Source organism: Brachyistius frenatus, unplaced genomic scaffold (assembly GCF_029030835.1).
Source record: "Brachyistius frenatus isolate BFR_SWC_R1_liver_20210118 unplaced genomic scaffold, ASM2903083v1 Contig_25, whole genome shotgun sequence".
NCBI lineage: Eukaryota > Metazoa > Chordata > Actinopteri > Embiotocidae > Brachyistius > Brachyistius frenatus.
In genome coordinates, this window is record NW_027210624.1 from 1090386 (window position 1) to 1218503 (window position 128118).

At 39.9% G+C, this 128118-nt stretch overlaps 1 protein-coding gene across 1 annotated transcript; it reads left to right on the plus strand.

The window, feature by feature from the left end:
- The first annotated feature begins 13181 nt into the window (after positions 1 to 13181).
- col11a1a (collagen, type XI, alpha 1a) lies at positions 13182 to 96054 on the plus strand. Its single transcript, XM_069697967.1, has 67 exons — positions 13182 to 13453; positions 18388 to 18552; positions 19051 to 19264; positions 22089 to 22251; positions 31847 to 31972; positions 34212 to 34304; positions 35855 to 35953; positions 38378 to 38644; positions 39979 to 40044; positions 40362 to 40403; positions 40514 to 40576; positions 42748 to 42822; positions 42947 to 43030; positions 43994 to 44050; positions 45492 to 45545; positions 45637 to 45690; positions 47165 to 47218; positions 47328 to 47381; positions 48473 to 48526; positions 48949 to 48993; positions 49201 to 49254; positions 49350 to 49394; positions 50304 to 50357; positions 51244 to 51288; positions 51937 to 51990; positions 53307 to 53351; positions 53424 to 53477; positions 53605 to 53649; positions 55117 to 55170; positions 55266 to 55373; positions 55471 to 55524; positions 56890 to 56943; positions 57902 to 57946; positions 58531 to 58584; positions 58826 to 58870; positions 60669 to 60722; positions 61278 to 61331; positions 64523 to 64576; positions 65233 to 65340; positions 68042 to 68131; positions 69220 to 69273; positions 71464 to 71571; positions 71665 to 71772; positions 72216 to 72269; positions 72451 to 72504; positions 73143 to 73250; positions 76122 to 76175; positions 76257 to 76310; positions 76778 to 76831; positions 77330 to 77383; positions 80359 to 80466; positions 80886 to 80939; positions 81091 to 81144; positions 82080 to 82133; positions 85498 to 85551; positions 87425 to 87532; positions 87851 to 87904; positions 88422 to 88475; positions 89248 to 89355; positions 91347 to 91400; positions 91495 to 91530; positions 91627 to 91680; positions 91778 to 92024; positions 92654 to 92766; positions 93161 to 93229; positions 95376 to 95609; positions 95865 to 96054. Exons 1-67 carry the CDS (start codon positions 13339 to 13341, stop codon positions 96009 to 96011), a joined length of 5418 nt encoding a protein of 1805 aa, XP_069554068.1. The 5' UTR covers positions 13182 to 13338; the 3' UTR covers positions 96012 to 96054.
- Positions 96055 to 128118: the final 32064 nt, after the last annotated feature.

A 128118-nucleotide genomic window follows, 5' to 3' on the forward strand; every position in this document is an offset into this window, starting at 1 on the left:
TTTATGTCTGACCAGTGCATGCACTTCTGCCCTCTCTGGTTTATAATAATGAGAGTCCTTTGCTAATGTAGGCTGCACTCTCATTGGAAAGGCTTAAGCCAGGTTTACTTTTTTCTTCCTGGCCATGTAGAAGCAGAGGGCTTGGTGGAGAAAGGTAAGAAGTGTGCTGGGATCAAACACAGTGTCGCCCACTCTGGAAGAAGACTGCCAAGGGTGAAGGGAGGTCAGGAATCCCGGGTTGAGGCAGAATGTGAGGAATGTTGCCTCCAGTTCTGAACACTGAAAACCAGTGACCACAGAGAGATATCATCTGAGGATTTGCAGAGTAATGGCTCGGGGTCAAAGTTACAGGATGAGTTATATTAGCGAGAATCCGGGTCCAAAAGTAAATTCACAACAAATGCAAGAAGCTGTTTGAAGGATGGCTGCTTCGCACTGAAGAGGTTCTGCAGTTTATCTGTGCAAATGAAATGAAAACAAATGGTTCAACATGACACATGATTTTCATTATACAAGACAACACAGATGATGACTCAGCCCATTATTATTCCTCATTATGAATGTGTACATGTAACTCAAATCACATGTGAAGTTGAATTACTTCAAACATTTCTAACTGCCTGCTTTGACACCATTACATGTCTTTTGTCTGTGCTGAGATTTGAGGAAACCACAGTGGGCCCTGGCATGATGCTTATGGTCTGTAGTTTGTTACTAACACGAACCAGTTGTTCATTGCTCACACTTGCTCATAGCCCGAATTGTGACCTAACTCATGGAACTAAGTACACATTAACAGATATAAAGTGATACAGCCACAACAAAGAAACGTTTACCACTTGTCATATTCCAGATTTCTCCTAAATTCACCAAAGGTTAGCATGTATGAGCACAGATGTTATAGAAATCAGGCTATGAATGATATGTAAACACACCCCTCTGTAAAAACCTTTAAAATATAGATGGGGGAAAGCATGCAAGTACAAAGTGGAGATTTCTTGACCCAAAGTATGTCAAAAATTTTAAATTAATTTTACAGTACTTGTTTAAAGACCATTTCCTCAAAAAAAGAAATTCCTCAAACACAGTCACAAGTCTCCCCTTCACTAGCAGTTATATACATCATACCTTTCCTTTTTATTCCCATCTATATTGTGAAGGATTTTGCCGAGGGATTTGTTGATGCTTTATTTGCTTTATTTATTTATTTTTTTCTTCTTTGCTGTATTAGTACTTTTACTTAAGTAAGTGATCTGAATACTTCCTCCACTGCCACACTGTATACCGGGACCCAGCTGTTCTGTTTCATGTCAAAGGTCCCTTGTTCACAATCTGACTAAAGAGTCTTCTATCCTGTATTCAGCTATATTTACCATCCTGTTTGATATTCCGTCTCCCCACATAATCCCAATCCATCAGTTAGCCAGACTGGCCTCCCCAAACTGCTAATTATTTCTCGAATGCAAGGGCACCTCCCTGAGACTGGGCCACATGGTGAATGAAGGCACACAGCTGGATTACAGCACGCATCTTCCTCTTTTTTTCTTTTGCAAAAAGAACACTTTCTGTGGACGTTTTAGATCCTTTGAAGGTTGTTTTACGAAGAGTGGGCTTAACAGCAGCAGCTGTATGCATCTAATTTCTTTTGGTAATTAAGCCACATCTGCTGTTTAAGCGCCGTGTGAGAACTTTCTATGTAAGACAGCAATTGGGTATGTTTTTTTTTTTTTTGGTGCATTCTGACATTACCACAAAAGCTTTTCCTACACATGCTTCAGAGATGTCAACACCTTAAACCTGTCAAAACTTTACGCAGCAGTTCCCATCACTTGAAGATTTTTCTCCAGCTGGATCTATGAGGGACAGTGGCTGCTTTCATCTTATGTATATAAAAAAAGTTAAACTCCACATTGTTCTAACAATTCAAGCAGGACATATAATATACCAACTGAGATTGCAGTGGCATTGGTAACAAAAGACTGCACATACGGAGACCATTCACAACTCTAATAGATTCCAGACTAAGTCTCGCAGCTCTGCTCAGAATCATTGGCTGCATAAATCATGCATAGATTCAAGGTGGTACACTAATCATCTCTTTCCCTAATTGGTTAGATTCATTGTTAAGCTTCAAATAGTCTTTAAACATGAGTTCCTTTCATATCCTGCAGTCACACGTGAGCTAGTAACATCCACAAAGTTTTAAAGTAATATGTATAGGTTTGCAGTGCAACTAAAGTCAAGGGGCCATTTAAGCACAGTGCTTTCATTCTAATGTGGGGAGAATGTAAGAATCTGGCATTAAGATTCCCACGACTTCCCGTGTCTCGACTGCTTGTCTCCACCACCTCTCTTGGCTTGGCTGCAGTTCGTTAATTATAGAAGGTCTGGCTCAGAGGGCGGGCAAGGTGTCTTCAGATCAGAGCGGAGAAACCATCCAACCACTCATATTTGTTATTAATTCACTAACACGTGTTTTTTTTTTAACTGGGAATTAGCTCAACAAAAGTCCTCAAAGTATCTCAGCTGGAGCCAGTAATGACTCGTATATCAGAACTGATTGTTTAACCAAAACTTTCTTATTTGTGTTATTTTCTTTTAAAAACTAGGCAGCAAAGAAACACTGAAGGTTACAGTATCAGTTGCTTTCACTTCATGGATCACCCAGCAGCAGAAGAAGAGCGATCCAATCACCTTAGAATGGAGGCCTAGTTAAGCATCTATTGAATGCAGCTGTGTGGGAAGTGGAGGTTAGAGGGGAAAGTACTTGTGCTGCGTTCAAATGGGGTCGTATTTACTGTGTACATGAGAAGAGTCCATATGAACCCCTCCCCTTGGTATTCACAACATCAGAACTCAACATTTTCTCTAAGCCCTGAGTTTACGAGTACTGCCGTGTGTGGTAAGGTTTACAGAAATGGCAGAGGCCATGGAAATTCATTTTTTGTTGGATGTTAAGCTAATATATTGTACTTTCGGTCATATAGCATTTGTCTTCATAACTTAGATAATGGCCTACATCTAAGGAAAATGACGTTACCCTCATGTTAGCATGCAAAATTGTTAGCCTGTGTGGCTTCTAGACGCCATCCATGTTGCCTTTGCCAACTGAGTTTTTACGACTTAACCACTTGAGCGCAAAGCATACGGTGCACACGTCTTCCCATGTTGTAACCACGAATGCCATTTGAACGCAGCATAAGTAGAGCTAATCCAATATGGTTCTTTAATGTAATGGCAAGCTAGTTTATACACTGGTTACACACTTGTTGGACATCAGTGTCAGCACGTGCAAAAGTTAGCCACAGTAGCTAAAAAAAGAACTGTTTGTTTGGCTTGGTGTTTCGCAGTTAATTTGCAAGTAGTTGGATCATATTTTAGTGGAAAGAGTTTCAGTTTAGCATAATAGAGCCAGTGTGGCATTCTAATATCCGATATTCTGACTTGTCACAGCCAGAAAAACGACAGTTAATAAAAGTAACATGGCTCCATTACATCTAGGTATGCAGGTATAAACTAGCATGCACGGTCAACCTGTTCCATGGAAGACAATTCTACCTTGTTAAATACAGAAATCAGTGTAACCACTAACATTAAAACCTTGTGTCCCATGTATGTGTTCCCGGGTTTGTGCATGCAAGCTTAAATTTGTTACTCCAACATTTAAATGGAACACTAATGAAGATGATTTGTTACACCTGTGACTTTTCTGCTTTCACTAAATTGAAAAGTCAAATCCGGGGAAGGTTTGCACTGAACTTCTCCCCCTCTTTATTCTTCCGACATGCTTTTCTGCAGCATACCTGAACACCAAGGGTCTGTACTGGAGGCTCGCCTTGGGGGCCCCGTGTTGGATAACTTGCTAGAGCCTGACAGGGTAAAAAGAAGGCATGAGCAGCGCAAAACAGGCAGCTCGGGCTGGAGGTGAGTGCTACATGACTTGTCTTGAGCTATGTTGTGACCTCGTCACCAAACTCCCTTCGGGGTCAAAGGTTAAACAGGGCAGCTGCACACAAAAGCAGCATGATACCTTATCCCTTTTCATTCAGTCCCCTGACAGTGAGTTAATGAGTTTGCTGGCCAAAACCAGAACTGATTACACAACCAGGAATTTATAATCAAATTTTCTTGTAGTTAGTGAACCAAGGCGATAACAACGATAATAGCAACTCATGACCACCAAATTAGCTTGTGAGTTTTGATGTTATTAATCACACTCAGCTGGGCAAAGACCCCATTAAGTTCCTGGAGAATGCTTTTAAGTCTGATTCTATAAGGATGCACTTGATATTTGGAGCTTTGTCAATTCTTCTTACTTTACAATAAAAAAAAACCCGTTAACTGTTAGTCATAGTGTATCATTGTTCTTCATGTCTTTGGTCATATGTGATTTTTTTGTAGAAGAAAAACAACAAAGCAGACAATGTATTCTGCAGCTAGTGTTTATGCATGTTTTACTGTACTAAACTGAGCATACTTTACATCACTCCTAAGTGTGCGTTGGGTTTAGAGTGATGGATCGAAAAAAAATCATTCAACTGATGACTTTTGCTTCTGTTCCAGCTGGCCACAAGTCAGGACTGCTTGGTATGAGCACCAACATGCAGATACGTGTATTCGCTCGACACATGAAGTAATCCATCACGGTGAAATACGGTGAATGCTCACTTTAATGTTGACTTTTTTTTCTTTTTTTTTTCACTACATGGAAATGTTAGATATCTTCGAAGGATTCTGGGGTGCCAAATCAACATAATATATATGTTCAGGTTGCTTTACCACTTTATACCTCAAAAACATGAGGACAAAGGTGGAAGTCAGAGTCAGTATTGTGCAATTAAAGGGCATAAACATGTATGTGTTGCATTTAAAGTGATTTGCAGAAGATTCATGGAGTTTACTGGGCATGCCTCTGCTTTGCATGTATACACATTTGGATTTGAAAACAGACCAACCCATTATTATATATGACTGGTTAGGCTATAAATAAAGTTGTATAAACTAGTGCCTTTGGGCTCTTTTTAGCTTGGACTGGTATTTAAAAAACCCCTCTTTGGAACAGGTGCTGTGTGGTGAATATGACTCGGTACCAATGGATAACCATCTGGGATACTGTATATGGGCTGGAACAGTAAACGTGACTAGAAGGGGCATGTAAGGGCAGAGGAACAAGGGCCTTAATGAGATGGTGAAAAAAACCGTTTGGTAATGCTCATATGCTACAGTCAGTCACAGACAGATTTGAATCAAACGTGCATCCAAACTCCACCACATCAAACTCGTACAGTCACACACACACACACCCTGTCATTTAGTAATATGACTAGTGAAGTACAGTTTACCTCCTACAATGCATCACTCAGCGAGGCTCCCTGCCTTATGGGCTTCCATTTGGAGGCCACAGTAAGTCAGTGCCGCCCCTGTGGCTGCACACTCCAAGCCGTTACAGGACAGTTCTCAACAGCTCAGTCACAGGGTGGGAGGAGAGAGACATATGAAAAGGAGCTTTATGAATGAGGCTTGACTTTGACTGCCCACAGAGCAAACCAGGAAATGTGAGAAAGAATATTTTAGTCGGCGCCTGCTAAGAAGAGCAAACCTCTGCTCTATATTGGTAACATGTGTGCCCTTGATGAGTATCTTATAACTGCATTATAACAGCATTCATTGTATAAAAACATCCCACATCGTGTGCTGGATGTGGATTTAATGTGGATGGTCTCACAATTGAAAAGTTTCGGAGAAGTTAAAGAAACAATTACATTAATATGAAATGAATCTAATACTATTCAATTCACTCTCACATTGACACACAATCTTACGTATTATTTTAATCTACACACATTGAAGTCATTTCTATTTATGATTTATTGTCAGAGCTGTTTAAAGTTCAGGGATTTCAGGGTCCGTCTGGGAATCACTTTTAATTCACGTCTCAGAATGTGTTTTGTCGACTTTATAGCTGTTTGTCGTCAAATCTGAGTGTATTGAGTTCCACAGCTTCTCTGTGTTGCTGATGTGAAAACGTAAACCCAGTCGTGATTGATGGCTCCCTCACTGACCTATGAAGAGGTTTAATTGACTTAAACATATGCAGAGACCAATAGCTGTTTGAGGGCCCGCCACGGAGGGAGTCTTCGTTTTACAGTTTTAAATGGATCTGCTTATTCCTCAATCAATATTTACTTAGTTAGTTAATAGTTAGTAGTAGTTAGTTTAGCTGGTGTAATAAAAGCTACGATCTCGTTAGCCCGGAGCTGGCCAGTTAGTCTGTTAGCATCATTGCATGAACAAAGTGAACTAGAGAGCTGTTTTTGTAAACAGCGGCAAAAAGTCACTCGTTTCCTGCTCACATAAAGAAAGTCTCACGTTGACCAGTAACAGTTTAACTTTCTGTTAACTACTAACACCTAACTTTTTTCCAACCTTCAGCCAGTCCCTCCATGAAATTGCGAATAATTAATGCAATTTCAGGCAATCTTCACAATTATTTGCAGGGGAAAAAAGGTTCTCAACAAAAGCTCTGCTAAGAGTATTACAACGCAAAGTCAGCTTTTCCAAATACTCACTTTATCTACTAAAAAAACCTTCATTAAATAGCTTAAAAGTAAAAAAAAAGATTCTTTGACTTTCAATTTGTTTTTTTACTGGCAACAAATCCCTTAAAACTTTCTAAATTACATCTACATTTAATGATTTACATTACAACAATGCATTTAAAGGAGCTGCTACAAAATCAAGCATTTTTAATTGCAACAATCCAAAAAAGACTGCAGCTTACTAAACTTTTCTCTTGTGTCCGACAACAAATCAGTCACAACAGACTACACTCCCAGTGTCGCCCTCTAGCTTTCATTTTGCACCCGTAAAAAGAATGGAGTGTAATATACAGAAGGACTGCAGTATATTATCTATAGAATATGTCTGCTGTTATGTTTTAAACAGTCTCACATACCAAGTTCATGCAACTCTCTTGACTCTACATTTTTGCCCTGAGGGCTCACTGGAGAACCGCCCTGACCAGGTGGTGTGAACATACAGCGCTGCTCTCACCTCCGTTATGATTGGCTGAAAGCTGAGCTGCACTGTAGGTGATAAATTGTTTTATTAAAGGAGGGAAATTGGTGTTGCACTCAAACTGCTCATGAAGCTATCACGTAGAGTTATCATGCTGTGCTGCACCGCAATTTTCGGAACTTTCAAAAGCCCACCAACTAAATTTTTATGTTCTGGCTGAAAATTGCAGTGTAAATTTTTTTTACTGTGACTATCTGAGGTTTATGAGCAGAAAGAGTCGGCTTAAGGGCCAAAAAGGTATCAAAGCCAATGGCATAACAACAGATGTAGACTGATTTTTTTGTTCCTGTCTTCTAAGACAGACTTACCCGTGATCTGGATCCCAACTATTATTATTCACCAATGTGGCACTCAGTGTCTCATACAGCATGAATAAAACAGTAATTATCAATTCATCTCACATAGAGGCATCACAGCCGCCTTAAAATTATACTTTTTATCAATTGCAGCCATCACTTTATGCCTCTCAGCTACAATGTGCTCAGACAGAAGGACATTCCTGACTTTCTGAGACATATAAATGGCTTGTTGCATGTCTGGCTGCAAGATTGCACGCTTTCTGTCTCTCGTGTGCTGCAGAATCAGGCTGCTTCCCATTATGAACACCTGTAGTCCAGGCCGAGCTAACTTCAATCCTGTTTTTTTGGACTCAGCATGGTTGAAACGGAACTGTGATTTTTAATCAGTGTGAGCAACAAAAACATGTTTGGAGTACTTTGTGTGACCAAACTTTATTATTGTTATATCTAAATCAGAATTTCAGAGCACTTCCATTACAGATCGTAAATTACAGATAGATTTAAATTTGAGAGACCACTCATTTGTCAAACGTGCCCGTTTTCTTGCGATTGAGGAAACATGCACCCATAGAAATGTGATCACAGATCAAAATGAAGCACATGAGTATTTATGTGATATTTCTGTGCTTTGATATAAATAAGAAACAAACAGACACAAATCCTATATAATTGGATATTTTGGGCCTGTATGAGTCCTCTGAAGATGTAGACATATAACTACATGTTATTTCTAGTGTCCTACATGGTGGACCACATTCAAAATACATGGTTGTACTGGCAGTGTAAGATAATGAAGAGTCATTTGGATGGCAGAAGGAGCATATTAACCCTCCTTCCCTCAAAAAACCAAAAACTTTGGCCTAGAAATCTTTAAACAAATGAAACTCTGGCTTTCCACAGATTATCCCAAATTACCCTAAATCGGGTTAGGCTTCTAATGAAAGCGTTTCAGTCCCCTGCTAACTAAACATACCAACTGATACAAGATTTTAGAGTGTATTTATTCTTATGAAATACTGCGGCAGCCAAAAATAATGTTAGCGAAGTGAGGGACCTTTTTTTTCCCCGCTTGTGTTAGACAGAGGACTGAAGTGAGAGTGGAGAAAGAGCTCTTTATACTCTCCTCTGTGCAGTGTGTAAACAGTGACAGACAGTGGCCGGTGGTTGGCTCAAGTTTGCCTGTGAAAAGTGCTTGTGTTTCAAACCAGGTCAGGTAAAACTCCTCGCAAGTAAAACAACTATACTCATTTTAACATTTAGACTTATACGGTACCCAAAAACGAGCATGTTTTTTTTTTTATGTATCGATTTTTTCTGCAGCACAAAGGTCCTGTTTTTTTTGTTGTTGTTGTTGAAATGCCATTGACCTCCCTTCTTCATTTGTTCTACTGAAAAATAAACGAGTAGTTACAATTGCTTTAAAATCTGAACTATAGATTTGCATTTTTTTCCCATATTTGAGCAAATTACCAAACAGCAGCAGTGGCTTGCTAAATAAAATTTTCTTGAGTGGCTGATTTACTGATTTTGAGCTGTTATTGCAAAGTATTAGTGCTTTTAAACCCAGCCCCAGTACACCAATACCACAGCAAACCTTTTTGATATCTCTCTTGTACTTGTATAGTTGTTAAAAAAAAAAAAAAGGTGTTATCTAACCTGACCCACTCCTCTCTTCATCCTCTTACAAGGTCTACTTGGTTGTTTAGCTCTCTAAATACAGTGTTCAGTCTAAATTTATGTGCATTTGAATTGTTACGCATGTTATTGACCTGGTCTCATTCCTGACCAGGCCATACAGACAACAGAGCACTTGTAATTGTCAAAACATTGAGACATTAAACCCCTTTTAATCTGTTTGAGGTTTTACATTCCTCAGTAAAAGCTGCTTTCCTTAAGGTTTTATTCATAAAAGAAAAAAAAAAGTTTGAAGTAGAACCTGACCGATAAATGGCCCAGACCGATATATGGGTCAGTATTGCAGATATAATAGAATCAGTGCAGTTTAGTTAAGACGAGAAAGGGCGAAGAACGTTGATCTGTAGTTTTTCAGTAACAGGTTCATTTTTCAACTGTACAAAGTCTTGCTCTGCATATTTCATGGTTGCGGTAGGCAAAAATAAGAATTATGGGAATCTTATCAAAGATAAGCCAGTGAGGAGCAGTGGTTCTTACACAATTGACCTTCACAGGTGTATTAATGATGGCTGCATTCCTCTTAGGGGAGGTGCTGTGTTTGTAAATGATAAGTCAATGTCATGATTGACTGGAAACACTTAATGGAACTCAGCCATCTATGATTCTCCCTGTGCTCACCCTACTACATGCTTGGTGTTCAAGTGGTTAAGTGGTAAAAACACCTTTGCAAGGCAACGGCAACATGAAGCCACGCAGGGTAACAGTTTAGCAAGCTAACAGGCGGGTAATGTGATGCAGGAAGCACAAAGGCACAGAGGGAAAAGATGAAGCATTTGGGAATATCGACATTTTCCTCAGACGTAGGCTAAGTTATGTAGAAAAACTGTACATTACTAAAAATTAATATATTAGCTTAACATCCAACGAAAAATAACTTCCGTGGCCTCTGCCATTTCTGTAAACGTCAGCAAGCACATCACAACTCGTGAACTTGAGGCTCTTCGAGAATTTGGAGTTCCAGCATCGTGAATACCACAAGAGGGGGCCGTTCACATGTACACAGTGAATAAGACCTCTTTTGAATGCAGCAAATGTCAGAAAAATGTCTGTACTTGAATGTCCCCGACAAATGCAACAGCCAACAGTTTGTATGTACATGTAAAACTAAATTAGAATAAGAATTACATAATGTTATTATTGTAACTTAAAAACGTGCAATTTTTACCCTTTGAGGCCCCCAAAAAGTGGGTTAGGGTTAGTGAAGGATAAACATCCCCGTTGTCCTCCCTAAAAATTGTAGCAGTGCACCAAAACTAAAACGAGGCCCCGTTCTTCCAACATTGTGCCATACTAAAACTCCAGAGCAGTCCAAGTCTTCATATACATCTTATGTCTTACTGTAAAATTTAAACAAAGTTAAACAGTTATTGAACAAAATCACGAAGTGAAAGTGTTGCAGTAGTAAATGAGTCGACCGCAGTGCCAGAAAGAAAACTCATCACTTCTCTGGCAGCAGTTTGTTGGCTTGGTTATGTGCTGTTTTTAGGGCCATCTCATTAGCGGAGACACTCACAGTTTTGAACAAAGGCTGATTATAATCACAGCTGATTGTAACCATGAGAGAACATCGAAGTCACGCTATATGTTTTATACACTGATTATACATATATTTAACGACTATTATGTCTTAAAATATTGGTTCTGAAATAGTTAAAGTTTACTTAACATGAACATAATTTTGTTTAATGAGTGTCAAATATGAGCTTCACTATTGTGTCACTTTGAATTGTAGTAACAAGACCTTTTTATATCCCATCATTTTGCATGCTACTAAACAGAAGTTGTTACTACTGCTACAAGTACTACAGAAATAACTGTTGCTTCTACTGCTACTAAAAGTACTGCAGTTACTTCAACTAACTTAGCAGAATTGGTCTGCCATAAAGCACCCAACAGATGAAATACCTGTCAACTTCCTAACACTAGTTGGCTTTAATTATCTGTTTACCAAACTGCACCTCTGACAGAGGAGTTGTGGTTTATTTGTTTGTGAATGTTGTGGCAGTATTTCTTGAATGAAGTGGGGGAATGTGTTTCACTCATCACCCAAATGTTTCCAATCCAACAGGAAATCAAACGAGCAAACTTCCAGTCGTGAGCACGCTGCACTTTCCCCGAGGCTACCATCTGCTGCTGTCACCCTGGCATCTCTCAGTTGCATCACTGATTTCTGACTGACTTCTCCTTTGACGTGCCTTAACTGTCGAAAGAAAACATTAAATCTGGGACTCATTTAATGAATTGGCACATAGAAGAAAACATCAACAAGAAAAGTCAAATGTACGCCAGGTAGTTCTTAATTCCTTAATTTGAATCACGTCCTGTGAACAAAACAAAAAAATTCAAAATTCCTCTAAGAATTTTACAGGGGATGATGTGGACCTCCACAAGAACCCTTGAAATCCCCCAGAGCCAACTTTTACAATGACTGCCCCTGCGTTATGAACCATGCTAGGACAAGATGTAGCACGAAACCCTCTCTGCCCAGACATCCATTCTTCCCGGAGAAATAGCTCTGCTTTCTGCCACTGGGCATCTAGGAACAGCATCTGATACTGTTTGGCTGGAAACGGGCTGAGTCTGGCAGGCTGGAGAGGATGAGCTGGCTGACAGACAGACGCTGGTCAGGATCCATGCCTTCACCGCAGGGAGCCAAGAGATGTAAGGATGTGACCCCCCTGCTTCTAAAAGGCCTTCAGACGAGGAACCCTGAAACCCTTCATCTCTCTACAATCACCCCTCAGGGGTGTCCAAAAGTACGTAACTTGCCTTATTGTGTCATGTTTCAGGATATTCATGCAGTCACCGAGAACATTCACACATCTATTAGCGTGTGCGGCTATACTTTAAAAGCACAATGACCCATTCACTGTTAAGGAAACTGTAATATGGCGTATGTGTTGGCATTTTAATGAGAAATTATCTCAAAACATTGTGTCAGAAAAGGAATGATAAAATTAGCAAATACTGTTTAAGATCTTGCATCATGTTCATAATTTACAAACATTCATTTATCCCTATGCCCTGAAAGGAGGCATCCAGATTCACTATTTTTCATCACTTGTTTGTTCAGGTACTTTCTATAATCTGAATGGTGACATATACAATTCTTAGTGATTCTACTCAAAAACTATACAGATTTTTAGTATCAGCTTCACCACTGAGCTGTAGTCTACCGGTTATCCAACAGTAATTTCAAGCAAATGATCATATGAAATCTTCACTCCATCTCAGAGACAAATCGTGTACTTTTTACTTTACTATTTGTCTGACAGCTTTAGTTACAAGTTACTTTTCAGATTACCCTACTTACTTCATACACTTTCTGTCCAGTGCGCATCTGAGCTGGTTGACTTATGGTTCTTACAGATAAAAAACAATACAAACATATGATAATCTTATGAAATATGATGCAATACTGCAGATGAAATGTAACAACAGTACATAAAGAAGCTGAAATAAGTACCTACGACCTTAAACGACTGCAGCCATAAACGGCACGCTAATCCAACAGTTAAATTAATCAAAAGCCATCATATATAATAGTAAAACACTGACAGGGAGAGTTTACTGCATAATGTATATATCTACTTGTGATACTTGAAGTACATTTTGCTGATAGTACTTAGGTAAAGTTGTATTGGAGTATTTTCACAATGTGGTATTAGTACCTTTACAAAAGTATAAAGGACCTGAATACTTCCTCCAGCCCTGGCTATAACAGGTCTATAATAATTGAGGTTTATAAATACTGCACTGTACTGAAATAATATTGATGTTATAAGATCAGAATGTGTCCACATTTGTGCTATTTGATCTTTCAATCCAGGTAAACTTTGTGAGACTTGTATTTTTCTCTCTTTCCTCAGATGCACTCTGCATAAATTTATAGAGGCGCATTACAAATGGGTGGACCCGAAGGAGAATTTCCAGTCCTGTGATTTGCTAATCGGGGGCTGGTTCCCCTGTCAGTCCCCTGTAATCGTGGCTGTGGTTTGCGGAGCTTGCCCAGCCCTCCTGTCCGTGGACGCACCAAGTGTACCGACTGCACTCTGTGCGTTTTGGTTAAAGCCCGACTACCTTCACTGTGAAGGCTGGGCGCTGGGAAGGAGGATCGGGGCCGCGTTGTGGCTGAGAGAAGAGGCTGAAACTCCTCACATATGGCTTTTTTGTAGGACAGTTCATCATTTGGGATTGTGGACGGGACGTCATTTAAAAATTACCTGAAGTCGCCCAGAAGTTTTATTCACTTGTGGGCGCCCCGATCATGGAGATGCAAAGGTGGTCCACAAGGTGGAAAACGAAAAGGTGGCTAATGGATTCCACTGTAACCGCAATCATCACTTTAACCCTGGTTCTACAGGCTGCTAATGTCAGAGCAGGTAAGATTTTTAGGGAACCAAACGTCTCTCATGAAGTTTGTGTGGCCGAGAGGGGGACGGAGCACCGACCGGATGGGAAAACTCGGTAGCTGATGATGGAGATTGGGGGAGTTACACACTTACCTGGACACGGCAGCGTAATGTTTGAATCACAGTGAGATGTGTTATTCCCTGTTCCACAACCAACGTAGTTACATTAAGGCGAGATTACACCTTATATCTGTGTGATTGAATTTGTGGAAGCCTCAAAGCAAAACGCTTACAGGTAGAAGCAGAACGGTACCAAGCTCAGCACTGTAGTAAAGTGCAATGTTAAACAATCCTCTAAAGACAATTTAGAAAGTGCATGCACTCATTGGTAATCGTTTGAAGTGCATATATTTGCTTGATCACAACTCCATAATCATTAACAATCATTTTACCGCGGGCGACTTTTACGCATGAATGGAAGGCGTCTCCCCCGAAGATGAAACACGTCGCCTAATTAAATTCATCCTAAGCCGCTGGTATGGGCTCTTCTAAAGATCAGGAAACACAGCAGAGCTCCTTCTCCTTTAAGATTCACCTTTAGGCTGAAAGCGACCTCTTTGTTTGAACCGTGGTCCACTAGGTGGATGATGAACACGGTTAGCGGGGTGGATTTCCTCAACCAGATGCCACTGGACGTTTGTCAGACTCCGGACTTTACTTAAAATAACAATCATTTTTACATGTAATCTTATATTTCTGGTCAGGTAGAAACCATATTGGATTGTAGAGTGGGATAGTGGTAGTTTTCTCTTGACCTTCATGAGGATAGAAGCAGGATTGATGATTAATCGCAGTTTGTGAGGCACCCAGCAATTTTGGGCAGACATTATATTACTGTATTGGTGCACAGCATTAGTGTAACTATAAATATGTGGTAGGAAAGCACACTTTGATTAAGGTCTCATCAGACCTGTCAATGCAGAGCCAACAGCACCCTGTGTGTCTGGGCAGAAGAGGGTGGGAGGGGAGGGGGCTAAAAGTGGTCAGGCAGGTTCACCCTATCTCCACACTGCCCTGGTCCACACCAAAGCCCAAAAAGCTGGCTTGTGCCTCTCTCCCCCCTCCTCACCCTTCTCACCCTCCTCACCCTGCCCAAACTTTGCACTTCCAACTTTGCACTTAGATGTTTGGTCGGCTGCGGGACAAGGCCGTGTTGTGTGAGCGGTGGGAATGCATCCCCCACTTAAGTACTGAGCAATTATTTGATGATGGTGCTTGTTGCACTTCCCTATGATTTTGGAGCCCTTCAAAGAGGCAGGACTTGCAGGTGGGCCGAGCCCGCAGCCAAAATGGCAACATATCACAAGGTTCAGGAGGCTTCACACCTCGGCCTGTTGACGAGTTCGTAAGGATATATTGTTGTGTACAGATACAGGTGGACATGTTAGATACACATGATCTCCATAATGGTATTTTTAAATAGGATGTAGCTTATGTAGAGGGTTTGGAAAAGGTTCCTAAGCCAAGGGGTTTTCGGATGTCTAATCTTTTACCCAAATAATTTGTTAAGTAAAACAAAGAGTTTGAGTTAAAGCAGTTTTGATTTATGTTGCACAAATCAATTCATTTTTGGTTGATAGTTTATTAATTTATCAACTCCATGCTGCTCCTTTTGCTTTCATTGATTGCCTCAAATAATTGCCAGTTTAGACAATAATGGACTGGAATTGTACTTCAGACTTAAAACCTCACCTTCCCTATCTCACCAACTCCAGCCTCTTTAAGTATTCTGCTCCAGGGTTCAGTGTTTCCGAGACCCTGTCAGTTTCCTTCTGAGCGCTTTATGGCAGCCGAAGCTGTTTCTGCAGGATGCCCTCTCCATCTAGCACTGTACAGACACGTTTTCTCAGCCCCCAGGGTACGGGCTCAGATGTGCATTCCAGCAGACAAAGCTAGCATTTTCAGAGTCCTCTCCCCTAATATGCTCAAGCGGGAACATCAGCTCCTTGCCGGACCTTTGTTTGCTGAAGCGGTCACACGTTTGCAGAATAATTTAGAGGCATTCATTATTGTCAGAAGTTTGCTTTACCTGCAAATCCAAACTCAAATTTTAGAATGAGGATGATCAACAGACTTCTACAGTGATTAAATGACCTGTTTGGAATCAGAAAAAGGCTTAAAATACTGTGATACCATGCTCTGATTGTCACATGGAAGCCAAAGAGTTAATGAGAGGAAAAGCCAAGTCGTGGGGGGAAAAAATGCTTTGAAAAACTGGGTGTCTCAGTGCAGTTTCCTTGGTATGACACCAGCATAAAGCCGTCTTGTTTTAGCCGGCAGCGTGGTGGAAGTTGAAAGAAGGAGAGGGAGAGTGGGAGAGAGAGGAGGAGGAAGGGAGGGGGGTACATGGAGGGAGAGAGAGACACTCTGACTGAAGATGTTATTAGAGTCTCAGGGAGCTGCAGGTGAAAAGGTCCTCCTCCGTTTACCAGCCAATTTGACCTTCCTGTTAAAGACTTAAGGGCTGAAAATAACAAAGGGGAGCGGGATTTAAGGTATCAGTCGGTCTGACACAGGAGGTGATTAAGGATGAGCCTAGGCAGACCTTTCTGGCCTCACTTCTAAGACTGGTGTTATTTTATCTCTTGGAACATGATATACACCTGTGAACATGACAGAGATGATATCAAATCAGTCCATCTGTGTCTAATGCCAATGTGTCATAGCTCCTCCCCTTCTTGCATGCCTCTGCAGTGTGCATAATCATCTGCATAAAGAATGATCCAGCAGAGGCTCAGTTATTAGATCAACTGTCCAGACTGAGGAAAGGTCCATTCTTCCATGCCACCTGAGTTCTGCTGCTAGCCATGTGGCCTGTTTGCTCAGCCCCAAGGGACAAACACACACCAGCTCCATCAGATGCTCCCCTTTAAAAATCTGTGCACACTCATTTGGCCGTAATGGGTTGGCCGGTATTGACATTTTCTCTGCACCTCTGTGCGAGGGTCGTAGCCTGGCCAAATTTGCCACATCTGGAACGTATGAGTCCCTGAGTTTGGACTGAAAGCAGCTCTGCAGGAACTCACAATGAGTTCCTCAGTTCACTCTCCAAAATAAGTAGCCGGTTCATCCTCACAAGCTACAAAAATGGCCACGTTGTCCGTAGTGATGGCATTCCTACGGCGTAGCAGCTGATTTTGCTCTTGGTTTTTGTGGATGTTTTTAAATCATTTGCTTATCTTGCTTTGTGTCCTCTAGTGAGCTGGATTGTGGCGGGATAACACTGAAGATGCTCGTTTCTTCATTCTGAGTTTGACCATCTGATACAGATTTTCTTTACAGGGACAGGGTTGCTTTTCAGAGAAAAGATGTGGAAGATTGTTGTGAAGAATTGTGTAGATTTGTCTGCTTTTTTGGACTGGAGTTTTCTACTATGGATTGAAGCAGCTCTCTTTGCATACACTGTTGAGGACATCTGGTCCATTATAGGTGTTGCATAAGAGGAATAAAGTGACATGGAAATCGTAGGATACACATTCAAGGCTTTTGTGTTTGCCTTTCATAAAAATTAAATCTTTGAGGTTCACAAAGTCACAACTATAGATATTTTTTTAGTCTACCTCAAATCTAATCTGCACTGATAATGAGTTGATCCTCTACAAACCATCTGTATGAGCGATGCTCCTTTTATATTCAGTAGGAATAGATTCATGTTAGTACACAAATTCGTCCCCAAACCAACTGCTTTTCCCAGCAGAACAAAACAGGCTCCTAATTTTCTTTTCCTTGCCATATCTGGAGTGTTGAGAGTTTTAAGATTAGACATGACACATTTATTTAAAATCCCTTTGTATCAAGAAGTCAGAGAGTTATTTGACCTTAAAAAATTTCCCCTCGGGGATTAATAAAGTATATACCTACCTACCAAGTATATACCTTGACATGCCAACCTAAACAGTGGCTTTGGAGCCATCAGAAAATCTTTCTGATGCTTTCAGGCCCCTTGGCATGCTTCTTTTTTTTTTCGTGTTATTTCATCTAATAGACTGTCATTGTATTGCCAGCAGGTATTGCTATGCTCTGTGAAGTAAGCCCCTGTTTTTATTTTAATGTATGGATTTGAACCCTTTGTACTTTACTCATAGTGCCCACCTACTATTATGTCTATTGGACTCCAAAATGTGGCCTGTAAACAATAGAATAGCACTGGTCACATAGGCTATGTCATGGATATATTGCATGTGTGCTGTGCATGGACTTAGATACTAAAACATAATGGCCCATATTACAGGGAGTCAATATACTGCTGCAGAAGCCACTGTTTTGTACTGAGAGGGTGTTGTGATTAGGAGGCATAATCATAATTCTTTCCCATGGGCCTCATTTGGCTCTCACACAAGCTACATTATGTAAATTGCTTCAGATTGAAGAGCCTTATAAGGGTAAACCTACCCTGGTGTTGTAGAAGTCTAACTCTGATGGCACATTGTTCAGTAAGGTCTTCGGTTTTTGGTGGTGACATCCACATTTCTCGTCAGATGAGCCTGTAGAGGCTGGGCAAGGCAGCATTTCCTAACTTAACCATTTAGACACATCCTGTAGCCAATGAATCTCCACTCTTGCCCAAAATAACACACTTCAACACTGCTTATTAATCCTTATGATATTTAATTATTTAATTATTATTATATTATGAATCATAACTGCCTTGTGTTTGTTTAATAGGAAAAGGGCCAAGACATGTTTGAAATTTTGAAAAGCTACCATATTATTATCATTGTTATTATTATATTACACATGTGATTGTTTTTTCAACATCTTGGGACCATGTTGGAAAGTAATCCATGTAATCAGTCATCAGTGTGGTGATAATGGTGATGAACCAATTTCACCTTGAACCACATATTTCCTGCAGAAAACATTGCAACGACCTAACGACTTTTTTTTATTTCCTCTTTGAACAGCAGAACCAGTGGATGTCCTAAAAGTATTAGCATTTCAAAATTACCCCGAAGGAGTGACAAAAACATCAGGATTTTGCGCAAACCGAAGAGCCTCGAAGCCTGACTCGGCGTACAGAGTTGCCGAGCAGATCCAGATCAGCGCCCCCACCACGCAGCTATTCCCTGGTAAGAGAACCTCCAACCATCAGCTGTCATGTGTAAAACAGGTTCTCTGGAGGGTGGATTCTCCTCTTGACTGTCAGAGATCTGAACTACCAATGACTGCTTTGATTGGTGTCGTTAAATAATGGAAAATATGGCAAAGCTGAGCAAAAGATTTGTTTTTCAGTCTCCCCAAAAACTTTTGGATAAATATCTAGCTCTACATGGAAAAGCTAAATGTTGGCACCCTTTCTATACAGCTTGAAATTATATATATTACACCTACCAAGGTTAGTATTAGTGATTCAGTGTGATAAAACAAGTATTTACAAGCTGAAAAAAGTCATTGGTTGTTACTTTAGTAGAGTAAATTGATGCTGAGGCCTTGTTACGTTCAAATGTGCCTAAATATGATGTAATAGATGGTATAATATTTAAATATTGATGTTGGAAATGTCCGCAGTCACATCAACTCCAATCCATTCACCTATCTTTCCCACCCATCCTCCTCCGACCGTGCAGGTGGTGTTTTCCCTGAGGACTTCTCCATCCTGGCCACAGTGCGCCCCAAATCTGGCCTCCAGTCCTTCTTGCTGTCCGTCTACAACGAGCAGGGAGTCCAGCAGCTGGGCGTGGAGGTGGGACGCTCGCCCGTCTTCCTGTACGAGGACCAGACCGGCAAGCCCGCCCCCGAGGACTACCCGCTGTTTCGGACTCTCAACCTCGCTGATGGAAAGTATGTCAAATCTGAACTCCACGTAATCACACACTCAAAACACACCCGCGTGCCCTCCGACTCCAAGTTCAAGCTGATTCAGGAGGGGGATGGATGTAAAACAGTGGGAGGGGAGTAAGATGGTGTCAAAGAAGTATATCAAGGCTTTGATCATTTGATGCTCATCAGCATTTCGTATATTTTGTCTTGTGACCGATCCATACATGGATTATCTATGGAAATGGATTGTCCTTTACTTTGATTAAATTTCCCATAATGAAAACATGTATTAGAGTTACAAGGATTTCTATGGCATTGTGATTATCCTAAAAGTAGCTAAACATTTCCTGATTTCCACTGACTCGTTCTTTTCGATAAAAGCAAGAAAACAACCCAGATTTTTGCCTTGTTGCACCACAGGTGCTCATCACCGGATTATCCGTCTCCTCAGGGGTCCGTGGGCACAGAGACAGGTCAGAGACGGGGAGACACTGGATTATTGGGGCACAGCAGGGCTGCCATGGGCAACCTGACCTCATCCATGAACTCACTGCCTCTGTTATTTTAGAGAGGGAGGGTGGGAGGGAGGAAAAGGAGGGGATAGAGGCAGTCCTAAACTTACTTCTTTTTTTTTACCCCCTTTTGGATTATCTCACCCAACCAGAAACAGTGTTCCTAACCTTTTAGCATAAACCTGATTATCTGCTCCCAGGTTCAGAAATCCCAGCATTTTCACTCAGAGCTTTGGTGGAGCTGCTGTGAGCTCGTGTGCAGGGGTGAGAGGGGGATAAATAAACAGACAGGCTGCTGGGAAAACGCATTATTTGATATTATGTTTGGTGCTTTCCTCCAGTCTTATTAAAGTTTTACTTTTATTTGCCGAACATGTTTGTTTTTTGAACTTTGAAAGGAAGTCAGAGCCCGGACACAATGTGTTATGACCCAGATGAACTTAAGATGCGATCCAGTGTGTGCTCTGTTATCATGATGGAAGGATGCTTGGGAAATCCTTTAAAAAAATCTTTTCAGCATGGAGGCAGACGCTCCCAGCCGACTTTGTGTTGGTCTTGTCGGCTGTTCTGTCCAGTGTGTAGTTTTTGTAGACTGCTGTCTGAGGAACAATGTTCTCTGTGGAGGATTTGTAACACTTCTCGGTCTGGATGCCTTCCAGGTCTAAATCTCCGCTGACTAAAGCTCTGCCTGCTTACAGTCTGAAATCCCCCGCGGCTGTATTAAGAAGCGCACGCTCAGCTTGAAAAGAGAGGCATAATGATGATATTGATGAGGTGAAAAAGAGCATTACCTTTTCTTTTTCTTTTTTGGGGAACATAAGGTGATTTAGAAGATTTCGAGTGAACTGTCACACCATCAGTTAAGCTCTGAAAACATGCGTCTGAAAAGACCGTTTTGTTGCTCTGCTGATCATTGTGCCTGCTTCAAACCTTTGAGAAATTGTTGAAACCCACTGAAGTCAACATTTGCGTGTTTGCCATATAAGGTGACAAGTAATCCTTTGTGCTGTAGCGCTAAGCCCGGAGAGAGTTGCACGTTTATTTTTCTCTAAGCTCCATTGCTTGCCCTGGAATGTGTCCGTGTGATCAGAGACGTTTCCACGCATTTGTCCTCTTGCTTCTACCACAATTTATCATTCAGATCAGTTCATATGATATCAGAAATATCTGTGATAAACTTTTCTTTTATTGCCATCTTTAGCTTCAGCGTTGCCAGGTCTCATCTTCCACCTCGGAACAATGTTTTGACTGTGTGTCTCCTGCTCTGGCAAGGCCGGCCTTCCCGGATCTTGACACACACTTTCCACAATGTTCACCATGTCTGTCATGCCGAGTAACCCAGAAGGAGGATTAAGTTTGGAGTTTAATGAGTGTAATCCTGTGTTAAACAGGGCCAAAGTGTGGGGGCAAGAATGTGGTCCACTGCTGCCTGGTATGCAATAGCCCTTAAGTGCAGTGGCAAATGGTGCAAAGGCAAGGGAAGTGTCAGGCTCACGTGTGACCCCGGTTAACCCTTTGCATGTATGGCAGTTGTCGATCAAAATATGTCATACATAACTCGGTTGCTCATGTTTTCTCGGGGCATTTGCTTTTGTAATGACTTGCATCAGAGCTTTCTCAGTTTCTCTCTCCTTGAGGCGCGTTGTGAGGTATTTCAAGTCGATTATAATCCGATTAAAGTCCTGATAATGTTTTCTTAGAACGTAATCAAACCACACAAAGATGTCTACAGTCAAATTTTCAAGTTATTGACCCAACACTTGCTGCACATCGTATTAATTGACCTCATTTTTGCTTGTTGTCTATATCATATGATGCTCTGATTTCAGTGATTATTCAATGTGCACTAGCAATGCCTCAAGGTCAGTAAGAGACTTTTATTCTGCTTCACTTAGGAAGCAAGATAAGTGTTTCTAGCACAACTTCACATCCTCCCAAGGTGCACAGAGGAGGAAAAAGAAACTACAAGTGGTCAAAACTTCAGCAACACTTGCAGTATGTGGAGCAGCTTTATTGTAAGACCCGCACGTTCCGTCTTATGGCCATCATCGGGGTCGAGGTAAAACACATTACTACAGTTCAATAGAGGGGGTATGAAACAAATGAAAGAAATCCAAAAGGTAAAAAATTATGAATAACCAATCATATACACCAACCCTATTTAAGTGTGTGTTGTAATTTGTTTGATGAAGGTCAAGTCGGAACGTGTTGGTCTTACAAATCTGCCCCTGCGTTGTCTACATACTGCAGGTGTTGCTGGAGTTTCGACCATTTATTCTGCTTGACTTTGCCTTCCTTCATTGCTAATCTCTTCTCTTTGTGTCCTCGACCAGGTGGCACCGCGTGGCCATCAGCGTGGAGAAGAAGACGGTCACCATCATCGTCGACTGTAAGAAGAAGATCACCAAGCCTCTGCTCAGGAGCGACCACGCCTCCATCAACACCAACGGCATCACCGTGTTCGGCACCAGGATTCTGGACGAGGAAGTTTTCCAGGTAAATGTTTCACTGCGGTGGATTGTGTGAACGTGTCCGTTGTTACTGAGGTGCTTGTTGGTGTCACTGCTAATTTGTATCTTGGTATATCGATCAGAAATGATGTAGCATCGACCATCTAGGACTAAAAACTTGCTTGTAGTCCAATTTTTCTTCTGCTGGTGTCCCTTTGGCATCAGTTCACTCGAAATAATTTATTTATTATGTATTAATTTTAAACAGTATTTACTGTGTCCAAACCTCCTTCTCTCTCTCTCTCTCTCTCTCTCTCTCTCTCTCTCTCTCTCTCTCTCTCTCTCTCTCTCTCTCTCTCTCGAATCCAGGGGTTTCAGTTTAAGTCCCACTGACACAGCCTTTGATTCTGCCAAAGGGGAATGTGGAGTTGATAGAAACCAGGGCACATGTCGAAGTCTCCAATTCTTATGATTTTGAGGAACTTCACAGAGATATCATACATCTAAAACATCTGAGGCCTTTTATCTCGCCTGCTGGGGCTCTACTGTAGTTTGATTACAGAGTCCTCCAGCAGAGGTTTTCAGCCTCTCTTTGTTTGTGACCACACAAGTAACTTTGTCAGTTTGTTTTTGGAGCATGAGAAGCTCAGATTATAGGCAGTGGTCAGCCTTTTAAAAATGTTAACAATACTTAGCTTTAACACACACAGAACAAATCAAATCTGGAAAGCAGCTTTGGAGCGTATTATTGATTCAAACAATGAATGTAAGAATTCTGTGGCTGCATGTTGAATGGCACAGCTCTATATTGAATGGGAAGCTTACTTTGGCTGTGTTTGACCAACTGTGAAATATTCATGTGTGACAAATATTTATCACCTGAGTCCCAGCAGACCAAAAAGATGGCGAAACAATAGATTGAGTTTCAGTTATTTGTCAAAATAAACGTTTTGATCCGTTCATGTAAGTCTGTCACTAGAAAATACAGATTGGTGATTTTATAATAGATCATTTGCAAGGTTTGAGGGTCCGACAACAATTCGAAAACATTTAATTTCCTTTGTGTCTATTTACTGTAACTCATAAGAGGGTTAGCAACCTTGGTCTGAGAGATTTTGTTTGACAAGGATAAACCTGGATAATGTATATAGAAAAATGCCACGCACAACTCACAAATCTTGAACCACAACACGTTGTAATGAGAGTCCAACAAGAGCAGAATACTCACAGATCAGTATTTAACTATTTATTGTGAGCAGAAAAACTGATGAGTTTCAGCCATGAGCCATCATCAGCATACTCTCATTTAAAGATAGAACTGGAGCCATGAACTCTTCCGCAGAACTGTGGTAAACAAACAAGTGAATCTTTACTGCTTTTCACAGAGCCTATGTTGTTGTTGTTGTTGTTGTGATTTGCCAATTATCAGAAATGGCATGACACTTGTAAATAGCGCTTTTTAGAACATTGCTAAACTTGTGCTTGTTACTGAAACCTACAATATACTGTACTGTTCGGAGCTGTTAATACCTCCGAACACACACAAAAAGAAAAAAAAAATGTAATGTCTTCCAGCCCGTCTCTTCCTGTTTGATCAGAAAACAATCGAAGAAGTCTAAGAAGATTTTATCATTAAACAAACAGCAGCTCCAGGGCTGCCAGGGAAGTCCAGTAGTTGGGAGTTTGAATGTGTGAACTCAGTGTTGGTAAAGCATTTCTTGAGTTTCTCATTTTGCTGTTGGTGTCTCCAGCTATTATAATGCAGTGTTGATTTAGGCACATATGCTGTTCTACATTCCCAATGCCTGGCAGATCAGACAAAAAGATGCATATTAGACATAAGGTTTGCCCCAAACTGTTTCTTAATACCGGATAACGGAGACAAAATGAATAAAAACAATACAAATCTGCATATTTCAACTTCGAAATATTCATTTTTGAGGGCAACCTTCTGGGATTTTGAGCATCTCTCCCATTCTCTCATTAAGTGTGATGTTCATTCTGCTTTGAGACCCAGTTCATCCAGAGGTTGATGCTGGCAGGCAGATGTAAATAGAGTCAGATAATGACTGAGCTGTCATGACGCTCATGGTGTTGTCTGGTATGAGGTAAAGTTCACTGAGAACATATATGGGAGCTGTGTTTGCTTGTGAGAGACTGCTGGTTTGTTCAAGTGCTGCGGGAATGGTGAGTCATTACTCTGATACCATGTTTTAATGATTGATGCTTCTACTTTTGTCTTAAAGCCATATTTCTTTGGGCATGCCTTGTCATCACCACGGGGACGCAGGGTGCCGTGTGTATTGCAGAGCATTGTGTGAGTGTGCAGAAGGGTTTCCCTTCTTTGCTGTGCATCATTGCTCCAATCTGACCTTGTGCTCCACTCAGGCTGTTTGGATGAGGACATTGCTGTGTTGCTATGGACATATGATGTAGAGTTAGGTAAAGAGACCGGTATCATCATCATCATCATCAGTCAGACTATTAAATGAAAGACATAAAAATTATATTCAATAAAAAAGTGTTGGTATTCTTAGACACCTGCATTTTGAAAAGATATGGTCACCATATAAAGAAAATAAATTTGTATTAAAAATGAGTGGGCACTAATAAAATAGTTTAATCATAACATTTTAGCCTCTATCAGTATTAAACTAACACAAAAAAATGCATTTGAACTTTATCGAAAAAATATGAATATGTTTCTGATTACGGATCCAGGCACAATTTTTTTTCTTAGGTCTAAAGTTTATAAGGCGATTTTCTTCCTCGCATCCCCTGTCAGTTTTGATTAGATTTATGAGCGGAGCACTGAAGCCAGCATTTCTATCAAACAGGGTGTCTAGTCAGAGGTTGGCCCGTGGAAGGGCTGAAAATAGGAGCCATAAGTCAGCTAACAGGGTCTTCTCTGTGTAGTTTTTGGAACAGGTCTCCTGTCTGTTCTCTGTCACTGCTCTCCTCCGAGATCCACGGGTTCCAATGCATGCTGGGATATCCAGTACAGTGGAGGAGAAGGAAACACCCTGGCCTTATGTTGGACCTCCTCTTTTTTAAAAATTAGTCAGAAGATTTCAGGTGATATGATTTGATTACAATATAATTATGTATGAGAATGTATAAAAAAAAAAAAAAATCTAGAAATGTAAGAAATACATGGCAAAAACGTCACTTTCTTTAGGTTTTGACTTCCCTTTTAACGAGTGTGGTAGGTGAGTTTTTTTTATTTCCAGTTCTAGATTTAATTATATATTTGCTTTATTCCAACTCTGGGGTTTGTTTTCACAACCTGACCTGCATTTTTCATAAACGTCTATTCATGCCCTACCTGCCTCAGGTTGGAGGCGACCACCGCCGCACGGGGATCTGGCACAGATGAATGGGAGCCTTTCATTGCCCCGTCAGGCTTTCCTTATTTCCTCATCTCCTCCCCTCCCTGCATACTCTCCCCCTGCTCGCCACCTCCTCCTCCCTCCGCACCCTCCCCACCTTGAGGCCTCCCTACAGTGCCAAAGCCATGAGACTGTCTATTCATGCCTGGTGGACATTACCTGTCTCAATGCAGCACGCACATATGCATACCCCTGCCTATTCAGTGTCTCACTGGGCAGAAAAATGTATCAGCGCTGGAGGACGAGTTCTCTGCACCATGGTGCCTGCACTGCATCTCATTTAGAAAAAGCATGTTGGTTTATGACAGATCGTGTTTATCGAGTCTGCTAGCCTGAATTACTAATGGAAAAAGTAACTTTCGGTGTCTTTCAAGTGTTAATTGGTCATAAAAGATGGCATATGGCATGTTTAATTTTTTCTTTATATTTTCTAATTACATGCAAATTTTAGGTAACAGTCTGGCTCCTTTTTACTTCCTTTCAGGCTGCATGTTAAAAAAATATATGGCTATTAGTCTGTAACTGAGCTGACTCTTTCTAAAAACATTTTATAGTTATTACTACTCTAGAAAATTGTATCTATGAAGTTCTGCTGTCGTTGGATCGGTCTCCATTTCTTGTGTTTACCAGCATTATTTAGCAGGCTATAAAGCCACTGCCTAATCTACTCCAAAAATTCTAAGCAATTTGATCCTCCAGGTGTCTGCTGTCAAAGCTCTTGATGTGGCTTCTTAGTTATCGTAAGGTGATTCTACTCTTTAGACTTTGGGGCAGTAGCTATGAAGCTGTCTAATTGCAGTTGACTGGAGTATGTTAAAGTATGTTGCTGTGGGCAAAGGTATGTCAAAGGACCCATGCTGATGACTACTTGGTTTTGAGTTTGGTCAGTGATGCTCAGCGTTCAGCCTGTAATGACATCATGTAAAAGAATTTGTCTGTCAAAACAAAACCAAACATTGCTCTAAACTGATGATTCAAAACGTGGACATCATGTCGGGCAGCTACTCGCGAGTGGAAATCCAACACTATTGCTATGCCCTGCTGTAACCTATGACCTCCTCCATGTGTATTTATATCCCATGGTGCCTTGCGGTCAGGATGAGGTCAAGGTGGATTGTGCATCTCGAAAAAGAGGGCATTACGAATTCTGTACTGTCAACAAATGCTATTATTTCCCTGGTTTTATTTCTCTTCTATTACTCTGTCCCTGTTTGCACTACTTTGTTATCTGATACAAAATTTTCCACACTGAAAGTAACTAATTTAAAATGACTCAGTGGCGTAACTGATAGGTGCATTTTAGTTGTGATCAACACAATGTAAGAAAGAAATTCAATGTTAATTCAATGCTGAATAAAACAATTAATTTTACTTGTATCACATCTAGTTTTGATGAGTCAACAATCATAGTTTGGTGCAGAGTTAAAATCAGCTTTCCAGTCAAACTTTAGAGTTTAATCTCATTTAAAAGACCTTAATTAAATATCTTTACACACTTTACAGTGTCTTCTTTTATTTTTGTAGTGTGACTTGTTTGACTGTATATCATCATTTCTAATAGTACTCTATTGCACTTTCATGTTTTTCAAAAGTTAATGATGCATTTAAAACCATGTGAGGTGCAAATAATGCCTAACACAACAGTGCATATAGCAGGTATGGAGCTGTAAAATGATTTCTATGAGGATTCAAAAGTCTCAGCTGTTGATCTTGACCCCGCTTCTCTCTTTCAGCCTCTCTCTTTTTTCCTCATTGACCTCTGACCCCACAGTCATGAACGCACAACCTCATGGGCCTGCTTCAGTGCTGCGTTGTGCTATGCTGTAGCCAGGAGGGGTGTATTGTGGAGCTCTGGCTTCACTCCAAGTTGCCAGGGGCTTTTTTTTATTCTCTTAGCGGTCCACAATAGAAGACAGGCCCAGAGCCTCGCTGTAACTCTCCCCAGGTGCTTCCCCAGCACAAAACATCTGTTACCATCCCAGCTGCTCTCTCTAAATCCCTGTCTGTCTCTGGATCCCTCTCAGTGCTCCCTTCCTCAGTACACATCAGTTTCTCTCCTGTCTCATCTTGGTTTTGTGAGTTTCTGTTTGGGAAGACAGGTTAATGGTGAGTTAAAGGAAGACACCTGTCTGTGGGAGTGCCATTTATACCAGAAAATAAGATACCTCAGCAAGTATAGTGATGATTATCTAGTTTATAAAGGTTTTTTGTTTTTTTTACCTGTCAGCCCTTCCAACTAAAAAGTGTTTGTATCTTTTAAAGCTTACACTTAGTTTTGTTTTTTTATGCATCATGAACATCTTGAATAGTGCCTGGATCATGACAGACCTTGAATGCGTCATATTGCACATGTTCTCCACCTCGATGTTTTATAATTGTGCTGATCTAGTTTTAGGGCTTGAACACCATGTCTCCAGTGCCTATTTGTGTGCACACGGGTGGCTCTCAGACGTGGATTAATTAGAGCTGACTCGAGGCAGGGTTCAAGCATTCACTGTTGGTCTTTGGGTGACACATGAGGTAATACATGTCAACTTGACTCAGGGCAAGGCTTGATCTCTCTTTTTCTGTTGAGCCTCCCCAAACGCACATGGACACAGACTCACACATCAATTCTCACACTTGGTTTATAGCACTTTGTCTTGTTTGTTACTTTGGAGGTAAATTTGGTCTCTTCATGAACAATATTATTCAATTGATAACCCAGAAGTAAGAGTTTGACTCTGCATCCATTACTGCAGTTATTCACTGGTCAATTTTGTGCATTTTTATGGCTATTTGGTTTTCATAACATCTTTAAGACAAGTGGAAAGAAAAGGTGTTTATTTTACCACACTTTGTGTATTTGCATCTGTACATATGTCCTAAATTCATGAAAAGTTTGCCAATATAATATGATATATATATATGGCTATGAATGGTGAATGAATAAACCCCTCCGTAAAGAATTTTGGGATATAGATGGGAAAAGACTGTAAAGTTTGGTGCATGTAGGTGTTACTGAGGTGGAGATATTTAACTCAGAGTATGAGAAAAAAAAAAATGTCATTTTGAGAAAACAGCCTTTAAATTGACAACACACTTTCACCAAACTTTTCATTTCTATTCCTCTATATATTTTAAAGGGTTTGACTGAGTTGTTTGTTCATGTATCATTCATAGCTCCTTTTTAAAAAAAAAAAAAAAAATTACAATTGTATTCCTAAAAACATGGCCAAAGTGGATGTATCTATAGTATATCTATAGTGATATAGAGAGATAAACAAAATATCCTGTGTAAAAACCTTTGACTCTAATATGTCAAGAGAAACAAGACATTTTGAACCCTGCCTTTTTCCAATGTTGAAATTTCTTTTCTTTGAATGTATGCAAATTAGCACATATTTCTTTAGGAAAAATGCATTATTTACATAACAACATTTCAGAAGCCTGGTAATGCAAAAATAGTTGTTTTACTATAAGTAATTAACTGGGTGATGTACAGTATATTAGTGAACATTTGTACCCTTTTCACCTTTAGTGGCTTGCGGTAATTTGTATAATGTCTGTATCCTTACAGGAATTATATAATATTTGACTCACAACTATGACACTTCTCCAAGTTTTAGAATCACCTGTCTGCTCATATGTTCATAGTGGGAAGTGTAAGTGTTGCATTTCAAGGTGTGGGTATTTTAACTCTAATTTCTGAAATGCATTTTATTCATCATATTTCAAGCCTTACCATATATGAGTTGTTACTCATAGCTCAGTTGTTTGGGGTGTTTCAGACAGTAGAAGTGGGATGATGTCCTTGTCACATTGCACCAACCAAGAGTGTAGCTACTGACAACGTACTACCTGCAGTAACATCAAGTGCAATGAGCAGAAATGTTGTGACTGGCCCACTAAAACACTTCAAATTAGGCAGAACAGATGAGATCAGATACGATTTAGGAATTTAAGGATGGGGCTAAATGTAGTGGTTTATAGGGAGGAGGTGGGGTTTGTTGTGCTATTTGAAGTTTAGTGTGCAGAGTCACTGTGTTTAACTTGTAGACAGATAATATACGATTGTATTGTTAGATATGTGAGAAAAATCCCCTTTTTTTTTCCATCACAGGGGGGAATCTGTGGACTGTCAGACTGAAGCTGTGAAACAATATGTTGATGGATGATTGTACGGAGAGAATTTTCAAGGAGCGCTGCTTGTTTTCTCATGGGACAAGCCGTGGCACATGGATGTTTGTACTAAGGAACATGTTGAGGATCCATAGATGGGCTTTTTACACGAGGGGGATAGACGCACACATTCTCATGGCAAGTTTCAGCCTGCTTGATTTCTCTTGTGTTTCACTGCCAATCCTTTATTCTGCTCTCCCACTGTATAGTTTCCCTGCTGACACAAGTGCATCAGGATTTTTTTTATTTTTTGTTTTTTATCTCTGGGCTCAGGCATCACTCCGTCTCCTTGAAACCTTTGTCAGCTGTCTTTGCAATGCGTATAAAGGCTCAACAAGCAGCCTGCCGGAACTCAGTTCAAGCAATTGCAGACTTCAGATCCTTTCGCCAGTGTGTTTGCTGTGTGGCAGTGAGCTGTGTGTTTTGTGGCTGTAGGATTAATAACAAAGTGAGACTGACCTGGAGTGGTGTTAGGCTTTGTGGTCCCAACAATCAAGAGAACATTGTTGGTACACTACTGTTCTATTGTTTTTCAGGCAAAGTCATTGAGTAATAGGGATTGTTGTTCAAAATATTGTTTTTTGTCCTGGGTGACATTTTTAGTGGCTCCTTGATTTTAGGACAATCGTTTTTGACACCCTTTGTACTGGAAACCATGTGTACACGTGTTTTTCTGGGCTAAGTCTTCAAAATAAAAGCTTTTGGCAGCTGAGTTTGTTTCAGAACTCCACTGATTTTGTAACTGACAAGAAGAAAAACAAATGGTGAATTTCTTTCTTAAAGAGTTGGGGCAATGTTGTGTGCTGTGGCAGGATATTTTGCAGTTGAACTTAAAGGTCCAATATTTGACACTTTTCTGGAGTTTTATTTGCAGTCTTGATATCCATAAGAAGATATTGTTGTACTTTGAAGTACCAAAAACCTCTATTCTGATTGGCAGCGTCTTTTCAGTGTGGCGCATTTCCAGGCTAACCAAAGGTTTTCTTTGGTTTTTAGCTTGCTACCTTGGTGTTTTCTTCTACGTAAAAGGTTGGACAATGGGCTGTGCTGTTAGTGGACATATGATCTGAGAATTTGTGACATCATAAACCTACAGAAGTCCACACAACACAGTTTTTATATACAGGCTGTGTCCATTTCACTGGGCTGAGAGTTTTGACTCAGTATTTATACAGCTCTTACCCCTGGTTTATTATGTAAAAAATGGAAATCTAAATTTGTACAATATGGGACCTTAAAACATGAAAAATAAACACTGCCACAAAAATGCTAAAGAGTAAACCTCATTCAAAATAAGGTGATAATTCAATTAATTTAAAAAAAACAAATTGTAACGCTTAAATAAAGAAGACTAAAGATCAACAGCGTGTAAATTATTTTATATTCCAAATCCCCAGGTCTGTTCTTGGTTTATTCCCTGATCATTTCATTCCCATGCTGCAAATGTCATAGTGTAAAGCTGCAAAAAAATCATACTGGCAATATACATATAGTATATGGAATGAGAAACCTAAAACAATAATATCGGCTTGCCACCATGTTTTTATATTATATCCCCATATCCCTTATTAGCTGTCGCTGTTGTTGTTTATTGTACTGTAAACACACACGGTCATGCCAGGTGTTACATCTGGCTTCATGCTCCATGTTTATTTGATTTCCTGAGGTAAACCCCAGCGCTGATAATAATAATTTTCTCGGTGTCTGAACTTAATTTCCTCCCTGAGCCGTGTGTGTGTGGACTCTGTCGTGTGTGTGTGGACTCTGTCGTGTGTGTGTGTGTGTGTGTGTGTGTGTGTGTGTGTGTGTGTGTGTGTGTGTGTGTGTGTGTGTGTGTGTGTGTGTGTCAAGCTGTTTAATCATACAAGAGTGTTAGAGTCTGCCAGACTCTGTAAGTGAGTGGGACCTCAGAGATCACATCTGTAAATTAAGATTTTCATTTAATCCACTTTAACCAGTGTGTGTGTGTGTGTGAGAAAGAGGAGACATGACCCTCAATAATATATGTATTTTTAAACTGACAGACAATTACATGAAGGCAAAATCTGCTTCAATGATTGACCTGACTTTTTTTTTTTCTGTTTTCTGCAGGGTGACATCCAGCAGCTTCTGATTGTGGCTGATTCCAAAGCAGCATATGACTACTGTGAACACTACAGCCCCGACTGTGACACTCCCCACAGCGACTCCCTGCAGGCCCAGGAGCCAGAGGAAGAGGTCAGCCAACCGGGGAGGGTTGGGGGAGATCTGGCAAGGCACCAATCGGGGGTGCTGATTAATTTAAACTTTAATCTGAATTACATTTTAGAAGAGGAAGAACTGAAGAGCTTCACTTTAACTTGCTTTTTGAAGCTCACACCTATTTGGCATTCAGAAAGGCACCGTTGCCAGGTTTTACTTACACAGTTTCCTCAGTTTGGAGGCGCATGTATTTAAGCCTTATTTTTGTACTTGTTTAACCAATTAAGAGACACAGCCGTAGCATTTTGACTGGTAAATTATGAGCTCAGGAAAATTCAATTAAGGAATAAGTGAAGTGCTTCAAAAAAGGTGCCTTCGAATCCATTTACACCTTGACGAGGCCTTTGATTTGGTCTGCGATTGTGCTTCACAGAGCCACAGATCACAGGTCTCACTCTTTGAGAAAGATATATGATCCTGGTGAAACTGTACATGTATCAACAAAGAATAATTCACACTGTAGATATTCACAGTTACTACACAGACATGCAAATACAGATGTTTGCTAAAATAATTAATTGATCCAATTATGCACTTCTCATCCGTATTCTGATGTATTACGACAGCACAGCCAAGAAAGATGAATTATTTCGAGCAGCACAAATCACAGTATCTCAGTTTGTTATCAAATACTGAGGAAGATTTCAATACATTGCACCATTGGAGTGGGCCCCTCCCGAGTAAATACACTCTAAATCAGTCGCTCAAATGTCAAAACCTGATGCACATCTGGCCACACCCCAATCGGTGATGTCATAGCAGGTGTTTTCCATCAGCTGTCAAAGGTAAATACCTGCAGTTAGTTTGCTTGGATAAAGAAATGTAGGCAGATTGATCACAAAACCCACAGACATCAGCACAGCAGATTGGACCAGCTCTGTGAAATTTAGTGTGTATTTGCAATTTAAATATATCAACATAAAAACAAGAATATGACCGTGTGACTGTTCAGGAATTTTGATCAACACAAGGTGTAAGATTTTGTTAAAAGTTATGTTGAAAGGGCTTCCTATTCTGTCATTCTGATCTTTTTCTCTGTCCCTCAGTTGTCTTTTTAAAACTTAAGGATGCAATATAAAAGTCTATTAACCCTAAGTGTTTACTTACAAGTCTAAGTCAAGTAAAGGACAGACAATTTATCCATTTAAAATACTCACATATTTAAACATGTCTGCATTAAAGGTAACTGCTTTTATATTTGTCCACAAATCATCACTAAGATGATTATGAGGGTCACATTTTAAGTGCGATCCAGCTATTTTTGCTTAATTTAATAATGCACAAACATTATTAATGATTTAATCTTCATGTATGGAGTATCATGTTCTGACTTCACTCTGTGTGCAAGTTGCAGCATGAAGCGATTAACTTAAAAAAAAAAATCCGGGTTTTCCGGTGCACCTTTCCTCTAAGTTTAATTATATTCTATTATCTTTTTTTTTTTATTTTTATTTTTTTTTACTCTTTGATCAGGAACTGCTTTACAGAACCACATGACTCTAACAAGGTGTGCTTTTCTTTTAAATGAACACTCCTTGATTCCAGCTGAGCTTCCACATCCTGAAGCATATAATTTACATGCTTTCAGTGAGAAAGTTCCATGACGATAGCCCTGAAATGCAGCTGGTGGTTTTGTCTTTGAGGTTTCTCTGTTGTTGTTCTTGGTTTTATGACCCCATCTGCTTACAGATGTAGGTTAAGACCAACATACCGAGTTCCAGCATTTGTTTACTATTGTAAGACTATTATACAAGTTCAGTTAGCTTTAGTGGTTTGTTTATTTGAAGATAATGATAACGTTTGTGTCACCATTGTCAGAACATATAGATTGTATACATTATAATACATTATAGAAAAACTCTGTGTCTTGTAGCATTTCAAATTATGCCGTGTGTGTATTTAACAGTTTAGTCTCACTGATTATTATATCAGTGTTGCATCACATGAAATGCGGATGGACATCTTTCGTTTCAATCATGTCGTCACGTCAGTTATATTTTCTATTGTTTGCCTTAAGTAATAATTTAAAATAATTTGTCTTTAACTGTTTGAACATATAGCATGCTGAAGATGATACAGTACGCTTTATATGCACTGTATCATCTTCTTTGCTGAAGCAAGACTCTGCATCCTTGATGCTAATGCTAACACTAAACCCTCCCACTCTCTCTCCTCCCTTTCTCTCTATTTATCTCTCCTCTCTCGACCTCTCCAGTACACTACTGATGATTTAGATTACTCTCAGTTCTATGATAACTCTGAGGGAGCCACAGACATCATTCCCACCGATGAGTATTCTGAGCCGCAGGTAAATGAAAAAAGGAAAAGAAAAGATGTGTTTTTTTTTTCCTGTAATGTCTCTGTTAGTCAGTCGTCCATCCCTCAGTTCATTTTGTGTGTTGTCCTCGTGTTTCACTGTTATGTTTACGTGCACACAAACACCCCAGTAACTGGGACTCAGCTATATTGTGGTATTTCTAAAAAAAAAACTGTTCAACTGTTTCTCCAAAAGTATGAAAGTAAAAAAAGTTTGACTTTATTTGAAAGATTGAGCAGTAACTTAAAGGTTCCAGTCTGGTTCGTTAGGGCCACCGTGATGATCACTTTACAGTACAGCAGTGGAGGTATTAATTTAACTGTACATGTAAACATACACCATGTGTCAGTCCTCCTTGTGTCTGTTTTTATGAGTCTGCTGCCTTCTCTGGGCATGCCATCTGCTTTAAGTGTGTTTTTGCATTCCAGCATGTCTTTAAAACTATTGTATACGTTATGGAATATCAGCAACATTATATATTTTTTATAAGATGCACTAAAATCAGTCTGCCATGCCTGTTTAAGTACTGCAATAGCTGTAAAGAGCTGCTGAAAGGCAATTTTTGTTTGTTTGTGTGTGCGCCTGTGCCAGATTGATTCATAATTATGTCCCAAAACTCTCCTATGTGTCACATGACCGGTTCAGTCCTCGACTGTTGGACAGCACCTTTCCAGCCCAATTGTCACGTCACCTGAAGGAAGTGTTAACATGATCAACATTCCAGGAGCAGCACTTGTAATTGGTCTGCATGAGTATGAGGGTGGATCAATAAGTTCTGAGACCAGGTTTAATCCTGATGAGTAACTGATACAAATTCCATCACTTGCTCAAAATCAGCACCAGCGTTACACACACACACACTTATACATATCTCCTTCTCCATGCACGCCACAGTGCTGTGCTACGTGCATGCGCGAGAGCAGCAGTCTCTGAACTTATTGATCCATCCTTGAAGGTGAAATGCGACCATCCAGACCGACTACGGTGCCTGGGCTGCTACTGGAGCACACAGGGATCTGACAGTTGTGTTGGAGAAGTCTCTGTACACCAGTTGCGGAGTGTGCCTGTAAATCATTTCCACTTTTTGGATGTTCCATGTTTGTCTTGGTGTTCTGTGTCGCCGTCACCTCTTCCAGAGAAAGAAACGTAGTGTCTCCATGAAAAAGAAGAGGACCAGAAAGTCCCTCAGTAAATCTAAGGCCAAGCCCTTAAAGTCCTTGGCTGCCAAAAAATCGCCAGCTAAAAAGTTTGCCGCTAAGAAGAAGCGACAGATGCCTGGCTACCAGGCCACAGCGCCCGCCCGACCCAGGGGCAATTTTAGGGTAAACGTTCATCTAAAGAAAAGACCAAACCCCATCAAGATCTTCCCGCCTTTAATTCTAAAGGGAAAATCTATGATGGCAGACGTGGAGCTCCCTAACCTCTTCTGTGTAGAAGTAGCAGAGTCTGTAGCTAGCTTGAGAGGACCCCGAGCAAATAACCTCTGGACTGAGCCTTTGTGTTAACCCTCATTCTTCTTTCTTTTTTTCAACATGACTCAGCTAAACAATGTAGAAGGAGATTACAATACAGACATTGACTACGGAACTGTAGATGGTTCTCAGACTCAGTCACCTTTTGCCACGAGTGGACCCAATGAGGTAATTTTCTATTTTCATTCTCATCTACTTTCAAAAGCCAGTGTTAGGTGTTGTGGGAAATGTGAGCCAGGAAGAGTTTACCCAAGGAAGTATGTGGTATGACAAGACACGGCCATTCAAACGAATCAATGTGTCTATTGACCTAGTAGGTCAACTGTGGTGTGTGGAAGAGCTGATGGACAGGGGACATACACCATGTGTATTCTTTGGTGCTTAGAAAATAATGCAGTGGACATTATGGAGGTCGTTTTTAACTGTACATTGTGACTTTTATTTTTGGTCCTGGCTGCAGGTTTTGTTGTTTCTCAGCATGTGAAGACTTTAGACGTACGAAGACACTGTAAGGAAACCTTGTCCGAAATGTGTCTGTGGCACATTTGTGTTTCATTGTGTCGCCAAAGCAATGGCAGAGCCTCACACCAACATCTGTCACGCATTACCGTGCTGTAAGTCATTCTGGAAGCATGTGGCTACGACAGTCAATGTGATCCTCCTTCTAATATAGACACAGGCTTTTTGTGAAGTCACATATGTTCCCTCTCAAAGAGCCCATGATATATTTTCTAATGGAGACAGTACAGTTTGCTCAGAATTGCTGCGTTGCTCACACAAGCTTGTTTGACACAAAGAGTTGAGAGTTGACAAGACCTGCAGCCTTATTTAGGATTAAAAGCAGTTACTGGTGGCAGAAATAGTCTCATCCAGACGTGTAGTGCTGCCGGAGCGCACCAGAACAACGCTCTTGTTACAATGCTACTTTTTCTTTGCTTACCATTCTCTTCATCCCATTAAAATTCATTTACGTTTCATAAGTACGATCTTCTCGTATGTCCTACGAGATTGATTAATCGATTCATTAACTCGAAGCCTCATTTTGATCCGCTGCCGCTTGCCCTGTTAGGTTACTGCATTATGCATTAATACAAACTCACCACTTCCTGTATCTGTTTCAAATTGAAAGCCCACTAATGTTTCAGTAGACAGAGACCCTTCATTTCTTAACAAGGCTTTTATTGTGAAACATTTGCAGGAACGTGTTGTTAGTGGAATTGGACGATAACACAATAAATGAGTAATCCATTATCCTGTTTACTTTGTTAAATTAAAGTAAAGTATATATACGTTATTGACTTTTGTAAGTAAACTTGCCACCACAGTCGTTACATAACCTTAGAAACTACTTAACCGTGCACACACATAAGGGCACACACGCGCGCACACACACACACACACACACACACACACACACACACACACACACACACACACACACACACACACACACACACACACACACACACACACACACACACACACACACACACACACACACACACACACACACACACACACAAGCACACACAGCAGGTGCGCTCCGGTACTTCAACAATCAGCACTACGCCACTGCTCCCACTCGCTACAATGGACAGTAAATGATACTTGAGGTTACCTGTTAAAGAATATATGCCCTGTTGTCCATCACATCATGCGCCTGGTTTTGATCATTAGTTCTGCTAATTACCTTGAAAAGAACTATGATCAATGAGGCTAAAGCCTCCTGACAGCCAGCTATCATCACGCATTTGTGCTCGACAAAGGAGATGTGATTCCACTGGCTTTTCTAAATACATAATTTGGCGAGATGGAGCGCTGCCAGTAATAACTGTAATTGCATCCACTTTGTCGTGCGCCAAAACTAAATCCACAGTGATCACCATTTGGAATGAAAGAAAAGAAAACTGTGCCAAGTGGTTGCGGTTGTAGTATTTGTGCCAAATCCAGAGTGCACCAGGGAAGTGGCTCGAAATATTTTCTACAAAATGGATTTGTGGACATACAAATTTTGATTTTATTTGTCTTCGTGCACAGCTACTACAATCTCATGATTAGTTAAATTTCAAAGCAATTTGCTGCTATATCTGTCATTTCAGACATCTGTTTCAGCCTGTCTTTACTCTCTGTATCAGTCTATTATGTCCAGCTGATGAGACAGAAAAGCAGGCTGGGATAACATCAAGTTTGTTTAGACATTAATTATTACCAAACGTTTGATGGCCAAAGTTGATAATGATGTCATTCAAGTCACGACGATAACACTTTATTTATTCCCTTGTCTATGCCTATTTATTGAACTAAGGTATGCTGTAGGTGTCGCTGCACCAAACTTTAATAGAGCATATAATATAATATAATATATCAATCTTGGAGTTCAAAACCATTTTTTCTTCTTTCCTCCAAGGTAACTTTAAATTGTTACATGAAATAAATAAGGTGTTACCGTTGCTATTTTACGTTTTGTTTCTGCTGATTACATTTGCTTAAATAACATCTAAAAGTTTACCATTTTCCTCATTTGCTTAACTAACATTGCTATTTATGCTCACCATCGCTTCCCCCTTCTTTGCTTGGGTAACACCCTTAAAGGCTGTGGAGGAGGACGCCTTCGGTGCATATTTCACCGAGGCCGCTCCCGTCGCCGTGCAGCCCACCGTTGTCCCAGAAACGGTGGACGGCTTGGACACTGGCGCTGAGGCGTATGACTTGGAATATGACCTGGGTGCGGTTGACAAAAGGTTGTATGATTATGGGGCGTATGATGAGTATGGCACGGCCCCGCCCAAACCCAGGACGAGCTACGATGATGAGGTGGGGCCCGGGGTCGCTGCTGAGACCGACGTTTCTGAGAGTACCGTAAGTATCGCACCCCGACCGGCTGACCGAGGGGTGTGTGCATGAACGTTAGGGACTCTGTGTGTGTTACGGACTCACTCTGTCTTCCAGTGCACGTCTCTCTAGTTGGTTGCTTGGCATGGGGAATGTGTCATTGACATGTTGAGTGTGGAATCGGTAAACGTGTTGGTGTCTCACCGGTGTGTGTGATTGGTGATTCAATGATTGACAGCTATGATAAAATACAATGCATGCATCTGTGTTTTGTTTTCAAGGGTGTAACTTTCTAATTAAGTAGATGTCAGTGTGACATACAGAAAATATTCACAATCATCTTTCCACACACAGCCTTCAATCAGTGTATGTTGGCCCAACCTACACCCCTGCCCATAAATACCCAGCAAGCTCTGCAGCCCGTTCCCACCCACTCATCTCTCAGCAGTCGGGTCTGAGCCCTCCCATCTCCTGCTCTGCTATTTTAACAAGAAGCCTGTCTGTGACATATACCTCCCTGTGTGCACTGCAATTAACCGATAAATCACGGGGAGTTGTCTGCACAGTGCACACAATCGTAAAGAAGATGTTAGGGATTCATTCATTTCTCTTTCTGCCCAGAATTTGAACTCTGACTTCACCAATCAACAGTCACAGTTAATAGTCTGTCATTTAGTTAATATAAAAAAACACGTTATGTTGGCCCCGGTTCTGTTTACATTTGCCCACAGTCAGAGCTTCATCAAACACCATTTTGGGCCGGTGTGGCTTTGGGTATTGTAAGCATGTGAGGACAAGGTCTTTATTGGCCTTGTATGCCGTTTTAGTGCTCCTCTACACATACACACACACACATTTCACAGACAAACACCTTTCCAGCTCACCCCTCCATCTCAAACCTCCACAAGGCAGAGCTATTTCACTAATGAAACCACAGTTGTGTTCAGCTATTTATCTTGATTTGCAATGTTGCACAAAGAAAAGAAAAGAAGACACTAAGCTTGATGTTTTGTTTTGGTCCCCATTAAATTAGCCACACTGCTCAATGGCAATGCAATGACAGTATTGCTCCATTTCAAGCACGTAGATTAGAGGTCCATTCTTGCTCATTACGACTAACATTTTGCCTGTTTTGTTCCATAATGTCATCTCACTTTGTGTTACCCATGATTCCCTCTCCGCCGCTAACGTAGATACTGTAGTTGCAGTATATGATGATACTTGAGTAAAATTTGTTCAAACATTCACACTTTTTTCAGTGTCCTCCTCCTCATCGTCGCTCATCAGTGCTTGTTTGTTTACCTGTGGAGATGAACTGTGGTGTGAAGGATGCCACCTGTTTTCTTACTTTGTAACTGCAGGTTGCTGGTGCTGAAGGAGCCCTCGGCCAGAAGGGAGAGAAGGGCGAGCCGGCTGTGATCGAACCTGTAAGGTCCAAAATCTCCAAGATGTGCTCAAATTATGATGACTAATACAGTACATGTAGTTTTAGTTAGATTATAGGTTTCAGAGTGAGCTGTCAAATGTTTGCTGCACTTTTAATAATAATTGCAAATGACTTAAACCAATGTTAATTTGCATCAAGTCATGAGTGAGTTTTACCATTGCTTCTTTTAGTAAGGGGTCACACAAACAGGATTTCCCCCAACATTTGATGACTCATGCTGCATTTGTCTACAGTACTGCTCTTTTACAGGAAAGCATTTGTGGTATGAAAGAGAGTGTTTGTGTTTGTTTTTTTAAGGGCATGCTGATTGAAGGACCACCAGGACCCCACGGCCCAGCTGTAAGTATATTCTTAGAAAGAAGTTAGTGTTTTTCACCTGAGCGTACTCATACACCAGTGTAGTTTGATTTTAATGGGTTGATCTGCTAACCTGGCTTTGTCTTTTTTAGGGTCTTCCAGGACCCTCAGGCCTACAAGGACCCCCAGGCCCCTCTGGAGATTCTGGTGACAGGGTGAGTTGTCATTTAAGTCTCCAAACCAGCCACAGTTTTTGTTTGTACTTGTTAGAAAATAGAATGCAGTGTTTTAGACGATGGTGAAGGGACGTCTTAAACCCCTAAACAGACACTCAAAAACTAGGTGAAGGAAGTTTGTTTTAGGTTCATTCATGACAGGAAGTGCAGCGCATGTTGAAGAATACATTTCAGTCAAGGTATTTATACATGAAAGGAATGCACCGACCCAGTGGTCAGCTTATGTGTTAAGCCAGTGTAAATGCAGTCACATAAGAATCAACCTGTAGTGTTAGTGGAAGATGATTGACACGGCTCAACATGCTAATGCACTTATGTTGAAAAATACTTATATATGTTTTACCAATAACTTCTTAAAACTCCCTCACTAAGCTCCATGTAAATTTAAATTTGTTATCATGATGTTCTTGTGCTGCTAATGTAAACAATTTTGTCTATTAAGATGATATTAATAGCACACTACCTATTTTTATCATGCAGCACTGCAGCCACTAATCTCATAAGTGGCATTAGATAATTTGAATGTATAAGTATTTATCATTTAATTGGTAAAGTAAGCTGTCCGTCAGACTGAAAAAAGCTGCTGTATAAGGTACTGAATGTTCCACTTCCCATTTGGTTGTTGTAAAGAACTATTGTAGAAAGCTTTATTTTTCTAACCCTGGCTACATAAAATTAGAGTCTGCGTCTAAATGCCCATAAAAGTTGTATCTCGAGATTCCTCAAATATCATCATCATCAACATCATCATCATCATCATCATCATCATCATCATCATCATCATCATCATCATCATCATCATTATCATTACCAGTCTTTATGAATCAGTTTGGAAGGTATAGCAAATACTGGTAATTTGGTGACAATACTTTTGCTTCACATGATGCCTTGAAATTGAACTAGCAGTGGTTTTACAAACAATCTCTGGGAAATAGGTTTAATACAGACAAACAGTTTTAAAACTGACAAACTATGACAAACTTTCTTATCCACGATAATAATTAACACCAAATTGTCTCAGTAGAATGAAGTCACTAATAGGAAACTTCATTTGTTTTGCATTGTGGCATCCTTAATCTACACCTTGCACATTATTACCACTTCCTTACTGCTCATTCATCACGGTACGACTTTCCCACATTGAGAGAGTGAGATTTAACAGGTCAATTAATATGCTACAACTCTCAAAGGTTAAAAGAGGAGTAACAATATTTGCCCTGGCTTTCTCCAGTGCTTTGCTCTTTGATCTCTCTCTCTTTGTTCCACAGTTGTGTAAGACACACACTCAAACACACACACACACACACACACACACACACACACACACACACACACACACACACACACACACACACACACACACACACACACACACACACACACACACACACACACACACACACACACACACATACAAGCATCAGAATAGATGAAAAAGGATGTTGGTTTTGGACTGCAGATCGTAGCGTGGCTTGCAGATGGACAGGCCTGAGTCAATGTGTACTATACTGGGAGTTAATCAAACGAACAAACAGCACACTTCCAGTATTTAATGCTCCATCTGTATGTCTGCCTGTGTGCGGTCTGTATGTGCATATGTGTTCGACATTTTACTGCATAAGAAAAAGCACAATTTAAAATTCAAAAACAAAATAAATCCCCAGAGCAGGTCAATTTTTCCAAGCAGTATCATTTCATATGGATACATATGTTTGCACATTTTGTCAGTTCAATTCAGTTTAATTAAAATTGTATTTATTGGCATTAAAAACAGTGTTGTCAAAGCATCAAAATACAGTTGGTCCAAATATTCTGAAAAAAATGTATCTATAGATTTCTGTACATTCTTACAAGAGTGATTTCCAGTGAAATACCTCATTACCTTTAGATGTTAACAAGTGCATGTGTGGTAGATGTGACGAGGCCCAGAGAAAAGGGCCAGTTGTTAGGCAGTTTCTGCTGAAAGCACATTGTAAGTTATCATGTTCACTGCTCTGGCCCACTGAGGTTTAGATATGAAAACATTTACTTTATACATATACAATCAGCTAAGCTATCAGATTAGTCATTTTTATGATCACTGATGAGCCGTAAAGTTGTTAAATTGCTCATTTTATTAATGTGTTGGTGGTGTCTCTTCTGTATTGCAGGGTCCTCCTGGTCGGGCTGGTCTGCCTGGTGCTGATGGTTTACCAGGACCCCCTGGTACCATGCTGATGCTGCCAGTAAGTCCCTTCAGAACAGACGTACATACCACATCCACCTTTAATCCAATTATTCCATAACCAGGCTGATTTTCAGGTATTAAACAGTGATGACAAACATAATGAGTCTTTGTGTGTTGAACAGTTCCGTTTCGGTGGTGACGGTGAGAAGGGTCCTGTGGTGTCGGCCCAGGAAGCCCAAGCGCAGGCCATCCTTTCCCAGGCCAGAGTGAGTAGAAAAAAACGTTAACAAAAAACAAAAACAAAAAAAAGCCAGTGGGCAGCTAAAAGGCTGCGGACAACCCCTCCACCCTCGTCCCGCTCTCTACACACAGCTGTAGGGGGAGACGAGGGGAAGGAAGACGGACGCAGTATTCTGGTGGGGAGGGAAGGGAGGTCGCGCTGCGTTCTGTTGGCCTTGCAAAGGCTAAAAGGAGACATGCCGAGCAGGCTGAACAGCAACAACATAAAAAAGGCGCTTTGAACAGATGGACAGACAGGAGAGACTGTTAAAAATACTTTGGGGGGCTCTCAGTCTGCGGGTGGTTTGAACCAACAGGTGGAAAAAAAATGGGTTTGTGTATTTGAGGGAGAGGAGGGGGGCAGTTAGCGGAAAAAAGAGAAAATTAAGACTTGGTATGTGGGAGGCCTATTGGCTTCTGGACAGTACCCCAATTAATTAATCCCCACAGTGAACCAGGCAGTGAAATGGGGGAATTTGTATTTGGGTTTCCTCCAGCAGCAAACTAATGAAACCATTAGATAATGATCCAGAATTTGAACAGTATGGACAAAAACATGGATGTATATATATGCAGAATGGGACGTGATAAAATAATGAAACTGATGTTATGCATGCATTCATCTAAAGAATATATGATGATTTGAGCATAATGAGCAAAACATGCAAAACATTTTGAGTCAAGAATACCTTAAAATGAAAATGAATCAGAATCAGCATGGACATGTTAAGAAAAACTATTAAAAAACAAAAAAACAAGTATGTATGAAACGGAAGCATGACACAGGCTGAAAAAAAAGCAATGTGTAGAAAATATACAAACATGTACACATGTCTCATTGCATGTTCAGCATATACAGTATGCAGTAATGGATATACATACTTTTTTTGAATGGATTTTTTTTTACGGAGTGGAATGTGACCTTGGTCTCGTCTGTTTCGTCCCTGCAGCTGGCGATGAGGGGACCCCCGGGGCCAATGGGTCTGACAGGAAGATCGGGGCCATTGGTGAGTCTTTGTTTTCAGGAATTTAACGCTTTAGTTTTTTTGGGGGGCGACACAGCCTTTCAAACTGGTATTTATTATTCAGTCTATTGTATTTGCAAATATCAATTAAAGTTGTCATATGCAAACGCGATGTCCATTTGGCTCGATATTGACTCTTCAAGTTTCTTTAAATCAAAGATTGTTAATCATCACTTACTTTTCACCACTGCTGCACAAAGTGCACAGGTTTTTAAAATTTCACTCCTTAAAATAAACATCAGTAAACTTTTAATTCAATTTAAATTACAGTGCAAAATCACCATGCGGCATGGCACCAACACACTTTACAAACACAAAGAACAGCCACATTGAAATATGAAGGAAATATTCAAACAAAATAAATGCAAACCAAAACAAATGCATCAAACTTTCACTGTCAAGGAACTATTCAAAGAAAATTGGGCTTGTTGATACTCGATCCACTACTTCTCCAGGAAAAGACTAAAAGAATTACCCTGTGTTAAATTTGCTCTTCCTGGGATAAAGGCCAGACATAATGATCTAAGATGATACAGCAACAAGCAGATACACAGAACAGTAGACGAGATAAGGAATGTGTCGCTTTAATTTGCTGCAAATATGCCTGAATTTCTCCCATCCTAATAATTAATATGTTGACAACTCGGCTTTTTCAGACAGTCGTGGTATTTTAAGGATTCCAAAATGCCTTTCTGTAGCTCATAATCAAATCAATCCATATTTGACTGCAGAAAGATTACAGTATATGCTTCCGATCTCTTCCTAGAACAACGTAGCATTGTATTTTTAGACTTGCGTATACACCGACAGGCACCCAGCTATGCTCCATGTGCCAGCATGTGTAATCTCACGCTTCAGATGTTCAGTGTGAGCCATCAGGACAAGTTCACACAGCAGTTTAAGATGATGCAACTCATTCAGATGCTGAAAAACTAACTTTTTCCTCAAATGACAATCAGTGTTTGTATCAGCTTAATGTAATCAGAATTAGAATCAGAATCCGCTTTATTGGCCAGGTTTGTTTACACGTACAAGGAATATGATTCCAGTTTTAACTTGCTCTCAATGTACATACACAGGAACAGACATACATATACATATATACAGCTAAGAGACAAATATACAGTTAAAGAACATGTACACCGCTAAAGACATTATTATTCAAGAAGTGATAGCAGAAGGATAGGAATAATAATATTTCAAATTATAACATTGTCCTGCATTGTTCCCATGTAGTTTATGCATATTTGGTTACAGGAATGTGTGGATTAGGTGAACACACAATGTGAACTGTATATATCAAGCTAAATGTCGCCATCTGCTGTTTACTTTACGTGACTTTTTAGCAGTTTTGTCCTGTAGCAAACTGTGTGTGATAAAGTGGGGCTGTGTACTATATTTGGTTTGTGATCTCCTTCTTTAGGGTCCTCCCGGTACTGGTGGATTGAAGGGTGAAAGTGGAGACCCTGGTCCGCAGGTGAGTGCTAATTAATGGTCCTAAACATGCATTAAAAAGAAAAAAAAAGTCCATCACCAGCGACTGAAGGCCACATCATGTGTCCACACAGGGTCCCCGAGGTGTCCAAGGGTCTTCTGGACAAACTGGCAAAGCTGGCAAGAGGGTGAGTGAACTCTCTCACCTCCAACACTGACACTGTACTGTGTGTGTGTGTGTGTGTGTGTGTGTGTGTGTGTGTGTGTGTGTGTGTGTGTGTGTGTGTGTGTGTGTGTGTGTGTGTGTGTGTGTGTGTGTGTGTGTGTGTGTGTGTGCTCTCACATGCCTCTGGCGTTTGCTGCTGTGTGGTTGTTTGTACTTGTGGTCACTCCTCAAACGCTGAGAGGCTTATTTCTACTCCAACAAACAATTACTTGATATGTGCTTAAAGGCCCGTGCTGCCTCCAATCCTCAGATCAATGGCTGGCCATTTAATCTGTCTGAAAATGTCAAAATGGTCAAACCTGAGTGTGGATGTGGGGCGCAATTAGTGTCAAGGTGCGGTCACTCTACAGGGCCAAACATCTTGACCTAATTGGATAATAATAAACATAAACAATCACTGGTAAATCATGAATAAAAGCTTGATTAAATTACAAGCACTTAGCTGAATTTAAAGGCACAAAATGTGATAAACGCAGGCTTACGTGAATGTTAATATGTAAACAAATCATCTGCAGCTTTATTGAACTAAAAAAAAATTCTGACACTCCATTTGTTTTTCACTTCAAATGTTTTCTAAAAAAAAAGAAAATACAGCATATTTATTCTCACTTGTGTTTCCATATTAGACCCAATTGTTTTTTTTTTTTACATTTCTTTCATTATTAATCTCTGTTAGTGTATATCATTGTGGATTGTTTTGGCTTAATATTGTTTCTAAATGTTCTGTAGAAATAGACTGACTTTACTTAATAATTTAACATGTGTTTACAACATTAACATCATTTTTAATCGAAGTAGTATCAGAATAATATATTTTTGACTTGGTTTTCTTTTCTGTGATTTCCTCCTCAGTGCTGTAAACTGTAGACAGGCTTTATTGATGATACCCGGTCATTTCTAGTTCCACTTCTTGATTGCTGAAATCATTTTCTTTGTATATATTGTTGTTTAATATTTTATTGATTTGTGAGACTCAGCATTATTTTTGCAAAGCTCTGCTGCTGGCTGGAACTGTTTGCATCACTGTTTGCCACTTCAGGCAACAGAAAATATGTATTTTCCATGTTATTACTAATATTATTTTTTATTCCTATTAACCTTTATGAAAATCCCCAAAAAATTAACAAATAACCCTTCGGGGCACAGCGACTGCAGTAAAATGTCACCGTTTGACAACTGAGTCCCATCCAACATAAAGGGTGCTTAATAATTTGACTCAGCAGTTTTCTAGACTAAGTTACAAAGAGGTTTACAGCAATACAGAAAACAAAGAGAGAATAATAGGATAATCAGAAAGCAAATAAAACAAATAAACAAAAACATTCTAATTGGCTTAAACATGCATGGATTATCCAGAAATTTGGTTCTGACCTCCTCTGACTGACTGACTGCTACAATATGGAAGAATTAATGCTCAATCTTTCTGCTGTTTTAAGGGACGCGCCGGAGCCGACGGTGCTCGTGGGATGCCTGGAGAGCCGGGCTCCAAGGTACGAACTGCAAATGAGTTAATAGTGAAATCATAGTTGTATATAATAACCCATATAACCCATAATGAATATTTGTATGATCTGATTTGGCATCTCTGTTTCATCACAGGGGGACCGAGGCTTCGATGGACTTCCCGGGCTGCCTGGTGAAAAGGGACACCGGGTGAGCTCATTTTGTCCAGATCATGTCATCAAAATTTGCAATTTGTGATGTTCTCTATCAGGAGCTTTTTATTTTGTTGGTGTTTCCAATCAATTTGAAAAGCTACACGATTTTTCCATATAAATGAACCAGATTTCCAAGAAGTGCTCCCGAACAACAGAGTATTGTTTTCCCGGGAAACAACCTCTCCAGATGTTTTCGAGCTTAAGAGAAAATCACTTTCCTCGCGTGATAAGTCACAAAACTGCCATTAAAACAAAATGCCCTAGTTGTTGGGGATTTGTCCTTTTAGATTACGATGATTTACAGATGGATTGGTTATTTTTTGGATGACAACAATTCTGGATTCAATCAAACATACTTTGTAGAAGTCATTTGTAAAGTCTGATGCCTGATGAGTGAAGATCTGCAGCACCACGAGGGGAATAATAGAATAAGAAGTCGTAATTTGTTTCATGTCCTCCACTAATGTAGCTGCAGTAATCACAGCACAATGGAAAGGTTTAATGACCGTGATGAACTGAAGTCAGGTAATTGGTTTGTAGGGTAAAGAATTGGGAAATTACTTCACTGTGGAGGACATCAGTCTGATGCACATTTACCTGGTCGTTCCACATCTCTGCTATGATTTCAGTTTAATACACCAGTCGGTAGTAGGCCAGTTCATTTTAGTGGGTAAGTTCAAGTTTAGGTTCAAGGGGATGTAATAGCAGGTGACAGTATAATTAGCAAAATATATAGGGAGGAATATGTAAGAATAGGGACACAAAAGAGTTCTAAAAAAGTGCAAATATGTGGAATATCCAAGATACATTATAGAACTTTCAAAATAAAAGCTTAGCAGAGAAACTGAGTGAAAGGACAAAATGATGCAGGATACTAGGCTTAATTTGACAGGTATGCACTTACTGGGTTTCTGCAAATTTGTCATATGTTTTGTGGAAATGTTTTATTTTTTGATTAAATGATTGGCTCAAAACACAAAGCTCATAAAACAATAAATTAACCCGAATCCATCCATCGTTCTCTTCCCTTTCTCTCTCTCTCTCTCTCTCTCTCTCTCTCTCTCTCTCTCTCTCTCTCTCTCTCAGGGCGAGCTAGGGCCAATGGGACCCCCAGGTACTTCTGGAGAGGATGGACAGAGAGTAAGTACTTCCTCTTGTGTCTTAACAGTCTTTAAACCCTTTAAGAAGGTAAATCACTGACTCACTCATTTAGCTCATCTGTGCTCCACCGGCTCGGCCCTGAGGCTGCAGCAACTGGGCGGAGCCTGTGAACAGTGGAGGAGGAGAGTTTGTGTTTAACCTTTCCTCCCTCCTGAAACTAACGTCCCCCGGCTACCTCCTAGTTAGTACATTCAAAAATGTTTGGTTTAGTTCAGATGAACTAATCTGACTAATGCAGGCTTTTGAGCGATTATGATTACGTGTTTGGTTGTGATAACTGATATCTGAAACAAGATTCCAATGTTTACTGCCGCGTTTTAATTGTTCAAATTGAAACCTTAAACACTGATCCTCCATTGCAGCTGAATTTATTCAATTTATCTTGTCTTTCCTTCTTTCAGGGCGAGGATGGAGAGATCGGGCCGAGAGGATTAGCTGGCGAGAGTGTAAGTCGTGTCCGATGTTGTTGGTTTTGTCATTTCATCTCAAACCTGTCGGATTCCAACAAGCTGAAAGGAGATCTTCTTTGAGCTACGTGGCTAAGCTAACGGAGATATATACCAGGGGACAGGATTAGCCTTCTAAAAATGAATATGAATCTTATTCTACAGATTTATTTCTAAGTCTATGCTCTTTTTCTTGTATTTTTTCAGGGTCCTCGAGGTTTGCTGGGACCTCGTGGTTCTCCGGGACCCCCTGGATCGCCTGTACGTACCATTACTTTAACCATCCCTTTCCTCTGATATCACTTCCTGTCATTGATTCGACGTATCATGAGTCTTACCTGATCTGTCCTCCGCAGGGTGTCGCAGGTGTTGACGGACCTCCAGGTTCCAAAGGAAACATGGTACAAACACAACTTCCTCTCCGTGAACTGACTAAAATGTTGCTGAATCAGCTCTCAACTGTACACAGCGGTTTCAGTCAGTTTTCACTGTCCAGGTTATGCCGTTTAAAGCCCTTTAGGAAGCACAGCTGTGAGGTCAAAGGTCAATGCTGTGCCTCCGAGGAGCTGAGAAGGAGGGTTGCCGTTAGAAAGGCAGCACAGTATCAAGAGCTGAAGTGTCGTTCTACTGCTTTCTTCCCAATGTATCCTAAAGGTTACGATGAATGACTGTTACAAGGTCAATTCTGATTAATGCAAATGTTTAAAATTTACAACAGCTACTGAATAAAAGGCTAATTTAGGGGTAAAGGTGTAGCCTTATCTACTTGAACACATTTAACAACAGCTTCTACTAACAAACTGAACATTTTGTCCCTCAAAGTGTCAAAGAACGAGGGAATCTGATCCGAACTTCTGTTTAGAGCTGATGTTCATTGATCAGAAAACAAACATAAAGAGAAAGAAAGCAGACCACAATCTGATGTGGTTTTAGTGTGTGTTTGTTTTACCCACATAGAGTACGTCAGGGTCAGTAAAGAGGAATTCATATTGTCTTAGATGTACAAGGGGCAGTAGCGACTTAGAGGAGTCACTATAACTGTTCAGTCAAATAAGTCATGGAGTGAGTTGATCCTCAAACCGCTTCATATTGTTCGTTTGTTTATGGCTTGTATAGTAACGTCTACAGCTACCCTCCATCCCATCTATTTTACATTAGTACTAAAGAACCACGTACAATATTAAACCTAGATGTTGCCATTTGATGTCTAGTTTTATATCAATATGTTATTCAAATCAGCCTGATGTGGCTGTATCTATGACTGTGGGTAACGTTCAGTGTCTAGTTTTGACAGTCTCCATCTCTTCCAGGGACCACAAGGAGAGCCGGGCCCACCGGGTCAGCAGGGGATCCCCGGGACTCAGGTGAATGAATCGGTCACACACCTCTTCACTGCACACGACAAAAAAAAATAAGGACAAAGTGGTCCCAGAAAAACTCCATTTTGTCGTCCTTTCTGTGTTACTTCACCACAAACTCCACGTGCACAGAAAAGCCGATTACTTTGTTGACAGCTTGTGAGGTCAGAAGTTAATTTGATTAATTAAATACAAAATTGATCACCTTAATTCACACAGCATGATCTGATATTGGTTATTTTACCAGGCGTAAAAGGCAATGTACTTTTTAAAGTTACAGTTACTGCTCCAAATTAGCAGACCATCTTCGTTTTTATTTTATTTTTTTTATTTGCTCTTCCTCTTTTCTGCCCACCTTTCCTCTCTTCCCCTGTGGGCTTAAAACATGCGCACACCAGACAGACACACACATTTTTCTTAGGAAGAGGGAATGTTTTGGACTTGATCCATTTCAAAGCATCATATTCATGTTGGTATAACTCCTGCAAAGCTGCCACACCTGTTAGAGGAAGCGTCAGTGCCTCAAATTATCCCTAAAAACACACACACACACACACACACACACACACACACACACACACACACACACACACACACACACACACACACACACACACACACACACACTGGCACACATCAGGTAGCCACTCTGAAATGCATCTATGGGAACACCTGAACAAATATTTAAGTGTATGCAGCTCCACAAACATGCCAGGTGCTTCTGCATTCACTGACAACAAACGCACAAGCTTAACATTCTTTTACCAGCTCAACTATTTACAGCTCCAACAAACTCCTCAGTTTATCCAGTTTGTGTCTTGAGTGTTTGAGCATGCTTGCCGTTGCTATAGCAACACACTCATTTATCACTGTGTGTCCTTTTACCTAATAGGGTCTTCCTGGTCCTCAAGGCCCCATTGGACCACCTGGAGAAAAAGTATGTTTCTTTTTTCATTATTTTTACATGGATATTTATATTCACATTAAAGCACCATAAATTACATAATGTCTTACTTATAGTTTCATTACAGTATTCATAGTCAGGTGCAAGGAATTATTAAGTAGACGAATGCAATAAATAAGCTTTTTTTTTTTTATCAGTGTTGATGAAATAAATCAGATGTAGGATGGCAAACAGCTTAATATGATGTAACTTTTTCATGAAGGTCATTTTTTCTGTTTCTGGTTTGGTCCCTGCAGGTTTACAAAAAGTCTAAACAGTCAAATTATAGTCAACTATGAAAGTTAGAACAAAATAGAAATCTTTTTCTTTAATGTAATTGCCTGTACAACACAGATCAGCATGTATCTTTTTGACTGATTAGTAAGTTGATTCAATTTATTTCTGTCAGCAAAAACTGCAAACTATCAACTGGATATTGTGTCTTTTAACGTTAACTTTCCTGCCCTTTAGCTTAAAATTAACATATAGTGCTAATTTCAGTGCCATCCAGAAAATATAATTTCTGATCCAGGTCAAAATGTTTTGAGCTTGTGTTTTTTTGGGAACCTGCAGAGGATTTGTATAAACAGTGATAGAGATCTCCTTTGACCTCATTTATCTTTGTCTTTTCCCCTCATACAGGGACCTCAGGGCAGGTCGGGGCTGTCTGGATTACCCGGAGCTGACGGGCCTCCTGTGAGTGTTCTGTATACGCACATACAACATATCAGTGTCACAAACGTATACACAAACGGAAATATGACAACGCTTCACTTCAGTAACATCCACTCAAACCTCAGGCATTATTGTCTATGAAACTCTTTCAGAAACTCATGTTTTTGTGTTCAGCGACACTTTGAGTGCATTGGTAAGGTTATATTCTGATGACTAGTTTATTCCCAGCAGAGAGTTGACCTGTGATTTACCCATTAAGCTATTTACACAATACTTTAGTACAGGTTGCAATTCAGATAGCACATTACTGTTTACAGCCAGTCTTGTGGAAGTTACTGTTTCTCTATGCCGGAGACAAAACTTTGCAGCTCATAGAAACAGAACACGATGTCAAATTTTAGCAGTGGTAATAATAAAGGAAACAGACACGTTTTTGTTTTTTTTTCCACTTGAAATACCTTCACGTAACCAAATATTCCCACATAACGTTTGTCATACTAAAACAGTCTAGACTATAAATATTTATATCTACCTACAATTTTTGTGCAAACTTCTCCTTAAACTAAAATGCGTAGATTTACCCCCTCCACTGTACGACACACACGGTGAATACTTCACCGCAGAGCTGTTCCTCTGAAATCTCTGCAGGCGTTTTTCAGCAGCAGAAATATCAGTGAGGGCCTGAGGGATTTTTTTATTCCAGACCTGTAGTCGCTCCTGTCATGCCTCCGTCTCTGCCCTCGCTCGGTGAGGTGTGTAAGTTCAAGAGGCAGGCGGGCCTCGGACGCCCTCGGGCCCCACGGCCTGATGATTTACGGCCCTCTGCCTCAATCTCACTCTGCAAATTGGACGTGCCAGGTGTTCCGCAGTGAAAGCTTTCCATATGAGTGAGAGTGTGTAGCACGCAGCCCACACGGGGCCTGTCTACCGGTCCCATCACCATCACATCACCAGTAGCCATCACACAAGGAGCTATTATTATTGATGTTATTATTAGTATCAGTATTGAGATGAGTATTATAAATATTTCCCTGTAATTAACTCGGAAATGAATTCATGCCTTTCAAAAACCACAATGGGGCGCACAAATATATGGCTTATACACAGAACTGAGACCTACTGTATGTTGTTGGTGTGAAGCAGATATTGTTTTTATGTTTTATGTTTATGAATTCAATGCTATCCATTCATGATATGAAAAGGTAGATCCATGTTTGAGCAGTTAGGTCAACCTCAGATTTTTTTCAGCAGATTCTGCTTTGCCATGCAGCTCTGTTCTTGTATGTGAAGCTGCTTAAACATCACTTCTAATGACTTTGTGACATCTTATTTTACAGGGTCATCCTGGAAAGGAGGGTCCAGCTGGAGAGAAAGGAGCTCAGGTAGGTGTCATTAAATCTTTTTATTTGTATATATTTATGCCGGGGTTAACATACACTGTTTGTTTGCTCCAGGGTCCATCAGGTCCACAGGGTCCTATTGGTTATCCTGGCCCTCGTGGTGTCAAGGTAGGTTTTCTTTAATCATTTGATGAAGGATGGATTTATTTGACCACTTTTATTATTATTATTATTATTATTATTATTATTTATTATGGTATAGTAGTCTAATGAATCTCTGGCTTCTGTCCTATAGGGTGCAGATGGTGTCCGTGGCCTTAAGGGATCAAAGGGAGAGAAGGTACACACTTCTTAAAATAATACATTCTTTTCACAAATTGTATGTTGTAATTACAAAAAAACTAAACAAAAACAAAGATACCTGCCACTGGAAACCATTCACTTCACATATAGTGCTAATGCAGGAATGATTTTTATGCCTAAACTGCTATTTAATATATACTTTTCCAAGATGAATCAGAATAAATTCAGTAGGTTTATTTCTGTTTGTTAATTGAGAATACTGTCTAAGTCGGCATGTTGATCGAAACTTCAATTTGTGATGAAGATGAATTCAGTAAAATAAAGTTTTGAGGAGAAGCCTGTGAGTATATTCAGGTCACAGACATTCTGTCCGTAGCCACGGCTGTCTATCTGCATTGCCAACTTTGTTTTGACTCTTTTGAGCTGCAGTGGACGTCGGTTGCTGCCCGAATGTCCCACACAGAGGTCTGTCGATAACTGTCTTCAATGGAGACAGAGACTTTGTTGAAGTGACCCTCAGCTTGTTGTTGAATGTAAAGCTGTCTCGCTCTCGGCTTCTTTCTTTTTTTTGTGTGTCAAAGAACACTGCAATCAATCTGGAGTACTTTTGAAGTGTTCAAGTGTGTGTCACCATGAAGAATTTAAACTCAGCTTCTTCTTTTTAATATGCATGTTTTTTATTTAAGATCAATGCACATAGGCCGCTGTATAAAATCTATTATGTGACTGAAGGCTGTTGTTCTCACTTCAGTGACAGGTATTCATATCACTTTTTATTGAATTATTTATAGCAAAAAATTCAAAAGCCAAAACCTTGAGGAGAATGGGTTTGTTATGAATAAAGGATGCGCAGGTGTGTGTGTGTGTGTGTGTGTGTGTGTGTGTGTGTGTGTGTGTGTGTGTGTGTGTGTGTGTGTGTGTGTGTGTGGTCTCGGTGATGCGAGTTGCTGAGCCATGCTCAGTGCTGCATTATGCATCAGATGGGGTTGAAAACATGGACGAGAGACAGATGAGAAAGACGAAGTGTTAAAGAACACAGGCAGAGAATTGGCTGAACTGAACAGTGTCCTTCAGGATTCTTTTAGTTATGTCGCTGTAAAATTTCACAAAACTGATATTTGGTGTCTTTTTACCAAATCTAGATTCGGTGTATTAGATATACGAAATACAATGTCTTTTCTTTTGAAAAAGCCAAATGAATCTGAATCAGTAAATCCACAGTTCCAAATAAAACCAGCTGGTACAGGTGTGTGTGACAGCAGCACAGCCCGTCTTACAACAGTTCAACAGTTCCTTGTGTGTGCTATTCCTCTATCTGACCAGCAGATAGCAGCATCAGTCCTGTGGTCCACACAGTGAACCAAGACGGCTGGGTTTTTAACATGCTCAGTAAAATAACTTTATAAGTTCCCCAGAGAAATTAACACAATAGTTCATTTCAAATGTTTTGGTGAGGAATAAACTCATGAAATAACCAAGCTCCTATCTTTTTGTCTTCTTGTAGGGCGAGGATGGTTTCCCAGGTTTTAAGGGGGACATGGGAATCAAAGGAGACCGGGTGAGGAGTGAAATAACAACATCATCATCTATCCAGCCTCTACCTTTATTCTTTACATGGAGACCATTACAACCATTGTGATACTGTATGTGTAGGGTGAGCTCGGCATGCTCGGGTCTCGAGGAGAGGACGGTCCCGAGGGTCCTAAAGGAAGAGCTGGCCCCAACGGAGAATCAGGTCCTCTTGGTCCCGCTGGAGAAAAGGTAATGTGACTTTTTTTTTTTTTTTTTTTTTTTAACCTTACCCTGATTGTGATTAAAATGTGTTGTTGTGCTTACTTGTGCTGTTAATGTCTCTCAGGGTAAACTGGGTGTCCCCGGATTGCCGGGTTATCCAGGAAGACAAGGACCTAAGGTGAGTTTAACACAACAAGAGATGTTATATATTTTGTTATATCTGACTGAATATGCAGCAGTTTGTTGTGTTATCAGAAGTGTGAAGTTATCACAGCTGTGAGAGTACACTGGAAAAGTATAAATGTCCATACATGAGATGAAATGGACTTAAACAACAATATTTTGTAATTGTATATAGTTAGATTCCAGTACAGAGCGACAGTCATAACGAGATAACTGACACCTGCATTCATTGGGAAGATTATTTCTGCAATACATTTTGTACAGACATATTTTTAAAGTGACAGCTCTGTAAATTCAGTATGCCCACGATCACTTTCAAAGGAGACACCTGTAGAAATGTGGGCTCCTTTTCCTAAAAAGGTGTTTGAAAAAGGCCTCTTCTAGTTGCAACTTTCTTTCCAAGATGTTTTCCCTGAATCTCTCTCCCCCGCCTGCACACTTTGGACCAATCAGAAAAAGCCCTGGACAGAAGACATGTGATTGTAGTGGTAGCAAATATATACAATAAGACATCTGTGTGATTGAGATCGACCACCTGGTGCAGGTTACTGTGTGAAGCTCCATCTCCCCCAGAAGGTGTCAGTTACAAAGGATTCAGTCACCTAAATGAAATATCTCAAAATTTTAAAGTGTGAGATTTTCCTTTTTTGCCTAGACAATTCCTCATTAGATTTTGAACACAACAGAGTGGTAGTGATATGTGGACATCTTACATTTGGCAGAAGGTTTGTCATTGATTTAATTTGTATTAAATGTCCCCAATGCAACACGCGGGGAGGTTCTGCAGAAATAGGTAAGCTGCTTTTTAATCTCCTGTCCTCAGAGTCTGAGGCAAGAAAATAAATCATTTCACCTCGTCTCGTGTTTACAGGCGTCTTGTGCAGAGTTTTGTTGTAAAATCATTCTCACTTTGTGTTTGTGTGTGTGTGTTCCTCACATAGTTATTTAAGTTATTATAGCCGACAAACTTCCTCTCTTCTACAGGCTTGATTAGTCTGTTATTTTCATGTCAAATTTCACTTTAGTAAAGCAACGTTTGTCACAAAGACATGTTTATCCCGTTGAATATTGTTATTCAGTCCAGCTAGAGTAGAAACCTTTTTTTTTTTTTTTTAGGAAAAACAACATTAACAAATCAGGAAGGAACAATCGCATTGAGGTCACGGAAGTGATCTGTTTTATATTTTAAACTCATGCTACATTCAATGAATTTTACATCAGGGCCATGATGTGTGAAGCTAACTAAAGATGACATTCCACAGCAGAGCAGATAAATACGGGATGAGCCTTTATTATCATGCATGCACTGATCCACGCACCCGACATCCCCCTCCGTGACTTCTCCCTCTCCTATTGACAGGGCTCGAGCGGCTTCCCCGGCTTCGCTGGAGCCAACGGTGAGAAAGGAGCCAGGGTAAGAAAACACACACAAACACACACTCGCTGACGTGGTTTGTGTATAAAAATCACTGTGCCATCATATCCCAGCACAAAAGGGAATTGATTGCTATTATAAAGGCATCGATGGGGGGGAGGGGGGGGGGGGGGGGGAGATCAATGTCGGGTAGAGAACAAAAGATGTGGAAACAACTGATTTCACTGAGCCGCTCACATCACTTCGAGGCTTGAGAGAAAGGCTGAGATGCAGTTTAAGCTCCAGGTTTTACGATAAACATTTAAGTAACCGACTTCACCTCAATTAAACTAACATAAATATCAAAATATCACTTTCAGATGGTCTTAAATGGCTGAAAGAAATTAACTTTCCTTTCTTAAATCCATCAGAATCATTTAATGGACACTCTAAAGTATATTACTCTACTTATGCCAAGTCTACCTTCCAAAGTAAAACACTTTTTTTTTTCCATAACACATTTCGGCTAGAGAACTATTTTACAGCTATTGTAGAGTTTTGACTGTATATGTTGGCAGCCTGTTTCTCCTGCTGTGGTCAGCCAGCCAGTGGGAAGTGACTGTTTAACAAATTCTTTGTCTTTTAACAAACGCATAATGTACCTTTAATTGCACAACTCCAGTACTTTTGGGGGTTCATTGTGATAACACCTGTTGTTTTCTAGCAAACTAGTGGACATAGTTCAAAGGTCACATGTTACAGGTCACAGGTCAATGTTTTCCAAGATGTCATAAATAGACTCATGGAAATAGAATGTTTCTTGACGATCATTGAAGATTGTATTTAATTATTACTAATTCATTTATTTATTTTAATTGAAGGGATCAGAGCTATTTTTGTTTCGAACAGGGACCAAACTGTTCTGCAGGACACGTGTCAAACATGTCCGAGGTGCATTAATGTTGGAAATGACTGCGGTTTGGGTGCCTGAAATGTTTTGCTTTTGGTTATCTAACAGGGCATCGCTGGTAAACCCGGTCCAAGAGGACAAAGAGGTCCAACGGTACGTACGGTGCACTCACGATTTCTATCATTCATGGATTAATTAATTAGGCTCAAATCATTTTAATCATACCTCCAAACAAATTATGTCCATTACAACTAATGCCCGACTTATATATTGGCCGGCCAATCATATGACCTGATATTGGCCCATCACAGATGTATCCGTATTGGCGTTGCCAGTTTTCGCCGATATGAAGTTTTATTTTTTTTTATAGAACGTAATACAAAAAAGATGCTTGGGGCACATTAGAAATTCATAGTTATTTGTGGTTATTAAATTCCCATTGAAGTTTACTATTTCAGTGCACTGATGTCAATCTGGACAATAAACTGTAAAATATCCTGCCTCCGTTACATGTATTTGTTACAACTGTCAAAAGTGTTTGATAATTACATCATTGCAAAAAATGTGTTACATTTTTTTAACTCCCTAATATCGGCATTTGTGTCGCCCCCAAAACTCCGGCATCAGTCGTGTTCTGATTCTCAATGTTGATCGGCTTTGACATCTTTAAATTAGATCGGTTCAACTTTAACATACAGTTGTGCTACATGGTTCTGAGTTTTCTTTTCCATCTTCAGGGTCCTCGTGGGGGTCGAGGCGCCAGAGGTCCAACAGGAAAACCTGGTCCCAAGGTAAAAACACTTTCCCCATCACAACTCAGGAGTTTAGACTTTTTACAGGGTAGTTTTACTTTATCAATCAGTGAAACGTTGTACTGATGGTAAAATGAAACTCGACCAATGAAATCATGACAGATTTCTGTATATTTCCACTTTCTACTGCTCCCATCTAGGTTCCTACCAAACACAATATGTAAAGTGTCAAAACACAGCTCAACAATAACTGATGATGATTTGTTGCTGTGTGTTGCAGGGCACAGCAGGCAATGATGGTCCTGCAGGCCCGCCTGGTGAGAGAGTAAGTCCATAACACACGGAGTCTGTTATACATGTTGATACGAACGAGGGCTAGATATTTATATCTTTATATTCTTGCATTAAAAAATTCAGTGTCATCCACCTCCACTGTGATGATGATGTTGCATTCAGATATATTATTGGAAACTTTAAGACCTAAGGGTAAATTGATTTTAGGTGTGTAATATAAAGATTAGTCAACACTGACCTTCAAGTCTCGTCAAACTGGATAAACTGTTCAGGACTGTGAGCATTACGATGAGATAAGCACAAAAAAAAAGAAATACAGAAATACATACTATGCTTCTTTTGTTCTAATTAAGATATCTAACAGCGCATTAAACAATATTTCAATGTTTTACTTACTGAACTTTCCCAAAAAGAGAGGAAGATGAGTCAAGGTTACCCAGAAATAATTAAGAAATGTTAGATTCATTCAATCAATGAGTCACTAAAAATGTTTAGTTACTAGAAAAGCTTTTCATCGAATGTATGATTACGTATTCCATTTTATCAGTGTATAATGAGTCATTGTGTTATGAAGATTTTCTTGCTCCAACTTAAGTTAATATTTACCGGGCAGGCAACACGCGTTCATCTTGTAATAACTGTCACGTACAATACTTTGTTCCTTTTCCCACAAACAAACAGCAGCATCTCTTTTGGTCCCTAGTGTTGTGATTAAGTCCATTTCTCCCTTCAAGCATTTTAAAGGACAGATACAGGAGATCATTCCTGCCTACTGCAATAAGACTGGACAATAACTCACCTCTGGTCAAATCCATCACACAACAATAACACCGTTGTCTGTTTTTCTTGTTTGTTTAAATATAAAAAAAAAAAAAAAGAATTTGCACTATTGTTTAGTTAGTTTTAATTTAATTTAATTATTCTATCTTATTTTATTCTATTTTATTGTCTGTTATTTTACTGCTTTCCTGTATCTATAAATGCTGCTGTAGTGAAAGAATTTCCCCTTGAGGATTAATAAAGTAACTACCTACCTACCTACCTACCTACCTACCTACCTACCTACCTAAACCCCAAAGAAAAGAAAAGAAAATGGTCTAAAATCTAGATTTTTAGCCTTTGGTGGCTAACTCTGCAGGAAAGTTAACAATCTGTGCAGATGCTGTTCAATACAAGTCTTCCAGCAGTGACACCTTATTTAATAACATTTCATTACGTCTAGTTAGATTTCCAGTGGTGTTTTACTGCAGTTTGATTCTGCTGTGTAACAAAGAATTTGGAAACATTCGCATGAACCGAGTGAAGTCCAAATAAGTCATGAAAGCAGAAAGACTTCAACTATTAAGCAGCTGCAGTAAGTTTTCATTAGCATTTAGCCAACAGAAGGAGGGGAGAAATGATCTTCACTACAACTCTGACGAAGCATGATTAATTCATGTTCATCAGAATATGAAGCTGTAGGAGTGTGACAGAACTCTGTAAAGCCGCCTGTTACTTTCCACATCAGATACAGTCACTTAGTAATCAAGCCTCATTAAAATAGTCACATCTAGGGTTTATAATTTCAAAATCTAACAAATTTAAGAACACAACTTTTACTAATACTCACTTGTATCGTGGCTATAATTTTAGATCAGTTTTTTGATTGAATACCTTTAATTGGCGTAAGCCTCTTTAAAATTTGCCATAACACACACATGGCATTCTTCCAGCTTTTAAACTTCTAACTTTTTTTTTTTTGTTGTTGTTTTTTTCATTTTTCCATAATGCACTAAGCTATATCATAATGTCATTCTTTGTCGATCTCTAATCATGTTTGTTAATTGCAGGGACCTCAAGGACCACAGGGACCAGTAGGCTTCCCCGGGCCAAAGGGACCCCCTGTAAGTATTCCTCCTTCCTGGAGACACTATACGCACTCGACAGCTCAGTGTACAACCATCCGCACTCAGTCTTCAGGGTTTCCCACAGTTCTGTGTCTAAACTCGTATCTTCTTTCCTCTTCATACCGTCTCAATAGCAAATTACCCTGGTTTGCAAACATTATAAGTCACAATTGATTCAATTTGAGGAATTCAGGTGGGGGGCAGTAATACATTGCAATATTCCTAATTCTGTACAGAGATCATTAGTCTAACTATTATCGAAACAGAACCCATTTTCTCACTCCCCAGTCTAGGCTGGAGACGAGTGGTAATTTCCACCTATTGATTCCAGTTAGAGTCATAGCCGGCTCTCAAACCTCAGCCAGTCATGTTGTTCCTTTCCCCACAAAAACCCCACAAAAAAACGCAACCTATTATTTTTTCATTAGTGTTACAAACAAATCCACAGCACTAGAATAGAAAAACATGTGGTGCCATTATTCACTATAGGTGCGAACGTGAAAATATGAAATGTTATTAAATGAGTGTTGTATCTTCATTTCTACCCAACAGGGACCACCTGGAAAGGACGGGCTGCCCGGACACCCCGGCCAGCGTGGAGAGACGGTGAGTCCTGAATATGCAGTGTGCTGTTTGAGCTTCCCGTCACCTGTGTAGCTCTGCTCGGGCTCAGCCTCTGACTTACTGCAGGACCATACGACCTCACGTCGAGCTGGATACTCAATATAACTTGTGGCACATCTTAACTTCTTCAGTTTTTCTGAATCCAAACAGTCCATTCTTGTTTTAATTCCACTAGAACTGCATGTTGATGCTTCAGTCTGTATATTCACTGCCATTTAGGTTAAAGTTGCCTGTGAGGCCTGTTTGGCTCTCAATCTTCAAATTGCCTCTTGGTTGCAGGGTAGATCTGATCCTCTCCAATCAGACAGCTGCACTTCAATTGAATGCCCTCCACACACACACACCTCCCCCTCCACATCTTATCTCTATTGCCCTTGTATGCCGGGGATAACAATCGGTGATGCAACATCTCAGTGGGACGCCAAAGGGGTGGGCATGTCTGCCTCGGAAAGCAAAACTCTTCAAAGACAAAGCTGTTTGGAACATTTTCTGAGTCGACAGCTTGTCACCCCCCCCCCCCCACACACACACACACACACACCTTGCATTGTGTCTGTGTGAATCCAAATGATAAAGGTGCACACTGGTGAGCTGCATTTCTGATGGTTACTGATATTTGCAAATGTCTCTGGAAAAGATGCTAAATTTAAACCGTCCAGTTCCAATAAGGAGCGAGTGTGTAGCACTGCCTCATCTATAATAATATAGCTGAACTAGCCAACATATAATTAGTTGCAGCAGTAATCCATGTATTATTTTTTTCAAAATGCATTTAAGCTTAATGAGAAATTGCTTTGCTAAATCTGAACCGAAGAGGCACCGATACACAGATGGAGCACCTGATGGGATATCAGATTTACCTCACAACAAGCCAAAAAAAAAAAACAAGTTTGATTCAATCACACCGAGTTGCATTCGCCGGCTCTCGACTTCGATTCCTCTGTAGTTGGTATGCATCGCTGCGCCTTGCTTTGACAAGGCTCAGAGGGCAATAAATTCTACTAAAAGCGTGACAGATCTTCGCCTCTGTCATTAAAGCTTCCCTTTTCCGCTTGCCTCGTTCCTATAGATAACGTAATACACGCGGCGACTCGAGCGACACGATAGAGTCTTCATTAAGGTGTTTATGGCCACAGATTTATGCGCTGATGAACAGGCTCCACAAGCATCCAATATGAGAATGGATCACAGCAATAAAGATGCTCGCAGGCGCCCTGCCCTGGCAACACAAGTTGCATTTGAGGAAGTGCAAATAAAGATTTGAGCCGGTGTCTCCGATACTGCAACAGCATGGCCCGAGGACTCCGGTTAAATAATACATCACCATCAATCACAACCTATAGTGATCAATAACCCTGGAGTCACAAGTCAGCCAGGTTCGGCTTTCCAAGAGCTTGGATTTGAAACTTTGTAAGATTGTTGGATAATAAGTTACAAATCAAATGAGTAATGATTGTAATACCCGAGTGAAAATTGGTTATGGATAGAGTTTGATGAGTGAAGGAGTCAAAGATCAAATCGAAAGGGAAAAGTCATCGTGCCCCCTCAGCAGTCTGTTCCTGCGGTCGGACATGTTTTCTTTAATGCAATCACTCTCAGTAACTCAACTTAAAAGAGTTTTACAGCGTTCACTCACGTCATCTTGTTTTAAGGCAGGATGTCTGGAAATACACCTGTATGTCTCCAGTAGATTATGAAATCTGTGTTAATGTCACGAGTCTTTCCTTGTCCTCACACATCTGCGCTTTATGTCACTTAATATCCAACCTTTAAGCATCAGTGCTGGGTTAATATGTTTGAGGAATATACTGTAGTGCACTCAAGCCAATGCAGATTGGATTGTTCCACTCACAGAAGACAGACGTTCATCTGATTTTTGCAGCTCTGTTCGAGTCAATGATGGGGATTTTTGGATGGCTTGTCCTGTTTATCTGTTTAAATCTGCTCAAGCGTGTCCATAAGGAGTACTGCGATGCAAATCAGCCTCACACAGCTAATGTAAACTTAATGCAACAGCTTTACTCCAACTAAGTGGTCTGTGTTTCCCCAGAGAACATTGTGTGCTCACTATAACTTAGCAAAGACTAGTTTTGGAGCAGTTACGCTAACCACCACTAGTGGATGCTTAGTTACACCTTCAGCAACATTATCACTTCAACGGAATCGTCTTTGTTGTTGTCAAACTGCAGTAAGTCTGATATTCAGTGGTGTTTTGGCGAATCAACATCATGGTTTTTCGCTGTTAGATGCTTCGCCTTTCTTAACTCATCTCGTGTGTGCTTTGGGTCTTTATTATTCGCTGCTTGGCAGGTAGAGACAGTCAGACTTTGTTCGATGGAAACAACTGCATCCAATTTAATAAGGATTCTTTGTAAACTTTCTAAACCAGACATTTCTTCTTTGTAAGGCAGAAATTAACCAATAATTTAAAAGTTTAATCTAAAATCAGTTTGGAGAGTCAAAATTATTAGCAGTTTGTCATCTTAAGCAGCCGTTTCACACAACAATATTAGTTTTTAAAAATTCCAGCTTAATGAATATTTAAATCCTCTGAAAACTGTAAATAAAGAGTTATTCATGTCGCTGTCAGTGACATGTCAAATGTCCTTCGTCTTCTTTGCATCCCTTAGTGCTGCGTAAACCTTAATAACAGCAGTCAACTTCACAGGTCATGTGATATTTCTTTGCACAGTACCTACTGCAGAAATGTACATTTCTAGTGATGTATTAGTATGAGTAAAAAAAAAAAAAAAATCTAAAGTTCATTAAAATATTTTTTCCAAATTCTTCGTATAGAGTGAGGTGCTGCACTAACATAATATATTCCATGCTGGAGATAAGAGCAATGCACTTTTCAAAGAGCGGTGCAGCAACTACAATGCACATCAAAAACAACAAGTAATGTTATAATTTACACTCTTATGTAAACAAGTTAGTAATTTTGTTAATTTTGCCACACACATCCTTGTAGTTATGAATGTAGAGTGCAAATGATCCATTCGAGGATATATTTCAGTATCAGGATGTCCTGATCCTGGTTTGGTTTCATCCAGACATCTTTGCGGTGTCAAAACCTAAAACACTTCTCAAAAGCCTGAGTGATATAACTGTGATGACTTGTGTGTTTGCATTGTTGCGAACTGTTCAAACAATTCTTTTTAATCTGATTTCAGGGTTTCCAAGGAAAAACTGGTCCACCAGGCCCGGGAGGTGTTGTTGGGCCCCAGGTAAGAGAATTGCAACCAGCAGTAGGAACCTTTGCCATCTGACAGATAATCATCATTAATACATGTAGATCTGAAGTTAGCAATGCATTACCCGTATTGTGGACCAAAATTCTAGATAATTAAGTATCTTATTGGAAAAATAAATAACTTTAAACAACTAAAATACAACTGTAGTCAGTCAGTTTTATTTATATAACTCGATATCGCACGTTTTCTTAAAGAAACTTAACAATATGTTCAGCATACAACATCCGCAATCTTAGACTGTTAGACACTCAGTGACTCGAGATCCCTGAAGTATAGGTGTAAAGTATGTAAATAAACTAATACTAATGATCTCTATTTATGAAGCATCTTTTTGACAAGGTTAGACAGTGCTGCACAATTAAAAAGTAACAAAAAGACAACAAACAAAGTAGCACTGCAAAGAAAAAGCATAAGTAAAAATATATGGTGACATGAATAGAACCATATATAAAAGATCACCCAATAAAAGCTCTTTTAATTTAATAGCAGCTTCCGAGCTAGCTAAGCTTAGATCATTTAAAACACTCTTTAATGACGATAAAAAATGTTATTGACTTGATGAATCGGCCACATTCTACTTTCTCTATGTTGAACAGCAAATAATATTCAAATGTGTGATGACATCATAGGGACCCACTGGAGAGACTGGACCCGTTGGTGAGAGAGGCCACCCCGGACCTCCAGGCCCACCCGGAGAGCAGGGTCTTCCAGGTGCTGCTGGCAAAGAAGGAGCTAAGGTATGTGTCCAGTATACTGCACTGCAGGGAAGGAAAGTAGCTACTCACAATAATTATTCCTCTCAAATCCATGCAGATTAGCTTTCCTTCTCTTATTCGATGGATATAGTAGGCGGGATCGATATTTCTCATGTTCGGTATTAAAATTGTGTTAGTTACACTAAAGAGAGGATGACAGGCACGTTGACAGGAAGGAAAACTGAGGGCTGCAAATTGAATTTATGCAGTTACAATTTTTGCAGATTGAGCAGGCTGCATTGTTATTGTGCTTGATGGCATGCAAAGCTCAGTAGATCCCTGGATTGCAGATCTAAATCTATAACAAGAAAGTCACTCAGAAATACACCCCAGAAAATCCAGCATTACTCTTTGTGCTCTATAAGATTCTGAAAAGTGACTGCTGAAGATACAGTAGCTGAGATTTGGGGAGTGTCTGGTTCCTTCCCTGGCTCTCCCTGCCTGCAATTGAGTGCCCATTAGCAGCAGACAGCAGCCATTCTGTAGAAGTATGGCCCGCTCTGAAGCAACCCTGACTGATTCCCGGGACCACTCAGCATCCCCTGCTCCCCATCCACTCCCTCAAACCCCCCTTTGTCTTCCCCTCTCATTTTCTCCCTGTCTTCCCCCAAGCCGACAGTTTAATCAAGTCCGTCGGCTAACTCTGAACCCCGTCTGCCACTCGCAGCCCCTCGCTTCCCTCCCCGCTCCGCTACGACTTGCGCATCAGTATGCCAGCGACACTTTGTGCCGGTCTTGGCAACGCAAGCCAAATCCTCTTATACCGCTCAAGCCCACACTTCTGTGCCTCCCTGTTTGCAGATAAAGTCAGTCTGCCAATGCAAAAAGAACAGAGAACGAGGCCTTTTTTTTTTCCCCCCGCTTTTTTTTGTCCTTGTTTTAGAAACACGGTATTCAAAAATCTACCCAGAAGGAAATGAGGTAGCCCTGCAGTTATTGGTACAATTCTTTTCTCCTAGATAGAATACAAAAGAGCTTCTTAAAGTTTGTGAAGTGTCTGAGGTGAGGGAAGGGTTGAGAGGAAGAATGCTTTGCTTGCCTGTATTTTATTCTACCTATTTATATCAAGTGTTCTCGGTGCTGATTGCAGTCGAAAAGAAGTCTGTGTCCAAATGTTTTTGCTGTTATGTGCAGTGATGCTGGATTTTTGACAGTTCGAGCTTTTAGCCTTTAAGCAGTCTGTTGTTTATTTGTGTTATTTAACCAACAACAAACAAACAAACAAAAAAATCTGTCAGAAATCTTCATGTTTCATATTGTGGCCGATTATATGATATGATACTGATTTTGATTAGAGTTGAGGTTTCCATATACCGTGTGTTGAAAGTGCTAATGAAGCCAGAGAAAAGTAATTGCAACTAATGGCCCATTAAGATGGTTGTCAGCTTTGAAGCAGGTACACCTCTGTTCCTGTTGGATGTGCAAAGCCATTAGTGCATCATGATACTTGCTTGTCAGATGCTCTTCAATCTGTATGCACCAGGAATTCAGGGCTCTCTCTCTCTCTCTCTCTCTCTTCTCGCTCTCTCTCTCCTCTCTCTCTCTTAGCTGCAAGCAGAGTAGTGTTGTTCTTTATTTTAACATGTAAACGCCACAACACAGAATCTGCATGTACACATTTCACCAGAGGGCTCAGTGGAGGCGGCTGTCAAGCATCTAAGTTCTGATTTACAAGCCTTTGACTGAATACAAATACGAGATTGTGCTTTGCATCTCTAAACCAAAAGCAGCACTAATTCATCACCTCACAAGCAGTGAAGTTACATTAGAAGTTATGCATATGTATGACTCAATTTTAGATAAAAAAAATAAATATAAGAAAGACATCTAAAGTAGTACATTTCAAGCTCTGAATTTGACTGACACCAAGTCTGTTTCACTATAAAGCCACACTGCTGCCACAGTAAATGACTAAGGGCACAGAGACACAGTATGAGGATAGAATCTAAATACTTTTCTGTGTAAAGCAACTCTTTTTTTAATTCTAACAGTGACAGTATATGTAACAATATTTTCAGGATTTGAATTTCTATAAACAGTGACATATCCTTGTCACAGTTGTATTTGAGGGATCATTGCAAAAATAAAATTCTTTATATAGACTGTACGTACAATATAAATGTATATATAAAGAATATTGGCAGATATATCGGTATCTGAATTTATTTTCTCCCTAGTTTTGGTGTCTGGCTCCAGTAAAAATCCAGTATCTAGTATACCAATATCTTATAAAAGGGTCAAAGACTGAACACTTGTTTAACTAATAATTTCCTGTTGTACTTTGGCATTGCTTCCCATTCTCTCTCACTGTCTGGCAAGGCTCAGTTAGTCTTTTGTTTAGATGTGTATCAATTCTCTCCTTCATCCAAACTCCCTCTTATACCTGACTGGATGAATGCACCTCTTCTAATTTTCAGTCTTTGATGAATACTGTCAGATTTGTTTGTTTTCTGTTTTTGTCTCTCATCATTTGTAATTTGGTATCCTCAGACTTAATTTGTCCCTGACAGATGTTTCCCAGACTTAAATATTGTGGTGAAAACTGTCTCTGAGATGTTGTCTGGTTTTTTATTAATATCTTTAGTTTTTTGTAATTATTACAATTTTGTAATTGCAATTTTGCATTAATGCAACATAATGAACAATGATAACGCTAAGTAAACATATTTGATTGTTTGTATAGGGAGATCCTGGACCTCAGGGATCCTCTGGTAAAGACGGTCCCCCCGGCCTTCGCGGCTTCCCCGGAGAGCGAGGTCTACCTGGTGCCACGGTAAGAGCTCCATTCCACCTGCACCGATTCATTATAGTTTTCCTTTACACCTATTTGCTAGTAGAAAGTGACAGAACGTCGCCACATAACAAATGAACCGGCGTCTATCTCGAGCTAGTCACTTCATTAGAGACACCAGCCCTGGAATTCACTCCTGGTGATCAATCGGGTGCAGAGGAAATCCAAAGCGACGTCTTACAAATGAACAGGCGTGCCTCTGAATCGCTCCGCCACCACTGACACCACTGTTTTAACCTCGCCATGGATCATGGCGCCGCAATTACCGAATTAGGAATTGTTGGTTCGGGATTTATTTGTAGTTTAACTCAAGGACTTGAATTGTTTGTCAAATGTTAGCGCCAGCATTTTTTCAGGGGTCAGCAAACTTGTTTGTTTGTCTTAGTATGCATTATTTACTTAATAAATTATTAAGTGAGAAGTTCTGCCAATTAAACTGGCGTGGCGGGGAATGGATACACTGCAGGGAGAGGAAGTGTTGTGCTTCCTCAGTCGTCAAGGTCAGCGAGACTCCGCGGGACGGCAGCACCGCTGATTGTTTTCTGCCATTGTAATTTACTTCAGCACACAGCCGGAGCCAGCAGAAAGCCATTACCCATACTGCCGTGTGCTCTTTTGTGGCACACTAGGGAGCTGCACACATTGGACATTGACAAACGTACAACAAAGCACACGTGTAGACGACATATCATGCAGACCCATGCAGATGCAAAATAAAATTCACGATCTTCCAAAGGCAGAACAAGATGGCGAAAACGGTGTACATCCACATCCACAGTGTGTATTTACAGCGTGATCGTGGGCCACCTTAATGAAATGTCAATAGCGGTTGTATTTCTTGGAGTAAGTGCTGTGAGGTTAAACGCACTCAAAGCACAGTTTTCGCTGCGGCTGGCTGAAGTGACAAACCAGTAAACGAAGGCGGACAGACTTGGCTGGATATGCATATCATGATGCTGGTGTTGAAATGCGGGGTGGTAAATCGTGCTCACCGGCTGATGTAAAGTTGCAAAGGCTTTAACAGCTTTGTCAATGAAGTCCTCATGTGTTTTTTTCCTTGTTTACCTCAGGGCCCTGCAGGTCTGAAGGGAGGAGAGGGACCCCAAGGTCCACCTGGTCCTGTTGTGAGTATTCCTGTTTCTTTACTCTCCGTATTGGATCATTTTATATTGTATTCATGTTATTGATTAGTGTGGAGGCTTGTACAGTATATTTCATGTTATATTGAGGCCTGCATATGCTGAACACCAGACGGCAGTTAATGTCATTTGGACAGGAAAAGCTGTAAAGGTCTGTAATTGTAAAAATGTTGATGTTTGTCTTTTTTTTTGTTGTATTTGTATAAATCAGGTCTAGTTGTCACATAAATCCTGTGACAATGTCAAAGGCAGAAGTGCTCACAGCCAGTATTTAGCAACATGTGACGTTTGAACAAGTCGTTTGGACCTCCATAAGTTTGTGATGTCACAAACTCACGCTCCTGTTGCGTGTTGTCCCTCAGCATGGCCAACTGTCCAACCTTTTATGTGGAAGAAAACACAGATCAGTCCTCCCATCGCAGAGCTAGCAGGCTACAAGACCAAAGAAAACCTGTGGCTGGTCTGGGGGCGTGTCATTCAGAAACGAGTCAGCCAATCAGAAGAGAGGGTTGTTGATGTCAATGCATCTTAGAGACACAGACACAAAACAGCTGAACTGTTGAACTGCAGTCACAGTCACATTAATGACAGACATGAAAGAAAATCAAAGAGTAAATTAAGTCAATTTCACAGAGTAAACAAAGCACATGTGTTAAATTGTACATATCATGGTTATGTCATTTGTGACTTAGTTATTATTTTTCCAATGAAAGCGCCAGCAAATTAAATCTCATCTCGCTGTGCACAGAGGTTTCTCATCTGATCATGCGCGAGAGTAGCTGGGTATCAAGGCTTTTGGCTCCATTGCCTCTTGGCACACAGACACAAACAAATAAACAAACATGCACGCAACCAAACCAAGCAGCCAGGAGAGCAGCCATATGGTGAGTCACATTGTCTCGCCAACCAGGGCGCTGCTCCGACACATCTCCCATCAGTGCCTGCTGTGTTCTTCCTACTTTCTTCTCAGAGACTGTAGAGTATGTGTATCATGACATCATCAAAAAAAGGGATTTTTTTTTTCTTTTCTTTTCTTTTAGGAAAAGATTTATCTTTATGTCCAACAGAGCTAATTCAATAGGCCCCAATTATTCTCTCCATTCACTTCATAGTTCATCAAGTATACATCGTTGAAGTTGTAAATATTATTGGATTTTCATTGAAGTAAAAAGTTAGGTTTCCATTTATTTTGTACGTGTTTAGATTGAACATGTTGAGAATAATGTAGCTGCAAGGTGCCCTCACCACGGTAATTATAGTCCTTGTAAATGAAGAAATACAAAACAATATAATAATACAGATAGTAAAAATTATCCTCATGTAAATTCATTGTATTCTGAGTCCCACTTGCTGAACACGGCAGAGTATCAAATAGGTTATGAATATGTTTCCATTAAGGTTTAAGGCCTTTTTTATGTTGATCATTATATTATATTATATTTTGAGTTGATTCTTACCAGAGTGGAACAGCTCCCAGCCGATTTATCAGGGACATTAAAAATTAAAAAACCTTTTAAAGACTAGTGATGTTGTGTATATATTAAAAAAAAAAATACCAGAAGATACTTTATAGCCTTTACACAAGGACTTAATTGAATAAAACCCATGCAACACGAAGTATAGATTTTTGTTCTATATCGACAGTTTTTGGTCACACCGTGTATTCCCGGGAACATAAAGTGAACGTGCATGCAAGTAAAAGGAGAGTTGATTCAGTGCAGCAGAGATAAAAAAAAAAAAGAAGAAAAAAAAAGAACAACAACAAAAAGAAACGCAGTGTGTCATTCAGCATAATTTGTTATGAATTTTGTGTATCTGATACACGACACCAGTCTGTTTCATTCAGAGCTGCATTTCCAGCAGCAGCATAGAGCCACTAAGAGCTGAGAGAAGCACCAGGACGTCGGCTCCTCGACAGCAGATAATGTGACTGCTTTCAAGGAGCGGTGGTGCTTTATTAGAACTTAAAAGCCACCTGTTACTCTGTTTTCTTATTAAAAAGGAGGTTTGTGTGTGTGGCTGTGGATGTGTGTACTTATTCATTAGCAGTAGTCGGGTCTTACTTTATCAATGTCTTAATGCCAATGTTTGTTGTTCAGCATATGCAGGTTATATTTATGGGCAGGCTCACAAAACTCTGAAATGCTTTTATGTTGCTTTTGATGCTGCTTCCAGGGTTCTCCTGGTGAGAGAGGTCCTGCTGGTTCTGCTGGTCCAATCGGCCTGTCCGGTAGACCCGGCCCTCAGGGTCCCCCGGGTCCTGCTGGAGAGAAAGGAGCCCCTGTAAGTGTTTTTTTTCTCTTTTCTTTTCTTGTCCTTCCTTTGCCCCTCTGGGTTTTCAAAATAAAATTAAAACTATTGTCTTTGTTCTTCTAGGGTGAGAAAGGGCCTCAAGGTCCAGCTGGTCGTGACGGTGTCCAGGGTCCTGTCGGTCTGCCCGGGCCTGCCGGACCCCAGGGCCCACCCGGTGAGGACGGTGACAAGGTCAGTCAACCACACTCACCACAACTCATCTCATCCTGTTGCATAAATCCATCTTTAGTCTTATACTGGGATACATTTGGAACAATCTTGTTTACACTCTCACCATCTGCATCAAAATTGTATATCTTTCTTTTAATTAGAGTTGTCTATCCATCTTCATAATCAAATATGTCAGGAGACATAATTAGAGGAGTAGGAAAGGTGAAATATTGTTGCTCATTTACTATCCAGCCTTCTATTGAGCTGCCAAACATACGCCATATGTGCAGTGCCACAAATTACACGGTAAAAAATGTCCCTATTAGGACATCCATACAAGGTTATAGCTGCGGATGATGGTTGTTTGTGTGAAGTTGATAGTTTTCAATGATTATTTTGACATTTATTGAAGAAGTAAAGCTGATCTGAGACGCTGACTATGTGTGTGTGTTTCTGTTTCCCAGGGAGAGGTCGGAGAGCCCGGTCAGAAAGGAAGCAAAGCTGACAAGGGAGAGCAGGTGGGTAAAAAAAAAAAAAGCATGTGCATTTACATCTATTCACATGTTATATATTTTTGTATAAAGGGTCGCAATAAGAATGGTAAACCTAAATTCATCAAGTAATATACAAGTGTCTTGATATTGATTTGAACATTGTGGAACATGCACTTTTGTAACAACGTCTTTTGTTTGTTTTCAGGGTCCTCCTGGCCCAGCTGGTCTCCAAGGTCCCATTGGTGCCCCAGGTCCTGCTGTAAGTATTGTAATAGACCATGAATGTGTTATTTATATTTGAATGCGACCAATGCTGGATTTTTGAGGTAACTATGAAAATTCCAGAATTCAAATAGTGACCAAAATGTGGTCATCAAACACAAAGATATATAATACAAGCAGGACATTTTACAGTGAACTTTATTGTCCAAAATGACATTGTTGCATTTAAACAGTGTAATTCTCTGGGAATGTAATAATTATAAACAACTAAAAATTCTAAATCACACAAATAGAACCGTTTCTAATTTACCCCAAGCATCTTTGTCTGCATTATATTCTGTAAAAAAAACAGTTTTCATATTGGTCAGTTTATACGCTGATACCGATAATCTGTAATGGGCCAATATCGGCTGATAAAATTGGCCAAGCGATAAAGTGTTTTGTCTCTTATTTCTATAAGCTCAGAGTTGTGGAATGCTGCATCTCCTTTGCTTTGAATCAGCAAGTTTTACACATATTTATGTAAAAATTGCAATGCTCATCATGTACGCACTGCAGTTCATGTTGGACTTGTCAAATTGTATGAATGCTCTGACAGTGTTGACCATGCAGGCAAGGAAGATGTTCAGCCTGAGCAGGAGGTCACAAAGAAAATGTGTGTGTATTGGTTCCCAGGGAGCTGATGGAGAGCCTGGTCCCAGAGGTCAGCAGGGTATGTTTGGACAGAAGGGAGATGAAGGCTCCAGAGGTTTCCCGGGACCCCCTGGACCTATCGGCCTGCAGGTTTGTACCATAACCAGCGATGATTACAAATATTAACAGCCATTATAGAGACATTGTTCCATGTATTTTTGTTGTTGTTATGGCTACATGAAGACATTATGAATTTAATGTTGTAAACTATTTTGACATCTTCAGATGAACATTTAAGATACATTGTGTAAAGACATATTTACAGTGAAGAAGCCTCCTCAAGGCTTCTACTCCCAATAAACACCAGCTGGGCTTTACGTTCACCAGACTCAGCTTCGTGCTGCTCTCCACTCTGCAACTGACTCATTTAGTCTCAAACACATTTTTGAAGACTTTTTCTACAACTTTTAGTCCTCAAAGTTTGTTAATGCATCTTGTTTATGATGCAGTTTCATTTGTGTAACGCGTCCTTTAGAATTACACCTTGACAGTCTCAATTGTCAGGTGATAGTGTTTCTTCTTCCTCCTGGGTTTTGTAGCTGTGGTACAGGATGAGGAGCGTTGTTGGAGTATAAACATATTCAGTTGTATATCTGCAGAGATTAACTCTTGAGATGAGGAATAACTTGAAACAGCACACAGTAGAATTCTGACTCCAGGTCATCACTTCAAATTCATTTTGTATTCCTCTGTTCTGTCTTGTCGCCGTGCTGTGGACCATATCTGGTGTCTCTAGGGTCAATTAGCTCAGTGTTTGCAAGACCATATTCAATAATCACCTGTTGCTAGGGAGGATAGAGCTGATTTAGCATCCCCAGAGGAGGGAATGAACTGAACAGAAGCATAATTGGAGTTTATCCTGTATTAATTATTTTTAAACCTGTAGAGTAGGTGTAACTTATTGTAATTTATTGTCTAATATCTCTTCATACATACACATCAACTATCATAATTTATTTTATACCACATCTGTTTGTCTATATGGACCAGATGCCTGCAACGATGTGAACTTAAATATAGTTTCTGTACTCTCTCTTCCTGTCTGTAGCAGCGGTCTCTAGTGATGACACGTTAGTCAGATTCACTCAATTAACTCTCTAAACTGTACACAGCTCCACCGTGACCTTCGCCTCACACACAAACCCGCACTCACACAGGTGCCTATGCACTTTAATTGGATATGTGATGCAGCGTATCGTGACCCGGCTTTGACCTGCAATGATTGCACCTCTCACCTCCTTTCATCAGCACCCAGGGTTGGCTGTACACCACCTCAGCCCTCACACCGAACTCGCATAAGGCCCGTCAGGGTGTTCAATGCAGAAGGCATTATCACCACTGCTCCATTTTTCTTCTTGATATGCAACATTTTATGTTTTATTCATAGATGACTGCTACTCTTCCAAGGACATAGTTAGAGTCAGACTGGAAATATTAGGGTCATTTAAAAAGCAGATCAGCCCGATAAACAAAATGCACGCATAAGCTAAACGGCACTACAACTAGCCTTAATGATGTTTTTCCGCACCGTGATAATAATATAACGAGATGGGACCTCTACCTCAGTAGTAACCCATTTGTATGTAATTATCTGTTTAGTAGTAATCAACTCCTTAAGCTGAACACGTTAGGAGTTTGCAGCAGAGACTGGGGTCATTGTCTCGATGAAATTACACAGACTGCTGCTCATCATTCCAAAGGTGCTGTCCCGTCTCCACAGGATCAGATTCAATGGGCTTTTAATTGGGAGTAATTCACTTCCCATCGCGGTTCCATTAATTGCTTGGACTGACCTGATCCAATAGTCTGTTCCATCGTTGAGCACATTTACTGTGCCGCATGATTAGAAGGACCGCTAACGATATCAGACCGGAGGAGGCCTTTCGCACGGATGATATTTCTCGGCACAGGGAGGAAGCAATATGCAGTCGCACACACTTCACAGCACACGGTGGAAATACTTGCAAACAGGGGAATGAACACACACATGCTTAGATGTAGCGCAATGCACACATACACAAACTTAGAACAGTCAGCAGAGACTTTTTTTTTTTTCCTCTCCTTGGTGTCGGGATTATGTGTATTTAAGGTCACTGTGAACATGTGTAGAAGAATGAATTCTCCGATCTTTTCGATCCTGTGCAACCTTACACCCTCCACTGATGACAAACTTCCTCAGAATGAAGAACAGAAACACACACACACACACACACACACACACACACACACACACACACACACACACACACACACACACACACACACACACACACACACACACACACACACACACACACACACACACACACACACAGAAAGCAAAGCAAGCTACAGCGATTTAATCATGGCAATTACCGGTAGAAATGTCAGGGATCAAACACACATATGAGGTCTTGACCACGCGGCTCGTTTATCATGCATGAGGGAGCTGGAGCTCTGCTGGGACCTTCGAGTGAGAATGTACAAGTCACTGACTGCAAAAAAAGGACAGCAAATAGAAGATGAGTATTGACCTTCATGTTTGCAGACCTGGGGACAGAACTGGGAACCCCGCCCCCTTTGTTGTGCTCACACCACAAGTGTAAAGTTCTTCATTAGCAGCAGATATTACAGAAAGTATTTCCTCTTAATGCTGTAGGCTTTTCTTGACCTTGCTCTGCACATACTCTTTGAATATTTCAGGGAATAGATAATAGGATTAGACAGCAGTTAAAACGTGGATTGGAGTGACTCATTCATGCACGTTATGGCTCACAGGTACATTTCATATTTTAGTGACGGACTTCCAGCAATCGAGTCAAATCTCAGATTAAATCTCAAGCAGCATCATTGGATGTGAATGCAATTAACAGCACAAACAAATTGAAATCATTAATAGCACTTAGTCATGCGGCAGTACTTTGTGCTTGTAACATAATTTATTTCTTTTCTGATAATATGATTAATGTGATTTGTCCACAGGGGCTTCCTGGACCTCCAGGTGAAAAGGGGGAGAACGGTGATGTCGGACCAATGGTAAGAGGAGACACCTGCTTTTTGTAAGTACTTTTATAGTAGTTTAATACGCTTCTTCAACACTGTAACTCTTTTATGCAGGGCCCTCCTGGTCCCCCTGGTCCTAGAGGTCCTCAGGGTCCAAGTGGAGCTGATGTAAGTATGGCTACTTGTTAACAATTCAATTCAATTCACACAACGCCATAGGTTATTTCAGGGCACTTAACACAGTAAAGTCCTTACAACAGAACTTAACAACATTATACAGAGGAACCCAGCAATTATACAATTCCTACATAAGCAACTGGGAGGAATAAACTCCCTTTTAAGGGATAAAAACCTCTGACAGAGGGAAAGAAGCACCAGGCTCACACTGGTTGTGGTGAAGGGAGAGCAGAGTGAGAAAAGAACAGCATAGACATGGGGCCAGTAATCGCAGACCAGAGACGTGCAGCTCCAGGGCCAGGCATAATTATAAATCAAATTTGCATCCTGTTTATCTCAAAAGAATCTGCTCCATTTAAGCCTGTGTCATAATGTTAGCTACATCTTTAGTGGTTTTAGGCCTGAATATCATCACTTGATGCATCATGACTCATCTCTTGTTTTATGTCCTGCTGCAGGGTCCACAAGGTCCTCCAGGTGGTGTGGGCCCGATGGGATCCGTGGGCGAGAAGGTGAGAGTCAGAACATGGCACCCCTTTAGTGCTCTGCATGCCTGGTATGATGTTGGGCATTGGCTCTGACACATTGGTCCCTCACATCTTTCAGCCCACCCAGCTGCTCCCCTTTTGTCATCACGTACAGTCCACTCATTTCATATGCTCAGCCTTTTTGTCTGAGTTAGTGCTTTGACACTAGTAATGTCCGTTTTACAACACTTCCAACAAGATTCGTCCATTTTACTGCCATTTGGCAGACGACTGCCTTATAAATACTTAATGCTGCACCACGGCTGTGAAAATGACCCTGGAATATGAAACACGAAGGGCTACAAACACGTGGAATGCAGTAGTTTTTAAGACCCTAACAAGAGATGTTGTTAATATTGACATTATTATTCTGTGAAAGATATTTTGTACTAGATGAACCGTTTTTTTTTTTCTGTATTTGGAAACTTAATGTGTCATGTTGAAGGTTTATCTGTCCAGACACTGACATTTGTCTAACCGCAGGGTGAGCAAGGAGAGGCCGGAAACCCAGGACCATCTGGAGAGCCCGGGACTGGGGTAAGTAAAATCTGATTATCGAGAGGAAAACGGCAGCATTAATGGATAGTTTTAGGTAAATGTACTGTAGAACAAAGTCCAGTCTCACGAGACAGGTTTTTTTTTTAGTAACATTGTGTATTCATCACAGTGAAAGTAATCTTTCCTCACGTTTAGGCTACTCGTTTCTCTCAGCGTGGCTCTTCTGCATTGCAACCCATGTCCCTCTGCCCTGCCAAATTGAGTCTCTTCCCAGCCTCTTAAGACATAATTACCAGGAGGATATGCCCAGTGCCTCTGTCCTAAAGGACAATGATTGCAGCCACTATGAAGCAAGTTGGCACCAAAACACTAGATCTCCGCTTTGCTGAGTGCAGCTTAAGTTGTACTTTTCTCTTTTTTGTTGGCTAAAATGAGACTGCAGTGAAGGACCCTACAACTTTTATTCTTGCTCTTCAATCTCGTGTTTTTTTTGTTTTGTTTTACTCAGAGTTAATTTTAAGAGATTTAAAAAGCTTGCAATTTTTATTTGGACTGCCACTCAGTGTTGATGGTAAATGTTGTCAACTGAAGCAATAAATTCCCTAGTGCTGCCAATTTGACTAAGAAAGCAGAATCTGTCGGCGTTTTTCTGCCAGAAGAGCTGTGTTAGCAGTGCTTGCATTTACCAGGATGGATTGCATGCGAGCTTCTGATACCTGACCTTTAATCTTTTATTTTCCTTTGCTGAGTCTCCCCTCGCGGCACCCATTCAAAAATATCAGTAAAGAAGTTGATTATTCATCAGGAAGCTACAAGAACCGATCATAGACATTAGCCTCAGCAGTTATTGTAAACACACATCACAACGTGTTGAGAAATTCTTTCCCAGTCTATCCTCAGTATCCTGAGGAAGGTTTCCAGCAAACTTCTGTCCAAGTCGGCAGCTCAGTTACTCTTGCACGGCTAATGCACCCACGGCTTATGCTTGTCTTTGCTGCATTTCTTCCGCTTTATACTCTGGCTTAAATTAATGTGGCTAAATAACAGCCAAAACCATGTGAAATGTATCCTCGTCCATTACATTTTTTGCACTTTTGGTGTGACAATGTTGCTGTTGGAAACGTGGCTAGTTGAAGTGCAAGCGATGAGAACAAAGGGCTGCGTCTTATATCGCATACTTCAGTTAGTGCATTTACATTTCGTACACTTATATGTTGGTGCACTAACTTGTGTAGAACGTGGGTTTCGACAGGGTAGTGTTGTCTCAAATCCCTTGCTGCTGTTCTGCACTCACTGGCGGGAAAAAGTAGCCCATGAACGCATCACATGCTAACGCATTTGTAGACTTAATTTAGTTATTTTACCCACAGTAAACATACTAATGGCTTCTATACAACATCAGTGTAGTGATAAAAAAATTAAAAAAAAACACTTATGTGTACAACTTACATTGGTACAGTGCAGTGCTCTGCGGCTGCTGCAGCTTCCTCAGACACCGCCTGCAGGTCAAAAATAGGTCGGTTGTCCCTCCCTCCAGCGTTTCATACTCAATTTGTGGACTGTTTTGATAACACCATTCATAGTGCACCGCATGTTTCCATACCTGACAGTGTGAACTTCCTTATGCACTTAAAATTGCAAGTATAAGACTGCAGGTACAACATTAGAGACACAGCTATGGTTTCGTTTAGGTCATTTCAATTGGCCTGTAATTCTAACAGTCTGACAACTATGTCTCTGTACATTAGAAATAATAGAGCCAGAAGAACAAAATCTTTTGCAGCTGCTTCCCAGAGACTTTATTGAGGAATCTATTGCTTCAATTGACTACATTTACCATCCACACTGACTGGACGTCCACATACAAAGTGGTGTATTTTCTTTTTAATATATCCATATGCTTGTCCATGTTGTTGCCAGACAGAAATTTAAGACAATTTGATTAAGCTTTTTGTATTTTTACCAAACAGCCATCATTGATGGCTCCATTTGCTCTGCAGCCTTATTTATCATTATTGAGGCACAACAGCAGATTGAAAAGATGGCCTATTTCCAGTGGGACTGGCAGAGTGTGATTACATGGATTCATAATGTGCCCCGTGTGACTGCTTTTGTCAATGACATCTCCAAAGTCAGTGTGCACCATCATGAGCATCATCAATGTGTATATTTTGATGTGTTACTACATTTTAGAGGCTATAATATAGAGCTAAAATCTAAAAAATATTAATTCATTAATAATAAAAGTCTAGAAAGTGTGTGTTGTACAAACATCAAGTAAAACACGTAAACATTCATTAAAATGTTACTGTTAGACAAATATTTAATGTGGCTTTAAAGCTGTACAGCAGATGAAACGAGATGAGCTCTTTGTTTTGCCGTGTACTAAAAAGCTCTACTGAATTATGGCTTCAACAGAAACAGCTGACAACCACAAAAATTGAGGACATCCAGAACAATCTGTCATTCAAATCTTTAACAGATTTCCCACCAAATTACATTTTTAGAGAGAATCGGCTGGATTCCTCGATGCCACAAAGAAAACAGGGGCTCCAGCACACAAAATGAGAGGAGTGCACCATTGTATGAGCAGAAATAGTGGATACAAATTAGAATAAAGTAACAGAAGCCGGGGGTTTCAGAGATTCTGGCAGATATAAAAATCATGTCCAGCATATTTATTTTCATTACGGAGTTCACATAACACCTTTGAGATTCAGTTGCCTCTGTCTCTGGACTGTGGAGGCACACTAACATCACATCTAAGAGCTTGTGGTGCTAAAAAAAACATGTTGACTTTTTTATTTCATATCAACAGTGTCGACCATCAAGGTTCACCGTCCACTGTTACTCACACTGGGATCATCTCCAGATCCCATTTCTCTTAGCAGCGTCTGACTGCAGATCTGTTTTTTATCTCCACATTCTTCAGTGTTGGGAGAGAAAGAAAACGCTGCCTCTTGTGATACTGATGTAATTAATGTCCTCCTCTGCCCCAAACCCAATCTCTACAGGGACCTAAAGGTGAGAGAGGAGAGAAAGGAGAAGCTGGGCCCCCTGGATCAGCTGGACCCGCTGGTGCCAAGGGACCCCCTGGAGATGACGGTCCAAAGGGCAACCCTGTAAGTCCAACAAATACTCTCAAAATCTTTAAAGGGGGAGAATTTCCAGTTCTCAGTCACTCAGGCTCAAATGTCCTGCTCTGAAGGAAATATCTCCTCCAGACTTGAGGCAGGCAATTTTATCCCACAACATGTTCAAGAGCTAAAAAGCCTTTTTATTGAGGAAGATTATATTTTATGTCAGCATGGTAATGGGATGCAGTGAGGCCTTTTCTCATGGATTTGCAACATCATCATTAAGTCCATCAAATTACCTTCTGGGGCTTTAACCAGGTACACCAGAACTAAATAACTGTCTAAATTACCAACCATATCCTTAATACATGTATCCAGGGAAATTATGTCTCGGCAGTAGTGCCTCAGGTTTCTTTTTTTACTTTTTTGTTTATGCTGATGCATCCTTTTTCACTTTCTGAAAGGGTCCCGTTGGATTCCCTGGAGACCCAGGCCCACCTGGAGAACCAGGTGTTGCTGTAAGTATGATATCTAAATGTTGATAATATATAGGCCCTTGTGTAGTGGATAATTTGTTTTAGTGGAACATGTTTAATCTATAAATTAAACAGGATTGCAGTTATTAGATAGATATTTTTATTTTCTAACTTGCACATCTCTGTTTTGCAGGGCACTGATGGAGAATCAGGAGAAAAGGGAGAAGATGGTGAATCCGGTCAACCGGTAAGTTGTTGACTCTTTTCATTATTTGGGTTGAACAAACGACTTCATGAGAATATATCTGTATACAGTTTACTTTATAAGTGCCAAATAAAATCAAATGATCTGAACAGTCAGCTGCTACGTTGCTGTCTATGAATGAACCTTGTTTGTTTGCTGATGTAGTAGTCCACCACAAGTTTGCCTCCAGTTAAAGCTGTAATTATATTAGTGAGTAAATAATTTACACTGCACCGTTTTAATTCATGATATTTACTTCATGCTCTTGGGTGTAGCATAAATGGACTTGTCTGCTTTGTAGATTCATTAAGTATGATTAGAATTAAAAGCCAAACAGTAATGCGCTTGCTCTGTTTAAAGTGCATCACAACTCTTAATATTTATGGCTGTAAATGAGCTTTAAACAATGCCAAGGAGAAACATCGCAAATATTTTATTTACTCTGTTTATGAAGCCTGATTGGATGCGGAAAACTGCAGAGGACAACAGTGTTATACATTTTGTATGGTGGCTCATTTTTGTTTGAGGGGAAAACATATATATATCCTTCTATTTTGTGTATTTATATGTAGCTGTGCAGTCAATAACTTTTCAGTACTGCGACTATTTCCCAAAGCAAATGATAAAAAATTGCTGTAATTGCTTGCAATTAGCTTGGAGATAATTGGATGAAAGTGTCCCAGGGTACCATTTCAAGCAGTGCGCTGCCTCATCCAACTTTTTGTTTTTGGCCCTTATTTTTATGGACTATCCTGGGCTTGAATATTCCCTAAATGTCTCTATGCTCTCTGTGCTATTGTCCTTTTGGCAGAGGTTTAGTGAAGCAAGCTGTGCCGTCATCAGAATACATATTTGAATGGAAAGATGTTTTTGGTCACAAACTGTTTTATTGTGTTTTAATAGCAGCCTGCATGTCTTGTTTTTGCGTTTGTTTTCAGGGACCTCCAGGTCCATCAGGGGAAGCGGGCCCACCTGGACCACCTGGCAAGAGGGTAAGTCATTAAAACTAGTTTTACTGCAGTGTTTGTGCATCCACGTGTGCTTCCAGCAGTAAACAAAGTCTCATGGTTCCATTGTTGGCATTTTGTTTTGATGTGAATATTCTTTCTGATCAAAGCGTTTTTTCAGTGTTAAAATCCTGACTCAACAAGAAAATGTTGAATGTCTTAGCGCTGTTTTAAAATAAATTCAGGGAGTGCGTATCTGTTAACATTTGGCTCTTTAGCTGGTGGACCAGTGTCCCGACTTGACTCGCCTCGCAACAACTCCACCTCAACAACTCAATTTTAGCAGGAAAGCTGGAGAGATTCATTTTCATTAAAAGCCAAGTGGAGAAAACAAAGTGGAAGATTTAAGGGGTCAAGGCATTTATATGCCTGCGATGAAAAGCCGTCCCAAAGCCTACTGAGAATTGAACATCAGGATGTGAAAACCGTGAATCAATTTTTTTTTTCTTAGCAAGAAATTGAAAGGCTTACCAAAAAAAAAAAAAAAAAAAAAAATTGTCAGCAAAAAGCAGCCATGAGTTCCAAACTCATTTACGTCTTTGTGGCAGGGAGAAGAAAGTGAGACATATATAGCAAGTCTGACACATTATTGATCTGTTGGTGCTTGACTGGCAGCCGGAGCAAAACAAAAGCATAACATGAACGTGGTAAAGTTGTTAAGAGGTTACGGGATGAGAAGGGCTGGCTTTAGGAGGGGCCGCCAAAGAAAATGAAATAGAATAAAACCTTTTTATCTTTGAATGTGTTTTTTGTGATGTGATAATGTATTTCTTTATTTGACAGGGACAGAGATCATTGATCAGCATTAAAACAACTGTGAATGGGCGAAACCATTAACATGTTTTCCCTGGCCAGTATTTAAAACAGGAGCCTAAAATCAGAATAGAACACTATCACCATAAACACATACAGATATCATCAAAAGACCATAGATGATATATGAAAATGGACATAGTCTCTGGTTCTGAGAAGCCAATTAAAAAAATGCCTTAAAGTGTAATATGAATGAGGGCCACTAGGGGCTGGCTTAAAAATTAAAAAAAACACGAGCTCTAATAGACTCCCAGTAAAAAAGTGTCAACTTCTCTCATTAAATACAAAGTCAATACATATTTTCCTCAAGAAATTATGACGTCTTTAGCTAAATTCACTCTTTTTGATCAGTGTGCTGGTCGTCCTGAGAATAATTTTCAACAATGAATTAGATATTAGGCCTCAAAGAGAGGTATGTTTGGGGGGCATGCCTAATTTGATTGACAGACCTGGGGTGCAATCAGATTGCCGGTTTAGGTGGGCGGGTAATAGTGTCCTTGGGTTTCCAATCAGATCAAGTCAGACCCATCCCTCACTCCTCCCCAGCTCGACCAAATATGGTCACTCCTGGCTCCGGTGGTAATGACCAAAATGCCAGACTCCAGGCTTCATAACAGCAGTTCACAAACCAATGGGTGGTTGGCCACGTGCTGCAGTCTAATGCCCAGGCCAATGCAATGCAAATCCACCAATGTAACACAACAGAGATTTAGGGAAACTTCTCAAGGTTAGAGTGAAGATAAAACACATTGCACCGCATTAAAAGTTAATGTGCGTGTCATTCTCGCTCTGTCCAGTAAGCAGATTTCCTGTATTATGCCTAATGAGGCTGAGATATCAGTGTGAAATATCAAAGGCGGTAAACTGCTTATTGAATGCACACATCAAGAGATGGAACATTAACATATTTCCAATATGATGTGGCGCTCAAACGTCCACATGAAAAGGAGCAGTCATCCTCCTGAATTTGAAATAAAAGTCACAATCTCGAGTGACTCAGTGCATTTCAAAGAAAGGCTCGGTCCAACGGGGAAAAAACATGCCATGCATTTTTAAACCAGGGTTGATTGCTTTTCTAATGTGTCCAATGAAATTTATATTCTGAGTATTTAGCCTGGTATCAGCATATGCTGCACCTAAATGGTCTAGGGATTATGGTGAGGAAAAGGGCTATTTTATCACACACAGGTCTTTAATCGCCTTGAGAGAGAAAAAAAAAAAAGAGGGCCTAAAATGATCCTGGGTTCTCTCTGACAGGTCGCTCCTCAGAATGTCTAATTCTATGACTCTTTTTGTGTTTTTTCTGCATTTTGTAGGTAGAAATTTGCAGCAATCCTTAAATCTCTCGGTCTCAGCCTGACATTCTTAATAAGCCGATCGAGCACAAATTTGGTCTCATCTAATTTGCTAATGCACTGATAGCGGAAATGTATTCAACTTTGCTTCCCGAAAAAAGGAATATGAAATGAGTTGTTAACCTCATCTGGCTTTAATTTTTTTGATTTGGGTTTATATCACTGCATAATTTTTTACCCTTTTTACTCATTAACCGGTAGCCATTCTATCCAATCACGAATAGTGATAATCTCCGTCTCAAATGCTCGAGGCAGCAGATCCACCAAAAAAAAAAAAAGGTGCTTCGTTAATCTCGACAAGAAGAACAAACCTATACATCGTCTCTGGCACGCTGTTTAACGTGCCACAGTCGTAAATGGTTCTTGTGCTGATCAAGAGCCACTAGTAAGAGGCACATATCAGGAGGAGATGAAAGCTCTGAGACAGAAGGCGAGCTCACATTTTAGGCTCTCAGTCAATAGCACTCAGGCTGTAGGCGGCCAGATCAGAGTGGAATTCAGATGGGGAGAGGTTTTGAAGAGGCTGACCGGAGGTGGAGTTGAAAGAAAGTGGCGCTGGTCTCTGAGAGCCTGACCAGAAAGAAAAAGACGATATAAGACGAAGCCTGTGTGTGTGTGTGTGTGTGTGTGTGTGTGTGTGTGTGTGTGTGTGTGTGTGTGTGTGTGTGTGTGTGTGTGTGTGTGTGTGTGTGTGTGTGTGTGTGTGTGTGTGTGTGTGTGTGTGTGTGTGTGTGTGTGTGTGTGATTTCAATATGTTTTCTTACACGACTGCCTGATTGTATGTTTTTGAGTGCAGACATAGGAGAGACACCCAGATAGATCTTGACACAAGTGAAGTCGTGCACATCGGATTATCTTCCCACCAGCAAGACAATCAATTCAAGATGAATCTAATAAAGATACAATAATACCAAGAGCATTACAACATCTCTAGTGATGATGAGCATTCCTAGTTTGAGACACCAAAATTTAGGCAGCAAACATGACTCAGCAATTTCAAATAAATAGATAAAATAAGTGAGCTGTTTTTGCCTTTTTTTGCTTTCTCTGTGTTGCTCTCTGAAATTTGATGAAAGGTCAATGACGACCGCTCATGGTTTGCTCAGTGTTGTCGTACGACTGTGTGTGTGTGTGTGTGATGATGCTAGAATGCTCAAGTGATGTCCTTTCATCCTCCTCAGGGACCTCCGGGCACTGCGGGTGCAGAGGGCAGGCAAGGAGAGAAGGGCGCTAAGGTAACAAAATCAATTCATCCTCCGTACAGTAGAGCCATCTCAGCAAGTCCCCCTGGCTTGCCCACCACTCCACCGCCACCACCTCACATCACTGCACCCACATTATTGAATTAAAAGCACACACAAAAACAACCTCAACAAGTAAATTAATTTCCATGGCAGATTAGATGGAAATTTATGGACGCAGCTTGTTTGAGTAAAACTTAAAACTTAAAGCTTGTTTCTCGCCATGTTCGGTGGCTTAATTTCAAAGGCGACAAAAAGGAGTCAACGCTATTTATGTCTGAGCCCTCAGGTACCCGGAGCTATCATGCTTTGCTCTTTTCAGTGTGAATCAGAGCTCAGTGAGATTCCTCTTGATTTTGCACTTGTTGTGCACCAATCTCACCAAGTTTGAGTCTTCTACATATGTTCTGTTGCTTTGTGCAAAGGCAGAATCAATTACCATCAGCTGGTGCAGACAACAGCATCTCTCTCATATTCACCACGGCACCGGCGACTTCACTGTAATGAATTCAGTAGTTCTGATATCTTTGCATTAAGGCTGTAATCTGCAACTACCTCACAGCTCAGACTTGATATCTTCCTTCCACGTGCTCCGTCTTTGCACATTGATGTTTCTGATCATCAGTCATTTTAGTCCGTTTTTAGACATAGGACATGGCGACCTCGTGGTCACCCCGATTCCCTCATGAGCTCTAACTGAAAGTGCAGCAGGATTCACCGCCATCTAGTCTTGTGCTTGTTCCCAGCCTCATGCTGGAGGAACAGGAACACTCAATAACTCTTGTTTACTTGTCCCCCGTTTACACGATCTACACACCGCATACTGTCTCAGCATAATTTAAAACTTAAGGCAGCCTGCAGCTGAATTCTGATAAAAAAAAATACTCTGAAGTGCCAAGAGGCTCCAGAGAAAGCTCGACGAGATATCAGAGGGTTGCTTGTGTGTCGCAGAATTTAGAAGCTGTCATACATGCAGATTATTTTTTTTAAATCTCTACCATTATATAATATACACCACTTTTACTGTAATTTACACTTTGTGTAGGCCTGTTACAATTATTCTATAATCACCCAATCACAGTTATTGGAGTATTTTCATCATTATTTAGCATCATTGTCAGAATCACTTCCATTCACATCTATAGAAACAGCTGGATGAAACTAACAGGAGGTTTATATCTCTATCCAATATTTCTATATCATGTTTCACTGTTTGAGGTTTGACTGTCACTCTTTTGAGGACTTCATCTCACCTCACCTCCTTCTTCTACTATGAATTAATATTACATGTTTATCTCGAGGCGCTCGCATTCTAATATTCCACCAACCACATTTCTATGAGCATCTATCAACATGAACACCATTGATTCAGTTGCAAAGCACACAAACACAAACGCCACAGTCAGTAAATGGCTTTTAGTCTTTATAAGTTGTATTATTGTACTATGAAAGTGTAATAAAATGAACAGAAAAAGACAATTAAATTATTCATCGCAATTATTTATGTAACTATTAATTGTCTGGATTTTTTTTATTGTGACAGCCTCACTTTGGTGTGTGCTACAATTAAGCTACAGTTACCTAAAAACTGTGTACAACAGACATCTAAAGTTGATTTTGTTTCTTAATGTCAAAGTAGTAATGGTTCCTCAAATTAACTGTACTGATTGGACTTACTACTTCTTAGTATTTGACCAAATATAAATGTTAATATTCATATTTTACATTTAGTGAATCCTACTTTCAGCCAGATCATCTAAACAATGTCTGCTTTATTAACATTATTACAATAAGCTTACATATTTAAATTGTGATTTATTGTACAGACCAAATCATGCATTCACACCACTTGTATATCCACTTACAGGGTGAGGCAGGTTCTGAGGGTCCAGCAGGTAAAACAGGACCAGTCGGCCCCCAGGGACCTCCAGGAAAGCCCGGTCCAGAGGGTCTGCGTGGAATCCCTGGCCCTGTCGTAAGTAAAAACCACAGCACTGACCCTTCCCTGTGTATTTACATTCAGCTCCACTCTCAAAGAGACAGGCAAAACTAAGACACACACCCTCAGTCTACACACATTTACAAAAAAAAAAGTGCTAAGGCATGATGATAGACTTCATGGAATAATCAATACTCCCATTTGGCTTCTACTTTAGTTTCACTTGTTTATTCCACCACACTTTTCTTCCCTGTTTGGGCTATTAATCATCGTGCTGGCCAAAGAAAATCAATGGCAGACCAGAGAAAATACAGCAGCCTATAATGCTCACGACAATTGAATGGCTTTTCACAGGGTGAACAAGGACTGCCTGGCTCCCCCGGACAAGATGGTCCACCAGGTCCAATGGTCAGTATGCATAATATCTCCTGCTCTTTTTCGCTCTCAGTATTTATCTAATTAGACTTGCAGTTGTTCGCAGGAGTATTTTTCACTTTTGACAGAGCTACTGTAGGCAAGAAATTCCCCCTTGACTCCGGTCTTTTTAAGTTAAATTGGACTTAATCCAGATGTATATCCTACTATATTAAACACATTGAAACAAAGTTGCACTTAAAGATCTCATTTATTTTTGTCTGTTTCTCAAAAAGCCAGACTTTTTCCCATATATATGGAGTTTAATGGGTTTTCATCCGTTCTTTTTTCTCTCTTAAATTTATGATTTTCTAGCCTCTTCTTTTGTTCCTCTTCATTTTCACACTCGTTATTGGCACTTTTTTTTTTTCCTTTTCTTTTCGGTTTCATGTTTCTTTGTCTTTATTGCCTCATTTCAAGTTTTTGTCTCTAGTTGTACTCACTCCATCCTGACTGTCTTTTGTTCTACTCTCTGCCAAATTGGTTTTTAACTTAAGATCTTGTTGTTTAGGGTCCTCCCGGTCTTCCTGGTCTCAAAGGTGACCCTGGGTCTAAAGGTGAAAAGGTGAGTAATTCCTCTTGTTTTTCTCTGTCTCTGACTCTAAGCTAGTTTCATTTCTCAGGTTCAAAGTTGAAGACAATCATGTGAACAGCAGAAGGAACCAGCGGACAATGACTTGGCACACTGTCTTTGCAAATGATCAAAAGCAACATATCTTCGAATTACACAGCAGTGCTGTAGCCTTGTATTAACATTTAAGAAACTAAATGAGTTTTTGTCCTCGCTGCTCTAAGAGAAAACATTTTAACAGGATTGAATATGCAGCCGAATGTGATGTATCACTCTAATCTGTCTAATCTTGCTCGTTTGTCTTCTGCCACCATCAAATTTTAGGGTGAAATATAACTGCAAAGGATATTCAGACAGCGCACATTACTCTGTCTAAATTGCCTCCCACGCACTGACATGATGGCTGGAGAGAGAACAGTTTAAAAGCACACAATAGTGGCACTGCGTTGTGCAATTTTAATGCTGTCAAATCATCGTGCACGGTTAGAGCTCGCCTATTTCAAATTCATCATCTTTGTGTTGTGAATTGGCGGCGGTTGCTTTTTGAATTTCCACAGAAATTATTTTGTACATGTTGTAGGGCAGACGTTTCAATTATAATTCCAGACGAATCGTGCTGCATTGAAACTTCAGCCACTCTTCAGTTTTGTGGAGAAAAATAATGTTGCCCTTGTCAGACACGTATATAAGAGCTTTAAAGTTTGAGTACGCAAAGGGACACCGCCGCTGTCTTTGACTGAACTTTGTGTGTGTTTTCATCCTGCAGGGTCACCCAGGTTTGATTGGTCTGATCGGCCCCCCCGGTGAGCAAGGAGAGAAAGGAGACCGAGGTTTGCCGGGGCCCCAGGGTTCTCCTGGTGGCAAGGGCGACGGTGTAAGTGATTGATGACTCCATTTCCACTGTACTGGTCCGCAGGCTGGTTGCCCTCCACCTCTTGCCATTTTTAGTCCGTTTGGCCTTCCACTGTGGCCACAGGTCTCGCCGCAGTCACTTGAGGTTGTACCATAGTCCAATGAACATGTGCACTGCAGTGCAGCTAAGTTTATTGTTTAAACTTAACTATTTAATTCTCCTTTGTATTCATGCACTGTGTTTTGAAAGCATTGGGTGGTTTGATTTTGTTAAGTGATTTCTAGCTTTGCACTTTGTTAGCATTGATCAACGTCAAGGAAAACTAGCAACTATCTATGTAGCAGTTGTGTTTTTCCTCCAGTGAGCATCCCGATCACTGTAAACACCACATATACATGCTGCAAGTGTGTCACCACTTATTACTACTGTGGTCAGTTTCTGTAAATTTGATGTCTACTGTAATAATATCATGTTGTGCATTGTGGGAAACTGGTAAGACTTTTACTCCGAGCCAGTGGCATAACAAAATTGTGATTGGCTCTGGTGCAAATACTCTTTTTTGGCTCCTCCCCTATTCCCGAATGCTCAACATATTCGTTTGCTCACATATGCACACATTTTACGTATGCTGCTAAAGTCTTGTGCATTTGTTGAAGAGGTTTTGTTTTTTATAAAAAAGTTTAACTGTTAAGAAAAAAATTATATCACTATGTCAATAAGAGTTATAACAAATGACAGGGAACAAGGTCACTGGACAAACAAATTAGTGTTTCCCAGCATGCCTTCTTCCCTGGTAGCTTTTGAGAATAATGCAACCCCATTAAATAGGCCTAAGTGACAGGTAGAAATAATGTTGTGGTTTATTAAAACATTTAGTTTTGGAACATTTTAATAGACAAATAGTCTATGACTTTGAAACCAAAGATGGGAAGGTAGTATATATACCTATCCCAATCAAGGAGTGCTGGCGGCTTTGTTGAAAAGTTACTTTGAAGACTGTCAAACAGTCTACATGTGAGAAGTCTTGTCCCAAAATTCTTACATTGGCCCCGGACAGCTTTTGGGCCCTAGTTTGCTGTACTAGTTGAACAATCAATACTTGCGCCATTGCTCTGAATCACTAGCCTGGCTCTGAATGACTATTTCCCACGGCTTCTGTTTTCTCCACTATGATTATAGTATGGAAACCCTGTTTGCATTAAGGTTTGCTCAGCAACTTTAAAGGGTGAATAAATCAGCGACTAATGGGGGTGGATAAGTGTGATGTGATGGTGGAGTTTCGACATATATGGTGATCAATGAAGATTGGGTAAAGGCTGCTCCAATTGTTTCAAAATGAACCCGAGGTCCACACCCAGTAGAATGCAACAACTGAAAAGGATTCCCTATGGAGATTGGTCGGACCCATATATTCACACATTAAATGTGGGTCTAGAAACACCAGACTACTGAGCCACAGCATTAAATTCAAAACAGGTTTCCCCCCCTATCCCTCCTTTTACATAAGAAACAGTTCTAAAAGAAGGCATAAGTTCAGGTCCTAATAAAGGACTTGTGACAGCTTTCATCCATTTTTAAATCAACATTGCAGAGTGGCTAAATGTGCTACTCTGTCCCGCTGTGGCCCACCAGCCCGCCCTGGTCTAGTGATTTAAGGTGTGCGTAGGATGGAGACTTAGTCTAATTAAATCTTAATGTACCCTTTTGTCAGAGCACATGGGCTTCAAAAAGTTTTCACTCAGTTTACTATTTATTTTTATTATTTATAAAAATAGGCCTCATGTTGTTTGACTGGATAAGATTGTGACTTCTGGGTTCAAAGAAACAGCCCCCCGTTGAGTGCAGTGTTTGGTCTGTCGTGATGGCTTGAAGTATTCATCTCATGTCCTTGGCCCTCTTTCATCATAATCCAGCTTTTTTGTTTGACTCACTTTTCAAGCTTCACAATCACACTTTTGTCTCCCTTGTTCCTTTAACATATATGTCAAACTTTTGATCTCCTCTTATTACAGGGTATTGGTGGAGCTTCTGGTCCTCTCGGTCCCCCGGGTCCACCTGGTCTACCTGTAAGTCTTTTACTTATTTAACCATTCATTTAGATTTTACTTTCATAATAGAATGACTTTGCCCAATTGCTGTGCTGTGTCTCTTGTCATGCAGGGTCCTCAAGGTCCCAAGGGATCCAAGGGTTCATCTGTGAGTAAAATCTGTGTATTTGCAAAGGTGTATTCCCACTGTGTTAATACTTAAAATGTCGCCGGGTTAACATGTTTCTGTTCATGTTTCTCTCAGGGTACTGCTGGTCCCAAAGGAGACACTGGTTCAATTGGTCCTCCTGGTCCTCCTGTGAGTAACTAAAACAACTCCTTTCAACTGTTTCCACTAAAGTTGAAATTGTTGCAGTAGCAGTCTGAAACTGTTTTATTCCTATCACACCCTTCAGGGCCCACCAGGTGAGGTCATCCAACCTCTGCCCATCCAATCCCCTAAGAAGACCAAGCGCTCCAGTGGCATGCAGTCAGACACAGCCGGCACCATCATGGACTACGGCGACGGCATGGCGGACATCTTCGGCTCGCTCAACAACCTCAAGCAGGACATCGAACGCATGAAATACCCGATGGGCACACAGAACAACCCGGCCAGGACGTGCAAAGATCTCCAGCTCTGCCACCCGGAGTTCCCTGATGGTAAGCGGAAGGCCAGTGGGAGAGTTTAAGAAAAATATATACATCACAAAATCATGATGCAGCAGATAAGAGCTTCATCTGTATTAGAGACGACGGAGATTCTCCTCATTTTTCTGAAATGCTGTTGTTGGTCTAGACACCTTTTCTTCAGTGAAACTGATTCTCAAGAGGAAAAAAAAAACAAGCTTTCTTGTTGAAAACAGCAATTGAAAAACCTGCCCAGAAAGAATTGGATTCATCAGTGTTCTAGTTTCTTTTGGTATTTGTGGATTCCCGATAGTCTTTGCAGTATAATTGAGACCTGACTTCTCGGCCCTTCCGCCCCTCCTCCGACCTTTTGTGGTTGTCAGCATGCAAATTGGAGCAATTAGTCTGATAGACAAAGTTGTCAGTTCAGTAAGGATTGGTTTAGGTTTATCTTTACTTGTTTTACCTCCTGTGAGGGAAAACAAAATGGTACCTTGCTTGAGGCATTATAGCACTATTTCATCCAGCTGTGTGTGAGCCATGAAAATGAAAGCAAATTACTTTGAGTATGAGTTTCACATTTGGATTTGAAATGGAGCTTTTCACCATCTTCTGCGGATACGGGTTGAACGGGATGTTTGAGTGTTGTCACTTCTCCTCAGGCGAGTACTGGATCGATCCAAACCAAGGCTGCTCTGGGGATTCCTTCAAAGTCTACTGTAACTTCACAGCTGGAGGCGAAACCTGCATCTATCCAGATAAGAAGTCCAACGGAGTAAGTGACTTTGGATTTCTACCCTCGAGATACAGAACAGCCTGTTTCTCATCATCATTTCTCATCCAATATTAAGCCATCATGTTAAATCAGCACACGGCGCGGCAGCTTTAGCCATTTGATTTGCTTCGGGACTTTAACTTGTACAGATGTGATTTTTGTGCAAACAAACTCAAACACCACCAAAAGGCAAAAACGACAGAAAGATTGGACTCTGTCAAGTTTGTGAAAATGAATTTTCAGAGATATTAAAATAACAGTTTTATCTTCTGCTCCCCGGATGATAAACTTGGAGTCGCTGCATGATTCATAACAAAATATGATGCCGGTGATAATGTTGACTTCTCTCAGCCTCCGTGTTCAAATACGCTCTGTCTGGTTTTATTTCCTACAGGTCAGAATATCTTCATGGCCGAAAGAAGCCAAAGGTTCATGGTTCAGTGAATTCAAGCGTGGTAAAATGGTAAGTCTTTCCTTATTTCATCCACCTCCATCAGTCAGTGCTTCGTCTCTTCTATTTTTCCTGCCGTTTGCTGTTCACCTGCTCAAGGACTCTGCATAATGACAAGAAATTGCTAATAGACTCTAAAAGCAGCGCTGCCCATGAAATTGTGAAGCAGTGACCCAAAGTTGATCCCAATAGAGCAATTCTAAACTACCCAACGGTCATATTTTAGGCAAAGCCAGAGCGAGGAGAATTTCAAAGTGTATTGCATACGTATCTATCATGAGGAAGAATGGCTTTAAGTTTAATGCCTCATTTTTTGTTATTGTAAAAACATGCAAATTCCTAGACTGAAAGAAAAACCCTAAATAAAACATCACAGAGAATAAGAGCTGAGTTCTTCTGAATTTTTGCACTCCTACACTCCTCACTCTGCCCTTGAATAGTTAAAAATCTCTCCTTAAACATCAGCTAGTTCTCGTAGACATTTTTTTTTTTCCCCCTACTTCATCAAACTGGTGTCATGGTGTATGTGTTTCCCCAGAAATTACGTTTCAAAAGGCCCACTGTCACAGAACGTAATGCAGCTTTGGGGGATTAAAAGTACAGTAGATCTTACTGGCGCTGAAATGAGGATGCTTTTAATGCACGTGTTCAGACTGGGTTCACAGAGTTAATGTTCCAGTCAAGATCATGTGTGGTCTGTCTGTGGACTTCCTGTTTCTTGATAAGCTTTCAATGAGAAGAAAAAAAAAGTGTCATAAAGTTAACATTTATTATTCTAAGAATCAATGTATTTAATCAACTTTCTAAACAGTCCAATGATGTGAGGGATCTGATATTGTTTTTCTGCATCTCTGAAACTTTGGGGAAAATATTTCTTTAGATTCCAACTTTTGTTGCGTTGTTTTTTCTCACAACCTTGTGGAAACCTTGTATTTACATCGAGGCAAAATACCATAGCACACACAAATAAGCTCATCCATTTTTTGTATTGCCAGCTACTGCGCTACAAAAGACGTATAGACTCATTTTGACCACTCAAGATGGAACAGAGCTGTCGGACTTCGGTCCCTCTTGCATACCGGCAGTGTTAATATTTCATCACGTTTCGGTTCTGTGCCACCTGACTGTAAACCTCATCTAAAGAAGCCTGGTGTTATATTTTAAATTGCACCTGCAGATTAAATCTGCTCAGCTTCTTTCAGGTCGGAGGTTTGGTACAAACCCTTCCTGTCTTTTAAAGTCCATGAGAAGGTCATTCATGTTTTTATTGCTTAGAGGTTGGACTGTTGTAATTCTTTGTATGTTGCAGTGGGTCAGACATTAATATCCAGAAGCAGTTGGTTCAAAAAGCTGCAGTGAGGATCCTGACTGGTGCACATGAACACATTTCCCCTGTCCTGGCATCCTTACATTGGCTTCCTGTTTAGTAAAGGATTAATTTCTAAATTGTAATGCTGGTTCACGGTGCTTAAATGAAGCACGGACCCGAGCAGCTTTTTAGTAGCTCCAACATCCCGGCTAATTCTCAACAGTAAATCTGGCTCCATTAACTATTGTTTAAAGTGTCAGTGATAAAGAAACTGTTGTTAATGACAGCATGTAACTATTAGGCACTAGGCTTGTAAAAGCTGCTGTGAACTAGATGAGCAAACCGACAGTAGTAGTTACTGTATACAGACAGTTTGTAATATTTTAATTGATGGTTCCCTAAATTAATTTAGCATCATATTGGCCTGTGCATACTATTCAAATCCTGATCATTTGTACACAGTATAAAAGAAGTCTGCTAGATTAGCTGTCTCTTCTCAGAAAAAATAACTGAGCAGCTTTTTGTCATAAAAACTTTACATCTCTTCACTGCTTCCAGCATTTATAAACTACAGATCTAATCTGTGCAAAATTCTATTTCAGTTCTCCGGGACCTAAAAACATTTCAGAACTTATTTTTACACCAAATTAGTTTTTCACATATTTTACCAAGCAGTCCATCTTCATTGTGCTTTATGTTGCTGTAACCTCAGCCAATTGGATTTGTATACAATTCTTTTATAGGTTTTTCATGTATTTTTATATATCTCATCTTTTAGAAGTAAAGAAATGAACCGGTAAACATGGTGTTCTTCTTACCTTTGACCTCCCTCTCTCTCTCTTCCAACAGTTTTCCTATGCCGACGTTGATGGAAACTCAATAAACATGGTACAAATGACCTTCCTCAGACTACTGACAGCCTCAGCCAGGCAAAACTTCACCTACACCTGCCACCAGTCTGTGGCGTGGCACGACGCCTCTAGCGACAGCTACGACAAGGCGCTGCGCTTCCTGGGCGCAAACGACGAGAAGATGTCCTACGACAATAACCCTTACATCAAGACCCTCTCGGACGGATGCGCGGTAAGCATCGATCCAGTTTGTCTATATGAGCAGGGAGTTGATGGATTCGTTAGTATAAGTGATGGTAGGAATTCAAAAGGCAAATGTCATTATGCTATTTTCTTTTTTTGGGGGGGGGGGTTGGGGGTAATTGGCCTAATGATCAGTTTGCTTGCAGTGTGAACACACAGTAAAAGGTTTTTTTTTAGAAACAAGCTGTTTATTTGTTTGTCTAATTGGTCCCTCTTTTGTTTCTGTATCTGTCTTTCATTACAGACAAGGAAGGGCTACGGAAAGACTGTGTTGGAGATTGATACTCCCAAAATCGATCAGGTTCCAATCATCGATGTCATGTTGACTGACTTTGGGGACCCTAACCAGAAGTTTGGGTTTGAAGTTGGGCCCGTCTGCTTCCTTGGCTAAATACAAATGAAAAAGTAAAAAAACAAAAAAAACACAAAAAAAAGGACTTGATGGGGCCAGCAAAGAAAGTCAAGTTGAGACGTTCTGGGTACCACCAAACCCCATTTTTAGCCCCCCACCCTTTTCTATGCCACATGCAAGTTTTGAATAAGATGGTGTAGCAAACATGTCTTTCCATGTATGTACGTGTAAACCCAGGAAAATACTTGTTGCCCTTGTAGGGCTCGAACCACATGACTTAACCACGTTATGGAGCAAAAGGTGAAGGACATTGGAAGGCGTGGCAGAGGAGGGTGAAATCGGAGGTTACCAAGAGGCGGGGGAGGGGGGCGTCAGGCGACATAAGGGGACACAGATCTCCTCTTTGGATTCTCCAGGTGCTGTATGAAAACGACAACAATGGTGCTTGTTCAAAATCACACAAAAAGTACAAAGAGGTGCTAAGAAAGAAGGTGTATTTTGATAATTATAAAATAAAATAAAACTGTAATTATTATTTTGTACAATACTGTTATTTCTGAATCCACTTTCAAAACTTGCATGTGTATCAGATTCTGCTTTTGGCTCTTAATTTTCGATGTCGGTTCACAGATATACAGTGTAAGTTAAAAACATCATTAAATCAAATCAATTTATAATTCTGGTATGTTTTTTGTGTTGTTGTTGTTGTTTGTTCAACACATACTGTGTACATGTCATGAAGCAAATAAAAGTGAGCATTCAAACGATTCTCTATCGCTAAATTAGACTGTATGCCCTTTGTATATATTGACAGTCCAAAGCTTGAGGTTATTTGCTGTTTTTGCCCTTGTGACCATAAGTGAAACAACTGGAAGTATCACACCAGCACGCATATGGCAACATCTCCCACTAATGTTGTGATCCGGTGCTAGTAGGAAGCAATCATGGCATTCATTTTTCCTTTATTTAATTCTATTTTTTTTTTTTTTTTTTCTGTTTCATTTTCTGACAGGCTTTTATTTGGTTGTATACCTCAAACTTTCTTGATAACCTTTTAAGATGCAAGGATGCTATGCCCTGTATATACTTTGGTTAAGCAATTAAGTTTATATATTTTGGGTGGGGATTTTTTTTTAAAAGAGAGAAATACATTAAACTGTTAGACATCCACTGTTCAAATCCTTCTGTGAATGCAATGAGAAGCCCTTGCGGTGACCCATTTTTGTAACTAAAATGAGAAAATGTTTTAATGTGCTTTTTATAGTTCATTTAAATAATATTAAAAACTGGATTCTAAACAACAGTGAACGGAATGTCTCAATGGTTTGTGTAAGATGATTTTGGAGTAGAGCTAACTACTGTACATGTCAAATGCTTTAAATCAAGGATATGTTTATTCAACTAAGACTCTGGGCTGGTGCAATTCCATCTCTTTTGAAACCAATAAAGTACCATCTTACAGTAATTTCCCTTCATTTGAGTACATGAACGGAAACCTCATTATAATGTCTCCTTTTATTTGCCATAGGATGGAAGAAAAATATGACTTATCTACCTTTATACTTACATGTCCCTGTCTTTGATGCTCATTTACCTGTGCTTATGAGAAGTATTAGCCATGAACTACGAGCTATATTTTACTACAGACCTATATCTACCTGTAGTGACATTGAATATCTTTGATAAGTACACATTTAAGTATGTACACTCTAAAAAATAAAACTACCATTTACAAAAAATTTTGGTGACACATTTTTACACTAAAATATTGAGTAAATTTCCAACCAGTGAAATCTATTAAATGTACTTAAAAATGTAAGTAAATGTAAGTACAAAAAAAAAATAGATCTGAAAGACAAAATTTAGGAGTGACATAAAATATTGAAGTAAATGTAAGTATAAAATTGAAAGGAATCTAAATAAATAAATGTAGTACCATGACATAAAAATGTAGTCAATGTAATTTAAATCCTTAGTCAATTCCAAACAGTTGAAATCAAAAAACCATCTAAGTACATATTAAAATACTAGGAAAATGTTATTTATCAAAACAAATTTGCTACATTTACTTGTATTTATATACTGTATGTATTTACTAACTTCCTCCATTAATTCACTGTAAGGTTAATATATCCAATGAATCAAAAATAATATTAACCTTTTCTTTTATTTAACAGCTGAAATCATAAAAGAGAAAAACAGGCTACCACCAAGTATCAAGGATGACGAGCTACAAAGCATATTATGGAAAGATCATCTTCAGTGTTCCATAAAAACTGCCCTTTACTGAAAAGTTGACATGATTAAAATCTCACTTCTTTCAAATCTCCTTCGAACATTTTTAATACTTCTACTCAAATGTTCGAGCAAACCTGAACATTGTTCAGCAGACACAACAAATATTAATAGAACAAATGAGACAATGCAAATGCAGAAGCATCTCTTCCCAGCCTACTGGAGATATATACATTTTTAAAGACATGGATTGAAATATGTTTCAGTTCATTATATCAGCTCACTATGAACATATGAGATGACAATGTATAATAACAGTATTTTTCAGCATTAATGGAAATTTTAATTTACAGGAGATTATGAATGAATTGAAACGTTAAATATTTTATGCAGTTTAACTTTCAACCAGGTTTACTTGTGAAAGAGGTAGACAAAAATGTCCACGTTGTAACATCAGGGGGTTTAATTAAACTCTGCATGTAGCTGAACAATGAACCGTGACACTGTGGAACTCTTAACGCTGATGTTCACTTTGCCAGTGAAACATTCACACATTGTGAGTACCAGTGACTGAACAGCAGTACTTGAGTAATTTTTCAGACCCTGAACCTTGGGTTGGAGGTTTTCAGGTTCCAGTTCAAGCTGTACATTTTGGAAAACCTCTAAAAATCGATTTGAGCTTCTTGGGGTACCTCAGATCCAAAGCACTGGTTAGTCCCAGAAGATAGCAGCACGTTCTGCTCAGATCTCCACGACCGCTTCTCAGCAGTGACACCTTCAATCAGGACCCTGACGTCAGTAAGTTCAGCGGCTGACCCATCTTTCTTTCACATTAGGTATATCTTCATCACCTGCTCTGCCAGTTCATCTTTTGAGTTTAACTCTGCATGAGCAGCATCCTGGAGACATTGCAAAGAAAACTGGGTAGAGCTTTCCATCCAGGCAAATGTGCATGACCATAAAGCAAAGGAATCTCATATATTGGTATAACCTCTAATACTGAAAGCCAACATTAAAAAACATATCTCTGTAAAACAAGAATAATTTACACTGAAATGGCAAAATAAAGGTAGAATCAGTGGTTGAATTATGGTAACAATACTTTGATTTCAACTTCTACCATTGTGATTACTGCAACCACTTTTAGTTTAACCCTCCTGTTGCCCTCGGGTCAAAATGACCCGCAGCTGTGTTCAATCAAGTTCTATTTTATTTTTATATTTTTTGGGATCATTGGTGACAAGGAAGGCTGTGAGGCTGTTTCTTTAAAGAAACCCTCACAGCCTCCTGTAAAAATAAAAATAAAAAATATAAAAATAAAATAAAATAAAATAAAATAAAATAAAATAAAATAAAATAAAATAAAATAAAATAAAATAAAATAAAATAAAATAAAATAGAACTTGGTTGAACACAGCTGCGGGTCATTTTGACCCTAGGACAACGGGAGGCAATCAGCTCTACGACTAAATTTAACCCATAAAACTTACAAAAAAACCAAATCTACTATAGTGTGTCGTCCAAAATGTCATACTATAGTATGACATCCAAAATGTCATAAAAATGTAATAATATGGTCTCTCATTGACCATCCTTACCAGGATAAACTTTGCAATATTTATTCTTTCCACTTGAGAAACTTACAACCTTAAGGGATCCCTGATTAATATCACTGATAGATAGCATTATATCTGTATCATGGATGTTCATATCACTCTAGGGTTCTACACTTTGAATTACTGTTTTTATTAATGGAATCTGGTGGCTTTGAGCAGAGCGATATTACAGTTGTTTTCTGATCAAACAGAAAGATCTAACATTGTAGGAATCCTTTCCATAACACTGTTGCAGGGGCCGTTTAGGGGTCGCTAGCAAGCCGTTTGGCCACGGCCATAAGCAAAACCTATAGAATACGTAATATTTAATCACGACTGACGCGTTTTCCAAGTCTCATGAATTTTTGAGTATGTTGAAGCTGTCAAACAGGCAATTTATTTTTGAGAACAATTTTTCAAAAAGCAAAGGTCCCTAATAAACAGCAAATAACAAAAGACAGAACCTTTGACGGTGTTCATATAGGGGAATATATTTAACATATTTTATCCTCTACATCGGGGGGACAGATTGTTATTTTCTCAGTATTGGGGGGGACACGACCCTCCCAAAAATACCGTGGTTACACCGATGATTACACCCTACACTGTATGGGAAGTGTAGATATTAGGGAGTCTTCACTGTTTTTCAATGACCTTATTTGATTGACTTACTACACAGCAGAACCACATGACAGAGAAACCTCAAATTTGAAAGCATGAGGTTTGAGTTGAGGCTTTTTCTCACTCAGATGGTTTGTGTAAAATTATACAATCTGTATAATTAGCTTTTTTAAGTTGAACAAATAGTGTAAAATCACGGTGCGGGTTGATCTTGGTTCTATAGTGGTGGTCAGTCATTTGAAGTGATTGCAGAGTGAAATTTTGCAAAGTTGTAATAGCTAATAGAAATACTTAAAGTATTTGGATTAGCTGATAAACTAGTTGCCTGCTAACAGCTCCCAGCTAAGAAATAGTTCACTTCTTTTATTTTTTTCCTCACTAGAACAGCTGTGTAATAACCAGACAAATGTTGTTAGCTCCCTGCTGTTTCCCCTTGTGTTTATGTTAAACTGAGCTAAGCTAAGCAGAGTAAGCTGTAGCTTCATTTCTGGCAAACTTTCCACCTAACTGTTCAGTGAGAAAGCCAGTACTCCTATTTCAATTATCAATAGCTCTAAAACTAAAAAAAAAAAATGTGTTTAATTAATCCTGAAAGTGTCCAATGTAATTCTCCTCATGATTTCTTACATCTGTGCAGGTTGTTACAGCCGAAGCCCTGCAATCCTGCAATCCTTCTCTCCTTGAAATTATGAAGTGGGGGGGGGGGAAAACAAGCCTAATTAGTATTCATTCCTCTAGCGCCTCCTTGAAACAAATGTTAGCAATGGATTGTGTCACTTCAAAGGATTGGCCACCGCTGAACCTTTTATTTTCTCCTTGAAAGGTGCAGGAGAAATCCACATAATAACAACTGACATGTCTGCGCCAGGCAGCAAGAGAAATGGACTTTGTATTTTCCTTTATCATTCTTTCTTTGGAGTGGCGGTCTTTGTAGAGAAGTGACCAAAGAGAATACTCATGTGGAACCACACATGCAAGGAAAACAATAAAGAAATGCACAAGAATCTGCCTCCACAATCCATACTTTCAACTTGCTTTTGAGTCCTTTAACGAATGCCATGTTTGTCTCAGGAGACTACGTGCATCCTTAATAGGTATTTTTACGTATTCAAGACACAACGTTTATTTAAATGAAGCAATCAAACTTCCTTGAGTTGTTGCGAAAGATCATAGCAATAATCTCCTTCATTATCATACAAATGTCACTTTTGCTGTTGTAAACACAAAGTTGTTAACAAAAAAAACCTCTGAAATAGTGCCACCCACAGAACGTCATTCTTTATTAAACGGGCGAAAACCATAAACTAGCATTGCACTGTGTGACTGATGGATGATTAGTGAGAGCAGTGGGGCAGAAATGCCACAGCAATAGTCTGTTAGCAGCAAAGAGAAGATATAGTATGTCACTTGAAAGAAGTCACATTAAAATGTCAAGTGGAAACAACCTTTCCAAATCTCAGTTTTATGTCTCCAAATGGTCACCATAAGGATCAGAGTGACCAATAAGTCAAAACTTAAAAATCCCCTCTGGACATGATTTGATATCTTTGATTTTTGATAAATTTGTATATTGGTTTGTAGTTCGCACCAGGCCAAAACTTTCCCCCTTCAGCAGATGATTATCATGAAATCAGTTTTAATGTACAGAATGATGTAATTGTGCAAACATTAAACTCTAAGAATAAAAAGGAAAACAATGTTTGAGTGGAGGGGAACTTTACAGCCAGACCAACTAGAAACAGCGCTATCTTACACCTGGGCTAAGCGGTGCAAAGTAGTGTAAAGCAGTTTATTGGTGAGTAAAGCAAGTGTCTTTGCTAGTTTCGGAGCGATGGAGTTGTCATTTTCCCACTGTGTTTTTCCCAGGTGTTTTGGTGCATTGCTTATCTTGAGACAGCTGAAAGTGATTCTGCAATTGGCCACCAAAAACATCTTTAAAATAGAGCCTAAAGAAATGCTGGCACCTCTGAGAGGCTGTATAATACAAGATAGTGGCTTTGAGCCAATACTGAGGTTCCTAGAGTTTCCAGAATTAGAATGGGAGGCGGAGCTTCAGTTTTCAGGCTCCTCCCCTGTGGAACCAGCTCCCAGTTTGTGTTGGAGGGGCAGAAACCCTCCCTAGCTTTAAGATTAGACTCAAAACGTTCCTTTTTGATAAAGCCTATAGTTAGGGCTGGCTCGGGTAGACCTGAACCAACCCTTAGTTATGCTGTTATAGGCCGAGGCTGCTGGGGGACCTTGTTACATGCTGAGCTTCTTTTCTTTCCTCCTACTCTTTAACTGACTCATACCTCACCATCTTTTACTCTCCCATAGTTTATTCTTATTATCTGTTGTCTCCATTCAGTTCCCTCGCTCGCGTAGTTTCTCTTCTTTCTTTTGCAGATGTCCCATCATGGAGCTGCATGTCTCTGTCCTGCGCTTGTCGTCTCCACCAACAGTTCTTCTCTTGTATCTCTATGCTGTCCTTTTTTCTCTCTGCTCTCCTCTCACCACAACTGGTCGAGGCAGATGGCCGCCCACCTCTGAGCCTGGTTCTGTCGGAGGTTTCTTCCTGTTAAGAGGGAGTTTTTCTTCCCTCTGTTGGAGATTTTTCTCCCTTAAAGAGTTTTTTTCCCTCCTAGCTTATGTGGGAATTGTTGCATTGTTGGGTTTCTCTGTGTAATATTGTAAAGTGTTGCTGTAAGGACTTTAATGTGTTAAGTGTCATGAAATAACCTGTGTTGTGATTTGGCACTATAGAAATAAAGTTGAATTGAATTGATGCCATCATGCCATCATGCTCACATCATGTGAACCGTTTTAGTTTGACATGTTCAACCATAAATGTCAACACAGTGGTGGTAGTGGAGGAAAAGTCTGGGAATCAAAGAACAAAGAATTTCCTGTTCGATTACATAAGATCCTGTCATACAAATATTCAGTTTCAAGTCTGTCTTTCAATGTTTGCAGGTGTGAGCCCTTTAAGTCTGCAGCTTACTTTTTGGTATAATTTTTGAGCTTTTTGTTGAGCAGTGGGGTGTTATAAATTATAAATTATTTCACATTCTTCAGCCAGGAGCCTGTTGTTCTCTTTTTGTAACCACTGTGGTTTATTATGCTGGCAGCAGTGAGATCACTATCTGACTGCTGAAAAATCACTTTCCTAACTACTAACTACAGAGTGACTCATATTTTTCTGTTGTGGTGTTACTATTTCAGTATTTTAATGTCACCTTTGCAAGAGGTAATTTAGGTTATTTGTAATTAGTAATAAAGACAATCTGAAAAAACTAAATGTCAGCAGCACATACACACAGCCTGGAGGGCTCGATGTTGGAGGTTGAAAGCTTACTGAGTGTTTACTGAGGGTATTTCTCATTTATTCTAATTTTGTTTTCAACTATAACAACAATAATGTTCCTCTTGACGTGCCACAAATAAAAGCAATTTAGTTAAAAGGGCTTTAATTGAATCCAATCTGAAGACCTGGAGCTGTCAAGAGTCACAATAGTGGGCTCTGATTGGCTGACAGCAACAGCAGCTCCTCTGGGTGAAATAAGGTGAAACCACTGAGTGGACACTCTCCGATTATAAATGTTGTGGTGCAAAACAGGACCAACAGTTGACTTGAAAAAAGGTAGAGTTTTGATAGTGGTTTGAAAGTCTTGCTCAAACAAGATTTGTACCTCTGATAGTGGTATTAAAGCTGCTTTGGGGTGTTTTCATACCTAAAAGGTCCATGTTTTTATTACATTGTTTTATATTTGTTTGACAATTTCGTGAGCGCACCAAAGAACTTGACATACCTACATCCTGTCATCATCACCTACGTGGGCTGCATCTCTTGACATTTACTTTGATATGTACTTCACATTGATTGGTTTGTAGTGTGGAGGCTGTCAATAGCTTTTTCCATTTGAATGGAGAAAATGTTTAAAACAGATTCCTTCTTTTTCCATTATATGATTATGATTATTATTATTATTGCATTGCTACTAGCACTTAATTTCCTATATTTATGCTTTTTTTCCATATTGACTTTGTTTCAACCTCTCCCAATATATGAATGCAACCCATTCTCCTTCAAAGCCTTTGTTCTTTTTCTTCTTTATTATTTAATGGTTAACAAAAGCCAGCCTCGATTTCCTGTAATTGTTCCTAAAGTCCAAATCATCCAAAACAAAACAAACCATGATTCAGTTTAATTTGGAACGAGACAACCACCTTTGGAAATATTTTATCTATCCTTTAAAATACATTTGTGACAACTGCAGTCCTGTCAGATATCTTGGCTCCACTTACTAACACTGATGCAATGATGCAAATTGTCCAATCAGAGTTTTGTGGGGTTTTTTGTCGGTAACTTTTGTGCAAAAGTAAATAAATCAGTCTCTCTTGCTCTCTGACTCACTTGCTTAGTAGACGTCAGCTATCTGCTGCAGAGTAACATAACTGTGACTCCTCCGCTACCATTTCCCAACATGCCGTCTTCCTTTGTAACTTTTAAGAATAAAGCAACCAAGTTTAAAAAGATGCGGGTGAATATAGACATTATCTTTATTTTATATAAAGCATTGAAAATAAGAAGACAGCATTGAATACTCAACAGAGTAATTCGCCACAAAAAAAAAAAAAAAAACATCCAGCTGGCAAATCGTGTACATACATTGATACAAATGAAATAATCAAAAAATAATTCCCCTCAAAAGATGGCCAGATGTGTCTCTCTTCTGAACTTCAAATAGTTATTGTACACTTTAAAGATAGATTTTTCTTCATATTTATTGTAGAACATATACTGTACAGCTGGGAGCATCTCTATATGACAGATGGGTTATTGCCAGATGTACACTTCATTTTTACTATTCCTTCATGACTCATCAACCCAAAGCAGAGCATTAAACAGGCAGGCAGAGTGCTCGGTCAGAACAAATAGGAATTGAGTGGAAATCCTTTTAAATCACAATCCCTGCTCTCCACTCCACAACGTCCTTAGAATAGGACCTGGGGAATCTACACAATACACCACCTGACTGGGAGGTCGACGGCAGTGATCTTCCATTTTTTTTTTACTCCAACTTATCACCATCACATTCACACCAAGACAATTTTGTGTATGGGTGTAATGTGCTCAAAGCTATTTTGGGGACTCTGTTAATTAGCAACCCTGATGGCCTGATGCTACTCTATCCTCTGGAGAAGATGAACAGGCTGATCAGCTGCTGAAGGGAGTCAGAGAGCCCAAATTACCTTCATAACAACTGGCAATTGCATATGTATATGTCACACCTCTTCCATGGGACTTTACAGGCTTGCCAAGGCCTTCAGCTCAGGGTCACACACAAGCTCTGCTCTGACTTGGCAACTGGAAAATTTGCTGTTATTTATACACTTTTCTCAACAACAACAAAAATACACTCAAATGAGTCAAAAATTCTTACTAAGAGAAAAACAGAAATGTGAAATTAAATGTCAAAAATGCTGCCTTGTCACCGAGATATTCTCATCACGTTCTGGAGGCACAAGTAGCAAAACGGTGGATAAAAGTCTGTCAAACACAAAGGTATTTGGGATTTTCAAGGATTGAAGTGGATATGCAAGCTTTTGCTAAAACAATTCCCTTCTTGGTAAATCAGGCAGCTTATATGTATTGAGGTGAGCTTGTGTTTTATATGGAAAGAAAATCTTTAACTTAAAACGCCATGAAGCTTCGGCTCAACACAAATGAACCCACAAGGAGGTAATCAGGTATTTTAAGAACTACTGTGCTGTCCTCTGTCTGTTTTAAAGGAGAATAATTCCTTCCTTTTGTTTATTCAGGGTTAGTTGTGAGTGGTGCCATCTGTGTGAAGTAACTGCAGATCTTTATACATCCACCACATTTTATTTGGCATCTGAGGCCAATTTGGCATCATTCCAACTAGATTATATTTGTACTTTTGGTATGTTCCTTGAATGGATGTTTCAGATGGAATCACACATGTGGTACATTTCATTCATCAGGTAAAGCCTGCCAGTAAAGAGCAGCTCTGCATGCAAGATGCTTTGTGCCCCAAAGCCTTTTGTTCACCTCTAAAAAATAAATCAGTTAAATGTGAGCATATAACACTATAAGTCCACACAGCTATTCTCATTTAGTGTTTGGTGTCCTATCAGATGGCCTGTGTGGTCTTTTGGAGCAGTTATGATCAAATTCACTCACAGCGTTGCACTCTGCTCACATCGGGAGACAAGCTGCTTCTGTTGCTTACTGCTTGGTGATTTTTGGCAGACAATATAAAGTCCATCCTATGGTGGGAAATGCTGATTGGTTGAAGACAATCTTGAATGATTCCTCTCTTCCTCTCTCCTCTCCTCTCCTCTCCTCTCCTCTCCTCTCCTCTCCTCTCCTCTCCTCTCCTCTCCTCTCTTCTCTTCTCTTCTCTTCTCTTCTCTTCTCTTCTCTTCTCTTCTCTTCTCTTCTCTCCTCTCCTCTCCTCTCCTCTCCTCTCCTCTCCTCTCCTCTCCTCTCCTCTCCTCTCTTCTCTTCTCTTCTCTTCTCTTCTCTTCTCTTCTCTTCTCTTCTCTTCTCTTCTCTTCTCTTCTCTTCTCTCCTCTCCTCTCCTCTCCTCTCCTCTCCTCTCCTCTCCTCTCCTCTCCTCTCTTCTCTCTCTCTCTCTTCTCTCTCTTCTCTTCTCTTCTCTTCTCTTCTCTTCTCTTCTCTTCTCTTCTCTTCTCTTCTCTTCTCTTCTCTTCTCTCTCTCCTCTCCTCTCCTCTCCTCTCCTCTCCTCTCCTCTCCTCTCCTCTCCTCTCCTCTCCTCTCCTTTGTTTCCAGACACAGCCAAGCCAGACATTTCCACCCTGTTGCTAGTCCTCTGGCTGAAGCATCATATTAGATGAATGAGAGCGGTATCGATCTTCTCATCCAATTTTGCCAAGGAAACAAATGTGGGTATTCCCCAAAATGTTGAACTGTTCCTTTAAGAGGAATGTCATGGGCATACTTGTAATTGTACCTAAACAATAATGTCTCCCTGAGTGTTAATCAGTGGTATCATCTCTTCCAGCAGTATATCATCAGGTAGTAATATTAATCTCTCAGGGCCTGCAGTGGTAATCATGTAATAAAGACTGAAAAGAGAGAGGCGTGTCAGAGCTTTTCTGGATCCATCGTAGCAGATAGAGTGGACTCCAGGTATCAATCTCAGGACATCCTGGGAGTAAAACCTCGGACAGCTGTTAATGATTCGGTGGGGAAAATGACACTCTTATGGCAGCCCTTAACCAGCAGCTAGTGTATTTGCTCTTGTTCTGTGTTTGCCTTTTCAAATCTTCAAGTGGACTTCAAGGTCACAATTAAAAAGGGGAGATAAAGAAGCAGAGGGAGTGATCAGAGAGGGGCACCAAGTGATTGTGAATAAGCCCTAAGGCACATGCCAAAGCTCCCCTCGTTAGAAAACCTGAGCGATTGTCAACAGCAGATCCACTGGGACCCCTAACAAAGCTCACCCCATGCAACGCTTCAAAGACACACTCTCATTTGAATAAGTTCAGATGAGCCCTGTACTGCTCTCTCTCATCCTTTGCACGGGTTACTGGAGCCCGTGTGTGGCCATGAATTTCGAGCAGGACAACGGGCTCTCTGACATCCCTAACAATAAATTATCGTGCCTCTCTTGGGAAGTAGTGAGCCGATGCGATCTTAAATAGCATGTAAGGGACAAGCGTGAAGATTGTGTTTACCAGCCAAGGACAAGGGAGGCAAATCTCCCGGGGCGGGGAAGACAAGGCAGAATAGATGTTGGCAGCACCTGTTAAAACATTTAACAGGTAGACTTTTCAAAAGCCACTTCTTTACTTGACAGGGTAAGAAGAGATCTTGGGAAAATAAAAGTAGAGGAGGATGAAGAGGACATTTCAGGGAGGGGATAGGTCTCTACCTTCATATTTAATTGATAAAGAATAAGGATGGAGTGAGGCAAATCTATGGAGAATAGATACATCTTACTAAAGCAACACCTTACAGTACATTTCTTAAAAATAATTTAATGCACAATTGACTGTGTGAAAATGCTGTAGTAAGTTGATTGGTCAATTACTGTGTGTGTGTGTGTGTGTGTGTGTGTGTGTGTGTGTGTGTGTGTGTGTGTGTGTGTGTGTGTGTGTGTGTGTGTGTGTGTGTGTGTGTGTGTGTGTGTGTGTGTGTGTGTGGCCCCACTCAGAAAGTCTGATATTGTTTCTCTTTCTTGTTGCTCACTCTTGTTTTTGTTTTGTTGGTCAAGATCAAATCTGGATTTAATTAGTAAGTTGAATTAGTAAATACTGCATGAGCAGTGGCAGAGTCTACTGGAAATATCTAGTAGGGCGGTCAGATGGGGTCAGTGGAAATCTTGGGGTGTCCCACTAACGCAAGTTAATATATTACAGTATCTTATAATTTATTAAATCATAGTCTCAAACTGACATTTTATTCCAAATGTAAAGATTGTTGGTGGCCATAGATTCTACAAGTGACCACACTGTACTCTCACCCCAACCGGTCGAGGCAGATGGCCGCCCACCCCTGAACCTGGTTCTGTCGGAGGTTTCTCCCTTAAAGAGGAGTTTTTCCCTCCTTGCTTATGTGGGAATTGTTGAATTGTTGGCTTTCTCTGTATGATGCTGTAAAGTACTGTGTATCAGTGTTCTACAGAATTAAATTATGAATTATAGATGAACAAAATGTCAAAACATAAGTTCTGGTGCAATTACCCACACTCATGTTTCATACTTAGTTTCTTCATTACTTATCAATTCACTGATTTGTATAATTTAAGAAAAACCAACACGGCATTCCTTTCCTATAGTTTTATTTTTGGATCATGTAGTTATTGTTTGTAACTCAGTTCTATGAGTATGTTTGTAGCCCATTAGAGAATGAAGCACATACAAATATAAAGTAAGAATACTGTTCATCAGATGCTACAAACAGCAAACACCTGGTCAACTACACCTTACAAAACACGGTTCCTACAAACACAGAGGGATGTAAAACAACATTACAGTGACAGGGACTTGAGTTGGGGGGGGGGGGTAGTAATTATATTTATGGGGTATTTGGCCTCCCCGGGCCACTGCTTGGGGGAACTCTTGTGTATGTGCAGTCAAACTTAATTGCAGTTGGTTTAACAACACAGTTTTCCAGCTTTAGGTACCTACTGAATCTCTTCTGTTCAATACTTGAAACCATACCACTTGTTGGAGTCAAATATGTCACTTATATTATCTGCTGTGGTAGAGTATCTGAGGAAACATAGCCCTTTTTGCTTTATTATTTATTATTTAAAAAAATATATGATAAGATGCATATGGATTGGAATCAGTTGCTATAGATTAAACCAGTGGTTCCAAACCACAAGTTTACAAGCTGGCTCAGGTGTCCCTGAACCATCCCTTAGTTATGCTGTAATAGGCCCAGGCTGCTGGGGGACCTCACATGATGCACTGCGCTTATTTCCTCTCACTCTTTCACTCTCTATAACTCATATCTCTCCATCACATCTCATTAATTTCATGCTTTTTCTCCCATCATTTTTTCTTATTGTCTGTTGTCTCTCCATTCAGTTCCCTCACTCGCGTAGTTCCTGTTCTTTCTTTTGCAGACGTCCCGGCCGTGGAGCTGCATGTCTCTGCTCTGTGACTGTCGGCCCCACCAACACTTCATGTTTTGGATCTCTATGCTGTCCTTTTCTCTCTCTGCTCTCCTCTCACCCCAACAGGTCGAGGCAGATGGCTCCGCCCACCTCCGAGCCTGGTTCTGTCGGAGGTTTCTTCCTGTTAAGAGGGAGTTTTTCTTCCCTCTGTTGGAGGTTTTTCTCTCTTAAAGAGGAGTTTTTTTTCCCTCCTAGCTTATGTGGGAATTGTTGAATTGTTGGGTTTCTCTGTATAATATTGTAAAGTCTTGCTGTAAGGACTTTAATGTGTTAAGTGTCATGAAATAACGTGTTGTGATTTGGCGCTATAGAAATGAAATTGAATTGAATTGAATTGAATTGAATTGAATTGAATTATTCCACGAAAGAGATTTCCCCTTTAAACATTTTAGTTTGCTTTTATGTAAACAACAGTTTCAAAAAGTAAAAGTATACACACACATACATTACGCATTTCACGTTTACTTTACTTGTATTAGTTGCTTTTAATGTGATTAAGACTGTGATTTATATTGTGTTGCTATTGATCATTTTAACGTTTAAAGCATAAAGTGATTATCTTGAAAAGCACTACAAATACAATGTATTATTATTAAAAAAAAATTATTACAAAATTAAAGCTCAGAAAAGCATCAGAAAAAAAGTCGTATTTTAAGTTTTTTGGATCAGAACTTTGCTTTTTCTTTCCTACACCACTAAACATTTCACAGCCACTCACAGTTTCATTTTATCACTGTTTTGAGTGGACCGACCCCAAAGCTGGGACATACTGGACTACATTTTGCTGATAATACTTCTTCCTAAATAAGGTTTTATATGCTTTTCATTAACATTTCGCTTATAATAGTATGTGGAATATTGGAGTGGTTTGTTGTACTGGTACTTTTACTTGAGTAACAGGTCTAAACAGTGCTCTCACCACTGGATGGCTGAAGAGTAAGTGACAGCCATATAGAGGAGTACATCACAGCAGCTCGTTCCTCCTGAAATGATACTCTCCAGTTTACAGAGGTACGATACTTCAATACAAGGTCACACGTATCCACCTGCCTCTGCTGGGTTTGATATTTAGCTCCTCTAAAGCCTTATTCACATCCCGAACATTTGAAGTCCTGTCACACTGAACAGTCTGGCTGAAAGATTGGCATTTACATGAGAAAATGAACAAAGTGTCACCAAAGTGCTGTCGTCCTTTCAGAGCTAGTTCCTTTTTATTTTTCAAATCCTATTTAAAAGACTAGCATTTCTGGCTCTCATTCGTTTTTTTATTTTGATTTTTTTTTTTACCATCAGTGAAACTGCATTTTTTTCTGCTAAGTAGGTGACCTTCAAACCAAATTCAGAATTAATGTCATAATCAGTGCTACAGCCTCAGAGCCAGCCCACAGTCATCTGGCTCTCATTTAAAATCCATAGATTTACACAAAACCGGAGTGACATCAGACATCGAGGCATTAGTAGTGCACCTCTATTTGACCAGGCAATGATTTACTTATTTGAGCTGAAAATTGATGATGTCACACATCAGTGGTCTAATTCTTTGAGTTGAGAGAAGCCATCTGAGGTATCACAACATGGACTGCATGCCATACTGCCTGATTGTGCAATACTCCTTAATGTACCATGTGTAGTCAACATTCTGGTACTAGTTTGGTTCCTGCTGTTGTTTTTCTGATTTGAAATGCAAACAAATCATTATTAAATGATGTAATATAATCTATGTATCCTTATTCAGGTTCACTCCTTCATACGACTAGCAATTTATAGAGAACATAGCACAGTTCCTGTTTGTGTGATGAGAAAAAAAAAAAATCCCAGAGGACCTTGACATTTTTCAATATGGAAACATTTTTGTTGCAGTGCTCGCAAAATCTCTTCACGTTTTATATGTCCACAGTTCAAAAGCAAAGACATCAACCTTCTTCACATATTGTGAATTTAATTTAATAGCCTCATCACCTCAGCTTATGTTGATTAAAGATGGCTGTAAAAAGACACAGAGCCCATCTACCTCTGACTATAACTGTATTTATTGACAATAAATTCCAGCAAATGAAGAAGGCAGATAGGAGTCGAGAATGCCTCTGCAATCAAATTCGAAAAGCTACAGAGGCATTTTCCCCTTTGAGACAGGAAAATAAAACACTCAGGGATGGTGGTGAATTGAAAGCTTCCACTGCAGAGATAAATGAACTATTATTGAGCATTTGACCATGAGCCAGGCCAGCTGACATTTTAATTACACGTTTCTAGGGTAATTTTACATCTGTGTGGTTTGGTCAAAGGAGTCAACACACTTCTCTCCTCGGGACATTTCAGAGAATGAACTGACCCTCACCTCACTCTCACACACACTATTTTGCAGAGCTATTCTTGTTAGGACACCGGATCAACTTCCATTCGCAGTCTGGATAAACCTGCGTATGACTGATTTCATGCGACATGCTCCTCCCCTTTTACTATCTGTGTGGTAAGATTTTTTATAAACAAACAACAACGACAACTACCTCTGAACAAGCAATTTACATGCTAAAAATGGCACGTTTTTGACAAAGTTGTGGAATTGTTTGAGGGGACTTATCCATATTAATGCCAGGGCTCCCCTTTTAACCATTGACTGTATATAACAATGGATGTAAGCTGCAGGTCTGAAAAGTGACGCCAATGCGGAGGTGCCTCAAAATGCATGACCAATGAAGCCGCTAGAGGCTGGCTTCAAAACGTCTCTAGCTCCTACAGGCTCCTATTCCAAACTTCTCTCAGGATACACAAACTCGAGTCATTTCAAGTTTCACTCGCAAAATTCCCTCCTTCTGATCAGTGTTCTGATCGCCCTCCTGAAAATATTAGCACTTTTTAATGGCAGACTTTAAAAAAAAATCGTTGATGTTTATAATGTGTTTTTTTGTTATTTTGTTTCCTTGCTGTGTGTTGTTTTGTGATTGTAAAGTGTTTTGAGACCATGTTGCAAGGTGATTTCACACATAAAATAAATCTGAATTGAATTTTGGTCTGTCATTGTGGGGAAAGCACAGGTGCATTAAATGTAAATGTAAATCAATGTAATTTATTGGCACACTTAATGGAACTGAGGCATTATTATTATTAGACCTGCACTTTCCCTACAAGTCATGTCAAACTGTCTGCCATGAAAAAGGTTTATTTCATAATTTAGCTGTCAGGCCTTAAAGACAGGTACGTTTGATTGACACGCCTGGTGTGCAATCAGGTTTTTGGCAAATATATTTTCGGTACATACAGAAAATGTATGTGCTTTAAGCCTGGAGATAATGAAGAGATGAACGGTATGGCACCCTCTATTTTTTCAGCACCAAGTTTTCATTGTCTGCATGCCAGGGCAGCCTGAAAAGGAGCAGAGACATGATGGTGGGAGGGAGGTGGGTGATGATGAGTCAGTCTCCTGTATCAAGCTGCAATGAAGGGCAGGACATCAGGGAGGGGTGGGGAGGGGCTCGTTCACCAGGTCCTCACTACAAAAAGATTAATTTCACTTCTCTGAAAAGTACTGTACATTACTGAGCCCATTAAGCTTTCTAGTCTAATCCCTGTAGAGGACTTTGAAATAATTATTTCCATAACAAACAAATATTTGTTTTTCTTGTATTGCAATGTAGAGCTAATTACTTCTAAAGTTATTAATATAAGTACAAATGAAAGCTAATCTTTAACATAGCCTTCAGCAAATTTTCAGCAAAATGTTTTAATCATTTACATTTTCAAAATATATGTTTCAGAAGAGTAATACTACATGTTCGAATGAATACTTGTTTTTCGTGGGACTTTTAAAATCCTCATTTGTTCTGTCAAACTACAATACAGGAATCTGCAGAATTAAGAATATTCAGTTAATGAGAGTTGTGATTAACATGAAAAGTTCACTTTGTTGACCTTGTTCTCAACAGTTATGATTGTAATCTTCAAGCTGGAGGGGGTTTGATAAATCTGCAAAGATCTGTATCATTCCTAAAAAAAAAGTACTTGAGACAGCTTGCTTTGGCTAACTTATGTTAGTGAGAATTGTATGGTAAATATATGATAAACGGGATCAATATTGGACCATCAATCAGTCCAACTCAAGCTCTTTCGACTTCACCTGTTCAACAAAATGTAGAAGTAGCAAAGCCCACACAAGCTGACAACAATTCTTGAAAAACAGTCCAATTGTGCAACCAAAATGAAATGCACAAATACTGCTGTGGACCTACTGCGCATAACAAGTGCAACAAGAAAAACTAAGTAACACGGACAGTAAATTCCTCCTGATGCACCACCCATGAACAGGCATCAGACTACAGCAAAATTGATAAAAAGTAGCCCAAAGGCACAAAAGTATTAATTCCACATCAACAAAAGAGCACATGCCTAAACTACTGCTTTGTCAAGCCCCCAAATATGTTAAGGCCACAACAAAACATTTGGCTTAACCTTGTGACCACCATCATATAAAGAGGATACCATACCTGAGGATGAGTAAGGCAAAAATAATTCTATGTACACACAACATCAAGAGTAAACCAAAACTAAAAGACTCTGGAGGCTGGCCAAAAAACAACAACAGAAGGATGAGGAGAGTCTGGGACACCCAAGCAAAAGGCCTTAGGAACCAAAGGTTCCCCTCCCAAAATTACACAAAAATCCCCCAAACGCAGGACTACCAGACCTCCATCCTCATAAGAAAAAAGAAAAGCAAACTGTCACAGAGATGCTTTATCTACCTCCCTTTAGCATCCTGGGGGCCATCCACTCATCACAGATCAGAAATACCTGAAGAGAGCAAAGAGCAGCAGCGTAACAGGCTGCCTGCGTCATATCTGACGCTGAGGCCCAAAAGTACCTTCAAATGCAAAAATATTTAAAAAAAATCTGAACTTCTGCTGAGTTTTAGTATTCAAAAGGTCCGTGATTCAGCTGTGGTTCGGCATGAGTAAGCTGACATTTCCCTAGACGTCTCTGTCATGCAAGAGGGTAGTGAAAGATTGCTTGTCTGCACACCTCAGCAGCATACAGAATTTCATGTCAAGTAGAAAATAAAAACCAGTGTCATTGAGAGATAAGTGGGCTGCGGAGGGCAGAGAAGATTAAGGGATGATAAGCTTATTATGCATCCTGGCAGGATTCAGACCATTATGAACTCAGATGTAGTTAGGGTGTTCTTCTGTAGGTGTGGTGTTAAACTTAAGGGTACTGGTTGGCGTGAAAGATTGGACAGCAGATTATCACACCCAGACATGAGTCTACACCAATATTTCATAAAGTGTTTGCAATGCTCTTTGTTCTTTTTTCCAGTTTAAAACCCAAGGCTTGTTCGCTGTTTCAAACAGAGAGCCAGTGCTTGGCTCCCTGAAATAAGTGTTGCTGCAACTCTGATATTTTGAAGGCTGTAGGAAGTGGTGATTTTACATTGTATTGTCAAGTTTTTCTAATATTTTACCTGGTGGTGTAATTTACACCTCCCTGACTCAATGCCCCAATCTAATACCGTTTTAATGGTGTGAGTGTAGGTTGGCTAGCAGACTATGTATTGTGCAGATTTCTGTTTGTGGACCAAGCAGCAACCAATCATGATGTCATCCATTAGTTTGTGAACTGCCGCTGTGAAGTCTCAAGTTCGGCAATGTAGTTTGTTACCATCTCGCTATTTTGGAGCCAGAAGTGACCATATTTGGATGAACTAGGGAGGAACAAGCGATGGCTCTGACTCGATCTAAGGACACTACAGCCTACAGGCCCACCTATAGCGGAAACCTGAATGCTGTCAATCAAAAAGAAACTCACCAAACATACCAATATCTAATATTGCCTAATATATGGCCTAATATCTAATTAACTAATTATTTTCAAATGGAATGCAAGAGAACTAATAAGAAAGCGGGACTTTAGCGAATGACACCATAATGAAACAATTAAAAAATGTACTGATTTACCGACTAGCTTTTGGGAGCCAACCACTAGTGGCCATCTCTAGTATTGCAGTTTACAGCACTTCCCCATTGGCCTCACTTTTCAGACTTGGAAGTCATGTGTACTTTTATATGCAGAATACGTGTGTACATGGTGAATGAGGTTAAACCACAGACTGTATACAAAAATGTTCTTAGTCTCTGGGATTGAAAAATGAAGTCAATAATAAATTACCTTAAAGTGCAATACCATCAAGGCCCACTTGAGGCTGGTACAAAAATTCTCTGGCTCCACTTGATTACCGTTCATACAGCATTAACTTCTCTCCTGAAATACAAAATCAATACATTTTCTCCACAAGTAATTATGGTGTCATTAGCTAAATTCACTGCTTCTGATGAATTTAGCTAATAACAGTGTTCAGATGGTCAATCTGAAAATAATTCCATGATTAATTAGATATTAGGCCTCAAAGAGAGGTATGTTTGGGGGCGTGCCTAGTTTGATAAACATGTCTTTGGTGTAGCCAAGTTGCCAGTATAGATGGGCGGGTGTAGTGTCCTCAGGTTCTTAGTCAGTCAGATTTCGAGGTTGTCCAAATATGGTAATTTCTGGCTCCAAAAAAACCCCAAGATGGCGACAATCAAAATACCACACTAGAAGCCCCAAAATAGCAGTTTACAAACCAATGGGTGACATCGTGGTGGGTTGCCATTTAGGTAAAAAAAAAAAAAAAAAAAAAAAACAGAGCTCCAATTGAAAGACTCTGCTTAGTCAACTTGAATTATAAGACAATTAAATCTAACTGATTGACAGTGGTTAAAGCATTAACTCAGTTCGACATTATTGCAATTATGTACGTCGTGAAATGCATATCTTTTCACATACATGCTGCTTCTTATTAGACAGCTATTTAGGTCCATTGTTTCAAAGTGCAGATCTTTATTTCTGGGAAATCCAGAGGGAGGATGCTGTATCTTCTCTCGGATATGCACAAAAATTCATTACAGCAGCTCACAGTAAAAAGGAGAACTAATATATATTTTGCCTTTAAATTGGTTTCCTGTTAATTGCACTAATCCTTTGGCTAAATTAGCATAATCTTGTAAGTGACAGATGCAATGGATGAATGCATAATACTCCAGAGTCAGATCTTAACTTTTTTAAATATCAAATGTGACTAATAAGAAAAGGCGCATTTTATTAGGAAAGATAATGAAGAGATCTAAATTTGGTTCAAAACAAAGAAGGAGTCATACTCGAGCCCATTCAGCTTCCAGCATTCGAGGGCCAATTAGATAAGTATGAGCTAATTGGTGCAGTGTGCATTGTAATTAGCTGTGCACACTGGGATCAATGTGTTGTTGTTGAAAGCTCTCGAGCTTCATTTGAAGTGGTAACACCATGTCAAGGAGTCTATTTTATTTCCCACAATAATCATAAATTACTTCTCTAAAGTCAAGCTCACCAGTCAGATTAGAGATCCAGAAAAATATCCAGTGAAGAGCTCGTATGATGGTATGACCACAACAAAACAGATGGCTCAACCTTGTAACCACAAAGATATAAATAAGACGCCATACCCGACGATTTGTATATAAAAGATATAGATTCCATTTCATTGTGCATTTGTATCGTGATATCATTCTACAACATATTGAAGCTCTAAAGCCTTGCACTCATTGTACTTATAAGATATGCAGGTCAGCATAACTACCTCTTTGAATTTTGTTTCTATATCTAGTTCTTGTTTGCTCTCCAGTCCGTTTGACAGCACCGGGTGAGAGAAAAAGGCTAAAATGCTCAAAAAATGCCATAAGAATAGAAATCACATTAAAATCTATAATCTTCTTTTGCACATCTTTGAACTTGTCACATCTGATATGAGTGTTATCTGTAATATCATACTGCACAATACACTGAATACATTTTCCGTTGTATATATTTTTGTATTTTATGGTGAACATTTATTCATATACTACCTGCTGTTTGAGTTGTATTTTTCTCACTGCTGGATTTTCTTTTATCTTGTAGTGTTTGGTGTTTTACACCACAACAAGGCAAATTCCTTGGATCAAAACTTAGTTGGTAATAAATCTGATTCTGAAGAATACATCTAAGCAGCACATTAATTTAATGGAGTGTAATTATAATTAGATGTACTCATGATGTGGCAGTGACATTGGAAGCCTTTGAACTTACACATTTGCACAGTCTGCATTTTTCGCCAGCTGTCCTTCCTGTATTTGTCAGGTGCTTTAACACCACCCTTTTTTGGGGGTGGGGTTTAATTTTATTTAGTATTTACCAAAAAATAAAATGAATGCCTCACTGTCACCAGTATGCACAGTAATAAGACACTGAATCCAGTGCAGCAAAATGGAATTCAGAAACTGTTTATTATTGCACGTGTACATTTTCACCTGTGACATGTAAAGAAAAGCCCTTCTATATTTATCATTATGATGCACCCCGTATGGCAAACCACACAGGTGACTGTCATTACTTTGGCTGATTATACCTTCAGGAATGGATGGGCTTGTGCAGACAGTGCTTCACTGACATTTCCCAGACTCTCCTATTAGTTGTATTTCAGTATGAAGAGGCAGGTATGATGCTCAGTCTTCATCACTGATAATCTAACAGCTGCAGATGTTCCTCCACAACAATCCTGGTACAATATATTTATTAGTTAGGCTTGTTAATGATCTGGGGAGAATGGTGTTTCATTCTGCAAAGAGCCAATGATCAATGTTGATAGGTTATGCAAATCCAACATTTGGAAACCACGCCCATCCAGCAAAAATTTGAATTGTTTTAGGACGTCCGTAATCTGCATATAAAAGTTGACGTAGCTTCCGAGTCTGAAAACTTCAATTCAATTTTATTTATATAGGGCCAAATCACAACAAAGATTATTTCATGCCACTTAACACATTTACAGTGCTTACAGCAGAACTTTACAATATTATACAGAGAAACCCAACAATTCAACAATTCCCACATAAAATAGGAGGAAAAACTCCTCTTTATAAGAGAAAAACCTCCAAAATGAGGCCAATGTGTATGTACGTTAGCTGCAATATTGCAGAGGGCCAATACAGGTTGGCTCCAAAAAGCCTCCAGCGCCATAGACATCCATTCAACTTCTCTCATGGAATTAGAAGTCAGTAAATTTTTCCACAAATTATCATGGTTTTACCAGCTAAAGTCACTCCTTTTTATTAGTTTTCTGACAGTCCAACTGAAATTAATCCCATTAATAATTACAAAAAAAGCCTCAAAAAGCTGTGTTTTTGGGGGCGTGTCTGTATGATTGACAGGCTTGTGGTGCAGTTAGGTTATGGCTATCACTGGGCGGGACGTAGTATCGTTGGGTTTCCAATCAGATCGAGTCTGATGCACTGCTCAATACTTTCCAGATCGTCCAAATATGGTCTCTTCTGGCTCCAAATCCCTCTAAACTAGCCAGATGGCGCCAGCTAAAATGAGAACTCAAGACTTTATAACATCTGTTCACAAATCAATGGGGGATATCACTGTTGGTTGCCACTTAGGGACTTTGTGTAATTGCAGCTTATCTCCAACCACTTTTAACCAGAAGGTGTGCAGGGCCTTTAAGGCCTTCCACATATGCTTACGTCCTAAAACATTTTTCTTAACCTTTTGTGAAAGCTTTTTGGGGACACTAGCTTGCATACTGAGTTGCAAATCACTGCCACAAGCTGGTACCCATTGTAGACATCAGCAGAAATGTGCAACACTCCTGTGCTTATAAGATGCTTGCAAGTCCTTTCACAACAGATCAAAAGTAATGCAGGGAACTGTCCGTCGAAATATCCGCTTTAGTGCACCATACATGGTCAAAAACTCCCCAGGGTACCATTAATTACCACAATAAAAAAAAAGAGTGTATTTTTGCATTTTTAATAATAACATGTTTAATCGCTAAATTATAGCCTGAGCAGAGGTCCAATCAAATCTCTGTGCCTTTCAGACCCACCAGCTCAGCAGGATGACAAAAGACCCCTCACACAGAACGTGCTGCTTCTTCCCTTACTATATTTGTTTTTCTGTACCAACAAATACCACTTGATGTTGCTGAGCAACTAATGCAAGAAAAGAGCAAAGCGGCGAATGAAAAAAGGAATAACCCAGCAGAGGCAATGACAGTGGAAGAACAGCACAGCAATAGAATATAAGGTTTTCTCGATGAGTATAGCATAAGGGCAGAAATTCAATTCGGGAACAAAATGCTAAAGAGGCAGAGAAAACAAGAACGAAGAAATAGAGGAAGGAGTAATGGAAAAATTTTAATAAAAAGGGGATATTGGTCTGTCAACCCTGTTAAGCTGTGATGTGAAAACATGACACATGCATATCTCTTCTGAGGAGCTTTGGATGGCAAACTAATGTCTGTCAGTCTGTCTTTTATGGTAGAAGAAGAGAGGCACAAGAAACTGTAATGTAGGTGTAATAAGACCATGTTTAGTCAAAGCTTCTTTTTTTTTTTTTTAAACAACATTTTATCAAAAGAATGATGGGGTTCATGTTGCAGGTTAAAACTGAAGACCTAAAAAGACCCATTTATCAATAATTGTTGACAGGTGTACAGTGTGGAACTTGCATCCTATGCACCCCCACTTGGGTAAACCTCAATTTAAACCACCGCAAAATCAAAGTGGCCCCTAAGGGAGTTCCTTAGGTTGCCTTAAATGCCCTTCTGGTTTACACAAGTGCTGCTCTGGTGTGGCTTTTCATCAAAAACTAGTAGCACATGAGACCCTTGAGATTTCATAAAGAGGCATCCTGAGAGAACTCTGAACACATGTTTCCTGTTTGGCCATAATGTCATAAGGAACCTGTTTTCCTACGAAAAGGTTAACCAAATTATTGGTCCCCATTTTTGGCTGATGTTAACATATACTATGCATCAGCCTAGTCCTCCACTATGCAACCCTGTATCAGGCCAAAGAGTGTAATACACCCATCAGTCCATGACAGGACACTGTGTTGGTGTCATGTTTGGCCTCAGCTAGGTGTAAAAAAATATGGTGCCTTCGATTTAGCCAACAAAAACCCTGTGGTTAGGTTCAGGAAAACACGACTTGATCAGGTTTGCAAAAACATCATGGTTTGGCTGAAAATAAGCAATTTTGCCCACGTAACGTGTTACAATGTAGCAGTTTCAAAGCAGATAACAGTTTGCCTCCCATTCACCCCCTAACACACACATTCACACACCGATGGTGGCAGAGCTGCCATGCAAGGCGATCAAGTGGGGCCCCTTTTCCATTTTTGCTCATGCCCTTAAAGACTCATGTGCACGCCACTGTTTGTGCTTTTTCACTGTCATAATAAATTGCCAGGGTAGTTTTTCTTTAGGTTCTCATGAAAGTGTTCAGACCGAGGGGCGCTCTGCTTCTTTTTTTTTTTTTTAAACTGCCTCAAAGAAATCCCAGGAGGCCCGCTGCCTCCATGCTGCTCGTTGTATGAGAGCTGAACACACATTTTCAAATATATCTTCCACTGTTACAGTCTGACGCGTTTGATTTATTCATGATTATTTGTTACATGATTTCTCATACTGAAAGTAGGCTGTGTCTTAATAATGCTTGCATAAGGAAGGATTTGATAGTGATGAGGCTCTAATGGAATTTTCTGCTGTTGTTTCTTCTCTTGTCTTTGTTGTGAATTCAGCAGAGCACAATCATGTTGTTTATTGCTCCAGTTTTCTCAGTTGGTGGGTATCAAGATGATGCCTCTCAATTACTCTGTTGTGTATGTAACTTACCATTACCAGAACTCTGTCACTATAAAACGTCCCAACCTGCTATTGTAGTTCCAGATATCAAATGAGAAAATCCTTTCTGTGACATTTGGGATGACGATATGTTAAACCTGTAATGAAACCTGTCTTGATGAGCAACTAACCTCTGTCTGATACTGCTTTCATTAGGGCGTACACAGGAGGGTCTGGTGCTGCTACAGGATTGCCATAAGACAACCACAGATACACAGAAATTAAAGTACTTTGTCAGTCTATTTTTGTTTGCGAATCAGCATGTTATTGCCTCAGATTACACTGCTTAAGTAGTTTTTGTCCTGCGTCTCGCTTTAGAGCGTCTGTTATGTGAAGATGAGGTTAGTGGCCTCACCTTGAACAAGGTGAATAGATATGAAACCATTCAAAACCACGATCCCATCAGGATTAGTTTATTGGCTATGTTTACCGTCTGCTTCCTCAAGAAACTCCAGAGGCTTTTCAGAGGCCAACTCCCACAGGAGAAATGTAAAGAATTGTCGCACGGCTCATTAAGATAAACGACAAGTGTTGGAGTAAAAACTTTTCCAAATGAAGGTGTGTTGGCAACAAGCTTATTTCAACTGCTGCTCATGCTTCCATTCAGTTGTGTGTTCTCATCGCAGATGATAAATGACATTAAAACAAAATTAGCCCTTCAACCTCAGGTAAAAGCTAAAGGGAGTTCAGTCTAGATGAAAGCCACTAGAAGACTGATTGACCACCTCGTGACACGTTCCTCTCCCCAGACTACTCATTATAATATTAATGCAGATGAACATGCGCATGCATGCTACATTCACACGCACAGAAAAACACACACGTTTATCCCTCAGTGATGCATTAAACTTTAACCACCTGCTCGCATCTAATAATCTGGTAAGTGAACAGACATGTACCAACATTTCAACATGTGAACAGAATCTGGTGGTGTCTTACACACCAGATAAACAGATGATACATTATAGACATCGGTCTTTTGGTGAGTCCAAAATAGAGTGGGAGCTCTCAAGAAAAGAGGTAGATGAGAAGGAAAGAGAGTCAGAGTCAGAGTTGTTTTAAAGTGTGACGGGATAGGTGAGATGAGTGCTTTGAATGAGCAAAACAAGTAGGACTCTCCCTTAAATGGCCTTTCATGGAGTGCTGAATAATGCAGAAGCATTATATACTGTATGTGTTAACAGCGTTACACATGACAAACAGCAGAGCCCGGAGTTCCCAAACACAATCTTCTGAAATAATATAGAAATAAGCTCATTGGTTTCCTTGCAGTAGAAGGTCTGTTTAATTTTAATTACTCTAACTTAACTGTTTGAACCAGCTCTATTAAAACCTGCTCCATTAAGACTCCATTATACTGGTGTGAAAAGGCATTGCATCATTCCCAGATTTTTTTTTTTTTTTTTTTTTACAAATTTACTCTATAGAAAGGATTTAATTCCTTTAATTATTTCACACAAAAACTGGAGCTCACACTTTTCTAATTACGACGCAAACACGGATGTAAACCTACTTCATTTTCTCTGTCAATGTTTCTTCTCCTGAAAAATAGGGCTGGGATTGGCTCTGTTTGGTAAGCAGTGCTTAAAGTGGTGTACTGAAAGGCAGCTTCATTCCCTGTTGCTTTAAACTATGACAGGACATTTCTATTCGCCGTGGAGGGAACACCGTCTTGCAGTCTGAGCACAGCAGGCCACGTAAAACAGCAGACTGCTCAAAACGTACCAGATGAACTGCACGGAAGCATGACCAAAATGTCAGGCACAAAACTGTGGGTTGTGACTGAGGATGAATAAGAAAATGCAAAATAAAACAGGCAGGAGTCTAATCTAATCTAACTGTTTAGAAACAATATTTGACCCACCTACTGTATGTACAGGTTGGGTTGACCTTAAAGCTGCTATTCACGGACCAATTTAAGCTGACACATGTTGAGCATCCAGGGTGAGGCCACAGGGCTTCTACAGAGCAATTAGTCCTCCAACCAGCCCAGCAGTAAGCCAAAGCGGGTAATACACCTGCCTGTCCACAAGAGGATACTGTGGAAGTGTCACGTTTTGCCTCGCCTAGGTGTGGAAAGTACACGCATGTATGACTAAGGTCACGAGACAGAGGTCATGTGACAAATGAAGGTCACCTGACAAAGAACAGAAGTCTGAGTCGGAAGGTAGACTGGGGGTGGTTGAATGAAACAAACCCAGGATTTTCAACCAAGAGACCGAGGTTGGAAAAGAACCCCATCCAAAGCAGTTGTAATGCCTCACCCTGACCCCAAGATTTAGTTTTCCTAAGCCTACCCACGTGTTTTAATTGTTTTTCCCCTAAACCTGACCAGATGTTTTTTACCGGTGAGGTAAAACGTGACACTGAGGGGAGGGTCTCTGTTGTTTAAAGCTTGGTGACAGGAGTCATAAGGTGGTCAGTGCTGATTAATTAAAGGCTGTTCCAATAGTTTCAGAATTAACTTGAGGTCTACGCCCATTAGGATGCAAATACTGGCAACAATCTTCATAGGTGGGCACGGGGAATGGATTCTATCTCAGTGTTTTTGTAGGAATCCAAAAAATATAGTACAAGGAATTGTTTGGTGAACTTCACAGGTTTTCCAGAGTTTGCTTCCTTTAAGCCGAGCCAAGCTAGCTCTTTCCTACTGTTTCTAGGCTTCTGGCTGGAGCTTCATATCAGATGAATGAGATTGGTATTCATTTTCTCAGTCTGTTATCAAAGAGTTTTTACGCCATCACAGGAACCATGCTGGTGACTCACTGGTGTCTTACTTCAAGTTATTTCTAATACTTCGATCAAAGCATCCAGTTTCACAAGGACCTACAAGCAAGAAAAAAAAGCACTCATAAAGCAACTGACCTTCCACTGCGAGTGCTTTGCATTTTGAAGGACTTGTTGCTGAATATAAGCAGCTGCAAACCTAGAAGAGTGGGAGAGAAATGTGTAGCTGCCGTAATTAAAGCACAACAACAGATTCAGAGCTTTGAAAAGTAGAGCTTTCGAAACCTCCCAAAGAATAAATGGTACTCTTCTTAACAGTGGGCTTGTGGTCTCGTCTGGTTTAGCAAAGCTGCAAAAACATGAAGACAGAAATGAGACTGTTAAAAAGAGAAAGACAATGAAGTGGTAGGAAAAAAAGAAAGCAAACACAAACAAAAAGAAGGAAAGGAGAGGATCAAGTAGAGTGTCCAGATAGATTCTAATTGACAGCACCAGACGAGAACCCCTAATGCTTAGCGTCACACAGCAGATGACCAATTTATCAAGACCTCAGCTGACTACAGCCAACACTGCGTATCACGACACACCCCTGCTTTTCTTGAGGCTGCATCGTCACAGTAGCCTGCACCAGCATCTCATTCCCCCACTGCTGCTCCACTGATGAATAGTTTCATGAATATCTCCAGCATGAGATATTCATAATCTATGCCACACGGATGTAACCACGGAGCTGTGAAGAAAAAAAACGTCAACCTAGTAAATAAAAAGCTCTCCGCTCCATGTTCCGAATGAGTCATGAAGACGCCCTCGACCGCTTCCCTCCCCAACTGAAGAACACGTGAGGAACTTTATTCTTTTATGTGTTATGGGTTGAGACTGTTTCATGTCTCCCTGTTTCCTCATGACCTTGGAGTTAATCAAATTGTGTAAAAGCATAACGTGGGAAAAACACTTCTTGGTATGTGAGCTGCGGAGCTACTTCACATCTTCTTTCAGCCTTTGTCAGCACAAATACCACTGCAACATGATTACTTCTAGACAGACAGATATACAGTTCTCCCTTGTCTGGTCATTGTCACCTCCTGCCCTTGTTTGTTTCCTGCCTTCTGATCATTCTCACCTATTTCCACTTTGTCATCTCTTCCTACTGCCTCCCCTCCTCATCTCCTCACTCATCTGCACTGTAAAAACTGTGGATCCAACCAAGTTAAATAATCTTATTTTTAGAGATAAAATCGAGTTGGTCTTGTTTTTTAGTTTGAATGGATCATTCAGTGCTTTCTCAAGCAGATCATTACAGTAAATATCACTTGCCTTTCTTGAGCATCTTTGTCTATATTTGAGTTACTTTTAACGAGACTACAAGGGACATGAATGTTAATCTTGTTTTGTACTTGCCAAGATTTCAAATCTTACATCAAAGAATATGAGATTAGTTAAATGACCATACATTGTAAGTCATTTTCACTTCAATTAAAAATGTTTTTTTTGTCTTTCTCTGCCTTCACTGTTCATTGTGCTAAAATTAAGAATTAAACGAAATTCAAATGCAAATATTTGAGAATATTGTAAGTTTCACTATTACTTTGTTGTAGCACAAGTAATTTGAGCTAAAATAAACAGCATTTAGTACCTATTTCAAACCTTTGAACACTTATCAGAGCTGACTTGTTTCTTGACTGCAATCAGCTTATTTTAGGATTTTTTTTTTTTTGTCAAGTCAAATTCTGTAGGTGCATGGACAGATAGTTTTACTAGTATGAAATCATTATCTCCTTAAATTCTGTGGGTTTTTTTTCTTGCAATTTGGTAAAGATTTTTAGTGTTCTCCTTAACTTTATGTCAGTTCGTCATTTCTGTTTTCATGTTGGTTTCTGCTCTGTTTATAATGATCTTGCCTGTTCTTTTACCATGCATGGACCATGGAAGCTAGTTGTGTCTCATTTCGCATACTTCCCGTAGTGCACTCATATATAGTACTCATACATAGTAGTAGTAGAGCAGTAGAGTATTTTCTTTTTTCACGCACACAATAAACATACTATTGGTTTCTGTCTAACAACAGTATTTTGGTACTTCTGAAAAATAAACACTTTTGTGTCGTCGTGTACAACCTGCATTAGTGCGGTGTTCCACAACAACTGCAGCTTCTTTAGACACTGCTAGTTAAAAACAGGTCAGTGGTCCCTGGTTCTGCCACATAGCCATACTGGCTATACATGGGTATAATATGGTCTCAATCAGAAATGTAAAATGTATATCTTTTCAAATCGATCCAGAGCACACTGCAGGGTTTGTGTACAATAAAAAAGCCTTAATTCTACATGGCAATATGTATTTAAAATGCCAACAAGTACCAACTTGTCTCTCTGTCGTCTGAGTGATAAAACACAGGTGGATCTGTGAACAGTGGTTAGAGGGATTCATCACTCTGAAGAATGCTCCAATTATAACTGTTGATGTCCTTTATTTGAGATGCTTGTTTGCTGTATTGCGGCACAGAATACAACTTCTGAAGACTGCTGTGGTTTCTTTTTGGTTTGAAGTACCTGTTTTCTAGTCAAGGACATGAAGTGTCGCTGAAGTGATTTGTCTACAGTATGGCTTTTATATCATTGTTCAGTGAAGCAGTTTGCCATCTCTGTAGCCTTGTCATCCCACCAATCTCAGTGTCACATACAGTATACATCTTAATTGCTGAATGTGATGTTGTCTATAAGAGTCTCTGGGTGGAAACTATCGGACCTTTAAGAACACATTTTGATCCGGGGCTTTGTGATGAATAGTTGGATGTAAATCTCCGTCATCTGTTTTTGTGATGATCACATCTAGGAAACAGATTTATTTTTTGTAGTATTCTAAAGATCGTTTCAGGCTCTTTTTGGTCTTGTTCAAATATTTATGAAATTCAAGTACTAGTTATTCATAGTACATAAAGAATATTTAATTGTCTGGCATCCAAATCAGCATTTTTGTTTTGTTTTGTCCAAGTCGGGGTTGGATGGGTTTTACATGAATTTCTCCTGCCATACTCCAAACAATAGCTTGGCATTGGAGGGTGCATGGGTCATACCCATAGCTGTGCCTCATGACTGTCAGCACAGCTGTTCCTGAGAAAGAAATACAAACCATACACCAGTATAGACCATATTCCAGCCATCCAATGAGCCTCTCACTTAATAAGTCCAAAAGTAAACACGTTGCACTAATATTAATTAATATATTTTTAATGGAAACAAATAATATACAATTTTGTGTTGTGATGTAATTCAGCTCCGCTTCCTTCAATAGAAAACTGTTATTCTGTGTTTTTCAGTCACACACAGCTTCCCCAATGGAAACTAAACTGTCACAAGAAGGTCAGTTAACACACATTCAAAGTTATTTCAGGAGAATATTGTGATACTAGCAGGTGTGTATACTGATGTTAAAATGAGCAAAGCATTTCGAGGATGAATTTGAAGGTCACCATAATGCTGATAACCTCATATATACAGTGCTGCGCTAAATGGATAGACTATTCGACTAATTTAAGTTAAGTGGGACAGTTATTGTAAAATGACCTATTGCGCTAAATGAAACTGCTATT

Excerpts from the sequence above, each read along its gene's own strand:
- col11a1a (XM_069697967.1), top strand. The coding sequence starts at position 13,339 with ATGGAGATGCAAAGGTGGTCCACAAGGTGGAAAACGAAAAGGTGGCTA. Across the intron at positions 91,531-91,626 it reads AGGGATCCAAGGGTTCATCT|GGTACTGCTGGTCCCAAAGG; the intron begins GTGAGTAAAATC and ends TGTTTCTCTCAG. Across the intron at positions 91,681-91,777 it reads TTGGTCCTCCTGGTCCTCCT|GGCCCACCAGGTGAGGTCAT; the intron begins GTGAGTAACTAA and ends CACACCCTTCAG.